Consider the following 144,179-nt stretch of genomic DNA (forward strand, 5'->3'; position numbering starts at 1 on the left):
AAATAAATAAAATTAAGTTGCAACTCACACTTTATTATTGCAAATCTCTATTGAATTGAAAACATAATTTCTAACATAAACATATATTTAGATATGATATTTGAATGAATTATATTCTCATTTAAAAAGAAATTTTATGATGTTGGATTCCTATAAGAGTTTAAAGACAAAATTTGTTATGTTTGTTCTAGTTATTGTTGCTTAGAGGAGAGAGACGCTGAGAGATTTTAGGGGAGAGTGTGAGAGAAACATGTTTTTCTCTGTTCTTTTTACTCTGATTTGTTTCAATTTTTTTTTTAAATTTAAAAAATGAGTCTCTTAGTTGTAAAAATCTAATGTGGCATGTTAATGTTGGATGGTGTCTCCTTTTACACCACATCCTTGTTGAATTTGACAGTTTTTAGACCCCTTAAACAATTGATTAAACCTAGGTAATTAGCCAAGTTGTTACTTAGTCCAATTAAACAAGTCCAGGTTATCACAATAATAAAGATCAAATCATGCAAAGTAGCGGAAAATAAATAACACAAGATATGATCACTCAGGAAACCAAACCGGTAAAAACCTGGGGAGGATTTAGCCTAGCTATCCTCAAGGTAAACTTGAATCCACTATCTTGAAAGAATCGAAGTTCATACAATAAGACTTACAAGCCTCCACGCTCGACTTCTTATTGCTACCAACCAGTAGAACTTACTGACACGACCACGTGCAAGCTCCGAATCCACGGACTCCTTCTTTCTTGGATTCCCACCAGCTACAAGCACACCCGCTTGTGTAGTCTTTAAGCTTTAATGGCAGCAACTGAATTGATCATCAAGGTGTAGAAAATATCTCCTCCTTGAAAACCCTAAGTTTGTGTAAAGGAAAACTCCTCTAGATCTCACAAGAGATTTACACAAACCGCAATATGAGCAACACTAAAACGTGGTTAGGGTTTGCTTTTTATACTTAGGACAAATAAGAAACCCTAAAAACGTTTTAAAACAAATAGGGCTGAGTTGGACGAATCTGCAGAAAAGCAATCTGCCCGAGCTTCGATCGGTCGAGCCTAAACTTCGATCGATCGAGCCAGGCCGAAAGCCACAGTGCTTCCTGCTTTAAACTCGATTCCAACTTTACATTGACATACAACTTTGAGCTAACTTTAAACACTTCTAAACACATTGTTTTGATCATGGTTTGCCAACAATACACATTAGAGTTCTAAATACATAAAATCCTAAACTTTAGAACCTAACAAACTCCCCCTTTGGCAATCCGTGACAAAACACAACTTAGAAGCTCAAAGTTTACAAAATGAAAAGCCCTTTACAAAATAATGCTCATAAACCAAATTCAATCCTAACTACTATCCATCAGTTGCAAGTGTAGACAGTAGCTCAATTGAATCAACTTGTATATTTCCTGAAACACTAAACAAAATGCATAACCGCATGTGTGGAAATAATACAAGTAAACAAAATAACTTCTTGATTTCAAACAACACACAAATAAAGACATATATCAATGAATAACTCATAGATATAAATCAATAAGCAGTTTGAAACAAGAAACAAATAAAGTACCAACAAAAACATAAAACTCCCCCTAACATGAATATCCCATCAAAAACAAGGTAAGAGCTAAAAATGTTAAGTACACAGTGAAGCACCTAGACACAATCTAAAACTCCACAAGCTCCAACCAAAAACAAATAATCTCCCCCTGAAAACAAAAATCCTACAAGTACTTCCCCTTTTTGTGACGGAATGCCAAAGGGCAAATAAGATATCCATCATCAAAAGGGAGGTGGTCTAAACTGCGCCAACTCCGCACACAAGGCACGGATCTCATCAAGTACGTCCACCAAAATCTGTCCTTGAGCCGCCTGAACGGTCAAGACATGATCCAACGTGCGACGAATGTCTGAATCATCCGAAGTAGTCGGTGGAGGAACAGCAGCACCGGCATCAGCATTAGCAGCAGCACTTGAAGTCTTAGCAACAGCTGTACCTGTAGAAGAGGAAGGTGGGGGAACACTACTAGATGACGCACCTCTAGTACGAGGAGGAGCAACTCTCAACTGAGCAGCCCTCTGAAGAAGAAAGGTGGCACCTATGGGAGCTATCACATGAACAGGCTCACCCGACGGAAAACCATCTAGACCTAAGTAGAGCAGAATCCTATGAATGAATATAGGATGAATCAGCGCATGCTCTACGGTAGGACTCCTATGAACCTCGTTCAAAGAACGAAGGAACAAGTGAGGAAAACTGATGGACGCTCCAGAAGCAAAGGCGTACAAAAACACATATCGCTCTAAAGGGATGGTGTGGAAGTGAGAGATAGGCCACAAGGAATGACATGCAATCCTAAAGAAGAGATAGGTCGTCTCGGTAAGTTCAGCGGACGTGATCCGAGGATCAGTACCCCACTGGATAAATGACCCAGTGATGTAAGACATGACAACGTCTAAAGAGGGTGACTCATCATAGGGATAGTCAGCATCCCGAACAATCGGCACCCTAAGAGCCTCAGCCACTACCCGAGGGGTAATGGTGAACTCTACATCTTGTATCCAACTCCTAACTAGGGTGTTGGAATCGTAGACGTGACAAGAGAGGTTCGAGTAGAACTCTCTAATCAGGGCGGTCGGGGGTGGATGATCTATCTCTAAGAGAGGCAACCAATTTCTAGACTCAAAATTGGCCCTAATGGCCGGATCAAGCTGATCTAAAACAACTGCTCGCTTAGACCAGATCTTACGCTTACAGTTCAAAGAGTCAAAGGCTTCTCTACACTTATCATTCTTAAACAGCTCAACCCTAGGTGGAGACTCAGAGGAAGTGGAAGTGGTCCTATGAGCTCTAGTTTTCCTAGGCATGGTGCTAAGATAAGGATCAAAACACAGAGCGAAAGAACAAAAAACCACAAACCAAAACCAAGAGCAGACTGCAAGTTAGCACAAAAACAAAATATAGAATCAAAATCTATATGATGCATGAACAAGTTTAAATGTCATGATGCATGTTCTAATGCAGTGAATTAAGTCAAAAAGGTTCAAATTACAAAATTGGCTTGCACATTAAGGTTTTTAACACAAAAACCCCAAAATTATAGAAACCACTGATCAATTTGAAAAATATTGACGAATTGATCATTACACATGATATAATAACAAAAATAATGACCAAATACATCAATTGGATAAGCCAATTTCATCAATTTAAGCCAATTTGACAAAATCCCCAATTCGGATCAAATTTAAAACCCTAGAATTTCCAATTTTTCAAAAACCACAAAATTGATCAAATTAAACTATAGGGAACATCAATATAACATCATGGCACAAAAACCCATTGATCAATTACACAAGAATAGGCTTGAATCATCAAAAACCCCTATAAGTTTGAAGATGCCGAAAATACCCATGATAATGCATGAAAAATGCATGAAAACAAGAAATAAACTTGAAAAAGAAGGGCAAAAGGGACTTACCGGCTTCCAAGGACAAAAACCTTGCAAAAAACTTGAAGGAAAACGACAAAAAAATGGATGGTGGAGCCTAGAGCCAACGCGGAGAGAGAGAAAAGCAAGAAACTATTTGAAAAGTGACTTTGAAAAAGTCCAATTCTGCCTTTTAAAAAACCTGATACACAAGTTTCGATCGGTCAAAAATAATCCTCGACCGGTCGAAACAGACAGAGACACCCTCTCTCAAATTTTTAAAAAAATTTAAAAATTTCGATCGGTCGAAAAACAGAATGGACCGATCGAATCAGGCAGAGACTCACCATTTTCGAGGAAAAACACAATTTTTGAAAAAACAAGATGATTTGACTCAAAGCATTGAATTTTAAGAACAAAAATGCATGAGTATGAGATGGTATGTTTTTTCAAATCAAGAATTTTAAGCCCAAAATTCCCAAAAACAAAATTTTGCATTCTCCACAAATTTTCAAGCAACAAATTTAGTTTGCACATAATTCAAAGTGATTGCAAAAACGTGGTTGGTCAGACCATAAACATACACAATGACATGTACGATGTTTAGCAAAAAATAACCCGTGTAGTGTGTGCGACTAGCAAAGACTTGAGATACATGTGAGGTGATATGTGAATAACAATCAATCACAAAGTCTACAAAATTCATCACAAAGAATTTAAAAGAGACTATCACCTAAAGAGTTACATCATATAACTCCCACATCTCCTAGATCATAAGCTTGCAATCATGTAAGTTTCTTGTATTTATGCCTCATAATATACATTCCAATTTTAAGTTATGTGAGTTTGGCATCAAGCCTAATAGTACACACCAATTTTGATTTTAAGTATTAAGCAATTTAAACCGAGGCTTCACCTTATGTTCTTTTTGTGCATGTGCTACACTTTCTCGAGCACAAAATCTTATGATATGCACTAAGGTGTTCATGATTGGCTAGTGAATAGTGGTGAGATGGTTATTTATGCCTTTCTCTAAAAGTTCAAGTCCAACATTTAAAAACATGTGACTTCAAGATTAAGACATGGTAATCAAAAACCATACACATCTTTCCCACACAACATGCACTACAAATCTTCAACTAGTCAAGTGCAATAAATAAGCTCATCAAAGCTAAATAAGGTACAAAAGACATGTTATGTGAAAATAAATTGACCAACCTTGTTCTCAAAAACCAAGAAGAATAGTGCAAAACAAAATGTGCTTCCTTTTTCTTCCTTTTTTTAATTTATTTTTAATAAAAATAAAAAACACCTAAAATGAAATGCATGAATGTTATGCTATGCAAATCCTAGAGACACAAAAAAAAAAAAAAAAAAAAAAAACCAAAAAACAATGGTCACAAAGGGTAGAGCAATGAAGCACAAAGACCAAGAGGCCAAAGACAAATCAGGGACACAGAATTACACCAATCACTTGACGAAGAGTCTCAAACTTACTTCTATCAAGAGGTTTGGTAAAAATGTCGACATTCTGACGCTCAGTAGGAATATACTTAAGACACACAATTTTTCTTTCAACAAGATCCCTAATGAAGTGATACCTAATCTCTATGTGATTAGTCTTAGAATGCTGAACAGGGTTCTTAGATATGTCAATAGCACTAGAGTTATCACAGTAAACCACCATGGTATCTTGGGATATCCCATAATCTGTTAAAACCTTTTTCATCCAAAGAAGTTGTGAGCAACAACTTCCAGCAGCAATATATTCTGCCTCGGTAGTAGACAAGGACACAGAATTTTGCTTTTTGCTCATCCAGGCAACAAGGTTAGCACCAATATAAAAACATCCACCAGTGGTGCTTTTTCTATCATCAGCATTACCAGCCCAATCAGAATCAGAAAAACCAGCAAGAGACAGATTAGACTCTTTGCTATAAAATAATCCATAGTCACAAGTTCCAGCAACATATTTAATTATTCTTTTGACAGCATTTAAGTGTGAAACCTTAGGATTAGACTGAAATGTAGAACAAACACCAACACTAAAAGCAATATCAGGCCGACTAGCAGTCAAATATAACAAACATCCAATCATACTTCTGTATAGTGTAACATCAACAGACTCACCTGATGGATCATTTGTTAGTTTTGCATTGGCGGCCATTGGTGTTCTAGCATGGGCAGCATGGTCCAGTCCAAATCTCTTGACTAGATTCTTTGCGTATTTGGCTTGGTTGATGTAGATCCCTGAATCCGTTTGCTTCACCTGTAATCCCAAGAAATATGTTAGTTCACCAACCATACTCATTTCAAACATTACCTTCATTTAATCTGCAAAAGAATGAGCAAGAGAGTCATTAGTAGCACCAAAAACAATATTATCTACATAAATTTGAGCTACAACAAAACTGTTCTTATCCTTTCTTATGAAGAGAGTAGTGTCTGCAAATCCCCTTTTGAAGCCGTGCTCAGTAAGATATGCAGTCAATCTATCATACTAAGCCCGTGGAGCTTGTTTCAACCATACAGTGTTCTCTTCAATTTATACACATCATTCGGTCTGTGAGGGTTAACAAATCCTTTAGGTTTTTCAACATAAACTTCTTCTTGCAGCATTCCATTCAAGAAAGCACTTTTGACATCCATTTGATATAACTTGAAGTTTAGATGACTAGCTATAGCCAGCAATATCCTAATGGATTTCAATCTTGCTACTGGAGCAAAGGTCTCATCAAAGTCAATCCCTTCCACTTGTGTGTAGCCTTGAGCAACAAGTCTTGATTTATTTCTGATGACAGTGCCATGTTCATCTGACTTGTTCTTGAAGATCCACTTAGTTCCAATTACATTCACACCCTTTGGTCTAGGAACTAATTCCCACACATCATTCCGAACAAATTGATGAAGTTCTTCATGCATAGAGTTCACCCAATCAGCATCTTGAAGTGCTTCATCTACCTTCTTCGGTTCAAATTGGGACAGATAGCATGAGTGTGTAATTACACTTAAGGCTTTTGACCTTAATCTCATATTGTCATTCAGACTTCCCAATATATTTGAGGAGGGATGATTCAGCCTTACTCTAGAGGAAGGACCTTTAACCAGAGATCTGGATGTATCTCTCTGTTCTGATGAAGGACTAAACTCATGTTGAACCTGTTGAGTCTCATGAACTGGAGTGGATGGTTCAGGACTTGATGGCACAGATATTGCATCATTCAACACCATTAGTTCCTCATCACTATGTTTCACAACATAATCATCAAGGAGAGAGTCATTAACCTCCATTGGCTTATCTTGAACCTGAGTAGTACTTTCTGGATGTGCTTCTGGACATACTTCATCATTGATCACAACATTTGAAGATTCCATGACAGTTTTGGTTCTCAGATTGTACACCCTATATGCCCTACTAGTAAAGGAGTACCCTAGAAAATATCCTTTGTCACTCTTAGCATCAAATTTCTCTAGGTGCTCTCTATCACGTAGAATGTAACAATCACTACCAAAAATCCTGAAATACTTGACAACTGGCTTCTTTCCTCTCTAGAGTTCATAGGGAGTCTTTTTGGAGTCAGGTCTGAAATACACCCGGTTTAGTGTATGGCAAGCAGTGTTAATTGCTTCTCCCCAGAAAGATTTTGGCAATTTTTTATTGTGCAACATCACACGTGCCATCTCTTGAACGACCCTATTTTTTCGTTCAACTATTCCATTTTGTTGCGGTGTCTTGGGTGATGAAAATTCTTAATGTGTGCCCTGTTCATTGCAGAAAGTAGCTAGCTTGGTATTCTCAAATTCTCTTCCATGGTCACTTCTGATTCTGGCTACCACTGTATCTTTTTCAACCTGCAATTTCTTACACAGATGTATCATCTTCTCAGGAGCCTCAGCTTTATCTTTCAAGAGCACAACCCAAGTATATCTGGTAAAGTCATCCGCAACCACTAGAATATATTTCTTTCCTCCCAAACTCTGAACTCGAGCAGGACCCATAAGATCAATGTGCAGTAACTCCAGAGGTCTTAAAGTTTGAACACTAGCCACAGACGGGTGTTTAGATTTTATCTGTTTACCTATCTGACATGGTCCACATATGCACTTATCTATCTTCTCAAACTTAGGTAAACCAACAATAGCATCACATTTTGAAATCTTTTCTAACTGCTTATGACTTGCATGCCCCAGCCGTTGATGCCACAAATCAACTTGATCAATCTTTGCACTAAAACACTTGTTGCTTATGCTTGGTGTCAATCCATAACAGTTGTCCGCTGTTTGTACACCAACACACATACAGTCACCTCCACCATCAAGTATCTCACATTCATGCTTAGTGAAGAGAACATTTAGTCCATTGTCACAAATCTGACTGATACTGAGTAAATTTGCTTTTAGTCCATCAACATACCAAACATCTTCAAAGACCGGTAACCCTGGGATGTCCACAGTTCCAATGCCTCTGATGACAGATTTGCTTCCATCTCCAAAAGTGACTGTCCCAATCTTTCCTTCAAAAAGAGTCTTGAATAATCCTTTGTTTCCTGTCATATGCCTGGAACAACCACTATCCAAATACCAAAGACAAGAATCACGTGCCTTTAAGGCGGTTAAGGCAGTATAACACAAATAATTATTACCACATATGATAAGACCAAGATGTTCAAGGAAAGATTTAACAAACTCAACAAGAGACAAATATACAAAGTAAGCAAGTTGATGAATAAGCAGAAAGAATTTCCAAAAATCCATACCAAAGGGGTCAAGGATCAGCTCAGTGATCAAAAGATCAACAACAAAAGAGCTACCCGCTCTGATACCACTTGACAGTTTTTAGACCCCTTAAACAATTGATTAAACCTAGGTAATTAGCCAAGTTGTTACTTAGTCCAATTAAACAAGTCTAGGTTATCACAATAATAAAGATCAAATCATGCAAAGCAGCGGAAAATAAATAACACAAGATATGATCACTTAGGAAACCAAACCGGTAAAAACCTGGGGAGGATTTAACTTAGCTATCCTTAAGGTAAACTTGAATCCACTATCTTGAAAGAATCGAAGTTCATACAATAAGACTTACAAGCCCCCACGTTCGACTTCTTATTACTACCAACCAGTAGAACTTACTGACACGACCACGTGCAAGCTCCGAATCCATGGACTCCTTCTTTCTTGGATTCCCACCAGCTACAAGCACACCCGCTTGTATAGTCTTTAAGCTTTAATGACAACAACTGAATTGATCATCAAGGTGTAGAAAATATCTCCTCCTTGAAAACCCTAGGTTTGTGTAAAGGAAAGCTCCTCTAGATCTCACAAGAGATTTACACAAACCGCAATATGAGCAACACTAAAACGTGGCTAGGGTTTGCCTTTTATACTTAGGACAAATAAGAAACCCTAAAAATGTTTTTAAAAAAAGAGGGCTGAGTTGGACGAATCTGCAGAAAAGCAATCTGCCCGAGCTTCGATCGGTCGAGCCTAAGCTTCGATCGATCGAGCCAGGCCGAAAGCCACAGTGCTTCCTGCGTTAAACTCGATTCCAACTTTACATTGACATACAACTTTGAGCTAGCTTTAAACACTTCTAAGCACATTGTTTTGATCATGGTTTGCCAACAATACACATTAGAGTTTTAAATACATAAAATTCTAAACTTTAGAACCTAACAGAATTTATTAACCTATTGTATTGACTAATCTATTATTCTCAAGAGTAAATCGTTTTAGCCAAAAAAAAAAAAAAGTAAATTATTTCATGACTATAATTGTACATCATCCTTATAAGATTGTTCATAGCACCTATTGTTAGCCATATTATTTTATGACTGTAACCTTACATCATCTATGTAAAATTGTTCTTATTCTGTTGTCCGCCTTAGTGACTTGACTATTGCCGTTAACATCATATGTTATTGATTGATTATAGGAGAGTAAAAAACATATTCAAAACTTGCTGAAACCACTAATTTTAATAATGAAAACAATGACAAAGATTTAATGTGTTGATTTTTCCACCCCCATTTGAAATTTGATAATGGACTTAACAAAGCCTCTATTATCATAGATAAAGTTGATATCAACATCTGGCTTAAGTGACCTAGTTGTTTGGTCATTGAAATGGTCATGAATCTTAAATTAAAAAAAAAACTAAAGTAAATAAAAGATGCTATTTAATTTGTATTCACTAGCATATGATCATTTGAATATAATATCCAAATGCACTAAGTTTATGGGGGATAATTAATGAAACAAAAGAGTGGATGATGAATATAACACATGAATTTTTTATGTATAAACATGTATATACATTATATTTTAATATAAAAAAAAAAAAAGATAAGCCATAGGAAATAAGACTTTTTTTTTTTGTCAAATATTCAATTTTTACAAAAAAAATAGTACAGATAAACTACTACTGAAGTTATTTAGTTATGTCTTTTGAAACTTGGGTTTCAAGTGAAAATCAAGTCTAACAAACTCAAGTTCCAAGTAGATAGCTTCTCACGTAGATAGTCTAATGTGGTATATATTTTCAGTTAGACAATCCCCCGTGAACGGCTATCTACTTGAAACTTGAGTTTGCTCAACTCAAGTTTCAAAATGGACTACAATAATGCGATAGAGGAATGAGTGCTGAATATAATAGATGAAGTTTTTATACACAAAGAAATGGACAAAAAAACTTCTATTTCATATGAAGTTTAATGGATTTTTTTTTATATATATATATATATATATATATTTTTATGTATAAACATATGTGTATACACAATATGAATAAACATATGTATATCCACTTTATGGGTTCTTTATTGAACGTTAAGTTTGCTTATTTTATTCCATTTATCTAGTGAAACTACTTGATGCAACTATAACTTCTAAAATTATATAGTAATTTTATAATTTTTCAATTTATCTAGTGTGCTGGCAAGGAGTGACATTTACACTCTTGAAACATCACTTGCCTCTGCTTCCAATACTCGTATCATTTTGATTTACATGCAATGCAAATTACAAAGTCTTAAACAAAGTGATCTTTATGTCACTCAATTTCTACCCAAAGCAAAATCTCTCTATAATGAACTCACAATTGTAGACCGTCCACTCTCACCTCAAGGCTTCAACAAATGTATCTTCCAAGGCCTCAAATCTTAAGCATTGACGAGCTAAAAGACGAAAATATGCTCAACATTTTTACAAACTTAGTCACGACTCAGTACTATTCTATCTATAATGTATATAAAATCGAAGAAACATATGTTGTGAGTTTGAAAAAGTAATGAGCGAATTTTCATCTTTTAGTGCGTCAAACAATCTGTCATTAAGAGATAATAGCATATGATTTGGATGAAGCCTTGATAAATATTCATGTCTCCACTTCAAGGTCATTGATAAATATGTAGACGGGCAATTCCTTGAATAAACTCGCTTTTTATGATTGCTATATTAACATTAACGTTGAGTATCATATAGAAAGAAGAGGTCTTAGTTTAATAGATGAATAGTGACCAAGGAATTAAAGTGGGTATTAGCAACAGATTATGATATATTTAGGCCAATGCCTCATGGCCCTCATCATTTTGTAGCATTAACAGATATGGCCTTGACTATAGTACTAAGGGCAGTGGCGGAGCCAGAATCTCAATTTAGGGGGGGCAAGATTTATTATTATACTATGTATTCTCCATAATTTCAATTAACTACAAATATATATTTTATATCAAAACAAAAACAACTAATTTATACAGTAGTTAGTAACAATTAAAGCAAGATATATTAATCTAAATACATAAATTTAGACATCTAATTTAGTTCCTTGTAATAAATTGAAAAAATAATCAATGTAAAAGTGTTAATACCTTTAAAGTTGTATACAATATAGGTATATTGTCTTTATTGCTTTAAAAAAAATATAGAATTCTGTCTTTTCGCTTTATATTAACTCTTCAAAGTATTTAAATTGGGTTTATACTTTATAGTAGAATCCTAGACCCAGAGTTTGAATTTGAGTACGGTACAAGGACATTAATTAGTTAGGCTCCAAAACATATATATATATATATATATATATTGCATAAAATATAAAACCCCCACCACCAATTGAAATTCAATGAAATAAAAAAAAATAAAAAATAAAAAAGGATAAACAATCAAAATTCCGTGAATAGTGACACGCTAAAATCTGGGAAATGATAAAAGTTTTTATTTTATTTTATTTATATATTTTATGAAATTGATAAAAGTTTATGTTTTAAACAAAAGTGATGTAGTTGGTTAAATAGTACCGTACATCTCTCAATGCTGTGAAACTGTTCTCCTTTCTATTCGGCATCAAAGCTATTTTAGAGACTGTTTTCTGCTTTTTTTCTTAAACCAGAACGGGCAAACTAGCAAAGCATTTAAGATGTAGTTCTACTGACTTTTACATGCCAGTACTTATAAACTTTTTAAAGAGGAGTCAGGGGGGGCACTTGACCCCCTTGCCCCCTCTCGGCTCCGCCCCTGTCTACATCTGGTGATTTGGGCCAATGCCTATTCTTTTGTAGCATTGATATATGTCTTGAAACACTAAATCATTTAACCTGCTTGAATAGAAAGGAGGTCCAACTGTTCAAGCCCAAACCCAACTCACAATATAAGAGATAAATAAGAAGAAGATGAAGAAGGTTGTATTTGTTTAGTCACGTGGAACACCAACAATGGACACCAAATTGATTTCTTTAATAAAATAATAAAGACATTGTCTACATGACGAAAATCCAGTGAGTGGAAGAGCGTACGTAAGACACATCTAAATTTAAAATGGAGGTCAAAAGTTCACCTTTTCATGCTAAGAGCAATTACATTAGTTGATACAAATTTACCTTCTATTTTGCACAAAAAAAGCTACTTTTTTAAAAAAAAAAAAAAAAAAAAAATTTACACACTCATTTTTACAAAACTCCTGCATCAGTTTATCTATTCTACACATTTATTCAATAAAATATTCATTCTTTTACTATTTTTTATTATTCTCTCCCTCACCACTTTTCTCTCACAGACCCAATCTGAAAGCACTGAAACCCAAACTCATCTCTCTTAGAACAACTCTCTCTCTCTCACAGACCCAAACCACCACCACACAAACCTTAAGATTTTAGCTCTGACGAAGCACTCGTTCATCACGTCATTCATTGCCTCGTCGCTTCAGTGGGTTCCGAAGGTTGATCCTCCTCTGCTGCGGCTGCAAAGGTTGATCGGCGAAGCACTCGTTCATCGCATTGTCATGTCGCTTCAATGGGTTCCGACCAGAATCTCAGAATCCTGACGCCGACAAAGAAAATCAGCGAAAAGGTGATGAAGCTCAGAATCGGCGGCAGTGAAGGCATGGTTTGACTGGCGGCAATGGAGGCATGGTTTGACCGGCGGCAGTGGTGAGAGTGAGAGCAAATGAGGAAAAGGGGGAAGGAGGTGAGGTGAGAGCAGAGACAAGGAGAGAGTCCGGTGAGAGTGAGAGTGAGAGTAGAGACAAGAGAGAGAGAAAAAACTAATAAAATATTAAATGCATAAGCTACAGTAAGAGCAATTACATCAGCTTGTGCATAAGATTCTGTTTATTTTACACTTAAAACCTATTTTTTCTATTTTACAATATCATTTTTACTAAACATTCACATCAATTTATCTATTTTACACGATATTTCAATAAAATATCCTTCTTTCTCAACTGCCTATATACAATACGCGCTCTCTCTCTCTCTCTCTGTGCCCATTTTTTTCTGATTTGTTTCTGACAGTTTTTAGACCCCTTAAACAATTGATTAAATCTAAGTAATTAGTCAAGTTGTTACTTAGTCCAATTAAACAAGTCTAGGTTATCACAATAATAAAGATCAAATCATGCAAAGCAGCGGAAAATAAATAACACACGATATGATCACCCAGGAAAACCAAACCGGTAAAAGACCTGGGGAGGATTTAACCTAACTATCCTCAAGGTAAAAAGCAAATCCACTAGAAAGAATCGAAGTTCATACAAAAGGACTTACAAGCACCCCAGATTGACTTCCTAATGCTACCAACCAGTAGAACTTACTGACACGACCACGTGCAAACTCCGAATCCACGGACTCCTTCTTTCTTTGGCCTTTGCAAAACACAAACACCCCCGTTTGTGACTTTGAGATCCCACTCAAAGGTTTAGCAACACAAACTCTCCTGTTTGTGACTCCAAGACCACCCTTGAAGGTTTAGATCATCAACACCTTTGATGACAAGAGAAGGTAGCAACTTCTACAATACCGGATCTTGAGATTCTTCAATGAATAGCACCGGTAGAAGACATAAGAGAGATTTTTAGGAACAAAACCCTAAATACAAAAGAGGCACACTCTTTTCTCTCTGAAAAGCCACACAAAAACGTGCTTAGGGTTTCCTTTATATACTGAGAGAAGTAGATTAGAAACCCTAATCCTAAATGGGCTTGGATTGCTATTTGGGTTTAATTAAAATTCTGCAGATACGACTTTCGATCGGTCGAGCCTGTCTTTCGATTGGTCGAGCCAGACAGATTATGAAATCTTCTTCCTGCAGCTTGTATGTTCTTGAATCTTGACTTGAATCACATTGAGCATTGTCTAATAAAACCTATAGACTCTAAGATCTATATCTAGACAAGTTTGTGTTCATGATTTGCCAATTGTTTTAAACATTTAGAACCTAACAAACTCCCCCTTTGGCAATTCGTGACAAAACTTTCATACAAAATGAAATGCTCAAATACAAGAACAACCCAATACAATAAAATGCCCAATTACATCACAAATCCCAATCTAAGACTCCTAACCTAGAAGTTGCAAGAAGAGGTAGAAGGTCTTGATTAGAATGCACCTGTCTTTCCTGAAACACTCAACAAACACATCACCGCATGTGTGGAAAGAAAGACATATAAACAATAATATGAAACAGAATATAAAAAACAAAAGTAAACTAACTCTCCCCCTAAGTTAGATACATCAAAAAGTTTTTATATTCTCCCCCTAAACAAAACAAACAGGTCATCTATATCTCCCCCTTTTTGTCACGTATTGACAAAGACTACCGGATCAGAAGATAGACAGAAAATATACGCAACAGAGTAAGACAAAATAGAGACAACTCCCCCTATGAAGAGCAACAACTCCTCCTAAGAACCACGAAGGTTAAAAAAAATTTCTCCCCCTATAAAAATAGGAAAAACAAAACAAGTTTTGGGAAAAACAATTTTGGGGAAAAATAAAGGGGTTGGGGATAAATAAAAAGACACAAACCAAGTTTTTAAAAAAAAACTAAGTTGAGGATACACATGAAGAAAAAAATATTCTCTCTTTCAATAAAATGCAAACATGGCACTATGTGACCCATAAATAGTTGCATGAGTAGAGAAAATATTTGCACATTGATTATCCATCATATCTCTTAAGAAAAATATTTTCTACAGTTCACACATAAAAATAGCATATACTAGAAAGTACATAGCTCAAAAATTAATCAATCAATTTTTTGATCAAGTTGAGTACCCAATGTAGCAAAGTGTATGCATGTTATGTGTGAAAACAATGAGAGATATGACTGCAAAACTGCAAGATGGATACAAAAACAATGCAATGCATGTGAATCCTAAACATAAATGATGCATGGAAAAATCAAATTTTTGAAAAAACAGAGCAATTTAATGCAGAAACTCCTCAAAGCACAATATTTCGCGAATGAAATGCATGAGTATGAGATTAAAAGTTTTTCAAAAAAAACTTGAATTCAACCTAGATCTTCCAAAAACAAGTTTTTCAAACAATTTGACCTCAAGTCTCAATCATTAAAGACATTTTGCATCAAAATCTAGGAACATGCAATCTTGGATGGCCACAACAAGATCACACACAATATAATGTACCAAGTTTAACAAAGAGTAACTTGTGTAGTGTGTGCAACTAGCAAAAACTTGAGATAGATGTGAGGTGATATGTGAATAGCAATCAATCACAAAGTCTACAAAATTCATCACATAGAATTTAAAAGAGACTATCACCTAAAGAGTTACATCATATAACTCCCACATCTCCTAGATCATAAGCTTACAATCATGTAAGTTTCTTGATTTGCCTCATATTGTACACACCAATTCTAATTATGTGATTTGGCATCAAGCCTAATAGTACACACCAATTTTAAGCATTAAGTAATTAAACCGAGGCTACACCCTATGTTCTTTTTGTGCATGTGCTACACTTTTTCGAGTACAAAATCTTATGATATGCACTAAGGTGTTCATGATTGGCTAGTGAACAGTGGTGAGATGGTTATTTATGCCTTTCTCAAAAAGATCAAGTCCGACAGTCAAATAACATGTGACTACAAGATTAAGACAAAGTGATAAACACCATAAACATCTTTCCCACACAACATGCACTACAAAGCTTCAACTAGTAAAGTGTAATAAGTAAGCTCATCAAGGCTAAACAAGGTACATAAACTTGTTATGTAAAGATAATATGGCCAATCCTTGATTATAAATCCAAGATGTGAAATACAAAATACAAAACTCTTTTTGGTTTTAAAAAGTTTATGACCAAAAAAAAAAAAAAAACACATATTATGCTAAATGAACAATGCAAATGCAGTGCATGATAGTACTTAACTAAGCTATAGAGGGTACACAAACAAGAAATATCAATTTCTTAATTAATTCATGAGTACATGTACAAACTAGTACATACTCACACAAAATTAGAAATAGCTTAGCACTTATAGAACACACACTATTCAAGTTTCTCCACAATGTCAAGCATGTTCTAAATCAAGAGAGAGATATCATAATTCATGTAATCCTCAAGAAAAATAAAACAAGACTCAAAATAAAATATTTTTGTCTTTTTGAAATTTTTTTCAATGTTTTTGGATTTTTTTTTTATAAGCAAAACTAAAAAACAAAAAAACAAAAACAAAACATGTCCACAAACAATTGAAAGAATTAAATCAGGGATAAGTCAGCAACACTCACCTTAAAGAATTTTTTCTCACCCATATAGCACGAGTCTTCGGCTTTGTAGGTGAAAATCCATGTCAAGCAGAGTGTATATGAGGGATTACACTAATCTTCTGAGAAAGACTAAAATCCTGCAAATTCCTTTCACAAGCCAACAAGCTTAAATTTTTCAAAATAATATGAAACAATTTATATGGACTTATGGCAGGAGAAATATCATCACATATCCTAGATTGAAACACAGAATGCTTAAATTTCAATTTATGACAATTAGGATGAATGTGACCGAAGACACCACAAAAGTGACAAACAGGAACAAATTTTGGAACATCAGTATTCCTAACAACAAGTCTAGTCTCAGATTTTGGTTTTTGCCTCAACAAAAAACAATTTGGTCTAATATGACCAACAACACCACAAAGGTGACAGGTAGGCACAAAAACAGATTTATTATGCTCTCTTACAGTAGGTTTAGACTTAGGTTTAGAAACTTCAGCGTCTACATCAGAACTTTTACCTTTGTCTAACCTAGCAAAACAAGCCTTTTCTTTATTATTCCTCTTAAAAGGAGGGATATAAACTTTTTCAGTTTTAGGCTTAAGAGAAACAGAAACACTTCTGTTATCAACAGCAGACTTGGTACAAGTCAAATTTTGAATTTTAGCTTTAGATTCAACTAACTCTTGTTCCAAGCTTTTCATCTTCTCATCTTGAGAGGAAATTTGATTTCTCAAAAATTCATTCTTTTTATTAGATTCATCTAATCTAACAATCAATTCCTCTTTTTCAAGATTAGCCAATTTTAACTCTTCCTTTAATTTCTTAGCAATTTTCATAGATTTCAATAATTCCTTACGAAGAGTTTCACAGGCATCAATAAAATCAACAGAAGCATGAGCAGAAACATGATCAGAAAGACACTTCAAATTATCCATGACAATAGGGGTCAAGGATCAGCTCTTAGATCAAAAGATCTAAAACAAAAGAGCAACCCGCTCTGATACCACTTGACAGTTTTTAGACCCCTTAAACAATTGATTAAACCTAGGTAATTAGTCAAGTTGTTACTTAGTCCAATTAAACAAGTCTAGGTTATCACAATAATAAAGATCAAATCATGCAAAGCAGCGGAAAATAAATAACACACGATATGATCACCCAGGAAAACCAAACCGGTAAAAAACCTGGGGAGGATTTAACCTAGCTATCCTCAAGGTAAAAAGCAAATCCACTAGAAAGAATCGAAGTTCATACAAAAGGACTTACAAGCACCCCCGCTTGACTTCCTAATGCTACCAACCAGTAGAACTTACTAACACGACCACGTGCAAGCTCCGAATCCACGGACTCCTTCTTTCTTTGGCCTTTGCAAAAAACAAACACCCCCGTTTGTGACTTTGAGATCCCACTCAAAGGTTTAGCAACACAAACTCTCCTGTTTGTGACTCCAAGACCACCCTTGAAGGTTTAGATCATCAACACATTTGATGACAAGAGAAGGTAGCAACTTCTACAATACCGGATCTTGAGATTCTTCAATGAATAGCACCGGTAGAAGACATAAGAGAGATTTTTAGGAACAAAACCCTAAATACAAAAGAGGCACACTCTTTTCTCTCTGAAAAGCCACACAAAAACGTGCTTAGGGTTTCCTTTATATACTGAGAGAAGTAGATTAGAAACCCTAATCCTAAATGGGCTTGGATTGCTATTTGGGTTTAATTAAAATTCTGCAGATACGACTTTCGATCGGTCGAGCCAGACAGATTATGAAATCTTCTTCCTGCAGCTTGTATGTTCTTGAATCTTGACTTGAATCACATTTAGGCCTCGTCAATGGGCCGGGCCGGGCCGACCCGGCCCGTTTTTACTTGGCCCATGGGTCTAATAGGCTGGGCTTAATGGGCTGTTGACTTGTCAATGGGCTGGGTCGGGCTGGACTGGATGGAAAAACCTAGCCCATGGCCCTACCCATGGGCAATGCCCACTTGGGCTTTAGCGGGCTGGGCTAGTGAGATGGGTTTAATGGGCTACCCATGGGCATTTTTAACAAGTCTTCAATGGGGTTATAAAAATTTAACCAAAATAATTATAATTATATATTATTACAAACTATCAAATTGAACAATTAAATCTACTAAAAAGATTCTATTAAAAAAAATACTAAGACATACCTCTTAAAAAGGTACTAAAATAAGATTAATTAACTTGTATTGATAAGAATAAATAAGTACATTGAAATTTTCATGAATATATTAGATTGAAAATAGTTGCATCACTACAAAATGTGTACATCCCAACTAGGTTGGCACCCACACACTTGTCTATCATTTGCAATTCCCAATCTATTTGTGTTGAAACATCAAAAATTTTATCTAAGAAAAAAATTGAAAAACTTGTTACATAAATTTTATAACTATTTGCCAAGCATTATCTTGAAGTGGTGGATTGTTGGTCATGTGGTGGACTTCTTGGCATCCACTCGGGCCTTTCTAACATCAATCGCTCAAATGCCTCTACTAATTCTGCTTCTTGTTCTGCTTCTTGTCGTCTTGTGTCTGCTAAGTTCCAATCCTTTAAGCACACAAGTGCCTCAACAGTCTCGGGACTAAGACCACATCTCTTGTCAGATACAACTCTACCACCTGCAGAAAAAGATGCTTCCGATGCTACCGTGGAAACAGGAACTGATAATATTTCACGAGCCATAATGGAAAGTATGGGATACTTACTTTGATTTGTTTTCCACCAACCCAATAAATCAAATGATCCTTCTTCATCAATTTCAAGTAAAGGTTGATTTAAATAACGTTGAAATTCCGATAACCCACCTGATGTTACTGAAGATGCTTGTTCTCTTCTTCTTTTAACCATGTGATAAGCATTTTGTTCTTCTTGGTCACCTAGAAAACTAGTTGAGGACAAAGAGCTTCTTGTGTTTTGTGTTTGGGCACCAATTTCAGAATTTTTATAAGCATTTCCATAATAATCAAATAATTGTGTCATTGAATTTTGAAATGATTGTATGGTCTTTTGAATTTTTTCAACTTCATCATTATAAATTATTTCTAAAAAAACATTCAACTCTTCAATCTTAAATCTAGGATCAAGAATAATAGCCATTCCAAAAATCAAAGGAATATCTCCCCAATATTTGTCAAATTTTTGTCTCATTAAATCTAACGTTTCATCAAATATTCCAAAAGTTTGCCCATAAAATTTTGAAAATTTTGCACAAATGTTAGTCAATTGAATTATAACTCTACAAGATGTTGGATAATATACACCACAAAAATTTTTTGTTGAATCATCAAAAACCTTTAAAAAGTCTCTTACAAGTTCTGCTAACATCCAATCATGTTCTTCAATTTTTTCTAGAGGACAACGTGAATTTTGAGAAAGATGAGAATAATATAAATTTAAAACATCTTCTTTATATTTTATTGCTGAATCTAAAAGAAGATAAGTAGCATTCCACCTATGAGGCACATCGATATTTATATTTTTTTTGTTTCTTTTCAATTCCATACAACATTTTATATACAATTCATATCTTGCTTGAGAACTATTAATATTACGAACAATATCTTTTATTTTTTCAACAGATGAGGATAAATTTGATAAACCATCTTGAACAATTATATTTAAAATATGTGCACAACAACGTATTCGAAATAATGTACCATGTAAAGGTAAGCTTAATTTTTCTTTTAAAAACATCTCCGCCGTATCATTATTTGTTGCATTATCAAGTGTTATTGAAAATATTTTATCAGTAATCCCCCAATATTGAAGTTCCTCACTAATAAGATTTGCAATGTTATATCCCGTGTGTGGAGATTCCAACATTTTAAATGATATTATTCTTTTATTTAAATTCCAATTAGAATCAATATAGTGAATAGTTAAAGAGAGAAAACCTAATTTATTTCTTGATGTCCACAGGTCAGAAGTTAAACAAAATCTACCACTATGTGCATGCAAAATACTTTTTAATTTTTCTTTATAAAATTTAAAACTCTTCATAATATCTCTTTTTGCAGTGGATGCAGAAAATCCTTTATATTGTGGAGTAAAACCACGTTGCACCATTCCTGTAAAATCATGTTTTTCAACAAATGTAAATGGGTGTTCAGCTCTAACAAGAGATTCTACCACTTCATTCCATGCATTTGCATCAGTGTAAATAAATGTAGTTAAATTTCCCTCCTTATCTTTTCCTAATTGTTGAAAATCTTTAATATCCATTTGATTTTTTCTCCTACAACTATTTAACATATGACGTTTTAAATGGTTAGTCCCCGCACTTGGGCCACCAGCCAACTCATCACCACATTTGCTACATATAGCTTTAATTTCTTTTGTTCCATCTTGTTTTATCCTCTCTACCTTGTCAAAAATTTTCCAAACTTCACTTTTTAATTTTTTATTAGTAAAACTTGGATTTGAGCCGAGTGTAGTATTATTATTAGTTGGTACATTAGATGTAGGGGAAACTGGGGATGTGGGGGAACCAATTGACTCAAAATGTTGCCCTTGCTCATCTAAATCATCTAATATGATGTGATCATTTCTATGATTCATTTTAAAATTTTGAAAACTAACAAAAATAATGTATACAAATAATAAGACAGCAAGTATATAATAAAAGTTATGAAAAGATGTTACCCAATCAATCGAATTTTGAGACAAATAGCTTCCACAGTTTCACTCCAATTTGGAGAAGTTGATTTTCAAATGCAATTGGATGCTCAAGCCTTCAAGTTCCAAGCCTCCAACTTGAAGAATTTGACTATTTGATACTTGTAATTGTATAAATATAACTATTAAAAATATAATACTATTATTCTATAGAGTATATAACTATAAGAGGGCAAAAATAATAAGAGATGAAAAATTGAGAATAGTCTAGGGAGAGTTTGAATTTGAGAGATTTTTTGTGAGTAAAATGAGAGAAATGGCATAGGTATTTATAGATTGGATTACTTGAACAAAAAAAAAAAAAAAAAAAGGAACGGACTTTTGTATCGTTCAAACGGTAAGCATTTTTAAAGGAAATTTCCTTTAACAATGCTTACTGTTTGAACAATATCAAATATTTAAATATTTGATTCTTCAAATATTTAAATAGTTGAAGAATACCGTTTGAACAATATATGATTCTTCAAATATTTAAATATTTGAAGAATCAAATATCAATTCTTAAAGGAAATATTTGAGGAATAAAATATCAATTCTTTAAGGAAATATATGAAGAATCAAATATGAACTCATTAAGGAAAGAATTTCTTCCAACCAACGGTAAGCCTTTTTTTTTTTTTAAAAGAAATTTCTGCGATGATTGTATCATTGTAACTTGTAAGGAAAGAATTGGAATTTATCAAAGGAAAAAATGATTTTCTTTCCGGAGGCACAGAGGTAGGGCAATAGTCATCTTAGTAACTTTGTTTTAAAAATCAAAGCTACTAGACTAATACCAAAATATATATATTTATTATGCATATTGTATCACAATCATTCCAAGTATTTAGTGGTTAGGTGTGTGGTCTTAAAGTTTTTATAATGTCTAAAGTTCAATCCCTCACCCACCCAACCCCCAAATTATTTTGTTATAAATTTTGGGCAACGGGTCGGGCTAAGGGGCTGGGCTAACGGGCTAGGCTAACGGGCCGGCCCACCAGGCGCCCATGGGTAAAGAAACCAACCCATAGCCTGTCCCATTGGGCTACTGGGCTACCCACGGGCTTCAATATTACCGGGCCGAGCCGCCCATTAGCCTGGTGGGCTAGCGGGCTACTGGGCCAGCCCATGGGTCATGGGCTATTTGATGACCCTTAATCACATTGAGCATTGTCTAATAAAACCTATAGACTCTAAGATCTATATCTAGACAAGTTTGTGTTCACGATTTGCCAATTGTTCTAAACATTTAGAACCTAACAGTTTCTCTCTCTATACCCATCTTTCTACCCCTCTCAATACCCATTTCTGAACAGATCACCTCTCTCTCTCTCTCTCTCTTTCTCAAAAACAACCAACCCAACCGACCGATCTATGAACCATGCCGGCCGGACTTCTTCACCATTAAAAAACTACCAACCCAATCGGCCGATCCACGAACCTTTCGTTCTTTCTCAAAAACTACCAACCCAACCGGCCGATCCACGAACCACGCCGACCGGACTTCTTCATCGGCCGATCCACGAACCAAGCTCCACAACCCTCTTACCGATCCAACCTCCCGGGTCTTTTTCTCGACCCATCGACCCAGATCGCTCGCCATCAATGGCTTTTTCTACCACTCTGTTAAGCCTCACACTTTTCAACAAACTTCTCCAATATCACCGCTCTCACCCATAAGTACCGATCGTTCCAGTCAAGCACCGATCTATCCCTCCTTTTTTTTTGGTAAACCGATCTATCTCTTTGTTGGTTTGTCTGTGTGGGTTTGTTTGTGTGTGGGTGTGTTTGTGTGTTGATTTGTTTGTGTGGATGTTTTTGTGTGTGGGTGTGGGTGTGTTTGTGTGCATCTGAGGAAGAAGAAGATGAGGAGAGGAAAGTAACTGAGTTCGTTGTGCACGGAAAAGAGAGAGAAAAAAAGGTGCGAACGGAAATTAATAAAATAATAAATACACATGCTATAGTAACCGTGCATATATGCACAGTTACTGTAGCAATTGTGCATAAATGCACAATTATGTACAAGCTGGTGTAGATGTATTTTTGCTCAAATTGTGTAAAATTAGCCACTTTTTCCATTTTGCACAATTATGCCCAAGCTGATGTAATTGCTCTAACCGTGCATATATGCACGGTTACTGTAGCAATTGTGCATAAATGCACAATTTTGCACCCACTGATGTGGGTGTTTTTTACTCAAATTGTGTAAAATTAGCCCCTTTTTCCATTTTGCACAATTATACATCAACTGATGAAATTGCTCTAATACCCATGCTACTAGCACATAAGAGACAAGACTCATTTTCAATCTCGACTCATTTTTTATTTTATTTTTATTATTTTTATAGATAAAATAAAATTTAAAATTTATCACATTCACTTTATGATAATTGCTAATTACCATAAATTTTTTTTTTCTTTTTCGGTTTTAGCATAACTGAGTCCTTTAAAAGAAGGTGGTGTAGGCTCTCTTACTGCAATGTTGAAATTCATATTCTCCTTATAACAAGTTTACGTACAACCATATAATAATAAAATTTTATTTATTAGGAAAAGTCTGGCTCAATCTTAATAAAGAGTTGTCTTTCAAAACAAAAAAAAAAAAAAAGAGTTGGTGGGTCAAGTCCAAACTAACCCTTTTGACAAGCCAGAGGAGCCACTAAGCAAAACACATTTTCCGTAATAATAAAGCTAAATGACCTTTTTTTTTTTTTTTTTTTTTAGAGTTTCAACCTATGGCGTCCGCTCCTGATGATAGCTCTTTATCATCAAACCAAGACACCAATCAGTTTTTGGTGTAGGCGGGGATTGAACCCCAGATCTCTTATTCAACCATCAGAGACTTTACCAGTTGAGCTAACTGGAACCCACAAGCTAAATGACTTTGATACAACTTTTTTCATGTCTAACTTGTTTACGTTATAAGTTATGAGTGGTGCACAAATAATAATTACTTTCATATAAATTCACAATTATTTTTTCTGTTAATATCCATTACATATTTGTGTGCATCCACACAAGTGTGTAACAAGTTTTCTCCTTATTTTATTCTCTCACTCAAAACCTACAATTTTATAATAAACTAGTAAGTTACTCGTGCGATGCACGAATAATATTGTAGTGTTTTATATAAGATGGTGTAAGGACCTGATTTGAAATCCTAGTCCAAAGGTATGAATGGACTTAAGCCCAAAAAGCCAAAAACAATGAATTTGTAGAGAATGGGTTAAAAAATTAGGTTTTAGTTAATCAAATAACAAGTTAGGTAGGTTGGATGAGAAAAGAATGAAAATATACAATTGTAAACTGAAGAAAAAACGTTCTCGGCGAAGTCCGAAGATACTGGTTCTTATTTAATATTCTTAGGCAATGTTACAAATTTGATTCTAAATTGCTACAATGTTTCTTTCTTGATTTTTCCGGTCCCCTTTTCTCACTCACCCCTTCTTCTTTTATACTGTCCTTCATTTTCATCTCCACCTTCCATGTGCATGCCAGATGGTCGGTGTGGATACTTGTCCCATCAGCACTCCCCATAAGTCCTTATGTAGTAGCTGTAAGGCTGAAATCCACTGTTCAAACATCACCTCTACATTAATACGGTCAGAGAGTTAGCTGCAGTGCATTTAATGCGGAGGTAGCAGCTTTCTCTGAAGATATTTTAGGACTCCTCCCTATCTGATGCCTATGTATTGCTTATCCGCTCCAATCGAATTTTCGGGATCGTCACTCTTGTTGGTAGGCCATCTCTTAAGACCTCGGCTTTGTATAGCTGAGGACGTATTCATTCTTGGCCCACTCTATTGAGTCATTATGACCAAAACCAACATTTTTATTCATCAACACATTCTCTTATGACAAAGACTTCTCCTCCTCAGACAGATCCTTGTCCTTAGCTTGGGCCACAGGCCCAATATACAGGTAGATAATGAACTCCTGGGCCCAAGAGCCCTATAGATGGTTTTAGAGAATGTTGTATATGTATTATAGCATAATTGTTATAAAACTTTATTAGTATTGAGTTCATCATAAAAAACAAAAATTAAAAAACCCATGAATTCACAACGTTTGACCTTAATATCAAAATTGTAATTGTCATTGTCACTCAATATAAAATGTAAGCCCCTCTTTCTTGGTTGTAGTCAACTTATACGGGTTAGACTTAGATGAAACAACAATATTAGTGCTAGGTATCAAAAGATTAAAGGTAAATGACATTGTTTTTGATCTGTAAATATTTGACATGGTGGGATGACATGAAAGACTATGGGTAGGTATATATAAAGGGGTAGAAGTGCAAGAGGTGAAAATAGTGAATTGAAATGTAAAGAGTTTTGTATGTATGTGTGAGAGGTGAAAAGTCTTGAAATATTGAACAAAATGATGCAAAGAATATTTATTCTTTAATTAGAAAAATCTTGAAATATTAAACCAAATAAAATAAAAAATCAATATTTAATTTGTTCTTATCTTTGACATGACACTTGAGAATATTTCAATTCTCTTTACATAGAATGCACCACTTAGAGCATTCACATCAGTTCGGTCAAATTTTTCCGTCTATTTTACACTAAAAACCTACTTTTTTTATTTTACACTACCACATTTCCAAAATACCTACATCAGTTTATGTATTTTACAAATCTATTCTACTTAAATAATATTATTTATTCTTTTTTTATTATAATTTATTAATACCTATCTATTTCATTTATACATTTTTCTCTCTCATCTAAAGTCTTAACCGTCTCTCTCTCAAATATCAATTCCAAGTCTCTCAATCCTACCTCAACTCTCTTCCTCTCTCATATCCCAAACCTATACACTCACATACGACGATAAAACTGGGAAGATTCGGCGGTAGCAACAGTGGAAGACCTGATGGTAGTAGATTAGGTGGCAGTAGATCGGGCGGCAGCATTGGCAACAGATCGGGTTGCAGATCCGGCTTCGTTGGACTTTTCACGTGAGTTTTCCCTTGAGTATGGTTTGGGATGGGTTTTCCGGTGGGTTTGGACTGTTTTTGAATTGGGTTTCTTAGTGAGTTTTGATTGATTTTGAGTTGGGTTTTCCAGTGGATTTGTCTTGATTTAAAAGTTGGGTTTTCTAATTGCTTTTCCGTTGATTTTGGGTTAATTTTATGTTGATTTTGGGAAAATTTGTGGTGGATTATCAACTGTTCACATAATTTGTGTTGGTGCTGGTTGGGTGGTGCTAGGTTGCGGTGTTTGGTGGTGGTACTGGGTTTGGTGGTTGGGTGGTTATTTTTTTCTTCATTCTCCTTATTTTGCCGTGCTGGGTTGTTGTAGATGTTGGGGAAGCTGTTGGGTTGTTGTAGACGTAGAGGAAGAGAAGTAGTTTGATAGAGGAGAGAGAAAAAAAAATAAAGTATTATTATACAAAGCTATAGTAACCGTGTATATTTACACGGTTACTATAGCAAATGTGGATATTTGCAAAGGTTTGCAAGCACCGAAGTAGGTGTTTTTTTGGGTAAAATGTGTAAAAGTAGCCTCTTTTTCTATTTTCCAAGGATTGATGCGGTTGCTCTTAGTAGAACCTCATGCTTTCCCACACAAAGTTTCCTCTTATATATATATATATATATATTGATGATTGCCAAAAAAAAAAAAAAAAAATGTGGAACAAGCGTTTTCTTATACTTATTCAAAGTCTAATATTGAAGAACAATATTAGAACATAGTAAACATAGATCATACATCTATCTGATAAGGACTTCATCCTAAGACAAGGACTGGGCATATCATCATATGGCCACTTCCTTGCACACTTATTGTTTCACGTTTGAATGAAAAGCACGTATTGTAGTGTTGCACTAAAGAAAACTTAGGACGTATAGGTTTTTTCATATCATATATATATATATATATATATATATATATATACATGGTTAGTATTTGCTGAGTAAAGTATCTGCATATTCCTGAACAATCTTCCAAGCCATGATCACATGTCTTTCCTCTGTCAGTGTCGCACCTATGGCATACCGAATAATGTACATTTGGGTCTTCCAAAAGGCGAAAATGTTAATGTACATTCAATTCTTGGAGGACCAGAAGTGACAGATTTTTTGGGCTGCATTTTCAATTCCTGGAGGACAGAAAACGTCTGCATTTTCAATTATTTGAGTAAAATAGCATAAGGTCAAAAATTGGAACAATCATTCTAATAAATAAATTAAAAAAATACCCACATTAGTTTATGTATTTGTTGTGTAAAATGAGATTTTGCTATGGTGTTTGAGCAAATATACAAGTCCGTGTAACTTATGCAAAATATATAGATATATATATATATATATATATATATATTTTTTTTTTTTCTTGAGTCTAAAGAAAGAGTGTAGATAGCAGTTATTATGTACGAAAAAGAGACAATAAAAAAAAAATTGATATATTAATGAAATAGAGTATATAATAGATGATCATATGAGTGTTTTAAAAAATGGTTAACTAAAATAGAAAAAAAAAAGGTATATTTTTTTAATTTAAAATAAATGGTGATTTTTGCATAAACTAGGTATATTGAGCATTGTGTAGAAACAGACACAGATATATAAGTAGTAATTAAGATAAGAATTTCTTGCTTCATGCATTAATGTGACCATGTTTCCTCTTAGAGACATTTATAAAATCTCAAATATCTAAGGTTTAAAAAATCTATGGGAGTTGTGTTGTCATATTGAAGCTCTTGAATAAAGGAATCTCTTTTGATTTCACATTTGTGTCAAAAATGTCAAATAACGTATTTGGAACTTTGAAAATAACTACTATTAGTTACGAATACCAATTGGACCCATTGTAGTGCTAAATTTTCTATTTTCAAAATGGTCAGTTTTATTGCAAGAGTCTTATAGCACAATTGAAGGAGATGGGAAAGGGTGGAGAAATTCTTGTATGAGTTGGACGTATAAGATATTTGTGAGACTGACGTGTGGGGTCCTACAACTAGAATTGAGATTGACGTAGGGAGGGGGTGGAAAGAAATTCTTGTATAATCCAGACATATAAGACATTTGTGAGATTGACATATGGGCCCACAACATGTTTAAGATACTTAATTTCCTAAGGAAAGTTTGTCCTTTGAGAAGCTAACTCTTAAACATATGAATTGGGATCTACTATATTTATATATATTTTTAAAGAATCAACTTGTTACTTGCTATTAGAGAGATTTTATAAATATATTTTTTCCCCTGTATGCTGTATGCATTAACACCGAAATTACTATCCTACAATTACATGATTCATGATGGAAGTAACATGTTATATGTTTCCGGAACACCTAGAATAATTTTAGGTGAGACCCATAATGCATTTGTGACTTTTGAGTTCACAATCAATGCATTTCCATATATCCCAACTCCTAGCTAATAAAACAAAGTGGGTCTTATCTTAGATTAAAAAAAAAAAAAAAAAAAGTGGGTCTTAATTGCCCAAAATAAATAGGAGAGATATTATGTGCATTCTGGCATGAAGCAGCAAATGAAATATTCCTTCAGTGACATCAATAGTGTTGAGAAAGCCTCTTAATTCATATTAGGCTAAGATCAAAATCTGAACCAATTCAACTAGTATACATTCACATCAAACAAAACAAAGACAAGTTTGGTATTTTTCGGAGTTTGACATATATATTATATTATTATCATGAGTAACTTTATTGCATTGGTGTAAACTAATTGAATGGTTTAAATATCTTATCTCGTAATTCTACAAAAGATCGGATGCAGTTTATATTGAGTATTGAGCAAGGCCTTAAGAGTTAAAGCCAATTAATTCTTAGAGTTATCCATTTGCACTTTTTTCCTTTTGAATTTGTCAAGGTCCCAAGGATATATGTAGAAATGTGTGCTGGCTGGTAATTTCCGCAAACTTTCTTCCTCATTTGACTCATTGTGTTGAAAGTTGAAACAAACTTTATATATAATTATGAATTTCCTGCTTCATGCATTGATGTTACCCGCTTTCTCGCTAGTTTTAGATGGTATTGGTAGCTAGTGCTGAGCATTTGAAAAGAGCATTAAGTTGCTAGATGCATTAAGTAATTCAATCTATAACATTAATTTTTGCCACTTTCATTTTTTTAACTTTACCTTTTCAATTTTAAACTTCTTTTTAACTTTTTTTTTTTTATTTAATGGTTGAGATTGAAAGTTTCTTTTTTAAACTTTCAATCTCAACCGTATATTACTATTGCATCAGGTGCAATACCTAGAGTATTGCACCTGATCTGAATCCTTTGGAAAGGTGATATTAAATCATTACTTAAAGTTTAAAATACTAATTTAATTAAGGGAAATGCTAACACGAAGTTCAAATAAAGATAAGAGTCATTTACAATATTTTATTAAAAAAGAAAGAAAGAAAAGTAAAATCATAAATATAGTAGTGATCAATCAAACCTCTAAGCAAGTAAATCAAATACCTTTTCTATTTCTTTTGAGAACCTGTCATTGAAGCGGTTGAATGGCTGAGTCCATTTGAAGAAGAATTAGTGTCCGTTTAGTAAATATTATTTTTGCCAACTTATTTTACTATTCGGTTTATTTTTGTTACTATTTATGGGTTCTACTACTCTTTTTGGTACTATCTATGAGTCTTATTGTACTATTTCAACTAATTTTTACCTTTATCTACAGTGCTTTCAGCAAATTTTTTTTAGTTTTAGCAAAATAAACGGATTTCAAATGGACCCTTAATTTTAGTGAGAGAGATACTATAGGTATTCATTTGACTTGTTATAGTAGCCATGTAGAATTTTGTTGTGTAAGTATTTTTAGTCTTTTACTTGTTTGCTACGCAATCACTTAGCTAGAGTAATACTAATCCTTTTCAATCTTACTTTTTACATCATAATCAATTTATCTAAATTCATTAATAAGACACTCACTCACACATTGAATCATTCATTTCATCTCTCACATATGGATACAAATATTTTGTACGAACACATCTGAATCCTTACCCTTGTGATTGAAATATAATACTTAAACATGTGACCAACATGGAAACTTCGTAAAATATTGATACTCAAGCATATTGTAATGAGTACTTTGTAGAGTTTTCCATACATTTCAACCTCACCCTACATTATTCTATCAAGACAACAAAAGCCTCCTCTCTCTCTCTCTCTCTCTCTCTCTCTCTCTCTCTCTCTCTCTATATATATATATATATATACACACCCAGTTTTCTCTCTCGCTCTCTCTAACAAAAGTGAAAAGCCTTCTAGCTATAAGCCCCAGCTCTCTCTTTCTCAGTCTCAATCTCTCTGTGACACATAAACTCCTATACTAGAGCAACATGATGTGGAAAACGGCTGGTCCTTCAGAGTACTTAGCCATCACAGGGTGGGGCATCCCTGACATAAAGCTAGCCAAGAAGGAATGGATATTTCCAGGGCAGAAGTGCACCAAGTTCGACGTGTCTCCTGTCAACTACACCTTCGAAGTTCAAGCCATGTCTGCTGAGAAACTCCCTTTCATTCTCCCAGCAGTCTTCACAATTGGCCCTCGTGTCACTGACATGGACAGCCTCCTCCTCTACGCAAAGCTCATTTCTCCACATGACAAGCTCTCCAACCACGTCAAAGAACTTTGATGATACTAAAAACAATACCACCAATGAGTCGCACGCTCCTCACTCGATCGTAAATGGCACCTGCACAATGAAAAGGAATAACCTAGCAGAGAGCACCGGTGTGGTACCGGCCGAATACCCTCCGAAGGTCAAGTTAGAACTATTCTCACTGCTCTAGAGTGCTAGAGAGGGTAAAATTACGCGTACCTTGGATCACGAGGGTGTTAAGGTTTTTATAGTAGCAAGGGTCATCCCCTTTTTCCCTTGGAGTAGAAGTCTTTTCCTTATAGGAGTCCTTTTTGGGCGTATTTTTCGGGATCCTTTCCTTATAGGGGTTTCTCGAATATTCTATGGCGTGGGAAACAAGTCAATCCCTTACTTGTATCGTGGGGAGCAAGTCATATTACTTTGTCCGTCAGCCTCAATTTATTTCCATCAGCTTTTAGACCGTCAGCTCTTAAGACCGTCACACTTAGAGACCGTCTGCTATGGCTCCGTCTGCTTACGTATGGAAGGTCGCACAGAACCGTCGGTCAGAGACCAGACTCCTTTTTATCCTTATCAGTTGCCCCCTACTCTACATGTTCGACGCTTTCAACCGTCAGCATGTTGAGTTGTTTTTGAAACAGAAAAAGAACTATGAATGCCTCCTCGAGCTGTGAGCTATTTAATGCAAGGTTACGTGGCGAGTGGTCATTGGCCTCGTTTCTGGGCACGGACGTCGCCTCGCATTCCGTGCGTTTTTCCCTTATATAAATATCACACTTTGCTTCATTTTGTCATTTTAACTTCGCAGATCTTTTTAACAGAGAAACCGTCACTCTTGCTCACGTTTTGTTCCGTCGGTTCTTACCAGTACCGTCACACTTTGTTCCATTTATTCAAGATCTATTTCACCTGTAAGTTCCCTTTCCTTTCTGCTTCCTTTTTATTTTTATTTTTGCCCAAGAATTTTTCTTTTATTGAGAACGTCAGTCTAGGAACTTAGGGTGTATCCGTCACTTGTAGGTAGTCAGATGTCAAGTGACGCGTCGAGTGATCAGTCGTCAGTCCGCGATGGAGCGGGCTACGACGAAGTCTTTGGCTCAGGTCAAGAGTCCGACGGCTTTTTGGAGTCGTCAGGAAGAGAAACGTCCGCCCAATCCCTTAGTATTGACGTAGAGGACCGTGTTGAGGGAGTCAGGGAAGGGGTGTTGAGTGAGGTTGAGGTCGAGAGGATCGTCAAGGAAGTTGTTGATGACGGGAACTGGGAGGAAGGTGACGTAGAGATCGATAGTGACGAAGATAGGGATGACGGTAGCGAGGTTAGTAGTGACGGTAATGAGGATGAGGATGACGAAGAGTCCAGTGAGGGAACTTCAGGGAGTTCCGGAGGTAACCGTCCCTTCATCCTTCCAGAGGAGTGGGCCGTCAATAAATTTCTCCCAAAGATGAGCAACAGAGTTTTTTCTGAGTTGCGTATTCGTTTTCAGATCCCTGATCACATTCCCCTCCGTCTCCCTAAAAAGAATGAGAAGTGTTATACAGGGAGGACGGCTGATGTGGGGATGTATGACGCCATGTTCGCAGCTGGCCTTAGGCTCCCACTGACGGCTTTACACCGTCAGCTAGCGGATTTCTTAGGATTGTCCGTCAGCCAGATCTCTCCGAATGCCTGGAGGATCTTTATTGGAGCTGAGGTTCTTTGGGGTCGCTTGAGTGGGGGGAACCGTCAACTTTCGCTAGACGAGTTCTTTTACTGCTACAGACCCCAGCATAAAGTATCCGCCAAGGGGACATATCACTTTGCACCTCGTGAAAAGAACTTAAGACTGGTGTTTGATATGCCGGATTCAAATAGGAATTGGAAAAATAGATTTTTCTTTGTTAAAGGGACGGACTGGGTGTGTCGCCCGGATGAATGGGATAAGTTGCCCGGGGGTTATTTTGATAATACTTGGGCTTATATTAGGGAGTCAGGTTGCCCCCGTCTCTTTCTTTTTACCGTCGCTTTCCATTTTCACCGTCTCTTTTTAACACCGTCTGTTTCCTTTTGTTTCAGCCATCACTCGTCCGGAGGTGTCTGACGAACAGAGGGATTTCATCCGTCGGATACTCACCATCTCACTTGAGCAACGTAGGTGTAGGGACTTGATAACCCTAGACACTCTACATTTGTATTGTGGTGGTCCTGAGCCGACGGTCGAAGCACGGAAGTTGGAAGAATTTTCAAGAAAACGTAAGTAAATGCGTTATTTAATCCGTCTGCTACTATTCATCCGTCAGATTACTTATCCGTTAGCTTTCTTTGTGCAGAGATGGAGGCTGCGAAGCAAAGGGTGAGGGCCGCTGCCGCCCGTAAGAAGGAAGAAGATAAAGCTAAGGGGAAGGATGGAGCGTCAACTCCTCATTCCTCCTTGAAGGGCTCAATCAAGAGGAAATCCGACGGAAAGGATGATCCTCCTTCTAAGAAGGTGGCCGTCACTCCTACGGACGTGCTCTCCCAGAAGTCACCTCCCAAGCTTAGTCACGGTGCTGGGAAAGGAGTGATGACTTCCTCTGGTCCCGTCATTGAGGGGCCCCGTTGCTTGCTGACTCACAAGGATCACGCTGTCGAGAGTCTGGAGTCTCTTATCAAACAGACGGACCTGGATCCCTGTGCTCAGCTTGGGACGGATGACCTGGGGGCGTCAGCCTTCTTTGATATTGCACGGGTATGTTTCCTTTGATTAATCTGATATTTTTCCTTGCTTAATAGCTGATGGTTGTATTTCCTTCAGGCCTTGGTTCGTGTTAAAGCACTCCAAGACCGTTGCGTGGCCAAAGAAGGCGTCGTCTCTCGGGTGAGGAGGCACAATTCCACCCTGATGGACCAGCAGGCGCAATACAAGGAGGCCGTCCGTCTCTTAAACACGGATCTGAAGGAGGTGAAGGAGAAGCTAGGAGAAGCAGAGGGTGAGCAGAAGAAACTTGAGGAGGAGGTTTCGTCTTTACGTGCGCAGGTGGTGACGGCTGGGACTGACGCAGTTGAAAAGTTTAAGACAACTCAGTCCTTCATCGACTCTTGTGCTGATTACTATGGCGCAGGTTTTGACGATTGTCTGAAGCAAGTGTCGTTAGCTTATCCGTCACTGGATCTGTCTGGAATCACCATGGACACTTCCGTTCCAATGACTCCTGCCGCTGATAGAGATGACGAACCCCTCAGTTTGGATTCCTTGCTTAATGATGCTGGGGTTGTTTTGGCTCAGCCTGCTGTCGCTACCCCTGCTGGGCCTTCAGATCAGATCGTGAAGGATAAAGCTGACGGGGTCTCCAAGGACGCTCCTGCCGCTTAATCCTTTATTAGTTGTAATTTTTGAACAATGTCTTCAAGTGCCCGTATGTTTGTTGGGCTTTTTGTTTGTAATTCAATCTATCTGTTGTCCGTTACTTTGAACATATATACTGACTTTTTATTGTTTGACTAATTTTAATGAGATCGCCTATTATTTTAATATTTAGCCTTTTTGATTAGCTCGTCATCTTTACAGGCTTGTTGGTTGGAGAAACTTATTTGTAAGTAGTCTCATTTTTTGGTAAGACCGTCAATAAGTTGTCCGTCTACCATAAAATTTTTCATCCATTGGACCGTCAGTTTTGAGGGCCCGATGCATGTGATAACTCTATTTATTGGACCGTTAGCTTTTAGCTTCAGCTTTTTCGGTCCGTTATTTTGATGGCCATTAGCCTCGATGCCTTTTGACATCCCTGTTGGTCCGTCGGTTTTGAAGGCTCGATCCATATGATAACTTTATCTGTTGGACCGTCAGCTTTTAACTTTAGCCTTTTCGGACCGTTATCTTTATGGCCATTAGCCTCGATGCCTTTTGACATCCCTGTTGGTCCGTCGGTTTGGAAGGCTCGATCCATATGATAACTTTATCTGTTGGACCGTCAGCTTTAACTTTAGCCTTTTCGGACCGTTATCTTTATGGCCATTAGCCTCGATGCCTTTTGACATCCCTGTTGGTCCGTCGGTTTGGAAGGCTCGATCCATATGATAACTTTATCTGTTGGACCGTCAGCTTTTAACTTTAGCCTTTTCGGACCATTATTTTTATGGCCTTTTTTAGCCTTGATGCCTTAACATCTTTCATTAGCCCGTCAGGTTTTTCCTTAGTCCGTGAGTTATGGACTTAGTCGTTCTTGGGTCGTAAACTCAGTGGACCGTCGGAGGAAAAATATACTTCAGTGATTTCTGAATAAAACTCCTCTTATTGCCATGCATTTAAATAAAAGTAATTAAAACCAAACCCTGCCCCTTGGGCTAAAAAAAAAGTATTGTTGCGAAAAAACTAAAGTAAACGATAAATCTGAGGAGTTAAACTATAATTTGTTGAAAAATAAAAGTTGGTCTTCATGCTGCTGCTTCTATTGGTAGTACTTCCGTAGGTGCTCGGTGTTCCATGGATGTGGTAGCTTCTGTCCCTCCAATGTTTCAAGGTGGTAAGTCCCTTTTCTTTGCCACGACGAGATTCGGTAAGGACCTTCCCAATTGGGGCCGAGTTTCCCTTGGGTAGGGTCCCTAGCGGCGCCCATGACCTTCCTAAGAACAAGGTCTCCGACTTGGAAGTCTCTGTGTCGGACCCGAGAGTTGTAGTATTTGGCCATGCGATCCTGGTACCTAGCGAGCCTTTGTTCTGCTGCTGCCCTGATCTCATCCACTAGGTCGAGTTGTAGTCGCATAGCTTCATCGTTTTTGTCCTCATCATGGTTGTGTACCCTATAGCTTGCGAGTCCGACTTCTGCCGGGATGACTGCTTCGCTTCCGTACGTCAGGCGGAACGGTGTTTCTCCTGTTGGTGTTCTTGCCGTCGTCCTGTATGCCCATAGTACACTTGGCAATTCTTCGGGCCATATACCCTTTGCCCCCTCGAGCCGAGTCTTGATGATCTTGAGCAAGGATCGGTTTGTGACCTCGACTTGTCCATTAGCTTGAGGGTGGGCGGGGGAGGAGTAGTGGTTCTTTATTCCCAACTGTGAGCAAAAATCCCGGAAATGGTCGTTGTCGAACTGTCTCCCGTTATCCGAGACAAAGACTCTAGGAATGCCGAACCTGCATACGATGCATCTCCAGACGAAGCTCCGAACGTTTTTCTCCGTAATCGTGGCTAAAGCTTCAGCTTCCACCCATTTCGTGAAATAGTCGATGCCTACTACCAGGAATTTCAGCTGCCGCATAGCTGTAGGGAATGGTCCCATAATGTCTAATCCCCATTGTGCGAACGGCCATGGGGCTGTCATTGGGGTCAGCTCTTCGGTTGGTTGTCTAATAATATTGCTGAACCGTTGGCATTTGTCGCAGGCCCGGACATAGGCTTCGGCATCCTTCTGCATGGTGGGCCAATAATACCCTGCTCGTACAAGCTTGTGTACCAATGATCTGGACCCTGAGTGGTTTCCGCAGATTCCTTCATGTACTTCTCTCATGACGTAGTCTGCCTCTTCCGCACCCAAGCATCTCAGATATGGTCGGGAGAAACCTCTCTTGTATAGGACGTCTTTTATCAGGACGAACCTTGCCGCCTGGACTTTAAGTTTCCTTGCAGCTTCCTTCTCGTTCGGTAAGACCCCGTTTTTTAGGTACGAAACCAACGGCGCTACCCAGCCGCTGTCGGAGCATATTTCCTGCATATTGCTGAGATCTATTAGCGGGGAGAGCTGTACAAAGGAGAGTACATTACCAGAGACGACCATTCGTTCTGCTGAGGCGGCCTTCGCGAGACGGTCTGCTCGCTCGTTTTCCTCTCGGGGAATCTGGATGATTTTGGCTTCTAGGTCGCCCACTCTTGTCCTTACTTCGTCAAGGTACTTCTTCATCTTTTCGCTCTTGCACTCGTAGTCTCCATTTATCTGGTTGGTGATGACCTGTGAATCGCAGTAGACGACTACCTTTGTGGCTCCTGCTGCTTTGGCGAGGTCGAGTCCTGCTATCAGTGCCTCATATTCTGATTCATTGTTGGTGGCGGGAAAGTTTAGACGGACCATACATTCAATGGTGTCTCCTTCCGGTGATAGTAACACAATACCGGCCCCTGCGGCTTGCCTGTTGGATGATCCGTCCGTATGTATGCTCCATTGAGGGGACTCTGCTGCCCCCTGGTCCTCGTCATGGGTGAACTCAGCTATAAAGTCGGCGACAGCCTGTCCCTTGATGGCGGTCCGCGGACGATACTGAATGTCAAATTCGCTCAGCTCGATCGCCCATAATGCCAGTCGGCCCGCGGCCTCGGGGCTGCTCATTGCTCGCCGTAAAGGCTTGTCAGTCAGGACATTTACCGTGTGAGCTTGGAAGTATGGTTTGAGCTTTCGGGCTGCCGTAACCAATGCGAAGGCAAGTTTCTCCATCGGCGGGTATCTTTCCTCGGCACCGCGAAGCGCTCGGCTTGCGTAGTATACGGGTTTTTGCACTCTTTCTTCTTCTCTCATCAGGGCTGCGCTAACAGCTGCGGGGGAGACGGCCAGATAGAGAAAAAGCTCTTCTCCCGGCTGCGACGGACTCAACAACGGTGGAGAGGAGAGGTAAACCTTCAATTCTTCGAACGCTTGCTGGCATTCGTTGGTCCATTCGAAGGATTTTTTCAATGTCCGGAAGAAGGGCAAACACTTGTCCGTTGCTCTCGACACGAACCTGTTGAGTGCCGCTATTTTTCCATTTAGGCTCTGCACTTCCTTTATACTTCTTGGCGGTGTCATTTCCATAATGGCTCGGATCTTATCCGGGTTCGCCTCGATTCCTCTTTGAGACACCATGAATCCCAAGAATTTTCCTGCCGTTACTCCAAAGGCGCACTTCCCTGGGTTGAGCTTCATATTGTAGGAGCGGAGTGTATCAAATGTTTCTTTGAGATCTCCTAGATGATCTTCCTCCCTCCGGCTCTTAACTAGCATGTCGTCTACGTAGACCTGGACATTCCTCCCAATCTGTTGTGCGAACATTTTGTTCATGAGCCTTTGGTACGTTGCGCCTGCGTTCTTTAGGCCGAAGGGCATGACCTTGTAACAAAATAGGCCTTGGCTGGTTACGAACGACGTTTTCTCCTGGTCGGCTTCGTGCATTCGGATTTGGTTGTATCCCGAGAAAGCGTCCATGAAGCTCAGCAACTGGTGTCGGGCCGTGGAGTCTACTAGGACATCGACCCTGGTGTCCCGCGCAACTCCCCTACTCCGTAGTCAGTTGGGAACTTAATCATCAGGTGGTAGGTGGAGGTTACTGCCTTCCATGAGTTGAGCGTGGGTCGCCCGAGGATGGCGTTGTAGGCTGATGAGCAATCAACAACCAAGAATGTCACGTCCCTGGCTATCTGTTGGGGGTAATCACCCACAATTACGGATAAGGTGACTGCACCCAGTGGGAATACTCGGCTCCCGCCGAAGCCGACTAGCGGGGCATTTGTTGGGATCAGTCGCCCCCTGTCGATCCTCATCTGCTGGAACGCGGTGTAGTATAAGATATCTGCCGAACTGCCATTGTCGACGAGCACCCGGTGCATATTGTAATCTCCTACACGCAAGCTGACGACGAGTGCGTCGTCATGTGGATGGTGAAGGCGTCGTGCGTCTTCTTCTGAGAATCCGATTACGGGACCTTCTCTTCTTGCTATCTTCGGCACGGCTCCCGTCAGTTGGACATTCTGTATCATCCGGAGATAGGTCTTACGGGCCTTCTTGGATGACCCGGCAGCGGTCATCCCTCCTACGATCATCCTTATATCCCCAATTGGGGGCCTTGGTCGCTCATTGTCCCGTCGGGGGTGCTGGTCTTGTGCGGGGGGATCCGCCCTCTCCTTGCTAACGAATCTCTGCAGCTTTCCTTGTCTAATAAGGGCTTCAATCTGCTGCTTGAGGTCATAGCAATCTGCTGTGTCGTGGCCGTGGTCGCGGTGGAATCGGCAGTACTTATCTCGGGAACGTTTGTTGGGGTCACTCTTCAGCTTTCCTGGGAACGTCAGCGATTCCTCGTCCTTGATCTGCATAAGGACTTGATCTATCGGGGCTGTTAGCGGGGTGAAGCTTGTGAACCTTCCCCCCATGGGCTTAGGGCGTCTTTCGTCCCTTCGGTCCGTGGTTCTTGCCTTCTTTCGGCTTTGGTCCTGCCGACCGTCTTCCTGCCGTTCTCTTTTTCTAGGCCTCTCTTCCCGAGCTAAGAGTGCATCTTCAGCGTTCATATACTTTGTGGCACGATAAAGCACTTCTGACATGGTTTTTGGGTCGTTCTTGTATATGGAAAACAAAAACTTGCCCTTCTTCAAACCATTTGTAAATGCCGCGACAAGTATCTTGTCGTCAGCTTCGTCGATCGAGAGCGCCTCTTTATTAAAGCGGGAGATGTAGGCTCTTAGAGTTTCGTCTTCTCGCTGCTTCATACTCATCAAGCAAGCCGTAGACTTCTTGTACCGATGGCCTCCAATAAAGTGTGTGGTAAACTGAGCGCTGAGTTCTTTGAAGGTGCTGATGGAGTTTGGGGCCAGTCGACTGAACCAAATTCTTGCTGCGCCCTTTAGCGTTGTAGGGAAGGCCCTACACATGATGGCGTCCGCTACTCCTTGAAGGTGCATTAGGGTTTTGAAGGTCTCCAGATGGTCCAGTGGGTCCTTGACCCCGTCATAACTGTCTATCTGCGGCATGTGGAACTTACTTGGCAACGGGTAGGAGTTGACGGTAGTGGTGAACGGTGAGTCCGTTCGGTTGACAAGGTCGTCAAGGTCGCTCGATACTCGTCCCTTGAGAGCGTTCATCATAACCTCCATTTGTTCCTTCATGGCTTGCATCTCCGCGAGAACGAGGGGCGGAGTGGTTTCCGCGAGGGAGGGGATGCTCGTGTTCTGTCGTTCAGGTTTGCTCGGGGCGTTGCTGGCCTGGGGTCCTTCCTGGTTTCTCCTGTCAGCGCTGGTTCCTTCCTGCTCTGCTCCTTGGTTGTTGGGAGCTGCATTCTTCTGTCTCAGTTGCTCTTCTAGGTTGTGATTTTGCTTTGTGAGGCGCTCCACGGCGGCGGCGAGCGTCCTCACCTGTCTTTCAAGCGCGGTTGTAGGAGTTTCTTCTTCTTGAATGTCGTTGTTGGTCGCCATTGAGCGAGTGAGTACCATGTAACTCTCTTGTCTTAAAAGCGAGAACGTGCTAAAGCGTTTCCCACAGACGGCGCCAACTGATGATACTGAAAACAATACCACCAATGAGTCGCACGCTCCTCACTCGATCGTAAATGGCACCTGCACAATGAAAAGGAATAACCTAGCAGAGAGCACCGGTGTGGTACCGGCCGAATACCCTCCGAAGGTCAAGTTAGAACTATTCTCACTGCTCTAGAGTGCTAGAGAGGGTAAAATTACGCGTACCTTGGATCACGAGGGTGTTAAGGTTTTTATAGTAGCAAGGGTCATCCCCTTTTTCCCTTGGAGTAGAAGTCTTTTCCTTATAGGAGTCCTTTTTGGGCGTATTTTTCGGGATCCTTTCCTTATAGGGGTTTCTCGAATATTCTATGGCGTGGGAAACAAGTCAATCCCTTACTTGTATCGTGGGGAGCAAGTCATATTACTTTGTCCGTCAGCCTCAATTTATTTCCATCAGCTTTTAGACCGTCAGCTCTTAAGACCGTCACACTTAGAGACCGTCTGCTATGGCTCCGTCTGCTTACGTATGGAAGGTCGCACAGAACCGTCGGTCAGAGACCAGACTCCTTTTTATCCTTATCAAACTTGTTCAAGGTGTCATTGAGGGAGAGACTCGTGTGCTTGCTGCCTCTATGACCATGGAACAGGTATTTAAGGGTACCAAGGAGTTCAAGAAAGAAGTTTTCGAAAAGGTTCAACTTGAACTCGATCAGTTTGGCCTTCTCATCTACAATGCTAATGTCAAACAACTTGTGGATGTGCCTGGCCATGAGTATTTCTCATACCTTGGCCAGAAAACCCAGATGGAAGCTGCCAATCAAGCTAAGGTATACAAATTTTGTTTTGATTTTTCCACATTTTTTTGGCTACAATTCTACACACAAATATACGTTCTTTCATTTTAATTTGGGTAAGTATGTGAAAATGCAATTCTAAATTATTAATTTTATCATCATCATCATTATTATTATTATTATTATTTTGTTCGTTTGGTTCTAAATTTATGTTCATAATCTATAATTCTCAATGGTGATAGACTAAAACTTTTTAATTTTTGTCATTATTATCTTCACTCGCTCACACACACACACAGAGTGAAATTACAGTTCTAAATTATTATTATTATAATTATATTGTAAATTCAGTTATAACTTTAATGGTCATAATCTATAATTCTCGATAGTGATAGAGGAAAATTTTTAATTTTTGCCATTAACTTCACAATAATATGTATATATAAATACTCTTTTTTTTATACAAAAATTAGCATGTTCATCAATTAACTATTCTATTTTTTGTCACTAACAATAAAATTGATAAAATGTTGTTATATGTATGTTATAGATTGATGTTGCTGAGGCTCAGAAGAAGGGTGAGATCGGAGCAAAGGAGAGGAAAGGCCAAACCTCATAAAATGCTGCCAAAATTAATGCAGAGACCAAGATGATAATGACTCAAAGGGAGGGAGAGGCCCAGAAGGAAGAAATTAGGGTTAAGACTGAAGTGGAACTGTTTAAGAACAGGAAAGAAGCTGAGTTGGCCGAGTACAAGGCTGAGCTAGCCACGAAAAATGCTGGGTGGTCTCAGGCTTCTCAGCTTGCAGAGGTGGAATCCACCAAGGCAGTGACCTTAAGGGAGGCTGAGTTGCAAACTGAGGTGGAGAAGAAGAAAGTATTAACTCAGACTGAGAAACTCAGGGCCGAATTACTAAGCAAGGCAGCTGTGGAGTATGAGACTAAGGTATATTTGGTGGTGAAACTAACATGTTTAGTTACACTAGTTAATTTTTCTTCTTGTTCTTTGTGTTGTTTGCTGCTCTACTTAATTCAGAAGGAGTTCTTCTAGTGCCACATAAAGTGGCATAGAAAAAGCCACAACTCGCTCATGTGGCGAGTTATGGCTTTTTCTGTGTCACTTTATGTGGCACAAAGACTTTTCCATTCAGAAAGTTCCTTTAATATACTCTAAGATAAGATTTACTATTAATAGGTGGAATATTATTACAAGTAGGCAAAAGTATATGGACCAAAATTTTACATTGAAAAACAAATGGGATTAATTGCTTGAAGATAAAGACTTATTATTAATAGGAATAAAGACTTTGTAATATTCCTTTAACATATACTCTTTGTCTCGATAGAATAATTAATGGTGTTATTTTCCATATTGTATACTTCTTTGAATTATAATGTGACCGATATTTTCATTTCATTTCTTTGTAAATCACTCTCACTAATGTCAATATTGATATTATTATTATATGATAACAAGGAATACAAAACGTTCCACAAATACAAGGCATGCTTTTAACTTATAATAAAAAGATATATAGTGAAAATACTTGATGGTAATACAAGTTGCTTTGGTTTTAGTACGTTAGTAAGTCGGTTCACTTTATGATTTTATGTTTATATTTGTATCTTACAAGTCTTGTACACAAGCCAAAACCCCACGATAAGCAATTGGTTTTTTATTAATATGAATGTGAAACATTGATGATATAGGTGCAAGAGGCAAATTGGGAGCTGTACAAGAAACAAAAAGCAGCAGAAGCAACCCTCTATGAGAAGCAGAAAGCTGCTGAGGCAGAGAAGGCAAGTGCAGATGCAAAGTTCTATGCATGCCAACAAGCTTCGAATAGTGCGCTGTATGCAAAGAAGAAAGAGGCTGAAGGAATTACTGCACTCGCACAAGCTGAAGGCTTTTACTTGAACACCCTATTGAAACAACTTGGAGGAAATTACACTGCACTAAGGGACTACATGATGATCAACAAGGATATGTACCAAGAAATTGCCAGAAATAATGCACAGGCAGTGAATGGATTGCAGCCCAAGATTACTGTTTGGTCTAATGGAAAAGGTGGTGAAGATGGTTCAAATGGGCCTGTAAGCGACTAAATTTCTCGTTTCGAAATAAAGTCGAACAAGTGAAAATAGTTTCACAAATGCGAATTTGTATTGATGATTGTGTGGTACAATTCTCTGTGATTACAAAAGAGTTATCCTCTGATTCGATCTCCTTAAAAGATTTGTTGATTGGATTTGTGATGATGTGATTTTGTTTTGAACACAAGATATCCTTCAATTTGGTTGAGGAATGGATCGAAGATCTTTGGAACAGAATTACAATGAATCTCTGGCTATGAGCTTGTTAGAAATTCTTTGTTCTTCGTGTTCTTTGTGTTCTTCGTGTTCTTCGTATGTTCTTCGGGCGTTCGTCGTCTTCGAAGGTTTGTTGTGGAAGTTCTCCGGGGCTTTAAAGGCTTGAATCCGTGGAGCTTCACTGATTTGTGGTTGTTTGAGGTTTCTGGAGGCTTTTGAGCTTGATTCCAGTGAACTTTGAGATCTAGGCAGATAGTTTGGATGATTCTGCTTCGAATGTTCTTTGTATTTGAAGATTTGTGGTGGAAGTTCTTTGGGGCTTTAGAGGCTTGAATCCGTAGAACTTCACTGATTTATGATTTGTTGATGTTTTCGGACCTTTGAGCTTGATTCCCGCAAACTTTAGGATCTAGGCAGATGATCTGGATGATTCTGCTTCGAATGTTCTCCGATTTTGGGGTTGAAGTTCTTGAAGTTCCTGGAGGCTTCAGAGCTTGATTCCAGCAAAGCTTTTTCCCTTCTGAATCTGGTCCTCCCCTCTGAATCTTGGTCCTCAGGAAGGCTTCTATTTATAGGAGTTTGGGGGTAGGTGAGCGACACGTGGCGGAACTTGATTGGTGACATATGTCACAGCCTGATTGGTTCGCTTGTGTCATCGCTTACACGTGCTGGACTGCTTGAGTCATCGCTTACACGTGCGAAGCTGCTTGAGTCATCGCTTATGCGTGCGAGGCTGCTTGAGTCATCGCTTACACGTGCGCTGATGCGTGATTGGCTCTTGCATGACACTTGGCAAATTTCTGTTGGCTTCTGAATAGTGATAGCAAAACCTAGCAGCAATACATGGTGTTCTGTAATTGGCTGTATTTTGTGGACTTGGTAATGTGACGTGTCAGCTTGTGATAGGTCGGAAATTTTCCCTCTTTACAGGGCCAATGAAGGATGTTGCTGGGGTATATAGCATGTTGCCACCATTGCTAAAGACTGTGCATGAGCAGACTGGGATGCTACCACCTACTTGGCTTGACACATTGAGTGATGTCACTCCTTAATGTGTTTGGTTTTTTAAGTATAGTACTATTAAAATAATGCCACGATAAAAGTTACGTACTAATGGTTTTTTAGTTTGACTTTCATATAGAGGGCAAGGCACATTGGGTAAATATTTGGTTGTTTGCTCTATAATATCAGTTTGTTTAATACTAATTTCATTTATGCTTATTGGATCAGTGAATTTGTTGTTTTCTTTTCTTTTCAATATTACTTACTTTATTAATTATCAGTATTAACCATATCTCCTTTTTTTGCATTTGACCATTTCATATTTTGAATTCCTGTAATCTTTATTTGTTAGATTCCTTATAATGTGTAATCGTTCTTATAAATACAATACAAAACACTCAATAGACTGTGAGAAGGTTACTACAATTAAATACGCATACGTTTCAATTTGGTACCAGTGCAATTTTTTTTAGAGCACTCATGGCCTTTGACGCCTCTTCTTTACCTTCTTCTGCTATCAACCCCACCACATCTCCATTACCTTCTTCTTCTCTTCCTTGTCAAATGCTCATCATTTTCTCTCCATTAAACTCACCTTCAATAGTTATCTCTACTAGAAAGCCCACCTGATTCCTGATCTTGAATGTCAAGAGATCTTGGATTCATTGATGGTTCCAACTTGTGCCTTTCTTGGACTAGACAAGACCAACTTCTCATGAGCCTTATCATTTCTTCCCTATTATGAAATCATACCCCTAGTTGTTGGCCCCTCTTCTTCTCAAGAAACATGGACCAGTGGGCTGTGGAAGGACAAGAAATAAGACTAGGATAAAAAAAACTAGTGCAAGGCTAACCAGGAAATTTAGTTTGTTTGATACAAGTAGTTGAATAAGTTGTTAGTTGGTTAAAGAACCAATCTTTAGCTTTTCTTTCTCGATCTTAGTTTGATAAAATACTAGGCACGCATGTATTTATTCTTCACTATGAAAGTTGATGCCAATTCCCCAACTCGATCTCCATGCTCTCTTCGTAATCCCCAATCTTTTCTCTTGGAGGTTTACTGCCCCCATAATCTTTCCATTACATCCGTCTACATGTTTTGAGTCCTATCACTTTAGGACCCTTTTGCTATTCCTAAGAACAAATAAATTACCCAAACTAACTCAATTTGTATTCTAGATAATCGGAATTTTTAGTTCTCTAAAATTCCAAATAACAGAAGCTCCTGGGTTCGAGCAAAAACTGCTTAGCCTGTTAAGGGTGAATGCTCTTTGGATTGGCATTTTTTGCTCATTTTGCTATTTTTGCAAACATATTCATTAAATGGCCAAAAACGAATAAAAAAAGAAAGGATATATTTGAGATCTTTATGCTATACTAAAACTTGAGCTATAAAATATTTGTTTTTTGAAATTTAACATGGAAAGAATGCAAATGCAGCATACAAAGTCAAGTGACTATTTAAACCTAAAAAAATGAATGTATGAATTTTAAATTATATTTCTTAAATTGAAACTTATATGGATAAATTAAAATAAATAAAATTAAGTTGCAACTCACACTTTATTATTGCAAATCTCTATTGAATTGAAACATATATTTAGATATGATATTTGAATGAATTATATTCTCATTTGAAAAGAAATTTTATGATGTTGGATTCCTATAAGAGTTTAAAGACAAAATCTGTTATGTTTGTTCTAGTTATTGTTGCTTACACCACATCCTTGTTAAATTTATTAACCTATTGTATTGACTAATCTATTATTCTCAAGAGTAAATCATTTTAGCCAAAAAAAAAAAAAAAGTAAATTATTTCATGACTATAATTGTACACCATCCTTATAAGATTGTTCATAGCACCTATTGTTAACCATATTATTTTATGACTGTAACCTTACATCATCTATGTAATATTGTTCATATTCTGTTGTCCACCTTTAGTGACTTGACTATTGCCGTTAACATCATATGTTACTGATTGATCATAAGAGAGTGAAAAACATATTCAATACTTGCTGAAACCACTAATTATAATAATGAAAACAATGACAAAGATTTAATGCGTTGATTTTTCCACCCCCATTTGAAATTTGATAATTGACTTAACAAAGCCTCTATTATCATAGATAAAGTTGATATTACCATCTGGCTTAAGTGACCTGGTTGTTTGGTCATTGAAATAGTCATGAATCTTAAATTTAAAAAAAAAACTAAAGTAAATAAAAGATGCAATTTAATTTGTATTCACCACCATATGATCATTTGAATATAATATCCAATTGCACTAAGTTTATGGGGGATAATTAATGAAACAAAAGAGTGAATGACGAATATAACATATGAATTTTTTATGTATAAACATGTATATATATTATATTTTAATATAAAAAAAGAAAAGATAAACCATAGGAAATAAGACTTTTTTTTTTTTGCCAAATATTCAATCTTTACAAAACAAATAGTATAGATAAACCACTTCCTGAAGTTATTTAGTTATGTCTTTTGAAACTTGAGTTTCAAGTGAAAATCAAGTCTAACAAGCTCAAGTTCCAGTAGATAGCTTCTCACATGGATAGTCTAATGTGGTATTTCAATTAGACAATCCCTTGTGAACGGCTATCTACTTGAAACTTGAGTTTGCTCAACTTGAGTTTCAAAATGGACTACAATAATGCAACAGAGGAATGAGTATTGAATATAATAGATGAAGTTTTTATACACAAAGAAATGGATAAAAAAACTTCTATTACATATGCAATTTAATGGATTTTTATTTTTAATTTTTTTATGTATAAACATATGTATATACACAATATGAATAAACATATGTATATCCACTTTATGGGTTCTTTATTGAATGTTAAGTTTGCTTATTTTATTCCATTTATCTAGTGAAATTACTTGGCGCATCCATAACTTCTAAGATTATATAGTAAATATATAATTTTTCAATTTATCTAGTGTGCTGGCAAGGGGTGACATTTACACTCTTGAAACATCATTTGCCTCTGCTTCCAATACACGTATCATTTAGATTTACATGCAATGCAAATTACAAAGTCTTAAACAAAGTAATCTCTATGTCACTCAATTTCTACCCAAAGCAAAATCTCTTTATAATGAACTCACAATTGTAGACCGCCCACTCTCACCTCAAGGCTTCAACAAATGTATCTTCCAAGGCCTCAAATCTTAAGCATTGACGAGCTAAAAGACGAAAATATGCTCAACATTTTTACAAACTTAGTCACGACTCAATACTATTCTATCTATAATGTATATAAAATCGAAGAAACATATGTTGAGTTTGAAAAAGTAATGAGCGAATTTTCATCTTTTAGTGCGTCAAACAATCTGTCATTAAGAGATAATAGCGTATGATTTGTATGAAGCCTTGATAAATATTCATGTCTCCACTTCAATGTCATTGATAAATATGCAGAAGGGAAATTCCTTGAATAAACTTGCTTTTTATGATTGCTGTATTAACATTAACGTTGAGTATCATATAGAAAGAAGAGATCTTAGTTTAATAGATGAATAGTGACCAAGGGATTAAAGTGGGTATTAGCAACAAATTATGATATATTTAGGCCAATGCCTCATGGCCCTCATCATTTTGTAGCATTAACAAATATGGCCTTGACTATAGTACTAAGGACATAAATTTGTCTTCATCTGGTGATTTGGTGTAGCATTGAAATATGGCTTGAAACACTGAAGCATTTAACCTGTTTGAATAGAAAGGAGGCCCAACTGTTCAAGCCCAAACCCAACTCACAATATGAGAGATAAATAAGAAGAAGATGAAGAAGGTTGTATTTGTTTAGTCACGTGGGACACCAACAATGGACACCAAATTGATTTCTTTAATAAATTAATAAAGACGTTGTCTACATGACGAAAATCCAATGAGTGGAAGAGCGTACGTAAGACATCTAAATTTAAAATGGAGGTAAAAAAAGTTCACCTTTTCATGCTAATACCCATGCTACTAGCACATAAGAGACAAGACTCATTTTCAATCTCGACTCATTTTTTATTTTATTTTTATTATTTTTATAGATAAAATAAAATTTAAAATTTATCACATTCACTTTATAATAATTGCTAATTACCATAAGATTTTTTTTTTTTTTTTTCGGGTTTTAGCATAACTGAGTCCTTTAAAAGAAGGTGGTGTAGGCTGTTGAAATTCATATTCTCCTTATAACAAGTTTACGTACAACCATATAATAATAAAATTTTATTTATTAGGAAAAGTCTGGCTCAATCTTAATAAAGAGTTGTCTTTCAAAAAAAAAAAAAAAAAAAGAATTGGTGGGTCAAGTCCAAACTAACCCTTTTGGCAAGCTAGAGGAGCCACTAAGCAAAACACATTTTCCATAATAATAAAGCTAAATGACTTTGACGTAACTTTTTTCACGTCTAACTTGTTTACGTTATTCTTTCTCAAAAAAAAAAAAAAAAAAAAAAAAACTTGTTTACGTTATAAGTTATTAGTGGTGCACAAATAACAATTACTTTCATATAAATTTATCATTATTTTTTCTATTAATATATATTACATATTTGTGTGCACCCACACAAGTGTGTAACAAGTTTTCTCCTTATTTTATTTTCTCACTCAAAACCTACAATTTTATAATAAACTAGTAAGTTACTCATGTGATGCACAGATAATATTGTAATGTTTTATATAAGATGGTGTAAGGACTTGATTTGAAATCCTAGCCCAAAGGACCTGATTAGAAAATTGGGTTTTAATTAACCAAACAACAAGTCAGGTAGTTTGGATGATAAAAGAATGAAAATATACAAGTGTAAACTGAAGAAAAAACGTCCTTGGCGAAGTTCGAAAATACTGGTTCTTATTTAATATTCTTAGGCAATGTTACAAATCTGATTCTAAATTGCTACAATATTTTTTTCTTGATTTTTCCGATCCCCTTTTCTCATTCACCCCTTCTTCTTTTATACTGTCTTTTCTTTTCATCTCCACCTTCCACGTGCATGCCAGACGGTCGGTGTGGATACTTGTCCCATCAGCACTCCCCATAAGTCCTTATGTAGTAGCTGTAAGGTTGAGATCCACTGTTCAGACATCCCCTCCACATTAATGCGGCTAGAGAGTTAGTTACAGTGCATTTAATGCGGAGGCAGCAGCTTTATCTGAAGATATTTTAGGACTCCTTCCTATCTGATGTCTTTGCATTGCTTATCCGCTCCAATTGAATTTTCGAGATTGTCACCCTTGTTGGTAAGCCATCTCTTAAGACCTCGGCTTTGTATAGCTGAGGATGTATTCATTCTTGGCCCACTCTATTGAGCCATTATGACCAAAACTAACCTTTTTATTCATCAACACATTCTCTTCTGACAAAGACTTCTCCTCCTTAGATAGATCCTTGTTCTCTCGGCTTGGGCCACAAGCCCAATATACAAGTAGGTAATGAACTCCTGGGCCCAAGAGCCCTATAAATGGTTTTAGAGAATGTTGTATATGTATTATAGCATAATTGTTATAAAATTTTATTAGTATTGAGTTTATCATAAAAAACAAAAATTATAAATTGCACACACATATCTATTACAATTATTCAATTGAAGTAATGAGAAAAAAAAAAAAATTTGAAGGAATATTATATAAAAAAAAGGTTGAGAATTTGTCTTTCTTTTTCTCCTTAATTCTAAAACAAAATACACATTCCAAACACCCATGATCAATCACATCATTTAAAAAACCCATGAATTCACAACGTCTGACCTTAATATCAAAATCATAATTGTCATTGTCACTCAATATAAAATGTAAGCCCCTTTTTCTTGGTTGTAGTCAACTTATATGGGTTGGCTTAAATAACAACAATATTAGTGCTAGGTATTGAAAGATTAAAGGTAAATGACATTGTTTTTGATCTGTAAATATTTGACATGGTGGGATGACATGAAAGACTATGGGTAGGTATATATAAAGGGATAGAAGTGCAAGAGGTGAAATAGTGAATTGAAATATAAAGAGTTTTGTATGTATGTGTGAGGGATGAAAAGTCTTGAAATATTGAACAAAATGATACAAATAATATTTATTCTTTAATTAGAAAAGTCTTGAAATATTGAACCTAATAAAATAAAAAGTAAATATTTAATTTGTTCTTATCTCTGACATGACACTTGAGAATATTTCAATTCTCTTTGCATAGAATGCGCCACTTAGAGCATTCACATCAGTTCGGTCACATTTTTCCATCTATTTTACACTAAAAATCTACTTTTTCTATTTTACACTACCACATTTCCAAAATACCTACATCAGTTTATCTATTTTACAAATCCATTCTACTTAAATAATATTATTTATTCATTTATTATTATTATTTATTAATACCTATCTATTTCATTTATACATTTTTCTCTCTCATCTAAAGTCTTAACCGTCTCTCTTTCAAATATCAATCCCAAGTCTCTTAATCCTCCCTCAACTCTCTTCGTCTCTCATATCCCAAACCCATACACTCACATACGACGGTAGATCTGGGAAGATCCGGTGGTAGCAACAGTGGAAGACTCGATGGTAGTAGAATAGGCGGCAGTAGATCGGGCAGCAGCAGTGGCAACAAATCGGGTTGCAGATTCGGCTTCGTTGGACTTTTCACGTGAGTTTTCCGTTGATTATGGTTTGGGATGAGTTTTCCGATGGGTATGGACTGTTTTTGAATTGGGTTTCTTAGTGAGTTTTAATTGGTTTTGAGTTGGGTTTTCCAGTGGGTTTGTCTTGATTTTGAGTTGTGTTTTCTAATTGCTTTTCTGTTGATTTTGGGTTAATTTTATGTTGATTTTGGGAAAATTTGTGGTGGATTATCAACTGTTCACATAATTTGTGTTGGTGTTGGTTGGGTGGTGCTAGATTGCAGTGTTTGGTAGTGCTGCTGGGTTTGGTGGTTGGGTGGTTATTTTTTTCTTCATTCTTCTTATTTTGCCGCATTGGGTTGTTGTAGATGTTGGGGAAGCTGCTGGGTTGTTGTAGATGTAGAGGAGGAGAAGTAGTTTGATAGAGGAGAGAGAAAAAAATAATAAAGTATTATCATACAAAGTTACAGTAACCGTGTATATTTACATGGTTACTATAGCAAATGTGGATATTTGCAAAGGTTTGCAAGCACCGAAGTGGGTGTTTTTTGGGGTAAAATGTCTAAAAGTAGCCTCTTTTTCTATTTTCCAAGGATTGATGCGGTTGCTCTTAGTAGAATCTCATGCTTTCCCACACAAAGTTTCCTCTTATATATATATATATATATATAATTGATGATTGCAAAAAAAAAAGAAATTGTGGAACAAGCGTTTTCTTATACTTATTCAAAGTCTAATATTGAAGAACAATATTAGAACATAGTAAACATAGATCATACATCTATCTGATCAGGACTTCACCCTAAGACAAGGACTGGGCATATCATCATATGGCCACTTCCTTGCACACTTATTGTTTCACGTTTGAATGAAAAGCACGTATTGTAGTGTTGCACTAAAGAAAACTTAGGACATATAGGTTTTTTCATATCATATATATATATATATATATATATACATGGTTAGTGTTTGCTGAGTAAAGTATCTGCATATTCTTGAACAATCTTCCAAGCCATGATCACATGTCTTTCCTCTGTCAGTGTCGCACCTATGGCATACCGAATAATGTACATTTGGGTCTTCCAAAAGGCGAAAATGTTAATTAATGTACATTCAATTCTTGGAGGACCAGAAGTGACAGATTTTTTGGGCTGCATTTTCAATTCCTGGAGGACAGAAAACGTCTGCATTTTCAATTATTTGAGTAAAATAGCATAAGGTCAAAAATTGGCACAATCATTCTAATAAATAAATTTAAAAAATACCCACATTAGTTTATGTATTTGTTGTGTAAAATGAGATTTTGCTATGGTGTTTGAGCAAATATACAAGTCCGTATAACTTATGCAATATATATATATATATATATATATTTTTTTTTTTCTTGAGGCTAAAGAAAGAGTGTAGATAGCAATTATTATGTACAAAAAAAGAGACAATTAAAAAATTAAAAAAAATTGATATATTAATGAAATAGAGTATATAATAGATGAACATATGAGTGTTTTAAAAAATGGTTAACTAAAATAGAAAAAAAAAAGTTTTTTATTTTAAAATGGTTAACTAAAATAGAAAAAAAAAAGGTATTTTTTTTTTTAAATTTAAAATAAATGGTGATTTTTGCATAAACTAGTAAGAATGTTTCTGTTTTATTTTTTTATTTTTTTTTTTTTTAAGATTAATGTTCTGCTTAAAATGACTGAAGCCTTTTTGCCAATCAGCCATTCCGATGTGGAAAAGTAGGTCACGTATCACACCAATTTCGGTTTTCCATGGATCACAAATGAACCAATCGATAATCAAGTACCAGAAAACTTTTTTTTTTTAAAAACATTTTAACAACATTTACCCAAATGGCCCAAGAAATTACGATTTGTAATTCCCGTTGAAACCTGATCCTTCCATTTTTTTAAGGTCCAATTGTAAACCTGTAAAAGTAAAATACCTAATAGTTCCAGGATTTTCAGTGCAGTGTGGTTTTTAACTTTTTGGATCAAGATAGACCCTTGAATAAAAGCCACTCCATTGTCAACTATCATTTCTAGCTGAGGATGCTATATTTTGTAAAGTTGTTCTTATATGAGCCCATAGACACAATGTTTAACAAATTTTCTTATGGTTATCGACATGATTTGTGTATAATAAAAGCAGCGTTAATGATGTACCCAAATAAAAATTATATTACTCTAATTATAATTCATAATGTACTATTTAAGCAATTGTAAAACAAAATGAAAAGAAAAATATTTTGTACTAGGATCACCATTTGTTTTTATGGGATTAAGATTTGGTGCAATATTTAGAGTGCAATATTTTTGAATGGTTGATATTAAAAGATAAATTTTAATCTCAAACCTTTTATAAAAAAAAAAAAAAGTGAATAAAAAGATGAAAGGATAAATAATTAGATAGTGAAAATTATTTATGGAAGGATGAGATGAGAGGCATTATCACACCCGGTATTGCTATTGCTGGATCTCAATCTTGCTTTTACTTTTCAGGCCTAATAAAAGGCTTCAGTGGCTTTTTAAACATAGTTAAAGGCAGGTGTAAAACTGTGGAACCATGAAAAACTTGTCACACTGAGGGCTAGCCAGTTAAGATTTCTCTTTTGGTAGGCTAGAGTATGTGCAAAAAAATTTGCAGATAATATAAAGATTTAAGAATAAATAAATACATGGGGTTTCAGTTAGCTCAACTGGTAAAACTTTTGATAGTTGTATAAAAAATTTGAAATACTCTAAAGTTAAAAGCTACCCTAAATTCTCTTATATAATATAAATAATAAATAATATTATATTCTCGTGTCTTATTTGTCAGTACGTTGGCACCTAATTCCAAACTCAGAAAATGAAAATTATTTTTTGTTTGGTTCAACCTTTGAATTTGAAGTTCACCATTATGATAATTGATATGAGCCCACTTCTACCAAAATGGCAAATCCAGCTTGTGACAATTTTTATTAGTCATTTAGTTGAAGATTTCATGTGCTTAAATTAAATTGCTCACTTTCTATCTCTTTTATTGCATTTGGCTTAAACTAGTTGAACGGTTAAAATGTCTTATATCTCGTAAGTCCAGTAAAGTCTACAAAAAAATCCTATGCGGTTTATTACGTGTCGAAATTCAAAGTATTGCACAAGGCCTAAAGAGTTTAAGCCAGGAAATTCAATTAATTCCTAGAGTACTTATCGATTTTTTTTTTTTTTTTTTTAATTTGTCAAGGACAAATGTAGAAATGTATACCATGTACCATACACAGGCTGCAAATGAATTTCGGATCACTTTCTTCCTCATTGTAATTGAGCATTGTGTAGAAACAGACACACATATATAAGTAGTAATTAAGATAAGAATTTCTTGCTTCATGCATTAATGTGACCATGTCTCCTCTTAGAGACATTTATAAAATCTCAAATATCTAAGTTTTAAAAAATCTATGGGAGTTGTGTTGTCATATTGAAGCTCATGAATAAAGGAATCTCTTTTGATTTCACATTTGTGTGTCAAAAATGTCAAATAACGTATTTTGAACTTTGAAAATAACTACTATTAGTTGCGCATACCAATTGGACCCATTGTAGTGCTAAATTTTCTATTTTCATAATTGCCAGTTCTATTGCATGAGTCTTGTAGCACAATTGAAGGAGATGGGAAAGGGTGGAGAAATTCTTGTATGAGTTGGGTGTCAAAAATATTTGTGAGACTGACGTGTGGGTCCTACAACTAGAATTGAGATTGGTGTATGAAGGGGGTGGAGAGAAATTCTTGTATGATCCAGACAAATAAGACATTTGTGAGACTGACATATGGGCCCAAAATATGTTTAAGATACTTTCCTAGGGAAAGTTTGTCCTTTGAGGAGCTAACTCTTAAAAATATGAATTGGGATCTACTATATGTATATATTTTTTAAAGAATCAACTAGAATCTACTTGTTACTTGCTATTAGAGAGATTTTATAAATATAGTTTTTCCCCTGTATGCTGTATGAATTAACACCAAAATTACTATCCTACAATTACATGACTCACGATGGAAGTAACATGTTATACTTATATGTTTCCGGAGCACCTAGAATAATTTTAGGTGAGACCCATAATCTATTTGTGACTTTTGAGTTCACAATCAATGCATTTCTCATATATCCCCAACTCCTAGCTAATAAAACTAAGTGGGTCTTATCTTAGATAAAAAAAAAAAAAAAAAAAAAAAAAGTGGGTCTTAATTAATTACCCAAAATAAATAGGAGAGATATTATATATGTGCATTCTGGCATGAAGCAGCAAATGAAATATTCCTTCAGTGACATCAATAGTGTTGAGAACGCTCTCTTAATTCATATTAGGCTAAGATACTAGTTGAACTGGTATCTGTACCAGTTCAACTAGTATGCATACACATCAAACAAAACAAAGACAAGTTTGGTATTTTTCGGAATTTGACATATATATTATATTATATTATTATCATGAGAAACTTTATTGCATTGGTGTAAACTAATTGAATGGTTAAAATATCTTATCTCATAAGTCTACAAAAGATCGGGTTCATTAAAAAAAAAAGTAAGCCTACAAAAGATCGGATGCAATTTATTACGCGTAGAAATTCCAAAGCATATATTGAGTATTGAGCAAGGCCTAAAGAGTTAAAGCCAGGAAATCCAATTAATTCTTAAGAGTTATCCATTTGCATTTTTTTCCTTTTGAATTTGTCAAGGTCCCAAGGACATATGTAGAAATGTGTGCAGGCTGGTAATTTCGGTAAACTTTCTTCCTCATTGGACTCATTGTGTTGAAAGTTGAAACAAACTTTATACATATATACATATATATATATATATATATATATAATTATGAATTTCCCGCTACATGCATTAATGTTACACACTTTCTCGCTAGTTTTAGATGGTATAGGTAGCGAATATAAATCCTCTATACAATTTTTTGTGTTCTACTAATCATAATTTCTCATGTATTTGTTTAAGTTTTTTTATAAAATAGCCAAAGTGTAAAATGAAAAAAAATAAACACATGACAAATTTTGATTAGTGAAATATAAAATGGAATACAAAATATGGTATAAAAGATTTACATTCATTGGCAACTAGTGCTGAGCATTTGAAAAGGTGCATTAAGTTGCTAGATGCATTAAGTAATTAAATCTATAACATCTGAAAAGGTGATATTAAATCATTACTTAAAGCTTAAAATACTAATTTAAAAATGCTAATACGAAGTTCAAATAAAGATAAGACTTAAGAGTCATTTACAATATTTTAGTAAAAAGAGAGAAAGAAAAGTAAAATCATAAATATAGTTGTGATCAAACCTTTAAGCAAGTAAATCAAATAACTTTTCTATATCTTTTGAGAACATGTCATTGAAGTGGTTGAATGGCTGAGTCCATTTGAAGAAGAATTAGTTTCTTTAGCGATAGAGACCAGAGAATTATACTATAGCTGTTCATTTGACTTGCTATAGTAGCAAGTAGAATTTTGTCGTGAGAGTATTTTTAGTCTTTTACTTGTTTGCTACGCAATCACTTAGCCAGATTAATACAAATCCTTTTCAATCTTACTTTTTACATCATAGTTGATTGATCTAAATTCATTAATAATACACTCACTCATGCATTGAATTATTTATTTCATCTCAAACACATAGATACAAATATTTTGTACGAATACACTTAAATCCTTACACTTGTGATTGAAATATAATATTTACACATGTGACTAACAAGGAAACTTCATAAAATATTGATACTCAAGCATATTGTGATAATTACTTTGTCCTTAGTTTTCAACCTCACCCTACATTATTCTATCAAGACAACAAATGCCTCTTCCCTCTCTCTATATATACACCTAATTTTCTCTCTCTCTCTCTCTAACAAAAGTGAAAAGCCTTCTAGCTATAAGCCCCAGCTCTCTCTTTCTCAGTCTCAATCTCTCTGTGACACATAAACTCCTATACTAGAGCAACATGATGTGGAAAACGGCTGGTCCTTCAGAGTACTTAGCCATCACAGGGTGGGGCATCCCTGACATAAAGCTAGCCAAGAAGGAATGGATATTTCCAGGGCAGAAGTGCACCAAGTTCGACGTGTCTCCTGTCAACTACACCTTCGAAGTTCAAGCCATGTCTGCTGAGAAACTCCCTTTCATTCTCCCAGCAGTCTTCACAATTGGCCCTCGTGTCACTGACATGGACAGCCTCCTCCTCTACGCAAAGCTCATTTCTCCACATGACAAGCTCTCCAACCACGTCAAAGAACTTGTTCAAGGTGTCATTGAGGGAGAGACTCGTGTGCTTGCTGCCTCTATGACCATGGAACAGGTATTTAAGGGCACCAAGGAGTTCAAGAAAGAAGTTTTCGAACAAGTTCAACTTGAACTCGATCAGTTTGGCCTTCTCATCTACAATGCTAATGTCAAACAACTTGTGGATGTGCCTGGCCATGAGTATTTCTCATACCTTGGCCAGAAAACCCAGATGGAAGCTGCCAATCAAGCTAAGGTATACAAATTTTGTTTTGATTTCGCCACACACACATATATGTTCTTTCATTTTAATTTGGGTATGTATGTGAAAATGCAATTCTAAATTATTAATTTTATTATTATTATTATTTTGTTGGCTTGGTTCTAAATTTATGTTCATAATCTATAATTCTCAATGGTGATAGACTAAAACTTAATTTTTGTCATTATCTTCTTCACTCACACACACACATATATGGTGAAATTACAGTTCTAAATTGTTATTATTATTAGATTGTAAATTCAGTTATAACTTTAATGGTCATAATCTATAATCCTCGATGGTGATAGAGGAAATTTTTTAATTTTTGCCATTAACTTCACAATGATATGTTTATATAAATACTGTTTTTTTTATACAAAAATTAGCATGTTCATCAATTAGCTATTCTATTTTTTGTCACCAACAATAAAATTGATAAAATGTTGTTATACATATGTTATAGATTGATGTTGCTGAGGCTAAGAAGAAGGGTGAGATCGGAGCAAAGGAGAGGGAAGGCCAAACCTCACAAAATGCTGCCAAAATTAATGCAGAGACCAAGATGATAATGACTCAAAGGCAAGGAGAGGCCCAGAAGGAAGAAATTAGGGTTCAGACTGAAGTGGAACTGTTTAAGAACAGGAAAGAAGCTGAGTTGGCCGAGTACAAGGCTGAGCTGGCCACGAAAAATGCCGGGTGGTCTCAGGCGTCTCAGCTTGCAGAGGTGGAATCCACCAAGGCAGTGACCTTAAGGGAGGCTGAGTTGCAAACTGAGGTGGAGAAGAAGAAAGTATTAACTCAGACTGAGAAACTCAGGGCCGAATTACTAAGCAAGGCAGCTGTGGAGTATGAGACTAAGGTATATTTGGTGGTGAAACTAACATGTTTAGTTACACTAGTTAATTTTTCTTCTTGTTCTTTGTGTTGTTTGCTGCTCTACTAAATTCAAAGAGAGTTCTTCTAGTGCCACATAAAGTGGCACAGAAAAAGTCACAACTCGCCCATGTGGTGAGTTGTGGTTGGTGAAGGGGTGTCCCACCACAACTTGCCACATGGGCGAGTTGTGGCTTTTTTTGTACCATTTTATGTGGCACAAAGATTTTTCCATTCAGAAAAGTTCCTTTAACGTACTCTAAAGATGAGATTTACTATTAATAGGTGGAATACTATTACAAGTAGGTAAAAGTATATGAACCAAAATTTTACATTGAAAAACAAATGGGCATTCCATAAGGCATTAATTGCTTGAAGATAAAGACTTATTATTAATAGGAACAAAGACTTTGTAATATTCCTTTAACATATACTCTTTGCCTCGATAGAATAATTAATGGTGTTATTTTTCATATTGTATAGCTCTTTGAATTATAATGTGACTGATATTTTCATTTCATTTCTTTGTAAATCACTCTCACTAATGTCAATATTGACATTATTATTATATGATAATAAGGTATACAAAACGTTCCACAAATACCAGGCATGCTTTTAACTTATAATAAAAAGATATATAGTGAAAATACTTGATGGTAATACAAGTTGCTTTGGTTTTAGTACGTTAGTAAGTCGGTTCACTTTATGATTTTATGTTTATATTTGTATCTTACAAGTCTTGTACACAAGCCAAAACCCCACGATAAGCAATTGGTTTTTTATTAATATAAATGTGAAACATTGATGATATAGGTGCAAGAGGCAAATTGGGAGCTGTACAAGAAACAAAAAGCAGCAGAAGCAACCCTCTATGAGAAGCAGAAAGCTGCTGAGGCAGAGAAGGCAAGTGCAGATGCAAAGTTCTATGCATGCCAACAAGCTTCGAATAGTGCGCTGTATGCAAAGAAGAAAGAGGCTGAAGGAATTACTGCACTCGCACAAGCTGAAGGCTTTTACTTGAACACCCTATTGAAACAACTTGGAGGAAATTACACTGCACTAAGGGACTACATGATGATCAACAAGGATATGTACCAAGAAATTGCCAGAATTAATGCACAGGCAGTGAATGGATTGCAGCCCAAGATTACTGTTTGGTCTAATGGAAAAGGTGGTGAAGATAGTTCAAATGGGGCAATGAAGGATGTTGCTGGGGTATATAGCATGTTGCCACCATTGCTAAAGACTGTGCATGAGCAGACTGGGATGCTACCACCTACTTGGCTTGGCACATTGAGTGATGTCACTCCTTAATGTGTTTGGTTTTTTAAGTATAGTACTATTAAAATAATGCCACGATAAAAGTTACGTACTAATGGTTTTTTAGTTTGACTTTCATATAGAGGGCAAGGCACATTGGGTAAATATTTGGTTGTTTGCTCTATAATATCAGTTTGTTTAATACTAATTTCATTTATGCTTATTGGATCAGTAAATTTGTTGTTTTCTTTTCTTTTCAATATTACTTACTTTATTAATTATCAGTATTAACCATATCTCCTTTTTTTGCATTTGACCATTTCATATTTTGAATTCCTGTAATCTTTATTTGTTAGATTCCTTATAATGTGTAATCGTTCTTATAAATACAATACAAAACACTCAATAGACTGTGAGAAGGTTACTAAAATTAAATACGCATACGTTTCAATTTGGTACCAGTTTAATTTTTTTTAGAGCACTCATGGCCTTTGACGCCTCTTCTTTACCTTCTTCTGCTATCAACCCCACCACATCTCCATTACCTTCTTCTTCTCTTCCTTGTCAAATGCTCATCATTTTCTCTCCATTAAACTCACCTTCAATAGTTATCTCTACTAGAAAGCCCACCTGCTTCCTGATCTTGAATGTCAAGAGATCTTGGATTCATTGATGGTTCCAACTTGTGTCTAGTCAACAATGTTACAACCCCAAATCTGGCTTGACTTTCTTGGACTAGACAAGACCAACTTCTCATGAGACTTCTCATTTCTTCCCTATTATGAAATCATACCCCTAGTTGTTGGCCCCTATTCTTCTCAAGAAACATGGACCAGTGGGCTGTCGAAGGACGAGACATAAGACTAGGATAAAAAAACTAGTGCAAGGCTAACCAAGAAAGTTAGTTTGTTTGATACAAGTAGTTGAATAAGTTGTTAGTTGGTTAAAGAACCCATCTTTAGCTTTTCTTTCTCGATCTTAGTTTGATAAAATACTAGGCACGCATGTATTTATTCTTCATTATGAAAGTTGATGCCAATTCCCCAACTCGATCGCGATCTCTCTGCTCTCTTCATAATCCCCAATCTTTTCTCTTGGAGGTTGACTACCCCCATAATCTCTCCATTACATCCGTCTACATGTTTTGAGTCCTATCACTTTAGGACTCTTTTGCTATTCCTAAGAACAAATAAATTACCCAAACTAACTCAATTTGTATTCTAGATAATCGGAATTTTTAGTTTTCTAAAATTCCAAATAACAGAAGCTCCTAGGCCCGAACAAAAACTGCTTAGCCTGTTAAGGGTGAATGCTCTTTGGATTGTCAATTTTGCTCATTATGCTATTTTTGCAAACATATTCGTTATATGGCCAAAAACGAATAAAAAAAGAGAGGAAATATTTGAGATCTTTATGCTATACTAAAACTTGAGCTATAAAATATTTGTTTTTTGAAATTTAACATGGAAAGAACGCAAATGTAGCATACAAAGTCAAGTTACTATTTAAACCTAAATACTCAAATGTATGAATTTTAAATTATATTCCATAAATTGAAACTTGAAAGTTCAATAAGTGTATAAAACACCTTGAACGTTTAGATCCCCAATTTACAAATTACCAATTCAAGCTTAATATCAAACAATTAATGTGCGGAATATGAACTTAAGCTTAAAACAGAATTGATAAACAATCTAAACCAAATAAAATCACAACTACAGCAGAAATTAAATGGAAAAGATTAAGGGAAGAGAGATGCAAACACAAGGATAACACATGATGTGTTATCGAAGAGGAAACCGAAACCCTCGGCGTAAAATCTCTCCGTCGCCCTCCAAGCGGTAAACAATCCATTAAAGAATGTAGTTGGGATACATGAACAGCAGAAGACCCTCCAAACCTAATCTACCCAATGTACCTAAGCTCTCCAAGCTCCTACTCTAACGAGGTTACGCCGAACCTATTTCTTCTTTAGCTTCCCGGATTCCGCTACTTGATCATAGCATCAACCAATATAAAATTGGTCATTTCTTAACTGCTTCCTAAACACCAAATGACCTTCTCACAGATATGGGCATGGTGAGAAAAGGTTTTGGTAATGTACCTCTCAAGAATTTGACAATGGAGAGGAAGAGAGTAGAGGAATTTGAAGAGTCTTTATGTGAAGATTGTGGATGAATCAATCTTGTTTTTCTCTAGGGTTTCTCTCTCAAAATTCTCTTTGGAAACTCTCTAAATATCGTGGGTATAAGGGTATATATATATAGTAGGGTGAGAAGGAATGTGAAAAGTCAGTTTTTCCCAGACAGGGTGGTTTGGTAACTTGACCTCGCGATTGGGCTGAGTCACGAGTTCAAGCCGCAAGCTAACGGCCTGGCCAACCTGGGACTTTTTTCCTGTAGTGCAATAGCTGGCATGACTTTTCAGCTCTCCTACATGCTCCACACGTGTGCCAACTTTGGTGGCTTGCCAGTCGCGAGTCACCCGCGAGTCTCTGTATCCTTGCACAATCTTGAGCATTTCTTCACACTCTCTCACTCATACCCTTACATGATTCCCACCTAAATACAGGGTTACTAATTACTAAAATATAAGCAAATTTAGCACGGAATAAAGCCAACAAGATGGTTGATAAAATTCAACCTTACAATGTATACTCCAAAGAGTATACCGGTGTGTTTTTGTCATTTCTATATGACTCTTGTGCATATCTTTAGGGGGAGAAATTCTATTTCTCATGCACATTTGTAGGGGGAGAGATATTCCATATGGATAAATTAAAATAAATAAAATTAAGTTGCAACTCACACTTTATTATTGCAAATCTCTATTGAATTGAAAACATAATTTTTAACATAAACATATATTTAGATATGATATTTGAATGAATTATATTCTCATTTAAAAAGAAATTTTATGATGTTGAATTCCTATAAGAGTTTAAAGACAAAATCTGTTATGTTTGTTCTAGTTATTGTTGCTTAGAGGAGAGAGATGTTGAGAGATTTTAGGGGAGAGTGTGAAAGAAACATGTTTTTTCTCTATTCTTTTTAGTCTGATTGGTTTCAATTTTTTTTTTTTTTTTTTAAATTTAAAAAATGAGTCTCTTAGTTGTAAAAATCTAATGTGGCATGTTAATGTTGGATGGTGTCTCCTTTTACACCACATCCTTGTTGAATTTATTAACCTATTGTATTGACTAATCTATTATTCTCAAGAGTAAATCGTTTTAGCCAAAAAAAAAAAAAAATAGTAAATTATTTCATGACTATAATTGTAAATCATCCTTATAAGATTGTTCATAGCACCTATTGTTAGCCATATTATTTTATGACTGTAACCTTACATCATCTATGTAAAATTGTTCTTATTTTGTTGTCCGCCTTAGTGACTTGACTATTGCCGTTAACATCATATGTTATTGATTGATTATAGGAGAGTAAAAAACATATTCAAAACTTGTTGAAACCACTAATTATAATAATGAAAACAATGACAAAGATTTAATGTGTTGATTTTTCCACCCCCATTTGAAATTTGATAATGGACTTTGATAGAGAAACGGAAAATAATCCATCTCCAGCTCGTCCAAATGGTTCGTCTAGATCCTACAGCTCAGGTTGATCCAAGAGTCAACCCAGAAGAAGGAGAAACGTCCAAGAATAATACCACCACTCCATAAGTTTGTCTCCCATGGACAACAGGATTGTCCATGAGGATCGTCCATGAGGTTCGTCCATGAGAAACCGTTAAATATCCTTGGACGACTAAACCACCCTACACCAGACGGACGAGACCTCAACACTTAGACTTTCAGCAACCTTCAACTATCTCAACAAACCCTTCGAATGAGTTAACTTCCATTAGCAGTTACCATTTTATATCCGTTGAGGTAGTTAACTCCGGAGTTGTTGGTTTCCACAAATCCTGGGGAGGTTATTGGACAAATAACCACCCCAGGCTCCCTATATAAGGGACCGGTCTGAACCCGACAGAGGTAAGATTTTCTCTCAGACACATTTCCAAAACACTTGGAACTTCTTTCTCTACGAGTCTAACTTCTCCATCGGAGGGGGTTCGACCGGTCTTCTCCGGTCTCCTCTTTGATCGCATTTTCTTCCTTGCAGGCCATCAACCGCTTGAACAGCACACCGAAGCCAGGCCATTCCACCTTACTGATTCGGAGCAATATCAGTTGGCGCCGTCTGTGGGGAGCGAAGGTTGTTTTGTGACTTTCTTTTCCGCGACAAAGGGTTAGGATGGTCAGGACCAGGTCGAGGGCTACTAGCCCTGGCCGTCAGGGAAGCAGAGGCGCTTCAAGTGATCCCCAGCGTGATCGCCAATCTGCACCAGTCATGTAGACGTCATCCGTTCAGAATATGCAATCCATGGCGGCTGCAATGGCGGAATTGACTCGCCAAAACCAGGAGTTAAGGATGGAGATCACTCAGAGGAGACAGACACGAGAGGAACACGCAGGGCAGACGCAAGGCCATGGTGACACACAGAATACTGAGATTGGAAGTCAGTTTAGAGGCACCACTTCACGGACAGTGCCACACTTGAAAGAGGAGATGGACCAAATGAAGAAAGTCATGGAGGAGATGAAGGAGAATATGAGGAGAACGAATCCTATAGAGGATTTGGTCCACAGGACTGACTCTCCTTTTACGGCTTCCATCAATGGCCACCCTCTACCATCAAAGTTCAAACTACCTTCCCTGGACTCGTATGATGGGACGCGTGACCCCTTCGATCACATTGCAACATTCAAGACAACAATGCACCTTCAAGGGGTCCCTGATGAGATCATGTGTCGAGCCTTCCCTACTACCCTTAAAGGCCCGGCACAAGTTTGGTTCAGTAAAACCCCCCCAAGTTCCGTAAGTTCTTTCGAAGAGTTAAGCAAATTGTTTGTTAACAATTTCATCGGGGGACAGAGGCACAAGCGCTCTTCGTCCAGCTTACTGACCATAGAACAAGGGGAGAACGAAAGCCTGCGGTCATTCATCACTCGCTTCAACAGAGAAGCCCTTAGTGTGGACGAGGTGGACGACAAGCTTCTACTGGCAGCCTTCCACAATGGGATTAATTCAGATTTGTTTATCCACAAGCTGTATGAGAAGGAGCCCCAAACCATGGCCGAGCTCATCCATTCGGCTCAGAACTTCATGAATGCAGAGGATGCGATCATAGCCAAGAAGAGGAAAAGAGCTGAGAGGATGGAAGCGCACCCAGCTCGACACTCAGAACAAGCCCCTCGTCCAAAGAAGGGACGGACGGAAGATAGGAAGGAACGAGATAGCAGGAAGACAGGTCCCTTGGGAAGAAGCCAGAACTATACGCCCCAAAACACTCCACTTCATCAGGTGCTCATGCAAATCAAAGACGATCCTTCTTTGAAATGGCCAGAGAAGATGAAAGGGGATCCTAACAAGCGCAATAAGAACAAATATTGTCGCTTTCACAGGGACCATGGGCATGACACGGATGAGTGTTATGACCTAAAACAGCAAATTGAGAACCTAATCAGACAAGGAAAGTTGAAGCACTTCGTTGGAAGGGATCGTACAGATGAGAAGCTGAAAGGCAAAATAGAGGAATCATCCCGGCCCCCACTAGGAGAGATAAGGATTATCGTTGGAGGGAACTCGATGAGGCAATCTTCCAAGTCGAAGAAGACGTATCTTAAAGCGGTACAAAACGTCCAGCTCTCTGGACGATCACCAAGGATGAGATCAATGGACGAGCCAACCATTTCCTTCACCGACGAAGATGCTGAGAGGATCCATCACCCGCATGATGATGCGATCGTCATTACACTGCTCATTGCAGATTATACAACCAGGAGAGTGTTAGTTGACAATGGAAGTTCAGCAGACATATTATACTACCCCGCCTTCCAACAAATGAGGCTTGGACGAGATCAACTTCGTCCAGTATGCTCGCCACTGATAGGATTTGGAGGAATGAAGGTGCAGCCCGTGGGTACCATTACATTACCAGTTGTGGTAGGGACATACCCGCAACAGATAACCAAGGAAGTCAATTTCCTTGTGGTAGATTGTACATCTTCATACAACGCCATTATTGGAAGACCCACTCTTAATAGTTGGAAGGCGATAACTTCGACCTACCATCTATCAGTCAAATTCCCTACGGAGTACGGGATAGGACAAGCACAAGGAGATCAGTTGGCAGCTAGAGAATGCTACTTAGCCATGATGGCTTTGGACGAACAGGTGCAGACAATCAGCATCGAGGAAAGAAGAGTTATTGCAGAGCCCACGGAAGTGTTGGAAGATGTTCTTTTGCAAGAAGATGATCCAGAGAAGTTTACCAGAATTGGAACATGTATGAAGGAGAAGGCAAGAGAAGACCTCATCCAGTTCCTGAGAACAAGTATCGACGTTTTTGCATGGAGTCATGACGACATGCCGGGAATCGACCCAAGTGTGATCACTCATCGATTGAATGTATACCCCTTTTTTAAGCCTATCCGTCAGAAGAAGAGAGTATTCGCTCCCGAGAGGGACAAAGCAATCAAGGAAGAGGTTCAAAAACTGACCACGGCAAAGTTCATTAAGGAAGTTTATTACCCGGATTGGTTAGCCAATGTGGTGATGGTGAAGAAAGCTAATGGAAAGTGGAGAATGTGCGTAGACTTCACTGACTTGAACAAAGCATGTCCCAAGGATAGTTATCCTCTGCCACGAATTGATCAATTGGTGGACTCTACTGCTGGCCATCAGTTGCTGAGCTTCATGGATGCCTTCTCAGGATATAATCAGATCAAGATGGATGAAGCTGATCAGGAGAAAACTTCCTTCATTACCAGCCAAGGCTTGTTTTGCTACAAAGTGATGCCCTTCGGCTTGAAGAACACATGGGCAACTTATCAGAGGTTAGTGAATCACATGTTTCGTCCACAGATAGGACGGAATGTGGAGGTTTATGTCGACGACATGCTTGTGAAGAGCATAGACGAGGGAAGCCATCTAGACGACTTACAGGAAACCTTTGAAACACTTCGGCGATATAAGATGAAGTTGAACCCAAGCAAGTGTGCATTCGGAGTGTCGTCGGGAAAGTTTCTGGGGTTCATGGTCTCGCAAAGAGGAATTGAAGCAAATCCGGACAAGATCCAGGCTATATTGAACATGGAGCCACCGAAGAGTATCAAGGAAGTCCAATCCCTCACAGGACGAGTTGCCGCTTTGAACAGGTTTGTTTCGAAAGCCACAGATAAGTGTTTACCTTTCTTTAAAGTCCTTAGGAAGGCATTTGAGTGGACGGACGAATGCCAAAGGGCCTTCCAAGACCTGAAAGACTATCTCACAACTGCCCCATTATTAAGTCCATCCGTGCAAGGAGAAGAACTGTACCTATACTTAGCGGTGTCCCCACATGCCGTAAGTTCAGCTTTAATCAGAGAAGAAGGGAAAATACAAAAGCCGGTGTACTACACTAGCCGGGCACTCAAAGGAGCAGAGGGAAGATATCCGCTCATGGAGAAATTGGCTTTCGCACTAATAACGGCTTCTAGGAAGTTAAGACATTATTTCCAAGTTCATATCATTAATGTCATGACGGACCATCCGCTTAAGAAGGCAATGAACAAGCTGGAAGCCGCAGGACGACTCGTTCAGTGGGCAGTTGAACTTAGTGAATTCGACATTCGGTATCAACCGAGAAATGCAATAAAGGCTCAAGCCCTGGCAGATTTCATTGCGGAGTTCACTCCATGTTACGAAGACCTGGGAGAAGGCGAGTACAACAACAAATGGGTCGTCCATGTTGATGGATCATCTACATTATATGTTGGAGGAATAGGAGTTGTTTTGCAGTCGCCAGAAGGGGACAAATTGAAATACAAGGCCCGTCTGCAATACCAGACTACTAACAATGAAGCGGAGTATGAAGCCCTTTTAAAGGGGTTGGAACTGGCCAAGTCCGTAGAAGCAGACTCGATACTTGTCCTGGGAGATTCTCAATTGGTCATAGGCCAAGTCAATGGGACATGTGAAGCCAAGGAAGACAGAATGAAGAAATATCTAAGGAAGGTAGTACGCCTTGTGAAGAAATTCAAAAAAGCAGATTTTGTTCAAATCCCAAGGGAAGAGAATGTGGAGGCAGATATTCTGGCGAAGGAAGCATCTGCGAATGAGGCCTTGGACGAAATGAATGATGTACACTACATGCCTAACATAGACCTTCCAGAACTGATGCAGATAGAGGGAGAAGGAAATTGGATGACCCCGATAGTGTCATACTTAAAGGACGGAAGGCTTCCAGAAGAGAAGGACGAAGCTAGGAAGCTCAGGGTGAAGTCAGCCAGGTATGTGCTTATGGACGAGGTGTTATATAAGAGAGGTTTTTCCCAGCCTCTCTTAAGATGTTTGGCTCCGGACGAGGCAAATTACATGTTGAGGGAGGTTCACGAAGGAGCATGCGGGAACCATTCGGGAGCCAGATCACTCGTCCATAAAGTCATCCGTAGCGGATTCTATTGGCCAACCATCCAAGCTGATGCTAAAGCATATGTCAAAGTATGTGATCAATGTCAACGCTTTAGCAACATTCCCAGACAGCCAGCAGAATATCTCACGCCAATGATGGCCCCTTGGCCTTTCGCACAATGGGGACTAGATATTTTGGGGCCCTTTCCGACTGGAACTCGGCAAATGAAGTTTCTGGTGGTGGGAATAGATTACTTCACAAAATGGGTGGAAGCCGAACCCTTAGCCAAAATTACGCAGCAGAATGTCAAGAACTTCGTCTGGAAGAACATTGTATGCAGATTCGGAGTACCTAGAGTACTAGTGTCTGACAATGGACGACAGTTTGACAACACACCCTTCAGGGAATTTTGTGAACAACTTGGAATGAAGAACCATTACTCCTCACCCTCCCATCCACAGGCTAATGGCCAGGCAGAAGTAGCGAACCGATCCTTGCTGAAGATCATCAAGACTCGGCTCGAAGGGGCAAAAGGAATATGGCCGGATGAATTACCAGGTGTTTTATGGGCTTATAGAACGACAGCGAGAACTCCAACAGGAGAAACTCCTTTTAAGCTAGCCTATGGAAGCGAGGCAGTTATACCAGCAGAAGTACACATGACGAGCCACAGGGTGAGGAAGTATCAAACTGAAGAAAATGAGGAACAGCTTCGTCTCAACCTTGACCTTATGGACGAGGTCAGGATGAATGCAGAACAAAGGACAGCAAGGTACAAAAATCTCATGGCAAGACAATATGATGCTATGGTAAAGCCTAGGCGTTTCAACATCGGAGATCTCGTCTTGAAGAGGGTTACCTTGGCAACAAGAAACCCGGCCTACGGGAAACTTGGCCCGAATTGGGAAGGACCTTATAAGGTTATCAACTGCAAAAGGCAAGGATCCTACTATTTGGAAGCTTTGGATGGGCAGAGGCTGGAACACCCTTGGAATGTTGAGCACCTCAGGAAGTACCATCAATAAGTGCTGACTCTTCACCAGTGTCCTTGGACGAGATGTATGGACGAGAAGAAGTGTTTACTACTGTCAAGTGTTTTTAAGTATTTTAATAATCCCCTAGAAAGTACATTAGTGTTTTCACTTTTGTGCTATTCATGGATGAGTTGGTTTGTATTTTTAATTCAATAAGGCACTAGCTAATGAGCATGTGCCATGCCTGTGGACGAATGTTTACATAAGTTTGGATTTTCAAATATATATATATTGTTTTCAAATATATTATTGGAATCTTTATATGTTCATTCAGATTGATCCGCAAAAAGAAAGCCGGCATGGACGAATGAAATCCTTGGACGCAAGGATATATCGTCCATAAGCCTTTCTCCAAAAGGAAAGATGAAAAGGTACATCCGTCCAGAACATGGGACGAGGTGAAACCTAACCTGAAAATGAAATTGAGGTTCATCCGTCCAGAACACAGGACGAGATGAAACCCAAGCTAAATACAAAGCAAGTTTCATCCGTCCAGAACATAGGACGAGATGAAACCCAAGCTAAATACAAAGCAAGTTTCATTCGTCCAGAACATGGGACGAGATGAAAAGGGCATACTCGTCTAGACCTCAAGACGAGATGAATTCCCAGAAGTGTTCGTCCGAGACGCGGACGAGCAAAGACTTCAAAACTAGCTTAACAATCCATTACATTGGACGAGAAATCGCTAAAAAGTCTAATCGTCAAGGACGACAAAATGATCGTCCATAATTTTGGAATGACGAAAAATCTAGCCAAAAGGAATCAATTTACTTTATCTTGGTGATGTAATAAAATTCACCCCCATGCCCAAGACGAGGTGAACTGAATTCCTAGATGGACGAACCACATTGCTGATATGAAAATAAAAATTTCATACATAAAGTTGAAAACGTATATATTCAAACACAATGGAAGTAAAAATAGAAGTATTCATTTCTTTCATGAAATTCAAAGGGTGGACGACCAACGTCCAAAAACCCCTTTAGTTTTGAATATGTATATAAAACTCGTCCATAATCCTGGACGAGATGATTGTACTTGCATGAGCTTTAAAATAAAAGAAAAAAAGAAGTAAAAAGCCCAAAACAACGGGCACTTCCATGAAAAGGCAAATAAAAGTAAATTTTCAAAAGAAATAGATTTCACTTGGGCAAGCTCGTCTTAGGGTCGTCCTGATTGACTTCAGTGTTAGCGTCGTCCATGATATTGGCGTCCTCGGAACTCGTCTGCAACATGGAACTCTCTGTAGCAAGAGGAAGCTTGAAGGAGTTGAAGTCCAGATCAGGATATGCGTCTTTGGCATCAGCACGGAAGTCTTCATAGCCAGCTGCATAGTGACTGTCTAGACGATTCTTATACTCGTCAGACTTCTTGAAGGCAGCAATTGCCTCTTCACGTGCCTTCTCCAAAGACGAGGTAAGCTCTGAAACTTGTCCTTCGAGATGGACGATGCGGGTATCCTTCTCTAAGTTGTCAGCTTTGAGCTCCTCAACATCGTTTTTCAGCTTCGTCTCGCTTCCCAGTAGACGATTAAAGTCCTCGGTCAACCTAATGACCTCCCCCTTCTTGGACAAAACCTCATGGCTTAGCTCCTTAACCTTGTCCTTGGCCGTCTTAGCATCTGAAGCAAGCTCCTTGGCTTGACAGGTTGCTGTATAAAACTTTGACATAGCCTGTATTTGGACGAGAAAGAGTTAGACATTTCATTCAAGATAAAATGTTTATACACAAGGACGAGGAATAAACTTACCTTGAAAAGGTCATGGATGCCAGAGCGTTCAAACTCCTTCACTGACATGTTGTAACATTCGTTAACTTCATGATCAGTGACGATTCCTTTGAACGTCCTCCATGAGTAACCCTCGTCCAGAACCAAATTAGGTGGACGATCAGAGGATTCTAAAGGGCTTGGCTTATGAGAAGCTTTGGGAGGAGGGGGAGGGTCAGACTGGACAGGATGAACTATCTGGACGGGCTCCACGTCCACAGGTTCGTCCAAGTTCACTGTTGGTGGTACGAACTTAGGAACCTTGGGAAGGGAAGTCTTACTTGACTTTTGCTTCTTGTGGCCACGACGACTGGGAAGGTCGTCTAGGTCCACATTGCTTGAGATTGGCTTAGACTTCCTCTTCCCAGCCTGGACGGAAGCCACTTTGGGAGTTGGGGCAGCAACATCCTCGTCCCCGCTAGCCACTGTTTTCTCTTTGTTTTCCCTCATCGTGCTTATCTCTATGACGAGAAAAATTACTCGAAAAATTAAAAAAATAAAAAGAAAGGAAAGCTGAAATAATAGAATGTAATGGACGACACTTACTTCGACGAGTGACCTCCTCGTGACTTAGGTTCTCAGCAGTAGGAACTGGACCAAGTCCCCAAGTTGCTAGACGACTAAGAGTAACTAAGTCGTGGAAAGTCCTTCCTGAAAAGGTGCGAACCACTTCTATACGATCCAAGAAGAACTTATCCAATTGTGGACGAACAACAGCTGTATCACCAATAGAAAGGGTTAGACGAGTGACAGATAAAATTTAAAAAAAAAAAAAAAAAAAAGGACAAACAGAATAAAATAGAAAGAAAAACATACCCTCAGGACGAAGGCGACCTAGAGGGCTGGTAAAAGGTGGGAAGAGGGGATTACCCACATCAGCTGGGTCCCCAGCCCAATTTCCAGAAATAATAAAATATTCTTTTTTCCAAAACCGGTCAGACGAACTACGACCCTTTATTAAACTGTAATATGAACCCCTGGACGAGAACTGGTAAAAGCCAGCAGATTTTTTGATCTCTGAGGGCTTATAACAGTAAAGGAACTCGTCCACTGTAATTGGACGGTCCCCTTCCAATGCCTCACGCCATAATATTTGCATGGCTACAATCGTCCTCCAACCATTGGGATTGAGCTGGTTAGGCCCAATACCCAACCTTTGGAAGAGGTCTCTACAGAAAGAGTTTAGGGGAAACCTAAGACCAGCTAAAAGATAAGAAGCATATACTCCTATGCCAGAGGAAGGGGTACAACACCATTCTCCAACCTTGGGTAGACGAGGGTTAAGCTCTTTAGGGATTTGATATCTATCTACAAGAATTTTTAACTTAGCACCGTCTAAGGTGGATGCTACCTCTGGGGCACAACTATAGATTACATCTTCTTCGTCCTCTTCCTCGTCTTGAGGAGGACTAGATGGCTGTCTGGACGAACTAGCCCTAGATCCAGAAGCTGCCCTACGTCGTTGTTCCTGAAATTCCTCTAAGGGAATGCCAGGAACCCCAGACGAGTAATGCTCGTCTGAGGAATCACTACAGGACGAACTATCTACACTACCCTCACTCTCAGAGCCGTCCAGGTAGTCGTCTATCTCTCTCTCTAAACTAGAAGATGAAGACATGTTTGAAATGTAGAAGACTTAAAATGAACCTAAAAAAAGAAGAAAAAAGAAAAGAAAAGAGGAAATACCTGATGAAACTAGGACGAGAGCTAGACGAGAATCTTGGACAAATTGGCAGAAGAGAGAATGAGGAAAAAAGTGAGGGGCATGAAAGAGAATGTACTATTTATAGGCCCCAGCAACAGGGTCAACGAAACGACACTCGCCACTCAGAGATAGATACGTGGCGATTCTTTTGGGAAACGAGATCGACACGACTGGCCAACCAACAGTTTCGCGACACGTGGCGTACGAAAAATTGAAATTTGGTTAAAATCACAACGATGTCCTGGACGAACCTTTGAACAAAGGGGCAACTGATAGAGAAACGGAAAATAATCCATCTCCAGCTCGTCCAAATGGTTCGTCCAGATCCTACAGCTCAGGTTGATCCAAGAGTCAACCCAGAAGAAGGAGAAACGTCCAAGAATAATACCACCACTCCATAAGTTTGTCTCCCATGGACAACAGGATCGTCCATGAGGATCGTCCATGAGGTTCGTCCATGAGAAACCGTTAAATATCCTTGGACGACTAAACCACCCTACACCAGACGGACGAGACCTCAACACTTAGACTTTCAGCAACCTTCAACTATCTCAACAAACCCTTCGAATGAGTTAACTTCCATTAGCAGTTACCATTTTATATCCGTTGAGGTAGTTAACTCCGGAGTTGTTGGTTTCCACAAATCCTGGGGAGGTTATTGGACAAATAACCACCCCAGGCTCCCTATATAAGGGACCGGTCTGAACCCGACAGAGGTAAGATTTTCTCTCAGACACATTTCCAAAACACTTGGAACTTCTTTCTCTACGAGTCTAACTTCTCCATCGGAGGGGGTTCGACCGGTCTTCTCCGGTCTCCTCTTTGATCGCATTTTCTTCCTTGCAGGCCATCAACCGCTTGAACAGCACACCGAAGCCAGGCCATTCCACCTTACTGATTCGGAGCAATATCAGACTTAACAAAGCCTCTATTATCATAGATAAAGTTGATATCACCATCTGGCTTAAGTGACCTAGTTGTTTGGTCATTGAAATGGTCATGAATCTTAAATTACAAAAAAAAAAACTAAAGTAAATAAAAGATGCAATTTAATTTGTATTCACTAGCATATGATCATTTGAATATAATATCCAAATGCACTAAGTTTATGGGGGATAATTAATGAAACAAAAGAGTGCATGACGAATATAACACATGAATTTTTTATGTATAAACATGTATATACATTATATTTTAATATAAAAAAAGAAAAGATAAACCATAGGAAATAAGACTTTTTTTTTGCCAAATATTCAATTTTTACAAAAAAAATAGTACAGATAGACCACTACTGAAGTTATTTAGTTATGTCTTTTGAACCTTGGGTTTCAAGTGAAAATCAAGTCTAACAAACTCAAGTTCCAAGTAGATAGCTTCTCACGTAGATAGTCTAATGTGGTATTTTCAGTTAGACAATCCCCTGTGAACGGCTATCTACTTGAAACTTGAGTTTGCTCAACTCAAGTTTCAAAATGGACTACAATAATGCGATAGAGGAATGAGTGCTGAATATAATAGATGAAGTTTTTATACACAAAGAAATGGACAAAAAAACTTCTATTTCATATGAAGTTTAATGGATTTTTTTTTTATATATATATTTTTTATGTATAAACATATGTGTATACACAATATGAATAAACATATGTATATCCACTTTATGGGTTCTTTATTGAACATTAAGTTTGCTTATTTTATTCCATTTATCTAGTGAAACTACTTGACGCAACCATAACTTCTAAAATTATATAGTAATTTTATAATTTTTCAATTTATCTAGTGTGCTGGCAAGGAGTGACATTTACACTCTTGAAACATCACTTGCCTCTGCTTCCAATACTTGTATCGTTTAGATTTACATGCAATGCAAATTACAAAGTCTTAAACAAAGTGATCTTTATGTCACTCAATTTCTTCCCAAAGCAAAATCTCTCTATAATGAACTCACAATTGTAGACCGTCCACTCTCACCTCAAGGCTTCAACAAATGTATCTTCCAAGGCCTCAAATCTTAAGCATTGACGAGCTAAAAGACGAAAATATGCTCAACATTTTTACAAACTTAGTCACGACTCAGTACTATTCTATCTATAATGTATATAAAATCGAAGAAACATATGTTGTGAGTTTGAAAAAGTAACGAGCGAATTTTCATCTTTTAGTGTGTCAAACAATCTGTCATTAAGAGATAATAGCATATGATTTGTATGAAGCCTTGATAAATATTCATGTCTCCACTTCAAGGTCATTGATAAATATGCAGACGGGCAATTCCTTGAATAAACTTGCTTTTTATGATTGCTGTATTAACATTAACGTTGAGTATCATATAGAAAGAAGAGGTATTAGTTTAATAGATGAATAGTGACCAAGTAATTAAAGTGAGTATTAGCAACAGATTATGATATATTTAGGCCAATGCCTCATGGCCCTCATCATTTTGTAGCATTAACAGATATGGCCTTGACTATAGTACTAAGGGTAGTGGCGGAGCCAGAATTTCAATTTGGGGGGGGCAAGATTTATTATTATACTATGTATTCTCCATAATTTCAATTAACTACAAATATATATTTTATATCAAAACAAAAATAACTAATTTATACAATAGTTAGTAACAATTAAAGCAAGATATATTAATCTAAATACATAAAGTTAGACATCTAATTTAGTTCCTTGTAATAAATTGAAAAAATAATCAATGTAAAAGTGTTAATACCTTTAAAGTTGTATACAATATAGGTATATTGTCTTTATTGCTTTAAAAAAAATATAGAATTCTGTCTTTTCGCTTTATATTAATTCTTCAAAGTATTTAAATTGGGTTTATACTTTATAGTACAAACCTAGACCCAGAGTTTGAATTTGAGTACGGTACAAGGACATTAATTAGTTAGGCTCCAAAACATATATATATATATATATATATATATATATATATATATTGCATAAAATATAAAACCCCCACCACCAATTGAAATTCAATGAAATTAAAAAAAAAAAAAAAAAAAGGATAAACAATCAAAATTCCGTGAATAGTGACACGCTAAAATCTGGGAAATGATAAAAGTTTTTATTTTATTTTATTTATGTATTTTATGAAATTGATAAAAGTTTATGTTTTAAACAAAAGTGATGTAGTTGGTTAAATAGTACCGTACATCTCTCAATGCTGTGAAACTGTTCTCCTTTCTATTCGGCATCAAAGCTATTTTAGAGACTGTTTCCTGCTTTTTTTCTTAAACCAGAACGGGCAAACTAGCAAAGCATTTAAGATGGAGTTCTACTGACTTCTACATGCCAGTACTTATAAACTTTTTAAAGAGGAGTAGGGGGGGCACTTGACCCCCTTGCCCCCCTTGGCTCCGCCCCTGACTAAGGGTATAAATTTGTCTACATCTGGTGATTTGGGCTAATGCCTATTCTTTTGTAGCATTGATATATTTCTTGAAACACTAAATCATTTAACCTGCTTGAATAGAAAGGAGGTCCAACTGTTCAAGCCCAAACCCAACTCACAATATAAGAGATAAATAAGAAGAAGATGAAGAAGGTTGTATTTGTTTAGTCACGTGGGACACCAACTATGGACACCAAATTGATTTCTTTAGTAAAATAATAAAGACATTCTCTACATGACGAAAATCCAGTGAGTGGAAGAGCATACGTAAGACACATCTAAATTTAAAATGGAGGTCAAAAGTTCACCTTTTCATGCTAAGAGAAATTACATTAGTCGATGCAAATTTACCTTCTATTTTGCACAAAAAAAGTTACTTTTTTTATTTTACACACTCATTTTTACAAAACACCTGCATCAGTTTATCTATTCTACACATTTATTCAATAAAATATTCATTCTTTTACCATTTTTTATTGTTCTCTCCCTCACCACTTTTCTCTCACAGACCCAATTTGAAAGCACTGAAACCCAAACTCATCTCTCTTAGAACAACTCTCTCTCTCTCTCACAGACCCAAACCACCACCACACAAACCTTAAGATTTTAGCTCCGACAAAGCACTCGTTCATCACGTCGTTCATTGCCTCGTCGCTTTAGTGGGTTCCAAAGGTTGATCCTCCTCTGCTGCGACTGTGAAGGTTGATCGGCGAAGCACTCATTCATCGCATCGTCATGTCGCTTCAATGGGTTCCGACCAGAATCTCAGAATCCCGACGCCGACAAAGAAAATCAGCGAAAAGGTGATGAAGCTCAAAATCGACGGTAGTGAAGGCATGGTTTGACCGGCGGCATTGGTGAGAGTGAGAGCAAATGAGGAAAAGGGGGAGGGAGGTGAGGTGAGAGCAGAGACAAGGAGAGAGTCCGGTGAGAGTGAGAGTGAGAGTAGAGACAAGAGAGAGAAAAAAAACTAATAAAATATTAAATGCATAAGCTACAGTAAGAGCAATTACATCAGCTTGTACATAAGATTCCGTTTATTTTACACTTAAAACCTATTTTTTCTATTTTACACTATCATTTTTACAAAACATTCACATCAATTTATCTATTTTACACGATATTTCAATAAAATATCCTTCTTTCTCAACTGCCTACATACAATACGCACTCTCTCTCTCTCTCTCTCTTTCTCTCTCTGTGCCCATTTTTTTTCTGATTTGTTTCTCTCTCTATACCCATCTCTCTCTCTCTCTCTCTCTCTCTCTCTCTCTTCTACCTTCTCTCATTCTTTCTCAAAAACAACCAACCCAACCGGCCGATCTACGAACCACGCCGGTCGAACTTCTTCACCACTCAAAAACTACCAACCCAACCGGCCGATCCATGAACCTTTCGTTCTTTCTCAAAAACTACCAACCCAACCGGCCGATCCACGAACCACGCCGACCGGATTTCTTCACCGGCCGATCCATGAACCAAGCTCCACAACCCTCTTACTGATCCAACCTCTCGGATCTTTTTCTTGACCCATCGACCCAGATTGCTCGCCAACAATGGCTTTTTCTACGGCTCCGTTAAGCCTCACACTTTTCAACAAACCTCTCCAATATCGCCGCTCTCACCCACAAGCACCGATCGTTCCAGTCAAGCATCGATCTATCTCTTTTTTTTTTTTTTGGTAAACCGATCTATCTCTCTGTTGGTTTGTCTGTGTGGGTTTGTTTGTGTGTGGGTGTGTTGTGTGTTGATTTGTTTGTGTGGATGTTTTTGTGTGTGGGTGTGGGTGTGTTTGTGTGCATCTGAGGAAGAAGAAGATGAGGAGAGGAAAGTAACTGAGTTCGTTGTGCACGGAGAAGAGAGAGAAAAAAAGGTGCGAACGGAAATTAATAAAATAATAAATACACATGCTATAGTAACTGTGCATAATTGTGCATAAATGCACAATTATGCACAAGTTGGTGTAGATGTATTTTTGCTCAAATTGTATAAAATTAGCCACTTTTTCCATTTTGCACAATTATGCCCAAGCTGATGTAATTGCTCTAACCGTGCATATATGCACGGTTACTGTAGCAATTGTGCATAAATGCACAATTTTGCACCCACTGATGTGGGTGTTTTTTTGCTCAAATTGTGTAAAATTAGCCCCTTTTTTTCATTTTGCACAATTATACATCAACTGATGTAATTGCTCTAATACCCATGCTACTAGCACATAAGAGACAAGACTCATTTTCAATCTTGACTCATTTTTTATTTTTTTTTATTATTTTTATAGATAAAATGAAATTTAAAATTTATCACATTCACTTTATGATAATTGCTAATTACTATATATTTTTTTTTCCGGTTTTAGCATAACTGAGTCCTTTAAAAGAAGGTGGTGTAGGCTCTCTTACTGCAATGTTGAAATTCATATTCTCCTTATAACAAGTTTACGTACAACCATATAATAATAACATTTTATTTATTAGGAAAAGTCTGGCTCAATCTTAATAAAGAGTTGTCTTTCAAAAAAAAAAAAAAAAAAAAGAGTTGGTGGGTCAAGTCCAAACTAACCCTTTTGACAAGCCAGAGGAGCCACTAAGCAAAACACATTTTCCGTAATAATAAAGCTAAATGACTTTTTTTTTTTTTTTTTTTTTTTAGAGTTTCAACCTATGGCGTCCGCTCCTGATGATAGCTCTTTATCATCAGACCAAGACACCAATCAGTTTTTGGTGTAGGCGGGGATTGAACCCTAGATCTCTTATTCAACCATCAGAGACTTTACCAGTTGAGCTAACTGGAACCCACAAGCTAAATGACTTTGATACAACTTTTTTCATGTCTAACTTGTTTACGTTATAAGTTATGAGTGGTGCACAAATAATAATTACTTTCATATAAATTCACAATTATTTTTTCTGTTAATATCCATTACATATTTGTGTGCATCCACACAAGTGTGTAACAAGTTTTCTCCTTATTTTATTCTCTCACTCAAAACCTACAATTTTATAATAGACTAGTAAGTTACTCGTGCGATGCACGAATAATATTGTAGTGTTTTATATAAGATGGTGTAAGGACCTGATTTGAAATCCTAGTCCAAAGGTATGAATGGACTTAAGCCCAAAAAGCCAAAAACAATGAATTTGTAGAGAATGGGTTAAAAAATTAGGTTTTAGTTAATCAAATAACAAGTTAGGTAGGTTGGATGAGAAAAGAATGAAAATATACAATTGTAAACTGAAGAAAAAACGTTCTCGGCGAAGTCCGAAGATGCTGGTTCTTATTTAATATTCTTAGGCAATGTTACAAATTTGATTCTAAACTGCTACAATGTTTCTTTCTTGATTTTTACGTTCCCCTTTTCTCACTCACCCCTTCTTCTTTTATATTGCCCTTCCTTTTCATCTCCACCTTCCATGTGCATGCCAGACGGTTGGTGTGGATACTTATCCCATCAGCACTCCCTATAAGTCCTTATGTAGTAGCTGTAAGGCTAAAATCCACTGTTCAAACATCACGTCTACATTAATGCGGCCAGAAAGTTAGCTGCAGTGCATTTAATGCGGAGGTAGCAGCTTTCTCTGAAGATATTTTAGGACTCCTCCCTATCTGATGTCTATGTATTGCTTATCCGCTCCAATTGAATTTTCGGGATCGTCACCCTTGTTGGTAGGCCATCTCTTAAGACCTCGGCTTTGTATAGCCGAGGACGTATTCATTCTTGGCCCACTCTATTGAGCCATTATGACTAAAACCAACATTTTTATTCATCAACACATTCTCTTCTGACAAAGACTTCTCCTTCTCAGACAGATCTTTGTCCTTGGCTTGGGCCACAGGCCCAATATACAGGTAGATAATGAACTCCTGGGCCCAAGAGCCCTATAGATGGTTTTAGAGAATGTTGCATATGTATTATAGCATAATTGTTATAAAACTTTATTAGTATTGAGTTCATCATCAAAAATTAAAAAACCCATGAATTCACAACGTCTGACCTTAATATCAAAACTGTAATTGTCATTGTCACTCAATATAAAATGTAAGCCCCTCTTTCTTGGTTGTAGTCAACTTATACGGGTTAGACTTAGATGAAAAAACAATATTAGTGCTAGGTATCGAAAGATTAAAGGTAAATGACATTGTTTTTGATCTGTCAATATTTGACATGGTGGGATGACATGAAAGACTATGGGTAGGTATATATAAAGGAGTAGAAGTGCAAGAGGTGAAAATAGTGAATTGAAATGTAAAGAGTTTTGTATGTATGTGTGAGGGATGAAAAGTCTTGAAATATTGAACAAAATGATGCAAAGAATATTTATTCTTTAATTAGAAAAATCTTGAAATATTAAACCAAATAAAATAAAAAGTCAATATTTAATTTGTTCTTATCTTTGACATGACACTTGAGAATATTTCAATTCTCTTTGCATAGAATGCGCCACTTAGAGCATTCACATCAGTTTGGTTAAATTTTTCCATCTATTTTACACTAAAAACCTACTTTTTCTATTTTACACTACCACATTTCCAAAATACCTACATCAGTTTATCTATTTTACAAATTTATTCTACTTAAATAATATTATTCATTCTTTTTTTATTATAATTTATTAATACCTATCTACTCTCATCTAAAGTCTTAACCATCTCTCTCTCAAATATCAATTCCAAGTCTCTCAATCCTACCTCAACTCTCTTCCTCTCTCATATCCCAAACCTATACACTCACATACGGCGGTAAATCTGGGAAGATCCGGCGGTAGAAACAGTGGAAGACCTGATGGTAGTAGATTAGGCGGCAGTAGATCGGGCGGTAGCATTGGCAACAGATCGGGTTGCAAATCCGGCTTCGTTGGACTTTTCACGTGAGTATGGTTTGGGATGGGTTTTCTGGTGGGTTTGGACTGTTTTTGAATTGGGTTTCTTAGTGAGTTTTGATTGATTTTGAGTTGGGTTTTCCAGTGGGTTTGTCTTGATTTTGAGTTGGGTTTTCTAATTGCTTTTCCATTGATTTTGGGTTAATTTTATGTTGATTTTGGGAAAATTTGTGGTGGATTATCAACTGTTCACATAATTTGTGTTGGTGTTGGTTGGGTGGGTGGTGCTAGGTTGCGGTGTTTGGTGGTGGTGTTGGGTTTGGTGGTTGGGTGGTTATTTTTTTCTTCATTCTCCTTATTTTGCCGCACTGGGTTGTTGTAGATGTTGGGGAAGCTGCTGGGTTGTTGTAGACGTAGAGGAAGAGAAGTAGTTTGATAGAGGAGAGAGAGAAAAAAATAATAAAGTATTATTATACAAAGCTATAGTAACCGTGTATATTTACACGGTTACTATAGCAAATGTGGATATTTGCTAAGGTTTGCAAGCACCGAAGTGGGTGTTTTTTTGGGTAAGATGTGTAAAAGTAGCCTCTTTTTCTATTTTCCAAGGATTGATGCGGTTGCTCTTAGTAGAGCCTCATGCTTTCCCACACAAAGTTTCCTCTTTTATATATATATATATATATATATATATATATATATATATATATATTTTGATGATTGCAAAAAAGAAAAAGAAAAAATTGTGGAACAAGCGTTTTCTTATACTTATTCAAAGTCTAATATTGAAGAACAATATTAGAACATAGTAAACATAGATCATACATCTATCTGATAAGGACTTCACCCTAAGACAAGGACTGGGCATATCATCATATGGCCACTTCCTTGCACACTTATTGTTTCACGTTTGAATGAAAAGCACGTATTGTAGTGTTGCACTAAAGAAAACTTAGGACATATAGGTTTTTTCATATCATATATATATATATATATATACACATGGTTAGTATTTGCTGAGTAAAGTATCTGCATATTCTTGAACAATCTTCCAAGCCATGATCACATGTCTTTCCTCTGTCAGTGTCGCACCTATGGCATACCGAATAATGTACATTTGGGTCTTCCAAAAGGCGAAAATGTTAAGGTACATTCAATTCTTGGAGGACCAGAAGTGACAGATTTTTTGGGCTGCATTTTCAATTCCTGGAGGACAGAAAACGTCTGCATTTTCAATTATTTGAGTAAAATAGCATAAGGTCAAAAATTGGCACAATCATTCTAATAAATAAATTAAAAAAATACCCACATTAGTTTATGTATTTGTTGTGTAAAATGAGATTTTGCTATGGTGTTTGAGCAAATATACAAGTCTGTGTAACTTATGCAAAATATATATATATATATATATATTTTTTTTTTCTTGAGACTAAAGAAAGAGGGTAGATAACAGTTATTATGTATGAAAAAAGAGACAATTAAAAAATTAAAAAAATTGATATATTAATGAAATAGAGTATATAATAGATGATCATATGAGTGTTTAAAAAAATGGTTAACTAAAATAGAAAAAAAAAAAAGGTATATTTTTTTAATTTAAAATAAATGGTGATTTTTGCATAAACTAGTAAGAATGTTTCTTTTTTATTTTTTTTAGATTAATGTCCTGCTTAAAATGACTGAAGCCTTTTTGCCAATCAGCCAATATTCCGATGTGGAAAAGTAGGTCACGTATCACACCAATTTCGGTTTTCCATGGATCACAAATGAACCAATCGATAATCAAGTACCAGAATACTTTTTTCTTAAACATTTTAACAATATTTACCCAAATGGCCCAAGAAATTACAATTTGTAATTCCCGTTGAAACATGATCCTTCCATTTTTTTTAAGGTCCAACTGTAAACCTGTAAAAGTAAAATACCTAATAGTTCCAGGATTTTTAGTGCAATGTGGTTTTTAACTTTTTGGATCAAGATAGACCCTTGAATAAAAGCCACTCCATTGTCAACTATCATTTCTAGCTGAGGATGCTATATTTTATAAAGTTGTTCTTATATGAGCCCATAGACACTATGTTTAACAAATTTTCTTATGGTTATTGACATGATTTGTGTATAATAAAAGCAGCATTAATGATGTACCCAAATAAAAATTATATTACTCTAATTATAATTCATAACGTACTATTTAAGCAATTGTAAAACAAAATGAAAAGAAAAATATTTTGTGCTAGGATCACCATTTGTTTTTATGGGATTAAGATCCGGTGCAATACTTAGAGTGCAATATTTTTGAATGGTTGATATTAAAAGATAAATTTTAATCTCAACCCTTTTATATATAAAAAAAAAAAAAAAAAAAAAAAAAAAAAAAAAAAAAAAAAGTGAATAAAAAGATGAAAGGATAAATAATTAGATAGTGAAAATTATTTATGGAAGGATGAGATGAGAGGCATTATCACACCCGGTATTGCTAGCTATTGCTGGATCTCAATCTTGCTTTTACTTTTCAGGCCTAATAAAAGGCTTCAGTGGCTTTTAAAACCTAGTTAAAGGCAGGTGTAAAACTGTGGAACCATGAACTTGTCACACTGAGGGCTAGGAATGGAACCAATTAAGACTTCTCTTTTGGTAGGCTAGAGTATGTGCAAAAAATTTGCAGATAATATAAAGATTCAAGAATAAATAAATACATGTGGGTTCCAGTTAGCTTAACTGGTAAAGTTTTTGATGATTGTATAAGAGATTTGAGATACTCTAAAGTTAAAAGCTACACTAAATTCTCTTATATAATATAAATAATAAATAAGATTATATTCTCGTGTCTTATTTGTCAGTTGGCACCTAATTGCAAACTCAAAAAATGAAAATTATTTTTTGTTTGGTTCAACCTTTGAATTTGAAGTTCACCATTGTGAATTATTTGCAAGCATGGGGCATATGATAATGGATATGAGCCCACTTCTACGAAAATGGCAAATCCAGCTTGTGACAGTTTTTATTAGCCATTTAGGTGAAGATTTCATGTGCTTAAATTAAATTGCTCACTTTCTATCTCTTTTATTGCATTTGGCTTAAACTAGTTGAATGGTTAAAATGTCTTATATCTCATAAGTCCAATAAAGTCTACAAAAAAATCCTATGCAGTTTATTACGTGTCGAAACTCGAAGTATTGCTTAAGACCTAAAGAGTTTAAGCCAGGAAATTCAATTAATTCCTAGAGTTATCGATTAGCCCTTTTTTTTTTCTTCTTTTTTGAATTTGTCAAGGACAAATGTAGAAATGCATACCATGTACCACACACAGGCTGCAAATGAATTTCGGATCACTTTCTTCCTCATTGTAATTGAGCATTGTGTAGAAAGTAGAAACAGACACACATATATAAGTAGTAATTAAGATAAGAATTTCTTGCTTCATGCATTAATGTGACCATGACTCCTCTTAGAGACATTTAAAAAATCTCAAATATCTAAGTTTTAAAAAATCTATGGGAGTTGTGTTGTCATATTGAAGCTCATGAATAAAGGAATCTCTTTTGATTTCACATTTGTGTGTCAAAAATGTCAAATAACGTATTTGGAACTTTGAAAATAACTACTATTAGTTACGAATACCAATTGGACCCATTGTAGTGCTAAATTTTCTGTTTTCAAAATTGTCAGTTTTATTGCATGAGTCTTGTAGCACAATTGAAGGAGGTAGGAAAGGGTGGGGAAATTCTTGTATGAGTTGGGCCTATAAGATATTTGTGAGACTGATGTGTGGGGTCCTACAACTAGAATTGAGATTGACGTAGGGAGGGGGTGGAAAGAAATTCTTGTATGATCCAGACATATAAGACATTTATGAGACTGACATATGGGCCCACAACATGTTTAAGATACTTTCTTAAGGAAAGTTTGTCCTTTGAGGAGCTAAATTTTGAAAATATGAATTGGGATCTACTATATGTATATATTTTTTAAAGAATCAACTAGAATCTACTTGTTACTTGCTATTAGAGAGATTTTATAAATATAGTTTTTCCCCTGTATGCTGTATGCATTAACACCAAAATTACTATCCTACAATTACATGATTCATGATGGAAGTAACATGTTATACTTTTATGTTTCCGGAGCACCTAGAATAATTTTAGGTGAGTCCCATAATGCATTTGTGACTTTTGAGTTCACAATCAATGCATTTCCCATATATCCCCAACTCCTAGCTAATAAAACTAAGTGACCGCCGCATACCCTTTCGTGCAATAATCACTCCACAAGTATAAGTGCTTGTGGGGTGTGGGGGGCAATGACCGGAGTTCAAGTCTCCAAAAGGGGACTTCATATACATATACATTTAGATTATGCTAGAGTAGAATTCTATGTTGTAAAAAAAAAAAAAAAAAAACTAAGTGGGTCTTATCTTAGATTAAAAAAAAAACAAAGTGGGTCTTAATTACCCAAAATAAATAGGAGAGATATTATATATGTGCATTCTGGCATGAAGCAGCAAATGAAATATTCCTTCAGTGACATCAATAGTGTTGAGAAAGCTCTCTTAATTCATATTAGGCTAAGATCAAAATCTGTACCAGTTCAACTAGTATACATACACATCAAACAAAACAAAGACAAGTTTGGTATTTTTCGGAATTTGACATATATATTATATTATATTATTATCATGAGAAACTTTATTGCATTGGTGTAAACTAATTGAATGGTTAAAATATCTTATCTCATAAGTCTACAAAAGATCGGGTTCATTAAAAAAAAGTAAGTCTACAAAAGATCGGATGCAATTTATTACGCGTAGAAATCCCAGAGCATATATTGAGTATTGAGCAAGGCCTAAAGAGTTAAAGCCAGGAAATCCAATTAATTCTTAAGAGTTATCCATTTGCAGTTTTTTCCTTTTGAATTTGTCAAGGTCCCAAGGACATATGTAGAAATGTCTGCAGGCTGGTAATTTCGGCAAACTTTCTTCCTCATTGGACTCATTGTATTGAAAGTTGAAACAAACTTTATATATACATACATACACTAATGTTACACGCTTTCTCGCTAGTTTCAGATGGTATAGGTAGCGAATATAAATCTTCCATACAATTTTTTGTGTTCTAACAATCATAATTTGTCATGTATTTGTTTAAATTTTTTTATAAAATAGCTAAAGTGTAAAATGAAAAAAAATAAACACATGACAAATTTTGATTGGTAGAATATAAAATGGAATATAGAATATGGTATAAAAGATTTGCATTCATTGGTAGCTAGTGCTGAGCATGTGAAAAGGTGCATTAAGTTGCTAGATGCATTAAGTAATTAAATCTATAACATTTGAAAAGGTCATATTAAATCATTACTTAAAGTTTAAAATACTAATTTAAAAATGCTAATACGAAGTTCAAATAAAGATAAGACTTAAGAGTCATTTACAATATTTTAGTAAAAAGAAAGAAAGAAAAGTAAAATCATAAATATAGTTGTGATCAAACCTCTAAGCAAGTAAATCAAATAACTTTTCTATTTCTTTTGAGAACCTATCATTGAAGTGGTTGAATGGCTGAGTCCATTTGAAGAAGAGTTAGTTTCTTTAGCGATAGAGACCAGAGAATTATACTATAGGTGTTCATTTGACTTGCTATAGTAGCAAGAAGAATTTTGTTGAGTGAGTATTTTTAGTCTTTTACTTGTTTGCTAAGCAATCACTTAGCCAGATTAATACTAATCCTTTTCAATCTTACTTTTTACATCATAATCAATTGATCTAAATTCATTAATAAGACACTCACTCTCTCATTGAATCATTCATTTCATCTCTCACACACTGATACAAATATTTTGTACGAACACACCTAAATCCTTACACTTGTGATTGAAATATAATATTTACACATGTGACCAACACGGAAACTTCGTAAAATATTGACACTCAAGCATATTGTAATGAGTACTTTGTCTTTAGAGTTTTCCATACATTTCAACCTCACCCTACATTATTCTATCAAGACAACAAATGCCTCCTCTCTCTCTCTGTATATATACATAGTGGCGGAGCCAGGAATTTATCTTTGGGGAACTATATATAAATATATATATATATATATATTTTTTTTTTGGTGTATGAAATGTAAAATATTAATATACAATACTCCATAACTCAATTTTTTCCCTTTTATTTGTTGAGATAATTGTTAAAATATCTATATATATGTTCATTTTAAAGATAATGAATGTTTAATTATTGTAATTTGTTTACACATGTATTTATAGATTGTATTTTATTTAAACGAAAATTATTTTATTTTTAGACTTTCTTAAATATGTATGTATATTATTAGGTATGGGGTAAAAATAATAAGGTTATTTGAAAATTATCAAATTATTTAAGATATTTTGCAAAAAAAAATTATTTTTTTCAAAAATTGGGGGAGGCCCCCCTTGGTCATCAAGTGGCTCCGCCACTGTATAATATACACCTAGTTTTCTCTCTCTAACAAAAGTGAAAGCCTTCTAGCTATAAGCCCCAGCTCTCTCTTTCTCAGTCTCAATCTCTCTGTGACACATAAACTCCTATACTAGAGCAACATGAAGTGGAAAACGGCTGGTCCTTCAGAGTACTTAGCCATCACAGGGTGGGGCATCCCTGACATAAAGTTAGCCAAGAAGGAGTGGATATTTCCAGGGCAGAAGTGCACCAAGTTCGACGTGTCTCCTGTCAACTACACCTTCGAAGTTCAAGCCATGTCTGCTGAGAAACTCCCTTTCATTCTCCCAGCAGTCTTCACAATCGGCCCTCGTGTCACTGACATGGACAGCCTCCTCCTCTACGCAAAGCTCATTTCTCCACATGAGAAGCTCTCCAATCACGTCAAAGAACTTGTTCAAGGTGTCATTGAGGGAGAGACTCGTGTGCTTGCTGCCTCTATGACCATGGAACAGGTATTTAAGGGTACCAAGGAGTTCAAGAAAGAAGTTTTCGAACAAGTTCAACTTGAACTCGATCAGTTTGGCCTTCTCATCTACAATGCTAATGTCAAACAACTTGTGGATGTGCCTGGCCATGAGTATTTCTCATACCTTGGCCAGAAAACCCAGATGGAAGCTGCCAATCAAGCTAAGGTATACAAATTTTGTTTTGATTTTGCCACACACACACATATATGTTCTTTCATTTTAATTTGGGTATGTATGTGAAAATGCAATTCTAAATTATTAATTTTATTATTATTATTATTATTTTGTTCGTTTGGTTCTAAATTTATGTTCATAATCTATAATTCTCAATGGTGATAGACTAAAACTTCTTAATTTTTGTCATTATTATCTTCACTCACACACACACATATATGGTGAAATTACAGTTCTAAATTATTATTATTATTAGATTGTAAATTCAGTAATAACTTTTATGGTCATAATCTATAATCCTCGATGGTGATAGAGGAAATTTTTTAATTTTTACCATTAACTTCACAATGATATGTTTATATAAATACTGTTTTTTTATACAAAAATTAGCATGTTCATCAATTAGCTATTCTATTTTTTGTCACCAACAATAAAATTGATAAAATGTTGTTATACATATGTTATAGATTGATGTTGCTGAGGCTAAGAAGAAGGGTGAGATCGGAGCAAAGGAGAGGGAAGGCCAAACCTCACAAAATGCTGCCAAAATTAATGCAGAGACCAAGATGATAATGACTCAAAGGCAAGGAGAGGCCCAGAAGGAAGAAATTAGGGTTCAGACTGAAGTGGAACTGTTTAAGAACAGGAAAGAAGCTGAGTTGGCCGAGTACAAGGCTGAGCTGGCCACGAAAAATGCCGGGTGGTCTCAGGCGTCTCAGATTGCAGAGGTGGAATCCACCAAGGCAGTGACCTTAAGGGAGGCTGAGTTGCAAACTGAGGTGGAGAAGAAGAAAGTATTAACTCAGACTGAGAAACTCAGGGCCGAATTACTGAGCAAGGCAGCCGTGGAGTATGAGACTAAGGTATATTTGGTGGTGAAACTAATATATTTAGTTACACTAGTTAATTTTTCTTCTTGTTCTTTGTGTTGTTTGCTGCTCTACTTAATTCAGAAGAGTTCCTTTAACATACTCTGAAGATAAGATTTACTATTAATAGGTGAAATACTATTACAAGTAGGCAAAATGATATGGACCAAAATTTTACATTGAAAAACAAATGGGCATTCCATAAGGCATTAATTGCTTGAAGATAAAGACTTATTATTAATAGGAACAAAGACTTGGAATATTACCCTTTGTCTCGATAGAATAATTAATGGTGTTATTTTCCATATTGTATACCTCTTTGAATTATAATGTGACTGATATTTTCATTTCATTTCTTTGTAAATCACTCTCACTAATGTCAATATTGACATTATTATTTTTTGAGAGAGTTTCAACCTATGGTGTTTACTTCTGATAATACTGATGATAGCTTTTTATTCTCAGATCTCTTATACAACTATCAGAGATTTTACCAGTTGAGCTAACTGAAACCCACAATATTGACATTATTAGTATATGATAATAAGGTATACAAAACGTTCCACAAATACAAGGCATGCTTTTAACTTATAATAAAAAGATACATAGTGAAGTCGGTTCACTTTATGATTTTATGTTTATATTTGTATCTTACAAGTCTTGTACACAAGCCAAAACCCCATGATAAGCTATTGGTTTTTTATTAATATAAATGTGAAACATTGATGATATAGGTGCAAGAGGCAAATTGGGAGCTGTACAAGAAACAAAAAGCAGCAGAAGCAACCCTCTATGAGAAACAGAAAGCTGCTGAGGCAGAGAAGGCAAGTGCAGATATATGCAAAGTTCTATGCATGCCAACAAGCTTCGAATAGTGCGCTGTATGCAAAGAAGAAAGAGGCTGAAGGAATTACTGCACTCGCACAAGCTGAAGGCTTTTACTTGAACACCCTATTGAAACAACTTGGAGGAAATTACACTGCGCTAAGGGACTACATGGTGATCAACAAGGATATGTACCAAGAAATTGCCAGAATTAATGCACAGGCAGTGAATGGATTGCAGCCCAAGATTGCTGTTTGGTCTAATGGAAAAGGTGGCGAAGATGGTTCAAATGGGGCAATATTGCTGGGGTATATAGCATGTTGCCACCATTGCTAAAGACTCTGCATGAGCAGACTGGAATGTTACCACCTACTTGGCTTGGCACATTGAGTGATGTTACTCCTTAATGTGTTTGGTTTTTTAAGTATAGTACTATTAAAATAATGCCATGATAAAAGTTACGTACTAATGGTTGTTTAGTTTGACTTTCATGTAGAGGGCAAGGCACATTGGGTAAATATTTGGTAGTTTGCTCTATAATATCAGTTTGTTTAATACTAATTTAATTTATGCTTATTGGATCAGTAAATTTGTTAATTATTATTATTAACCATATCTCCTTGTTTTGCATTTGACCAATTCATATTTTGAATTCCTGTAATCTTTATTTGTTACATTCCTTATAATGTGCAATTGTTCTTATAAATACAATACAAAACACTCAATGGACTTTGATAAGGTTACTACAATCAAATTCGCATCTGTTTCAATTTGGTATCAGTGCAATTTTTTTTAGAGCACTCATAGCCTTTGACGCCTCTTCTTTACCTTCTTCTGCTATCAACCCCACCACATCTCCATTACCTTCTTCTTCTCTTCCTTGTCAAATGCTCATCATTTTCTCTCCATTAAACTTACCTTCAATAGTTATCTCTACTAGAAAACCCACTTGCTTCCTGATCTTGAATGTCAAGAGATCTTGGATTCATTGATGCTTCCAACTTGTGCCTACCTTCTACAATTTGTGTCTAGTCAACAATGTTTCAACCCCAAATCTGGCTTACCTTTCTTGGACTAGACAAGACCAACTTCTCATGAGCCTTCTCATTTCTTCCCTATTATGAAATCATACCACTAGTTGTTGGCCCCTCTCTTCTTTTCAAGAAACATGGACCAGTGGGCTGTGGAAGGACAAGACATAAGACTAGGATCAAAAGACTAGTGCAAGTATAGCCAAGAAATTTAGTTTGTTTGATACAAGTAGTTGAATAAGTTGTTAGTTGGTTAAAGAACCAATCTTTAGCTTTTCTTTTCCGATCTTAGTTTGATAAAATACTAGGCACGCATGTATTTATTCTTCATTATGAAAGTTGATGCAAATTCCCCAACTCGATCTTCATGCTCTCTTCATAATCCTCAATCTTTTCTCTTGGAGGTTGACTACCCCCATAAACTCTCCATTACATCCGTCTACATGTTTTGAGTCCTATCACTTTAGGACCCTTTTGCTATTCCTAAGAGCAAATAATTACCGAAACTAACTCAATTTGTATTCTAGATAATCGGAATTTTTAGTTCTCTAAAATTCCAAATAACAGAAGCTCCTGGGCCCGAGCAAAAACTGCTTAGCCTGTTAAGGATGGATGCTCTTTGGATTGGCATTTTTTGCTTATTATGTTATTTTTGCAAACATATTCGTTATATGGCCAAAAAAAAAAAAAAAGGGAAATATTTGAGATCTTTATGCTATACTAAAACTTGAGCTATAAAATATTTGTTTTTTGAAATTTAACATGGAAAGAACGCAAATGTAGCATACAAAGTCAAGTGACTATTTAAACCTAAATACTTGAATGTATGAATTTTAAATTATATTCCATAAATTGAAACTTATATAGATAAATTAAAATAAATAAAATTAAGTTGCAACTCACACTTTATTATTGCAAATTTCTATATATTGAATTGAAAACATAATTTCTAACATAAACATATATTTAGATATGATATTTGAATGAATTATATTCTCATTTAAAAAGAAATTTTATGATGTTGGATTCCTATAAGAGTTTAAAGACAAAATCTGTTATGTTTGTTCTAGTTATTGTTGCTTAGAGGAGAGAGATGCTAAGAGATTTAAGGGGAGAGTTTGAGAGAAACACGTTTTTTCCCGATTCTTTTTAGTCTAATTTGTTTCAAAATTTTTTTTTTTTTTTTGGGTTTAAAAAATGAGTCTCTTAGTTGTAAAAATCTAATGTGGCATGTTAATATTGGATGGTGTCTCCTTTTACACCACATCCTTATTGAATTTATTAACCTATTGTATTGACTAATCTATTATTCTCAAGGGTAAATCGTTTTAGCCAAAAAAATTAAAAGTAAATTATTTCATGACTGTAATTGTACATCATCCTTATAAGTCTTGTCCCCCCCCCCCCCCTAAGTCTTGCACCACTCTCGCATTAATTTTTAAATGCTCATAATTATTGGATTTATTTTCTCTCATTAATGTCAATCACTAAATTGGTAAAATAGCCCAAAAAAATATTGCCTAATCATGATCGGGCATTAACTTGATAAAGAAAAAAATGCATTAATATTTATTACCATAAAGAGAGGAGATCCTTCCAAGACATGACATCTACTAAAGAGAAATTTTGAAAACTAAGGCCCAAATATACACAAATTTAAATAAAATAAGATAAAAATGATAAAGAGATGAAATCGAGTTAAAAATTTGGAATTAAACCCAAGATCTCTTATTTGAAATAAAATAAGACAAGATGCCATTTGGTTTTTGGTGTAGGCAGGAATCGAATCCAAGATCTCCTATTCAACCATCAGAGACTTTACCAGTTGAGCTAACTAGAACCCACACATAGAAGTCAAACCCAAATTCATTAATTAATGAGAAAATCAAACAATTTAAATTTATATCCACGAAAAACTCCCTCTCCCCTTTTTCCAAAATTAATTCCCTACATTCATTGGATATGTTGTCATTCGTTTACTTATTTGTTTCCCCCCCAAAGTACTGCACTCCAGCATTAATTTTTAAATATTCATATTTATTGGATTTAATTTCTCTCATTAATATCAATCACTAAATTAGTAAAATAGCCCGAAAAAGAATTGCCTAATTACGGCCAGACATTAACTTGGTGAAGGAAAAATGCATTAATATTTATTACTATAAAGGGTGGAGATCCTTCCAAGATATGGAAGTTTGAAAATAAATAATAACAAAAACATGACATCTATTAAAGGGAAAGCTTGAAAACAAAGACCGAAATATACTTAAAATTAAATGGGGCACAAAATTGTGAATACGTAACCCCTATTTGTCATTAGTGGGGCACGGACTTGTGAATACCTAACCCCTATTTATCATTTAAGGGAAGCAACCCCCTCCCAAGTCTTGCACTCTGGCATTAATTTTTCAATGCTCATAATTATTGGATTTAATTTTTCTCATTAATGTCAATCACTGAATTAGTAAAATAACCCAAAAAAATATTGCCTAATCATGATCAGGCATTAACTTGATAAAGAAAAAATGCATTAATATTTATTACCACAATCTCCTTCGAAGACATGGAAGTTTGAAAATAATAATAAAGACATGATCTACTAAAGAGAAATTTTGAAAACAAAGGCCCAAATATACAAAAATTTAAATAAAATAAGATAAAAATGATAAAGGGATGAAATCGAGTTAAAATTTTGGAATTGAACCCAAGATCTCTTATTTGAAATAAAATAAGACAAAACGCCAATTGGTTTTTGGAGTAGGTAGGAATTGAACCCAATAAATCTTATTCAACCATTAGGGACTTTACCAGTGAAGCTAACTGGAACTCACACATACAAGTCAAACCTAAATTCATTAATTAATGAGAAAATAAAACAATTTAAATTTATATCCACGAAAAACTCCCTCTACCCTTTTTCCAAAATTAATTCCCTACATTCATTAGATATGTTGTTATTCATTTACTTATTTGTTTCCCCCCAAAGTACTGCACTCTAGCATTAATTTTCAAATGTTCATATTTATTGGATTTAATTTTTCTCATTAATGTCAATCACTAAATTAGTAAAATACCCCCAAAAGTAATTGCCTAATCATGGTTAGACATTAACTTGGTAAAGAAAAAATGCATTAATATTTGAATAATGCTACAGACACAAACTATTTTACAACAATTTTGCAAACTGCTGACGTGGCAAATTCTTACTAGTTTTAATATAGGCTCATCACTAACATCACATTTTTACTTACAATAAGTATTTGAAAAATGCTAAAGTCACATCAGCAGTTTGTAAAAATGTTGTAAAATAGTTTGTGTCCATAACATTACTCTTAATATTTATTACCATAAATGGTGGAGATCCTTCCAAGATATGGAAGTTTGAAAATAATAATAAAAACATGACATCTATTAATGGTAAAGTTTGAAAACAAAGACCCAAATATAATTAAATTTAAATGGGGCACAAACTTGTGAATACGTAACCCCTATTTGTCATTAGTGGGGTGTAAACTTGTGAATACCTAGCCCCTATTTATCATTTAAGGGGAGCAACACCCCCCCCCCCCCCCCCACCCCCCAAAAAAAAGTCTTGTACTCTAGCATTAGTTTTTAAAAGCTCATAATTATTGGATTGATTTCTCTCATTAATGTCAATCACTAAATTAGTAAAATAGTCCTAGAAGTAATTGCCTAATCACGGCTAGACATTAACTTGGTAAAGAAAAAATGCATTAATATTTATTACCATAAAGGGTGGAGATCCTTCCAAAATATGGAAGTTTGAAAATAATAATAAAAATATGACATCTATTAAAGTGAAAGTTTGAAAATAAAGAGCCAAATATACTTAAATTTAAAGGGGGCAACAACTTGTGAATATGTAACCCCTATTTTTTATTAGTGGGGCACAAACTTGTGAACACCTAACCCCTCTTTATGATTTAAGGGGAGCAACCACACACCCCCCCCCCCCCCCCCCCCCCAGTCTTGCACCCTAGCGTTGATTTTTAAACGCTCATAATTATTGGATTTAATTTCTCTCATTAATGTCAATCTCTAAATTATTAAAATAGCCCCAAAAATAATTGTCTAATCACGACCAAACATTAACTTGGTAAGAAAATGCATTAATATTTATTACCATAAAGAGAGGAGATCCTTCCAAGAAATGGAAGTTTGAAAATAATAACAAAGACATGACATCTACTAAAGAGAAATTTTGAAAACAATGGCCCAAATATACACAAATTTAAATAAAATAAGATAAAAATGATAAATAGATGAAATAGAGTTGAAAATTTGAAATTGAACCCAAGATCTCTTATTTGAAATAAAATAAGACAAGACGCCAATTGATTTTTGGTGTAGGTGCGGATTGAATCCAAAATATTTTATTCAACCATCAAAGACTTTACCAGTTGAGCTAATTGGAACCCACACGTTCAAGTCAAACCTAAATTCATTAATTAATGAGAAAATCAAACAATTTAAATTTATATCCACGAAAAACTCCCTCTCCCCTTTTACCAAAATTAATTCCCTACATTCATTGGATATGTAGTCATTTATTTACTTATATGTCCCCCCCACCCCCCCCCCCCCCCCCAAAAAGTACTGTACTCTAGCATTAATTTTTAAACATTCATATTTATTGGATTTAATTTCTCTCATTAATGTCAATCACTAAATATGTAAAATAACCCCAAAAGTAATTGCCTAATCACAGCCAGACATTAACTTGGTAAAGAAAAAATGCATTAATATTTATTACCATAAAGGGTGGAGATCCCTCCAAGATATGGAAGTATGAAAATGATAATAAAAACATGACATCTATTAAAGGGAAAGTTTGAAAACGAAGACCCAAATATACTTAAATTTAAATGGGGCACAAACTTGTTAATACATAACCCCTATTTGCCATTAGTGGGGCATAGACTTGTGAATACCTAACCCCTATTTATCATTTAAGCGGAGCACACCCCCCCCCCCCCCCCCGCCCCCCCTTCCCTCCCAAACAAACACACACACACACACAAAAATAGTGTCTAAGATAATGGCCGAAAATACCATTTTGATCCCTACATTTTGAGGTCATAGTCAATTTAATTTATACATTTTGGTAGAAGTCAATTTGATCCTTATTATTTTTAACTTATAGTCCATTTGGTCCTTACCGTCAACTCACTAAGAGAAAATGCTTACATGGCTAATGATGTGCATAGTTGGCACATTTCACGCCTACATGGCTTATAAATATTATTAAATTTTTTAATAAACATTAAAAAATTCCTCGCAAGCATTTAAATTGAAAAAAAAAAAAAAATAACAATTTTTTTAATGTATTTAAAAGATAGAAAAACAAAAATGAAAGATGAATCCCAATTTTTCTTACAATTTATTGCTAACCAAACACAAAAATAAAAAACTCATTTCGACTAGATTTGAATGAACTCAGCAATTAACAGTCACTCTCGTATGTTTTGCTCATACGAATACACAACCAATCAAATTTAACACTAAAACAAATTAAATTTATAAATCTCAGACACGAAAATCAACCAAAGTAGCAGCAAGGGCCTTGCTTTTAGGATTCCATCATCCTCATTGTCCGAATCATCCTCAAGTTCGGTGTCACTCAAGGTAGCAGCAAGGGCCTTGCTTTTCCTAATGGTCTTGAGATAAGTCGGGCACTCTTGTTTCATGTGTCCGAAACCTTGACACCTAAAGCACTTTGGTCTTGAGGGAACCGTGTACTGACCGCCATCTCTAGCATCCTTCTTCCCTTTGTCTTGGCTCTTGAACTGAGACGAACTGGACTGCTTGCGGTCTTTGTCAAATCCTTTAGCATTGACAAACTTCATAAACTTTTTGAATTGCCTTGTAATGTAGGATTTTATTTTAGAATCTTCATCGTTTGAAGACTCATCTGTGTTACTACTTTTGGCCTTCAGTGCCATGCTCTTTCCCTTACTCGATTTCCCAATCCTTGTTAAACCCAACTCATAGGTCTGCAGATTGCTAACCAGTTTTCTCAAAGGAATTTTGTTAATATCCTTTGATTCCTCAATTGCGGTGATCTTGGCATGAAATCTCTCGGGTAGAGATCTGGAAACCTTTCTAACAATCTTGGGTTTGGAAATGATTTCCCCAAGATTAAAGGTTGAGTTCACTATGTCTTTAAGCTTAGCATAGAACTCATCAAACGACTCATCCGTTTCCATCTTAATCTCTTCAAAGCTTGTAGTAAGTCTCTGAAGTTTCGAATCCTTGACAACCTTGATTCCTTCATAGGTTGTCTAGAAGATGGTCCATGCTTCCTTTGGAATTTCAGTAGAGGATATCTTCTTAAACTCCTCGTTCGTGACTGCACTAAATAAAGCATTCAATACCCTACTGTTGAAGTTAGCTGCCTTAATCTTAGCATCATCCCAATCGGCCGACGCTTCCTTTGACTTGGTCCAACTTATCTCCACAGTTTGCCACACTTTTTCATCTAATGACTGCAAGAAAGTTCTCATGTGTACTTTCCAATATGCATAGTTAATGCCATCAAATAAATGAGGTATAATCAACGATTGTCCTCTATCTATATGATAACAGGGGTCAATGGATCACATAGCAAAAATTAACCTTAATCAGAGTGTGTCGGCTCTGATACTAATTGATAGGCCAAGACTGTATTGACCCATTGTGATGAATTAAACAATTAATTAGCCAAGTTAATTACTTAATCCGATTAACATGATATACGCGTTGTAGCACAAACAAATCACCAACTAAGTTAATATACATCGGAAAATAAAGTTGACATGATAATTTGTTTACGAATGGGGAAAACCTCTAAGGGAAAAACCTCACTGGGTGATTTTAAAGTCACCACTCCCGAGAATCCATTATTATCACAACAAACGGTTACAAGTAAAGGAATCCTAGTACCTTATACCAACCTACAGTTGAACCCTTACTCCAATACCCAATTGAACTTGTTTTATAGTGACAATCTCTTCTTTTTAATGCACGGCTCTCAGTACGTGACTAACCAATCGATGCACGAATCCAAGTACGTGACTAACTACCAACTTGAGAATGATGTTGACTGCAAAGTTCTTCAGTTTATCAACACGATAAAGATCACGAAACTCCTTAGTTACAAAACCCTACGACGTACAAACGTAGCAGCTTCTTCAAGAGAAAGATAAACTAGGGCATATGTCTTAGATCGCAATATACTTGAACAAAACCTTTGCATCAAGTTGCACCTACTTGCATCATTTATGACGGCCCTTAAAATAATCTTTATATATGTTTAGGGTTGTGAGAAAAGAAAGCTTAAACAAATATACACAGATATATGTGAAATCAGATCTAAAAAACTAATTTTCGTAAATCTCGATAGATAGGTTATCTATCAAGCAGCTGTCAAGCATTGAGCTGAAGATCTTTTTTAAACTTCGATAGATGCTATCTGTCGAGCTAGCTGTCAAGATTTAAAATACAACACTTCTTCACTTGATTTTTGGACAGATTTGCATGATTTTAACACTTGGACTTGAACTCTTGTTCCTTAAAGTATCAAACACATCCTAGATCTACCCAATTACAAGTAAAATGCGTTTTGTCAAAGGATTAGCCAATTCTAGATGACATATGTTCCTAACATGATTCACATATGTTCTAACAAAATGTATGGGTTTCAGGTGAGAAGGATTTCGAGTCATGTATATCAGATAGAGGTGCAGGTTGGGTCTGAACCCGACCCGACTTGGAAAGTGCTCAGTCCAACTAGTTACGATATACCACTTTAGTAATAAGTAATATTAAAAAAGAACAAGAAAAAAAGAAAAAGAGAAAAAAAAAAAAAGGAGGATCTACCTCAGACAAAATTAATATATAAAATAACCTAAATAATTACAACAAATGAAGTGAGACATAATGAATGAATCTATACAGAAATACATGTCGCAATAACCCAAAGCACGAGACAATTTAAACAATGATCTACTAAAAAAATGTATTTAATCGAATCTCTAATAAACACCTGGAATAAGTGATACTAGTCCAAAAGCACATGGCAAGTAAAAGCTTCCAGAGTCACTTGACCAAACTAAGTGTGCATTTGGCATTGACTTAAAAAAATCAGTTTGTTTTACTATTCAGCTTATTTTTGTTATTATTCATGAGTCCCATTGCACTTTTTGATACAATTTATGAGTTTTACTTTACTATTTTAGTTATCTTTTACATTTATTTACGGTACTTTTAACAAAAAGTTTTCAATTTCAACTAAATAAACTGTTCCCAAACAGACTCTAAGGATGCCAAATTGCAAAAATATGAATAATAAAAATCATCTACAACACCCTTCTAATATATATATATATATATATATATATATATATATATATATCTACGACACTAAGGCTATGTTTGGCTCTATGTAAAACGTTTTTCAAGTGTAAAATATTTTCAGGTGAAAATTTTTTTCGAAAAAGAAAATATTTTTAGGTGTTTAGTGGCACTCTAAAAAAATGCTTTGAAAAACACATTTTCTACTAGTTATTCACATTTTCTCAGCTTCCAAACAAATATATAATATCATTTCTCAATATAAAAACACAAAAAAAAAAAAAAAACAAAACCAAACAAAAACATTCATCAAATCTGGTCAAATTGAGAGAGAGAGAGAGAGAGATCAGTCATGGGCTAGCCGGTGTTTTGATCTAGAGGCAGCAGAAGCAAGATTGAGCGGCGAAGGCGACTGCGATGGGTTGCTCGACTTACAGTGGTTTACTCGACATGGGTAGAGAGAAAGAAGGAAAATCGATGACATGGGTGGCAGCCTCTCTCTCTCTCTGGGTTCAGTTTTTTTTTTTGGAAAATGGTTTGAACATAGAATAGATGTGTAATTTATTTTACACTTTAGGCCTTCATATTTTACAGTCAACGGAAATGATTTTCCGTTTGACTTAGTTTTCCGGCCAACCCAAACACCCCTGGTGGTGTAAAATATTTTTCGTATTCTTTTTACATCCGAAACAAACACAACCTAAGAGTCTGTTTGATTAGAGAAGTAGAAAAGTGAGAAGATAAAAAATAGGAAAGAGATAGAAAAGTATAAGGATAAATTAAAAAAAAAAATAGTTTTCTCCTATTTGTGTTTGGTTAAGAGGATGGAAAAGTGAAGAAATAAAAAATTTATTTGTTTGGTTGAGAAGAAAATGAGAGTATGGAAAAATGAAATTGATATAAATTTACAATTATATCCCCATTAAATAAAACACAAAAAGCAACAAATTTTTTTAGCAAAACAATTGTGTATTTGCAAACAAAAAAGTAACACATTTTTTTAGCAAAAATAATTGTGTATGTGCAATGCAAGTGAAAGAAAAGAAGAAGAAGAAAAAGCCCGAGACGAAACAAAAAGACAAAACAAAACAAAAAGAAAAAGAAAAGAAAAGAAAATTGAGTGATTTTCTTTCTCTCAGTTTTCTTCCCATTTTGGATAGAACTTTCTAGTGGACCCAAGAAGAAAACACCTAGATCTCATCACACATTTTCCCTCCCGCCCAACCAAACACCCTCAAAAAAATTTCCCTTATTCATTTTTTCTCCATTTTTTTTTTTTTTTTTTTTCATCCTCTCTAAAATCTACCCTACCAAACACACCTTGAGATAAGAACATAGTAAATTTCTTGGCCCCACGATTTAATTCTAATAATATTAGTATTTTTTTTCATCAGTTTGATTTTTTTTATTATTATTAATAATATGGCAATTTTATCTTGATCATTTTCAATAATTCCAATAAATAGTGTACCAAGATATTATTGTGAAAATATGACTCTTGATTAATTTCGAAAGGAACATTTATCTACCTCAAAGAATTCTCTCTATAATATCTTGTGCGATTTCTAACACTTTTGAATGGTGAAGTCTTAAGCTTTGCATAATTACTTTATCCAACTCAAAGAATTCTCTCTATAATATCTTGTGTTTTCTAATACTTTTGAATGGTGAAGTCTTGCGCTTGCATAATTACCTTATCCAAGTCAATTTATGCTCCATTTATTGAAGTAAAATATTTTACGTGTACACTATTTTTTTTTTTTTTTTTTTATGTAAATATATATTTCTCAGAAATTGTTTCCCCATTTTTAGGTGTTTATTTGCAAGTAAAATATAATCAAACTTGTAAAATATTTTCTTCCATTAATCGTAAAATCCTTTATAAAAAAATATTGTAAAATGTTTTTAACTTTGAAAATTTGGTAACAAAGATTGCTTCAAGAATTGAAGTGCAACTTTTAGAAACCTTCCCATATCAGGTTTATTAATAACAATATCTCAATTTCAGGTTTTTTTTTTTTTTAGATACAAATTGTTTGGAGCGCATCTTATGAAGAAAAATCATTCTTTGGCATTGAATACAAATCAGCTCCCCAATATTGTCTTCACATCATAGGAGGTAAGTCTTTCTCTAACATACCTTGAACCCTCAAGATGTGATTTTCACCAACAAACCAGTTAGACCCAGGTCCCCAAAGAGCCAGCACTCAGCAACAAGTCGCAACGAATACTGAATCATCTGTAAGAAAATTAAAATGAACTAGAGGGAGGAGAGAGGAGATTTCAATCACCCCAAACAATATTTAAACAAAGGAAAACTAAAGAATAAAAGAATTAAAAGGTGACCCTTCCAGATTGATTAGCTATTCCAAATTACATAAAAATATAGCCAAACAAAGACAGCATGAAGAATATTTAAAATGAATTCAATTTGACTAAAAGAGGTTACATATAACAATTTTCAATCAATGTTTTATAAGAATTAAATCGATCTAAAACAAATTTCTGCGTAAAAAAGAAAAAATATTGACCAAAAAATATTTTTAAGATATGCAAATTTTGCCTCCAAATATTCGCATGTTCAATTATGAATGAATGAATGAATGAAGTACCATTTCTTGATACTTCTTTCTTTCTACTAGAAAAGACAAGATAACCTTCAATTATTTAAAAAAAAGAAAAGAAAAAAAAATGGATATGATAACCTTCGTGCTGCAATCTCATCATCACAACCTAGAGTTATATATTTTATTCCAAATCACATCTCAGATTATTTTTTATTCTCTTCCACATTATAATATGAAAAGCTGAATGGAGATGACAATTCTTCTGATCATATCACTTATTTTTATATAAAAGACCTGGTTGAAATTTTTCCTCACAAGCCTCATTGTGCATCAGAGGACATATGTTGGCATTACCATAAATTCAAGGGTCATCGTAATGAACAATGCATTAGTTCATTATTTGTATTCATTGTCTCAAACGGATAGTCAATAGCATATCGTAAGTGACTTTCTGATTTCTCCACAGCGATTGATTATCCCAAACACAAAATCAATATAAACCATATTATATAAGCAATGATCCTCACAGATAGACAAGATGTAAAGAGAAGTACAAAACTATTGTTTTCCCAAAGATATATGATGAATCCACTTAAATAAATTGGAACTATTATTTTCCCAAAGACATATTATTGTGATAGATTGGTGTTAACTGTGCAAAAGTCCTGAGGAGTCTGTGGATCACCTTTTGCTTCCTTGCCCTATAACTTCAAAATTGTGGAATATGGTTTTCAATTTATTTGGTGTTCAGTGGGTTATGCTGCTAAGAGTTTTGGATATGTTATCTTCTTGGCAAGGTTGGTTTGAGTGTCACCAGTATAAAAGAATTTGGGAAGCAGTTCCTCATTGCTTAATGTGGTGTTTATAGTAGGAACGTAATGCTAGAAGTTTTGAGGACCGTGAAAGGACCATCCCTTATCTGAAGTTGTTTTTTCTGAATTCCTTATTTCACTGGCTGCCATCTTTGGGTTCCCTTTTCTTCACTTCTCTTTTAGATTTTATTGATCATTGTAATTTACATATGACTATGATGGTCTCTAGTATACTCCCTGTATACAGTGTTTTTCCTTTTCAATAGAGTATGTTATTTATCGATTAATAAATAAATTTGGAACTAAAAGAAGGCTTTTGAGAATTAATTGGCTAACTTATGGTCGTAGATGGGTGCACGAGAAACATACATTCATGCATCACAAACAAAGGACTAAAGTTTTTATTTCAGTAAATAAGAAGTCACATCAAAGTAGTTCATCAAAATGAGTTTGTTCCATGTGTATCTTGTATAGGTTAAGTGAGATTCAACTGCTGAACACAGAGAGAGAGAGAGAGAGAGATGACTTACTCATTGTATGTATTTGGGGATTTCGCCTTTTCTTAGAAGGGAAAGAGAGTACTCAGCAGTGTCAATAAGGTCTTCAATGTTATGCAGGGATGTCTCTTCAGAAGCCAACAGGAAGATAGCACGAACCTCTGCTTTCTTAGCCAATCTTGCTGCAAAAGTGAGTGGAAGCTTTGGGGAGTTGATGCTTCGCAATATCTGGCGATAAAGAGAGAGAACTCGTCCTCTATTCCTCGCCAAATCCTCTGCTGTTGCCCATATGAGACCTTTTGCCATTTCTCTGCACTGGAAAAAATTTACTACGTACTTGTTTTCTAATAAATTGGTGGGGTTGAATTCATCCAATACAAAACAAGTAAAATGTTATCAACATTAGATATATATCTTCCTATAATTTAATGCAGATTATTAGTGTCCCTCTTCCGACGGAAAGAACCTTCACATAGCAAAAATAGAAAATTTTAAATTGTGTGGTTTTTAAGAGACATCCAAAATCACAGTAAAGTCCTCATAGATATGGTGATAAAATTAATAAGGCATAACAGCAGAAGTACTGGCTAGAATACAAGCGTAGCATCAACATTCAAGATATGGAAATGTACCCTTACAAAGTTATCATTCAAACAAAAAAAATATGAATCAGCAATGCCTCAGAGCATATTTGACACACACGGTTGAGAGCAAGAGGCACCGACTACCACCCTCCCCCACCCCCCCCCCCCCCCCCCCCCCAAAAAAAAAAGTAGCTGGTATATATGGGCTGAGCCCTACCAGCCCAAACAAAATTAATAAGGTTGAATTCAGCATCATTGACAAGTACACAGGCTGTATACAATAGGGAACAAAAAAACAAAAAGAACATGAACAAGAACAAGAAAATCAGCTACTAATGAAAGCTCAAGGAATCCAGAAAATCTAGAAACTATTTGTATCGTCTGATTATCACTCCCAAATCTTGCAAGAAGCTATAACTAAAAAGGACAAATAAATTATCAGTTTGTTTTTTTAATGACATGGAAGGGCCCTTTGGACCCACTCCTGGGAGTAAACTACTGATAAATAAATTATCAGTGATGAAGAAAGAACAAAAAAATCATACATCTGTCCTCATTAGAAAAGGCACAATTACAAACTATATAATTTAGAGCCAACAATTGCTAGAAGCAAAAAAAAAAAAAAAAAAAAAACTCATTTTTTAACTGTACATGTCAATAAATAAGATAACCCATCACAATTGCTTTTTCATTGACTAAACAAGATTTTCAACTAATGGAAATATAATTTTTTAATTATGATAGTACAGGTGCATGTGGTGATTGCTGAACTATTTGACAACCAACATCCACGTGGTTAACAATACAAACTTGGAGTCAGTAACCCCCATAGTATAATAGGAAACAACTATCAAATGGCGAAGAGGCTAATTTTCTACATGGCCACCTGATGAAAATAGTGCACCACAATGAGATAATATTCTCAATTAAAACATTCAAAAGAACATAAACTTCACCTCAATACACACAGCTAATGCAAATTTGAGTTTTTTTTTTTTTGGGTTAGTTTACACACCAACCAATGGGATACACTCTTATGTGGAAATGAGGTCACATTTCAGCTTGAACTCATTGACTTTTCTCTGTTTTTTTCTCAATTAGATTGAACCAAAAAAATTGCACAGACAAAACATCATGAACAAAGTATCCATAATCACCAACTCTGATAATTTCTCAAGACATCATGAGTAAAATGAGCAATAAATTCCTCATAACAAATCAAATGCAATTTGAACAATAAGATTTTAAAAACATGTACACACTTAAAATGCCTCATTGAAGACGTTCATATACAACAACAACAACAACAACAAGCAGCCTCATCAAAGACATTCATATACACGTTAAAATTTAGCTCATCCCACAAGCATTCTTTGTAAAATGTATAATTATTAAAATCTTCCACAATGTCATAACAAGATACTTACAAGTAGCTCTCTTATTTCCTTACAAAACAATAAGTTTGAAAATAACTATTGCTGCCTTTAGAAAATCCCAATTAAGAAAATTCTACTTACCAGTTACCTCGCAAGGCTAACCAAGTTCAACTCAAGTGCGCCAAGCAATGTCAACTTGAACCTATTGAACAATAGTACAACCCTATCAAAAAGACACAAGACTAAAGCTAGCTCTTCTGATGGGAAATTAAATCCATAGAAAAATAGAAACACATCTATTCATAAGTATATGATATAAATGCTTAACCCTTCAAACCCATTAAGACAACCACGAAAAAGATCCAAAGCAGTACTCAAACTCCACTTTTAGTCCATCAAAAACCTCTAAGTCTTAACTACATGATTACCCAAAACAACACGCAAGCGACCATTAAGCTTCCAAAATAAGCTCCCATCACACCCCTCTAACCCCAGTCCTAAAGACCACCTAAATAAAGTCTTAGAATGTGTCTTTGGAGTTCAAATATGGTTTCTATGGCTTAATTTGATATTACAAAATTGTTTTACCAATATTGCACTAAACACAAAACCTTTCTAAGCCTAAAACCCGATTCTTGGGAACTTCATACAAATATAATTCTAAAATTACCAAACTTCTCACTAAGCATCATTTTATACTCCACAAATAAGTCCCTATATACTGTTTTTGAATTCCCGAGCTTTCATCATGAACACACCAATTTTTCAATATCTTAGAGACCCATTTTGAGAATTGTTGGCCAGCTTCAATAGGAGTATAAAAACCTTGTTTTTATATCATAATGAAAAACATCCGAAAGTTACTCATATCCCAACTAAAAAGCTGCTACGGCTAAAATGTATGTCTAAAACTATGTACTTTTGGTTTCAACAATCTCATGGAAAGCTTAAAATCCTAATTTCCCAGACACATTACAGCAACATAACTCAAAAACAAACAAAGCTTTAGTTTTTTTTTTTTCTAGTTTACTCAACACCAATCCAAGTAATCTAAACAGAAATTTGGTATTTTTATTTTGAACCCACTAAACTTTTTAACTAATCCAAACTCTTCACAATCAACTCATAATAATCATAATCAAACCATTTCGCCTTTTCAATGCTTAATTTGTTAGAAATATGGATCTTACCTTAAAATTTATTGGTTGGCCGAAAGTTGTAGGATCTTTTCTTCCCAAAGTTGTTGTTTTTTCACTACCTGTGATAGGAATGAGTGAAGAGGAAAGGATGCGTGTGTGTGTGTTTTAAGAGGTTATTGGGCTTGGGTTTTACTAGTCGCCCTTATCGAAAGCTTTTTAGCCCAAGTCTTATAACAAAGGACATTGGACTCCTAATAAGATTTATTTCTGAAAATCCTTGCGCCAACACAGACTTCGTTATTCATTGTGATTTTGGTCTGAAATAATTTCCCTTATATATACATTGTCTTTTTTGGTAATTTATTCCTCAAACTGTCACTTTTATAAGTACTAATCAAACACTTAGTTTTTTTTCATTATGCACTTTTTAACAGTTTTTACCAAACACTTAGCTTTTTTAAACTCCACTTTTTCATTATGCACTTTTAACAAAACTCCACTTTTTTATTATGCACTTTTACAAAAAGCTGAACCAAACTCACCCTGAGTCTCTGAGATGTACGAGGAACAAGAGATTTATAGACATGTGAGAAAGAGAGAACAACAGATTTAAATAAGAGAGAGAGAGAGAGAGAGAGAGAGAGAGAGAGAGGGTGGTTTGTTTATGAGAAACTGAGAAAGAGGTGAGGGTATGAATTTTTGGTTTTTTTTTTTTTTTTAATCGTACTTGCTAGTATTAAAGAGTTAAAATATTTTAATGGCATAAACATATTGAATTTTAAAGATATTTTTATATTGATTATTGTACTCAAAAGTATTTTAAATGATAAATATTTATTTAAAATTTATAATAAATGAGAAATGTTATGTTCACAATATTTTCACAATAAATTCACAACAAATTTGAAGTGATGGGTTATTATGAGTAGAAAAAAAAGTAATTCAAATTAGAACCAATAACAATTTATCACCTATGATTTGTTGTAAAAATATTATGGACGTAACATTTCTCATAATAAATTGCTAGAAATTTCATTTTGTTTTAAGCCTCCTTTGTACCTGAATCTCTTTAGATATTTTAAAATTTCAATCAAGATTGTTAATTTGTATATATTTATTTTATTTATTTCACATTAATTAATTATAACATCATCGTGGTTCGACCTCAGTCAAACCTAGGTCTGATCTTAAAATCCTTAAACCTTTTCTTTTACTAGTTCTTTAAACGGTTCAGGTATGAAAAACCATGGTATTTCTATAGGTTTTCTTTCGCTTGAAAAAAAAAAACTAAAGAAAATATTTTATTTTTTGGCGTTTGGTTTAATCTTGAATTTTTTTAAGAATTATTTTCTGTGTTTAGCATGTTGTAAAATATGATAATACAAAAAACCCTAAATGCAAAAACATGTCATGGAATTTGGTTTAGCTGATTAATTGTATGGATTCCAATAAGCTCAACTTGTAAATTCTATTGCTATTGAACAAGAGATTTGAGATTCAAACCTAATCTACACCAAAAACCAATTGGTGTTTTAATCAGATAATAAAAAATAATTATCATAGAGCGAACGCTATAGGTTAATATTCTATCGTACTTATTTAAATTAAAAATATGTTGAAACAAACAAGACTTTATAATTTCTTTTGCTATGATGTGCACAATTTGTGATTGGTTGAAAAAATTTCTCTCTATTATAAATTTGTAACCTCAAAATTTTTAGTTTGCAAAATTGAAAATGATTCACAAATGTAAATTTGTATTGATGACAAAGTGGGTATGATCATTTGCCAAGAAACAATTAGTGTCTTGATCTGATGATAAAAAATAACTATCATGAAGTGGAAGCTATAAGTTGAAATATATTGTGTTTATTTAAAATATAAAAAATGCTGAAACAAACAAGACTTTATAATTTATTTTGTTATGATGTGCACAATTTGTGATTGGTGGAAAATTTCCTCCCTATTAAGAAATTTGTAAACTCAAAATTTTAAGTTTGCAAAATCAAAAACGATTCACAAATGTAAATTTGTATTTATGACAAAGTGGGTATGATCATTTGCCAAAAACCAATTAGTGTCTTGATCTGATAATATAGAATAATTATCTTGGAGCAGACACTATATGTTGAAATTTTATTATTCTTATTTAAAATATATAAAAAAATTGCTGAAACAAACCAGAACTTCTAATTTCTTTTGTTATGATGTCCACAATTTGTGATTGGTTGAAAATTTTCCTCCCTTTTAAGAAATTTGTAAACTCAAAATTTTTTGTTTGCAAAGTCAAAAATCGAAAAGGATTCACAAATGTAAATTATTATTAACAACAAATTGGATATGATCATTTTCCAAACATTAAATCTAAAATCATGAAAAAAAAACATAATTGAACTCATATCAAGAATCCTATCTTAGTCAATTGAAATGAAGAAAAAACCAATTTAAATAATTAAAGAGCAACTACTATAGGAAAAATTAGATCACATAAATAATACTAATAATCTTTAACAATGGTTCGCCTCAACCTTAATTAAAAATGCAGCTCCTCGTAATATTTGAAAGAAAACATAAAAATTAACTACTAAAAATTAAACTAAACAAATAAATTTAAAAAAAAAACAAAAAAAAACTGTCATGGACGAAAACTACAAAAACAGCTGCCATCCGCGGCTCCTCTGCCTCTCTATATGTTCAGCCCTAGCAGTCTCCAACCTGCTTTATTTTCTGATTTGCTCCTCTTTTACGCATACATGCACTCCGACCTAAATAAAAACTCCCAAGCATATGTGTCGGTGAAGAAATAAAGAGCCCACAAGAAACATGCAACCAAGAATTATGACTGTAAAGCCCACAATGTTGCCAAATAGTTGTTTGAATATTTGAGGTTTTGCTTCCTTGGCAAAGTTTCCACGTCAATATGATTCTTTGGGCCTAACTCGTCTTTTCCTTGGTTTAATCTTTGTTTTTCACTTTTTCTTTGCTTCACGCATAGCTCTTGGATCTCTTAAGTGGGCTTGACAATCGACCCACTTTGTAATTCCACATGGTCACATGCACTTAAACTGTGAGGATAGCTCTTTTTTATTTTCTTCTTCTTCTTCTTCTTCTTTTTTCTTCTTCTACTAATCCTCGTTAGCATGTAAAGCTTTTATTACCTATAAAACAAAGATAGTTTATAATCAATCACAAATTAACATAAAATTATGGCTAAATATGCAAATATAAGAGTATTTTATTGTATATATTTCACGGACGTCAAGATGAATGTAAGTAATATATATATATATATATATATATATTTCTTTCATAGGTTTAAATTTTAAAATACAACTCTATGTTTAAGTATATGTTTGCGTAAAAAAATTAAATTCATTAAATATTATCAATAATTAAATGTAAGAAGATGATTTTATAATTGAGAAATGATATATCCATAACATTTTCACAATATTTTTACAACAAATCTTAAGTGGCAAGTTGTTACTGGTTGTTATTGTTGGGACAAAAAAGTAATCTTGATGTTAGGTTCAAATTTGAACCAATAACAACTAACCACTTATGATTTGTTATGAAAATGTTGTAAAAATGTTGTGGATGTAGCACCTCTCTTAATAATTTTATGTTATTTGTAAAAATTAAATTCTTTGGTATATAAGGTTATGTTTTTATCGTTATAAATTTTTTCTTTTTTTTATGTAAAATGTTTTCAGTTGTAAATATATGAGGAAAAAAAATGTTTTCTTTTTTGGTTTCTTTCCTAAAAATGATACCAAAAAAAAAAAAAAAAAACATTTTTATGTGTTTTGATTGCAACGTAAAATGAAAAATTTTGTGATGCCTCACAACCTATCCACCAACAAATCTACACAAACAACTAACTAGCTTAGATGCGACCTCCAACTTATTAGATCTTTTATTTATTTTTATTATTTTGTTCCTAAATTTCTCTTAGTATCATGGCATGTTTCATTTGCAACTGCCCAATCAAGAACCACGGAAACAAGCGTTCTAAAAATCTCTTGACTACAATCAATTTCAAAGCAAGAGTAACATTTGGTGTTAATGAAAAAAAAAAAAAAGTCTATAGCATATTACCAACAAATGTGTATAGTGTTGTACAAAAATGGTGTTCATATGGAATGAATATAAAAAATAGTTTAATTTCTTTGATATAAATATTTAAAGTAGAAGTTTCTTAGAACTTTTTTCTTTACTTGTAAAATTTGAATAAGAAATACATTATGTAAATTACATTTTGGTTTTACCATAAAGGTATCATTTTTTTTTAATCTTTTATGTGTATAGCATAATACAACAAATATGCTCATATGGGATAAACGTAAAAAAAACTATTTAATTTCTTCATAAATTTAAATATATGTTTAAGTAAATGTTTGTTAAATTCATTTAGATTAATAAATAATTAAATTCAATTTACTTTATAGTTTGATTCATATTACAAGTAAAAGTATAAAAACAACATGCACTTAAACATAAACTTGTTTTTCAACACATGGAAGAAATTAAATAATTTTTTGCTTTCATCCCATATGTGCATATTTTTGATACCATGGAAGTAGATATTTATTTAAATTGATGTGCTATATAAAATGTTTAAATTCTTTGGAGTACTTTCATTTGTTTAACATACAAGTTTATGTTTAAGTTATGTTTACGTTAAAGAAATGGTAAATAAATAATTAAATGCAAGTTGATATATAAGGATCCGTTTATTTAGTTGTACATGTTGTTTGATGTAAATATTTTCAACTTAATTTTTTTTGAATGAAAATGTTTTTTCTTCCCGCTGTTTGGTTTCATTCCTTAAAATGATAGAAAAAACATTTGCATACACCTATTGAATTCAAGAATTGTTATAATATTCTTCTTCAGGTGTAAAAGTAAAATCGCAAGGATTGAACTCAATAACTGTGGAATATATGTTAATAGTCTTTCTTCTAATAAGTAATAGTAGCAATTTAGTTATTAATTAGTGGCACACACAGTCTCTCCTCAACAAATCAAAGCAATTGGCAAAAATGCTTGGTCATACTTTGGAGAGAAGTTCGCTCTACCAAGGACTCAAATTTGTATACACCTATTTAAGGGCTTCAGAAAGTGCACCCTCTCATTTAGATTCTCAAAAAACAAAAAATGAAAACAAAAGAAAATTCACATTCTTTAATCCATGGAGAATTGGTTTTTTCTACAAGGGAAAGATTACTTGAAGAGGTTAGCAACAGGTTTAAAACTATTATATTAATTTTATTAACATGTGGCACGATGTATCTTTTTCTGTTTTCTCTATACAGTCTTCTTCCTTGCTTACTTTAGTAATATGTAACAATAAGCTGGGTTTATTATGCAATTCAACAAGCTTTTTTTCTTTAAAGGCTTAGGGGTGGCTTTGGTCTTGTTGGGAGATATGGCATCGGTGATGTTTCCAACATGTTAGATTCTTATAACGTTGGCTATAATTAGATCCATTTCATATTTTGTTACGTGGATGGGGTAAAGAAGGTCACTGAGGTAAATCTACCAATCATGTGCGTTCTAATTTTTGTAGAGGTCAGTTCTAAAATCCTCATTAGGAACACGTCTATAGACAAACAAAGTACTAGCCTGTCTAGTTTTCTCATAACTATTGAATTTCATTCATAAGTTTACAATGCATGTTTAAGTAAATATTTATGTTAAAAATGTTAGTTAAAATTCATTTAGAATAACAAATAATTAAATCCAATTTAATACTTTTATAGTCTTAATTATATTACATGTAAAATTCTAAATTCATAAGTATAAATTGAATATCATTTGTTGTAATATATGCCTCAATATCTAAAATATTTAGCTAATGAAGGGACATTTTTAGTGAGCGTTAGGAATAAAATGCTCTAATGCATGTGTAGAGAATTGTGTACAAATAAAAGTAGATATGAAAATAAATTTTTAAAAAATAGACATGCACTTAAACATAAACTTGTTTTAAACATATGAAAGAAATGAATTTTTATTTTTTTTTATTTTTATTTTTTACTTTCATCCCATATGTTCATATTTTTGATACCATGCAAGTTGTTAGTTATTTAATTTGATGTAATTTGTAAAACGTTGAAATTCTTTAGAGTATTTTCATTTGTTTAAAGTATAAGTTGAGTTATGTTTACATTTTAAAAGAATGGTAAATAAATAAAATAAAAGTTGATATATAAGGATCCGTTTGTTTCATTGATGCTGTTCGTTGTAAAAATATTTTTAGCTTTTTTAAAAAAAAAATGTTTTCTTTTCTGGTATTTGGTTTCATTCCTTAAAATAATACATAATTTTTTTTTCATATGTTTGGATTCACCATCAAATACAACGCACCAAATCCATACACACACATGAGTGACATGACCCACTATAGATCTTTTTTTCTTTCTGTTTGTTTTTAGATTTCTCTTAGCATCTTAGCATGTTTTATTTTCAATTGCCCAATCAAGGACCACAAGAACCATCTTTCTATTTTGTAAACTTCTTTGATTCAAGGATGAAATGTTATAATATTCTTCTTCTACTACAAAACTGAAATTACAAGGATTGAACTCAAGAACTTTAAAATACATGTCAATATTCTTCCGTGAAAGAAAATTTTTGGACTCGATCACCAATCTCGAATGAGCTAGAGCAAATTTGAAAAACCAAATTTGATAACGATAAAAAAATTTGTATAGAACAATTTTGAAAAATGTGCACATATGGAACGAATGTGAAAAATGGTTTAATTTATCCCATGTATTTAAAATACAATTTCATGTATAATTTCTTAAAAAAAATTCTTTACATGTCAAATTTGAAATGTTATTGTACAGTTTAATTAAATTTTGGTTCCATTCAGTGGCAAAGCCAAGAATATTTGCTTGGGGGAAGCTATAAGTAATAATAATAATAAAAAATTTACTTAATAAATTAACTTTAACACAATAAAATTGTGGCCTACTTTTTTCATGTTATTAAATTCATCAATAATTAGCAATCTCAAATATACACAAAAGTTCTAGGTGGGATTTAAACTCAGTGGGAGACGTAACAAAAAAGAATTCCTTTTTCTTATCTCTACTGGGCTAGGAGTTTCTCTCTCTCGTCTACACGAGTATTCTCCCTGCCTTAGGTTTCTAAGGGTCTGTATTTTCCTTTTACACTTTTTTACGACAAATTTCTACTTTTTTGTGGCAAATGGCTGAAGACGTGATCAATAGTTTGGGCAACATTTTTTAATTTTCTACTTTTCCGTTTGATAATCAGGTATTAATGGTGCGTCGATGACTCGATGGCAAGCGGGGATGACTGCGAAAGATGTGAAGTTCAATGTGGTGGGTCTGTGGGTGCAAATTTGTGGGGTCCCTTTTGATATGGTCTGCCCTCAAGTGGCAAGAGAAGTAGGCAGTAGATTAGGAATGGTGGAGGTGGAGGAGGTTGAGCAACGACGGAGGAACGATATGCAGAATTTGTTTATGAGGGTTAAAGTGGCCATTCCAGTTTCAAAGCCTATTCGACGAGGAGGTTTTCTATTGTTGTTGGATAGACAGCGAACTTGGGCGACATTCAAGTACGAGAGGTTGCCGATTTTCTGTCATTATTGTGGTTTGTTGGGTCATGACCTCAAGCACTGCGCCAGCCATTTTGCTACTACAAAAAATGGAGGGGAAGTAATATGCCAATATGGAGATTGGCTGAAAGCAAGTGGAGGTAGGCCTTGGTCACCGTCCAAACGTGAATCGAAAAGACATGGAAAAGCTCAGATTGTGCAAGTAATGGTGGATGACAATAGCCAAACCGAGGAGCAGGGTGGCATGACGACGGGGAATACGGAACACGGTGCAAATTCAAACGAGCATGGCAGAAGGGAGGAAGGTAAGTCCAAGATTCTTATAATCTACATGGGGCTTGAAAAGCGAGATAAAGGTAATCCTGAGATGATTGGGATGAAATCAGATAGTGGAGATAAACGTTCCGGGAGTCATGGGCCTACTGATATGGATATGGAGGTGTTGGATATGGCATGGGAGGATGACACCTATCCTAGTTTGAATTCAAAGGCTCAGGATAATGTGGCTGAATCAAATTTGAAAAGGAAGAGTGAGGTGTCGTGTCCTAGTGCTAAACATGTGGAGATCCAATCTAGGGATGGGCCGAGAGATTCAAAGAATAGGCCCACTTGGAAGAGGCTGGCTAGTATGTTATGTGGGCCGGAAGTTTCAAAACGATATGATGAATCAATCCTGGGAAAGAGAGATGTGCAGGAAAAAGAAAAAGAGATAGGTATGGATTCAGAAAAACAATTGAGGAAGCGTGAGAAGATGGAGGAAAATTCACAAAAAACTACATCAGCGTGGGTGATGGATTACCCTTGTCGAGCAAAATGAGGCTATTAAGTTGGAACTGCCAAGGGCTTGGGAATCTTTGGACAATTCGTAGCCTTTCCAAAATTATGAGAGATCAAGCACCCACAATGTGTTTTTTAATGGAAACACAATTGGATAAAAATGGGTTTAATAATCATTGTAGGGAATTACCATTTCGGAACAAACTTATTGTCAAGAAACCGTATTCAAAGGGTGTTTTAGCTTTGGTGTGGAAACCTGAGGTGCATCTTGAGGTGATTAATTACATTGAGAATCATATTCTCGCTAATGTGGTGGAGGAGGATGGCATGGAATGGTTCTTGACTTGCTTCTATGGTTGGCTTGAGGCCAGTCAAAAAAAAAGCTCTTATCCACCATAGTACAAGTAGATTGAGGAGTTTGGGTAGGTATTGGACTCATGTGGGTTAGCTAACTTGGGATTCCGTGGCTACCCTTTTACATGAAATAACAAAAGGCCAAGTACTACAAATACTAGGTAGCGGTTGGACCGAGCTATGGCTAGTGTGGATTGGAAAGGGAAATTTCAAGATTGTACTATTACTCATCTGGTGTCACATGCCTCAGATCATCTACCACTTCACATGCAAACTAGATCTGACAGCGAAAATTGGGGTTATGGTGCACGTGGATTTAAATTTGAAGAATCATGGCTACTGTGGGATGATTATGAGAGAACAGTTGAAGAAGCATGAAATTCAGGAGGTGAGACAGGGGTTGTGGCACAAACTTGCATGCATGGCACTCTTTGAAAACCCACCCAGATACTGAAGAAATTAAGAAGCTACAGAAACACATGGAGAGATTGAATGCAGATGAACCATTTGAAGAGAGCAAAACTGAATTTTGGAAGTAAGCAAAAAGTTAGATGATCTAATAGCAAAATAGGAGATTTATTGGCACCAATGCTCCAGAGTTTCTTGGTTAAGGCTTGGAGACAAAAACACCATATTTTTTCACTCTAAGGCTTCCCAACGGAGAAGAAGGAATTTTATCCAAGGCGTAAAGGATCAACAGCAAAATTGGGTTGAAGAGATATCGGATATTGTTGGAGTGGCAACATAATATTTTGAGTCTATTTTTTCTTCAGGCAGATGTGATCAAATGGATGAATGTCTTAATACAATACAACACAAGATGATGGAGGATATGCAAGAAGTACTGTCCAATGAATATTGTGCGGAAGAAATCAAAGCAGCGTTGTTCTAGATAGGACCAACAAAAGCTCCAAGACCTGATGGTATGAATGCTCTCTTTTACCAAAAATTTTGGCATATTATAGGTGATGATGTGATTGTTGCTATGTTGGATTTTTTGAACAATGGTACTATGCTGCTTGAAATTAATTATACTTGTATTGTACTTATTCCTAAAATTAAGACGCCTGGAAGGATTTCTAATTATAGACCCATTCCCTGCGAGGCTGTGATTGTGACTTGTATTGTGAGTAATAACTAATAACATGGGATAGCATGTGAGAGCAATTTTTGTTTTTGTTTTTTTTTATGGACATACATTATTCCACACATGATATTGCACATGATGCAATTATAATTAATGATTGGTGATATTAAGCATTAAATAAAAAAAAATGTTAAAGTTAAAAAATTAAGTTGATAAAAATGTTTATGAGAGAAAAGTGGCTAATTGCACGGGGATCCAAATCCATTGCACACTTTGGTATAATTTGTAAATATATCAATTATCAAATCAATGATTATTTTATGTATGGGTTTACCACCAGTACTTTTGTGTCAAAGTGAACAAACAAGCGTGTAATCTTAGGTCCTATAAAAAAAAATGCGATCCTAGGTTTATTTTAATTAACTTAATTGGTAAACTTTTCTTGTCATCCACTTACAACATCAACAACAACAAAAATTAGTGTCTCACTATAATAATAATAATTAAAAAAAAAAAAAAGGTTAAATTGTAAAGGACAAAACTTAGGTACAGTATTTAGGTGTTTTTTAGATTCACCTCTTAAAATTCAGTTATGTGACTTTTTTCTCAAAGGATGAAAGTGTATTTTTAATTAAGTACAACTACATGCCTAAATCTTAACAAGAGGAATCTAATGAACAACACTTAAATATTGTACTTAAATTTTGCTCAAATTACAAATTACACTCCTAAAATTTGGAGGTATTTGAATTTTATACTCTAAAATTTCAAAATTTGAATTTTAACCTTCTAAAATTTATCGGTTTCAGAATTTGGAATTTTTTTATTTTGATATGTGATTCCAAACAATAATTGTAATGTTTAAACACTGAAAATTGCGGTTCTAAAAAAAAAAACAATACGTCTGGTAATAGTGTTTTTTTAGAGTGTTTGAGTTACAATACTCATTTTAGCAGTTTTCAGGCGTTGTTCAATGACAATTTTGTAAATATTTTGAAAAACATGAAGCTCATTTGATTAGACAACATATAAAATTTCATTCTTTAATTCTAACCAGGAGGCCCACTTGTCAGCTTAAAAAAAAAACACACACATACCAAACACACAATTATGTTTTTTCACAAACTGATACATGTTATTTGAAATATGGTACCAAACACATTTTATTTATTTATTTTATAAATAGAGTCCTGCTAACGAGTGTCTTAAGGGCACTCATTAACAATCAATTTTAAGAAAATTTTGACATCACTTTTATGGGAAATGAAAAAAACTATCAAAATATTAATTGTTTTTTTTTTTTCTTTTTCCCATAAAAACTTTCTTTAATTAAATTTTTAACTAATAAATATCTTAAAACCACTCATTAACATCTCCTTATAAATATTATAAACACATATTTTCGTAACAATTTTTACACCACAGTTTTCGGATAATTTTAAACAACGGACATTTCCAACCAAACAGTCTACGGTTTTGGCTGCCCTTGGTTCAGCTCAACTGTATTGAACGGGACATGGCCTACACCCTGTTGTCTAACAAACACGTAACCAGTCTGACAACCGCTTCTCATGCTGTTTCTTTCTCCCAAATATCCGTGTCGTCATCGCGTTACACAGCCAAGGGGACCAGGAAACGGACAAAACAACTGGGCTCTGAGTCTTCGTGAGGCCCAGTCAAGTAAGCAAGTAAAGTAAAGTAAAATAAAGTAAAGTAAAGCCGTTGCGAAATCAGAGCCTGAAAAAAACAAAAACAAACGGTCAAAAACTGTACACGATTGTCGGCAGCGCCAGAGAGAGCGCCACGTGTCCACATCCAAACTTTTCCTTTACTCGATTCTGCTCTGCCACGTAGTGAGAAACTGGATTAGCTTCTTTTTCGTTTTTGTTCCCGGCGTTTCCGCGAAGCTGCTAGCAAGTGACCACCAGTCACTCGAGTAAGTGGAAATTTCATCCACTCGCAAAGTGTGCGTGCCACGACATCGTTTTTATTGCACAACATGTCGGCATGACCTTTTTTGTGTGTAAAAATGTATGGTTGAAAGTAGCTATCTATAAGGTACGGTCAGATTGGTAATACTAATAAGGGAATGGGAAATGGATGTCCATATCCATTGATTCAGCTGCCCACTAATCCAGTACCAAAAAAAATACACAATTCTACTTTAAAAAAAGAAAAAAAGAAAAAAGAAAAAAAAAGAGGTAGTGTGTTTATATAAAAATGACAAATAATCCATAAAAATCTGCCATGTAGGATAATTATAGTAAAAATTGTAAGTTTGTATATGATATTAGAATTATCTCTATCTCTTATATCTTTATATATTAAGGGAATTCAGAAAGTTAGTTATGACTTCAAAAAATGTCAAAAATACCCTTAATTTAATTAGATAATCTTTATTCTTAAAAAATAAAAAATGGGGTTAAAATTGTAATTCAACAAGATTAAAAAAAAAAAAAAAAAAGCAAAATTTTTCCTAAAAATTAGCCCACTCTTTATTTAAAGAGAGATGCTACGTCTACAACATTTTTACAACAAATCACATATGGTTAGTTGTTATTGGTTCAAATTTTAAACTAACGCTAAGATTACTTTTTTTTCCTAACAATAACAACTAGTAGCAACTTGCCACTTAGGATTTGTTGTAAAAATATTGTAGATATATCATTTCTCTTATTTAAATATATCTCACGCAAATTTGATACATTTTTTTTTTCTAAAAACTAGCACATACTAAATCCAGCAGTTTATTCCATTTCAAATCCTAAATTTTAGTTTTTTAAAAATTCATTCCCATGTAACTTCACTAACAATAGATAAATTCAAATTGAAAAATTATATTAAACTCAAAATAAATAAAAAAGCCTCATCACACGTGCACGTGTGATGAGACTAGTTATTATTATTGATAAGATAGAATTATTCTTTTCACATGGAGGGGGAACCCTTATTTTTCCTTCCAAATTGTCAAAACTAACATTTTTCGGTTTTATTTGTAGGTTTTAGTCGTAGACCACTTATGAGTTATGACTTCTAGATATGTATCCACACTTTCAATCTCGACATTGAAGTTGAATTATGAATGATATACATGCACTGCATTATGATTCTTTGCATTTAAATGAATGAAAGTTAAGGTCGTTTTCAAAAAAAAGAAAAAAAAAAAGATTTATGAAAGATAATGTTGGAGGAAATACCACCAAAAATCATTGTTCAATATACTAAAGCTGTTGTGGATTGCTTTCTCAACCCAAACTATCACAATAATGTTATCTCACCCATTTTGGATGACTGCAGACAGCTGATGCGTCGATTTCTTCAAATTCAAGCAGGGGCGGCCCAACATAATTTGGGGCCTAAGGCGAAAAATTTATGCGGGGCTTTTAATATGTAAATATTAATTAAACAAAATTATTTAATACTAATCAAATTAAGATTAATTTGATACATTAAATACATAAATAATACTAACTAGACTAATGTTAATTTCATGTAGAAAATTGAATATCATAGTTGAATTTTTGAAAAAGATGCTTTATTTTGGATATAAAACGATGCATAGTTAAATAAAGTTGTAATCTAATTTTTAATTTTATATTTTGATTTAAAGAGAGAAAGAGGTAGATATTATTTGGTGTATGGTTTTGTAGGATATTAGTTTACAAAAATCAAAGTCTCAAACTATTAGGGGAAATTAATCTATAATTGGTGATTTAACACATTTGCAACATCTTTTTGAAATATTTTAGGGTTTCAATTGAGTTAAGGTTATGTTGGTCTCATACTTTGAGAGTCTTAATAGAAATGAAAAAGAAAAATGCGCTAATTAAAAGCACTATAAAATGTTCAAAACATAATATGATATTGTCTCTTATTGATAAACTTTTTTTTTTTTTTTTTGAGATAGGCTCATTGATGAACTTCATCCATTTAACTAATAAATGGTTATATCACATTTTTTGTGATTAATAACATGGCAATTTGTAAGCTAATAGTAAAATTTGTACATCACTAATAAAAAAAAATGTACAACCTTTAAAAAATATATATAATTTTATAAAAATTTGGGCATTTTAACTATAAAAAGTGGGGCCTTTTTTTTCAAGGGAAAATTTATTTTTTGGTGGGGCCTTAGGCCTAGGCCTAACTTGCCTAGGCCTTGAGCCGGCCCTGAATTCAAGTTAGGCATTGCTATCGCCAAGCCAACCGGTGTGCGGATATGCTAGCAAGAATGAGCAATGACCAGGAGCATGATTTTATTTCCTTTGATTGTCCACATGTGGACATTAGAAACATTGTAGATGAGGACTCTGCTAGGTTATATGTAAACAGAGCATGCTCTGTAACTGATGGTTTTGTTTAGTTTTTAATGAAGCTCGTTTCTAACCAAAAAAAAAAAAAAAAAAAAGGTGTGTTTGGATTTGAACGAAAATTATAAATTATTTTACTATTTAGCTTATTTTTGCTATTATTCATAGGTCTTACTATACTTTTTGGTATTATTTATGGGTTTCACTGTACTATTTTAACTAATTTTTACTTTTATTTACCGTAATTTTAACAATAAATTTTCAATTTCAACAAAATAAATGGTATTCAAACAAACTTTAAATAGACGTTGAATTCTAAAGTGTTACAAGACCGTTGACACCCCAATTATGAAAGATAATGAGTGTCAACAATAAATGAGTTTTTTTTTTTTTGGCAATCAATATTTATTTTTAACTTTTTTTTTTTTTTTTTGCATTATCCTTTACTACAACTACAACCACCTAAAAAACAGTACATTCAATTCACCATGAATTTTATTGATATAAATAACGGTTACATCAATAAAATTTTTTTGATGGGGGTTACATCAATAAAATTGATATGATTTGATTACATGGCTCAATAATGGTATTTGATTATTTTTTACTCTAGCCTGTCCCTTTTTTGGCCTATTAGTGAGGCTATTTCAAGTTTATAACTTCAATTGATAACGAGCTACTACGGTTACTTCAACCTCAATTGATAACAGCTGACATGACAATTAACCAAATCACCCTATTGGCAAGGGAAAATTCTAGTGCTACAATTTCGTGCACAACTCGCTCACGAATTTTGTGCACAACTCCCCACGTGAGCGAGTTGTGCACAAAATAGTGGCATCAGAACCACTCATTGGCAAGTGAATTATTATTATTATTATTATTATTTTCAATATAGAAATTCTATTTTAATTAATTTCATTTAAGTGTACATGTGTGTAAAACTTCTTTTTAGAGATTTAAATCTCAGTCATTGTCATTTATATCCCACAAATACTTATACTTGTGAAGTGACTATTACACTAAAAATATATAATGATTGTCAAATAATTTCCTGATATTTATAAGTTATAATCCTCATTGATTTATTGTTATGACTTATAATGTCACTAGCAGGTGGCACTAATATCATTGAAAAACAAAAAACTTCGATGTTTTCGGTTTTCACATCACCTGTTATAAATAATTGAGAATTCTCATTTAAAGTCATTAAATTTAATCAATTTCATGAAATACTAATATAAAATATCTTATTGGATTGATTACTACCAATTGAAAATATTGAATTGATTTTTGAAATGAGAAGCTTTAGGGTCTGTTTGGTACGTGTGTTTAAACAACAGTTTTCAGTTTTTTTGGAAATACATGTAGGTGAAAAATTGTGTGAAAATACGTATAATGTTGTTTGAAAACTGAAAACATGTGTTTGAAATTATGTAGCAAACAACCTCTTAGAGCATCCATAGTAGATGTTCTATAAAAAATGTCATTTTGACATACCAAAAGCCTACTGTACGGCACCGAGCTCCCAAAGCCCATACAGGCCTTGGGCCCAGACCCATCTAGGCCCCGGGCCCAAGCCCATACCAGCCTTGGACGCAGGCCCGGCAGATAGTTCCCGTTACCTTATGCCCTTCTTAAAACTGCCTTAGGGCCAAAAACAAGTTTTGGTTATCAGGCTCTCGGGGTTGACCGGTTAACATTTCCCGGTATAGCGCGTGAGTCAATACCCGGGAAGGTCATGATATGCACGGGAACGTGAGTCGCCGAACACAATCGGTGAAAAGGGAGCCAAGTTCCAAGATCATAAATGCTGCACCGCCCTCTCACCTAAAACAGCCACTTTAACCAGATAATACTGGACCTTCAATAGCACTAACGATGAACATAATCATGGTCTCCCCACTAACATTGGCTATAAATAGAGGAAAGTTGGGAGAAGAAGGGGTTGAGAAAGAGGGAGAGAAAATAGTCAAGGAGAGAGCTTTTCAACTGAATGTTGCTTCGAGTCTCTCTGCCGAGAACGACCCATTGTAGGAAATCCTTAAACCCACTACAAATAAATTGTGAGCCCAAGGGATCTAAGGCCCAGAGTTCTTGTACTTGGTTCTTACAATTGGCGCCCACCGTGGGGCCATCCTACGAAGCTGTGGTTCGAGTGAGACTCAAGCAAAGAAGATGTCTGAGGAGCGTTCAAGAGGGCACGTTCCGAGCAATTCCGCAGGATCTTCCCGGGGATCGACGTGGAGGGAGAGAAGGCAGAAGCGGCTGGAGGATAGGGAGCATTCAAGAGGAGAGGAAGGGTCCGGACTGGGAGAAGGATCGGACCAAACGCACCGGACGATTTCAAACGTCTCAGCACATCGGCAACCTGATGATAGAGACCGGGAGCTGGAGCGGTTGCGCAGATTGGTAATGGACTTGGAGCTGGAGGCAAGGGGTCGGCGCCACGAAAGGGACCACAACCCCCAACCCAGGAGGAACCGTGGCGAGGAAGGTTCCAGCCGACCTGTCACGCAACAACGCCGAGACCGATCCCATTCTCAAGAGTCACGTCGTCACCCCCGGGATATTCGTCGTAGACGGGACCGTTCCCGGTCACATGGGTATGATAACCAAGGGTCAGAGTCGCCAGAGGAGCAGCAGCACCACAACGCCGCAATGGATGCCATGAGCAGGGCCTTGCGGATGGCGGCCCGGTCTCCATTCTCGGATGAGATTGAACGGGCACCCATGCCGAGCAGATTCGCGCGCCCACCATTCAATTCCTATGAGGGGAGGACAGACCCCGTGGAGCATGTCAGTCATTACATCCACATGATGTCGTTGCATGCGCACAACGACGCATTGATGTGTAAAGTATTCCCCTCTAGTCTCGGCTCTACCGCACTGAGGTGGTTCAATGGGTTGCGGAAAGGTTCTATACACAGCTTCGCCGAACTGATTCAGGAGTTCGGCAGCAGGTTCGTAACATGCAGCCGAGTGCAACAACCGGTCGACGCGTTGCTTTCCATGAAAATGAGGGTCGGGGAAACCCTTCGGAGTTATGCCAGCCGATACTGGGAACTCTACAATGAGATTGGTGGGGGAAACGAGAAGATTGCGGCTAGCACCTTCAGGATGGGGCTCCCCGAGGATTCTGAACTACGGGAGTCGTTGACAAGAAGACCCCCGGAGAACATGAGGCAACTGATGAGACGCATAGAGGAGTACAAACGCTTGGAGGATGACCGGCTGCAAAGCAGGGGGAAAGCCCCTTTTTCGGGGAGATCTCGGCAAAACATCTTGCCGCCAAAGCCGAAAAGGGACTTCAGAATGCAGGAACCAGAGGTGCAGTTCGAAGGGGTTAATGTGTTGTTTAAAGAGCCCGTGCACAAGATACTGGAACGGATAAGGAACGAGCCATTCTTCAGATGGCCGAACAAGATGGGGGGCGACCCATCTCGGAGGAACCAAAACCTATACTGCACTTATCACAGAGACAAGGGGCACACCACCGAGCAGTGTAGGGTATTGAAAGATCATCTCGGGCAGTTAGTGAAGGCAGGGCACCTGAAAGAGTTTGTAGCAGATTCCACTGACCGGGAGACCGAGCAAAGCACCCCACAGAGAAGGAATCCCCTTCCACCACCCCGGGGAGTAATCAACGTCATTCATGCCGCACCGAGAGGGGCAGCGGCGGCTAGGATGGTGATGACAGTGGCTTGCACGGAGGGAGAATCATCCAAGAAGCAGAAGAGGGCTGGACGGCTAGACATCTCGTTCGGAGAAGATGATTTCGAAGGAACCATCCAACCACACGACGACGCTTTGGTGGTGACAGCCCGGATAGGCGGATTCCTGGTGAAGAGGGTGATGATTGATCAGGGCAGTGGGGCTGACGTCATGTACCCGGACCTCTTCGAAGGGCTCGGGTTAAGAACCCAGGATTTGGCGAAGTATAACACGCCATTGGTCTCGTTTGACGGGAGAATTGTGATTCCCGAGGGGCAAATCTCACTCCCAGTGGACATGGAGGGCAAGGAGGTTGCAGTTACGTTCATAGTAGTCCGATCGTTCGCACCTTACACTGCAATCCTGGGGAGGCCATGGATTCACACCATAGGGGCTGTTCCGTCCACCCTTCACGTGAAAGTAAAGTTTCCTACTGAGTACGGAGTTGTAGAGGTAAGGGGGAATCAGCAGGTGGCGAAGCAATGCCTCGTAGCCGCGGTCCAGTGGGAAAAGGAACAGCTCGGCCAAGCTGAGCACGCCGAGAAAGAGACTGCATAGCAATTACAGATACCCCAGGAAAAGGGGGCGGACGTTGCCGAGGAGGTACTGAAGGTAAGAATTCTCCCAGATAGTGACAAATACTTCCAGATAGGTACAAGCATGAATGACCGGGAAAGGGCAGAGATGTTGCTGTTCCTATTGCAGAACATAGATGTCTTCGCGTGGAACCCGTATGAAGTGCCCGGCGTAGACCCCGAGTTCATTGTTCACAAACTCAATGTGGACCCATCATTTCCTCCGGAAAAGCAGAAGCCGAGAAGAGCGTCAAAGGAGCACGTCGATGCAGTAAACCTGGAGGTCCAGCGGCTAAAGGAAGCCGGGGCCATAAAAGAAATATTCTTCCCGAGATGGCTAGCAAACACTGTCGTAGTAAAGAAGAAAAGCGGTAAATGGAGAGTTTGCGTGGACTTCACCGATTTAAACAGAGCGTGTCCCAAGGATCCGTTCCCCATGCCCAAGATTGATCAATTGGTGGATGCCACGTACGGGCACCCGAGAATGAGTTTCCTAGACGCCTTCCAAGGCTACCACCAGATTGCCTTAGCACCCGAGGACCGAGAGAAAACAGCGTTTATATCCCCGAACGCAAACTACCACTATGAAGTCATGCCGTTTGGACTGAAGAATGCCGGGGCTACCTACCAGCGTATGATGACAAGGATGTTCCGGGAGAAAATTGGTTGCACGGTTGAGGTTTATATCGACGACATGGTAGTAAAGAGCAGAAAAGAGTCGCTGCATACTGAAGACCTTCGGGGAGTATTCGAGATACTACGGCGACACAGGTTGCGCCTCAATGCCGAAAAGTGCGCTTTCGGAGTGGGGGCTGGCAAGTTCCTGGGTTATCTGATCTCCACTCGGGGAATAGAGGCTAATCCCGACCAAATAGAGGCAATCAATCGCCTAAAACCACCAAGCAACCCTAAGGAGGTGCAGGTGCTCACCGGAATGCTGGCCGCCCTGAACCGGTTCATCTCCAAGTTTGCCGATCGCTGCCGGCCATTCTATCAGCTTCTAAAGAAGTGGAAGGGGTTTCAGTGGGACGAGAGCTGCGATGAAGCTTTTCGAGAACTAAAGGAGTATTTGGCAAAGGCGCCGAGGTTGACGGCCCCGGAACCCGGGGAGGATCTGTTTATGTACCTAGCAGTGACCAAGCATGCCGTAAGTGCTGTATTACTAAGGGACCGGGGAGTGCAAATACCAGTGTATTACGTAAGCAAGACCTTGGTCGATGCCGAGACAAGGTACCTGCCTCTTGAAAAGTTGGTTCTGGCCTTGGTACACGCCACGAGGAAGTTACCACACTACTTCCAGGCACACACAGTGTTCGTCCTCACCGAGTATCCATTACAATCACTGTTGAAGAGATCCGACTTCACAGGACGGATTGCTAAATGGGGGACTCGGTTGGGATCGTTTGACATAAGATACCGACCTAGAAGCTCGGTGAAAGGGCAGATTCTCGCTGATTTCATCGCAGAATTCACACCTAAGAATGAAGGCCAGATAATCTGTAGTGCGGAGATTCGCCCGTGGAGGTTATTTTGTGGACGGCGCATCGAACGCTATGGGGGCCGGGGCTGGTATTGTCATAATTACCCCTGATGGTATGCGACTAGAACATTCCTTCAGATTGGGGTTCAAAGCCTCAAACAATGAAGCCGAATATGAGGCCCTGTTGGCCGGACTAAGGGCAGTATTGCATCTGGGCGCCAGGGACGTAGAAATCTACTCAGACTCACGGCTGGTCGTTTATCAGATCACTGGGGACTTCGAAGCTCGGGATCCTCGAATGAAAGCTTATCTGAGTACGTCAAAGCAGATTATCGGTCAGTTTGAAAAGGTAAAGATATCACAGGTGTCCCGGTCGCAGAACAAGCATGCAGACTCTCTTGCTACGTTAGCCTCATCGGCTACCGAGGACACCCCGAGGCTTATCACGATTGAACTTGTTAGGGAACCAAGCATCTCTGTACAGACTGCCCTCAACCGGGCCGGAGTAGAAGTGGCGCAGGTGGCGGTGGCCGGACCAAGCTGGATGAACCCGATCATAGACTTTCTTTTTGAAGATAAAGTTCCAGAGGATGAGGCCGAGGCTAATAAGATTCGACGAATGGCTCCCAGGTACTGGTTGTCTTCGGACCGAAAGTTGTACAGGAGGTCCTTCGCGGGCCCTTACCTCTTGTGCCTGCATCCTGAAAAAGTTAAGGAGCTTCTAACCGAGCTTCATGGAGGAGTATGCGGCGGGCATGCCGGGGGACGATCTCTAGCACACAGAGCGATGACGCAGGGGTTTTGGTGGCCACAGATGCAGAAGGACGCCGCCGAGTACGTTCGGAATTGCGAACAATGTCAAAGGCACGCCCCGATGATCCATCAGCCTGCCGGACATCTAAATCCTGTCAGCAGCCCGTGGCCATTTGCACAATGGGGGCTTGACATCCTCGGTCCATTCCCCCGAGCAACGGGGAACCGCCGTTTTGTATTGGTGGCCGTGGATTACTTCACAAAGTGGGCTGAAGCTGAAGCCTTGGCCAATATCCGGGATACCGACGTGAAAAAGTTTGTGTGGAAAAACATAGTTACAAGGTTTGGGGTGCCGAATTCACTAGTGACAGACAACGGGCTACAGTTCGACAGCAACGCTTTTCGGACCTTTTGCGGCGAGCTCGGCATCAAGAACAAGTATTCAACCCCGGCGTACCCCCAGAGTAACGGCCAAGCCGAAGCAGTAAACAAGACTATATTGAATGGGCTCAAGAGAAGGTTGGATGGAGCTAAAGGAAGGTGGGCAGAAGAACTACCCAGCGTCTTGTGGGCCTACCGCACGACCCCCAGGAGATCCACGGGGGAAACCCCATTTTCTCTGGCATACGGAGCAGAAGCAGTGATACCGACCGAGGTAAGCCTATGCAGTGCGCGGGTTGTTGGGTTTGACCCTGTACAAAACGCCGACCTTATGATGGAGCAGTTGGATTGGCTAGAAGAATGCAGGGAGGCGGCGACCGTGCGTCTTGCCGAGTATCAACAGAAGCTAGCGCAAAAATACAACCGAAACGTAAGGACCAGGGAATTCAGTGCCGGGGAATTGGTGTTAAGAAGGGTAGTAGGGAACATGCGGGACGTAACTGCAGGGAAGCTTGCTCAAAGTTGGGAGGGACCATACAGAGTCACAGCCGTCGCAGGGGCAGGGGCTTACTACTTGGAGGACCTGGACGAAAGGCCGCTCCCCCGACCATGGAACGCCAACAACCTGAAGAAGTTCTACGCGTAACCATCGATGTAAGCCTAAACTTGTATTCTATGAAGATTAAGAGTATGATGAACTTTTTTGTCTTTGCTGCTTTATCTTTTTACCCTGTAGCCGCACACCAAGAGAATCTCCGAGCAGGTGCAAACCTTACAAACAAAAGCCTAAGGACAGAAACCTGACCCTCGGCTCGATCAATATCGCCGAGCAGGTGAAAACCTTACAAACAAAAGCCTAAGGACAGAAACCTGACCCTCGGCTCGATCAATATCGCCGAGCAGGTGAAAACCTTACGAATAAATCCTAAGGACAGAAACCTGACCCTCGGCTAGATAATATCGCCGAGCAGGTGAAAACCTTACAAACAAAATCCTAAGGACAGAAACCTGACCCTCGGCTCGATCAATATCGCCGAGCAGGTGAAAACCTTACGAATAAAGCCTAAGGACAGAAACCTGACCCTCGGCTCGATCAATATCGCCGAGCAGGTGAAAACCTTACAAACAAAAGCCTAAGGACAGAAACCTGACCCTCGGCTCGATCAATATCACCGAGCAGGTGAAAACCTTACAAACAAAATCATAAGGAGGGAAACCTGACTTTCGGTTCGGACAAAATCACCGAGCATGTGTGAACCCTGCAATTAAATCAATGAGGGCGAAAAAATTGATTCTCGGTTAAAATCAAACGTCCGGACAAACGGAAACTTTGCAAACAAATGCTCGAAGGACGGAAACTCAATTCTCGGTTAAACCAAAACCTGATAAAAACCTGACCTTTTTTTACAAAAACAAAGTCCAAATAGCGCTCTCAAAACTACTCACAGCTCCGCACAACAGGTTCTCGGGGGTACATTCTATTGAGCGGCCATAGCATTGGTGTGATTCAAACAGGGCACAAACGGATATAATTTCATTCAACCAAATTGAAACAGGAAAAGAAAGCGGACTTCCAATTAAAAGAGTAAAAGCAAATTGTTCAGTCACCACAGCCCGGTGACATAGGCAAATAAAACCAATAAATTAAAACAGAGGTTCAATCACCACATCCCGGTGACATAGGCAAATAAAAACGAAATAAAAATAAGCTAAAAATAAAATCAACTAGGGGGTTGAGTCGGTGGTGGCACTTCCTGTTGGACGATCAGGGAGAAAGGCTGGGCCTCGTCAAGAAGTTCCTGCACGGTCGGTGTGCTCGTAGCCTCCAGTTCCTCGGGCTCGGCATGAGAGTCTATTTGCTCGACCAACTCCCTCATACTGGCCGTCTCCTCCTCATCTGGAGCAGCCGGGACGTTCTGGATGGCTGGTACAGGACTCGGAAATGGAATCTGGCCGGGGTCTCTCAGCGGCGAATCTTCAGGAACTCCCATTGCTTGAAGAGCAGCATACCACCCGGCCTCGAAACCCATATGCCGAGCCCGAGCCACCACCGGCTCTGCGGAGTTCTCGGCGTCGGCGAAGCCCACGTCGTACCACTTCTGCTCCGCGGCCGCCAAGCCCGCCCTGAGATCAGCTATCTCCTCGGCATGAGAAGTGTTGAGACTGAGGGCTTGGGCCAGTTTAAGTTCAGTCTCATTTTGCCTGGCCAGGAGGTCAGCACACCTCTGTTCGGCAGATGCTCGGAACTTCTCCGCGGCAGCAGCCTTATTCTCGGCAGACTCAGCAATCTTGGCCTTTTCCTTTGCCGTTTTTACTGCTGCCTCCCGCGCCGCCTTCTCGCGCTCATTTTCCTCGTCAAGCTCCCGTGCCCGGGCAGCCACAATGTGAGCTAGTTGAGCGGCCTAGCAAGCGTGAAGGTTAGCAAAGTGGCAAAAGGAAATTCACATGGAGTAAATAGACAAAAGAATTACCGCAATGGCGTGCCACTCTAACCGGCGCCCCACGGACTCCTCGGACCCGTCCTCAAAGGCGTGCACGTCCTCGGGAAGTTGGAGAACTCCGGCCAAGGTTTGGGCAATGCGGCCGCCCTCGCCCTTATCCCATATCCGAACAGAGGCCGTTGATGGCAATGGTTTGCCATCCAGAAGGAACTTTGGCTCCCACGCCGGAGCCACTTGGGAGGAGGATGCGCCCCCCGTGCCGGCTTCGGTCTGCGGCTCGCGGATGACAATCCCCCCTGTTGGTCGGGGAGGAGTCCGGGCAGAGGCGTCCCCCGGGGCCGTGGAATGTGGCTCGGCCACTTTCTGTTTTTTCCGGGCACGTCCGGACTGCGAGGTTGGTTGAGGTTGAGAAACTGGACCCCGACCCTGGGTAGGCGGGGGCTGGTTGGTCGGCCGGGCACCAGGCACGAACCTGTCTAGGGTCATTGTTCGCCTTGCCACCATGCTTGCACCGGGCTGGATCGCTTCAGCTAGCAGGTTAGCCGCGTCTGTCACTTGCTGTTGATGCTCGGCGGGTGGATCCTCGTGATGGGTCTGCTCTTGGGCTTGGTCCCCTTGTTGTATAGCTTCGTGGGCTCTCTCTCTAAGGCGCCGGGATACTTGCTCCGCGGAATCGTCTCGAAGGGGAACTCGTTCGTCCGCGGCAGTGAACCGCCTACCAAATTCCCTCGCTTCCCCGGTTGTAAGTTTCGGCGGCAAGAAGTTCACGTACCGGACGTCTATGTACGAGAGCAGGGGGCTGTCAACTATCAACGCCTGCTTGAATGATTGCCAAGTGGAGTAAACTGGTTCCACGCCGAGGATCAGGTGTGAGGCCCGGAGTTGCCCGTCCCAGTGCACGTAGATCTCGGAACGAAGGACGAAGTTTAAGTCGTTGACGTGGACGGCTCTGAGGTCCTGAGTAAACACTTTACCGTCTGCAGAAGAACAAGTAACACGTTAGCTTTTAACAATAAAAGATTTTCTTTTACTTAAACAACTATAAGAAGGGGAAGGTACGAACCCACTTCACGCCGTGTGAGGGGGCAAGGGATCTCCCCGGCAAACCAATCGCCGCGCACCCTGACAAACTCCCCGGCGGAGTTCCTGTTCGAATCGGGTAGGCACGATATCAGCCGTACCCGAGCATCCCTTGTCTTTAAGTAGTAATTTGTGGATTTGCTCCCACAAAGGCTGTACATTTGGTTAATATCATGGTGGTCTAGTTGTAAGTTAAAGGTATGGTTCAACTGGCCGACACAACTAACTACCCGGTAAAAATTGGGGGGAAGCTGGTCGGGGCACAGCCCATAGTAGGTAAGTGTGCTTATCAGGAGGGGATCTACCGGGAACTTAACCCCACCTTCTAAGATGGACATCAAAGGGAAGAAGGCCGTACCATGCCCTCGGTGGAGTTCCATATCACTCTCATGGCAGTAAGCCACGTCCACGTCACTGGGGATACTAAACTTATTCCTAAAGTTGGCCAAAGCAACCGGGGTATCTAGAAGGTAAGAATAACCCATTTATAAAGCCTAAAACTACGAGAATAAAATCAAAGAAACAAAGCTGAAGGAACAGGAAGGGAAAAAGAGACTTACGTTGGGTTCTAAGGAGGAAAAGAGCGTTGAGCAAGCAAGCACACAGAAATGTGGTCGGCAGAGAGTAGGCGCTAAAAATCAGAGGCAAAGGAAAAGTGGAGTGACGTTTGGAGAAGAACTATTTATAGAGCCAGAAGAAATGAGGAAAGAAGAAACGCTTGATCAAACAATAAATGGGCACAGCAAGCGAGCGACCCAGCAAATGCCAGGCGTAACTGATTTGCGCACCGCTTCGGTTCACGAACCGTCAGGCAATAATGACGTCTGCGCCTGGCGCCGCGGAACGGCGCGTCTTTTGAGATGGCTATTAATGAGAAATGACAGCCAGAAGTCCCAGACTAAAAGATTCCCGAGGTCAAGAAGCCCAGGCAGCTCCTTGATTCTCCTCGGCAACCGAGTATGAATCAAGGGGGGGCTATTGTACGGCACCGAGCTCCCAAAGCCCATACAGGCCTTGGGCCCAGACCCATCTAGGCCCCGGGCCCAAGCCCATACCAGCCTTGGACGCAGGCCCGGCAGATAGTTCCCGTTACCTTATGCCCTTCTTAAAACTGCCTTAGGGCCAAAAACAAGTTTTGGTTATCAGGCTCTCGGGGTTGACCGGTTAACATTTCCCGGTATAGCGCGTGAGTCAATACCCGGGAAGGTCATGATATGCACGGGAACGTGAGTCGCCGAACACAATCGGTGAAAAGGGAGCCAAGTTCCAAGATCATAAATGCTGCACCGCCCTCTCACCTAAAACAGCCACTTTAACCAGATAATACTGGACCTTCAATAGCACTAACGATGAACATAATCATGGTCTCCCCACTAACATTGGCTATAAATAGAGGAAAGTTGGGAGAAGAAGGGGTTGAGAAAGAGGGAGAGAAAATAGTCAAGGAGAGAGCTTTTCAACTGAATGTTGCTTCGAGTCTCTCTGCCGAGAACGACCCATTGTAGGAAATCCTTAAACCCACTACAAATAAATTGTGAGCCCAAGGGATCTAAGGCCCAGAGTTCTTGTACTTGGTTCTTACACCTACTTTATTATTTTATCACATCATTTTACAACATCTCATTTATCAGATGTTTTATCATTCAATTCTATACATTAAAATAACATATTAATTCCTCCCATCAAACACCAATATAGAGAGAGGAGAGAAAGTCAAAAAAGATGAAAGAGAAATGAATAAAAAACTTTTTTTTTTTAGCATTCTTGTCCGTACCGTTCTAAAATGGAACGGTACTGTTCACATGTGGTAAAAATTATGAGATTTAGAACATCTCATAAAGGGGGTTTTTTGGTTTTTGGTGTGTCAAATGTGCCAAATATTTGGCATTTGGCACATCTGCTATGGATGCTCTTAGAGCTAGAATCAGCTTTCTTTCTTTCATTTATGAGTAGTTCAAGTAAGAATAAAAAATATTCCATCACTTAATAGTTGGAGAGATGAAATTTAAATCATAAACATTACCATTGAAAACACTAAAAAAATACTAGTTAAGATACATGCACTTAAACTTGTGATGTGGTCATCTCACAAAAAGTGTGCAGCGGTTGGCAAATGATTTCTTGATACTTATAAGTTATAATCCTTATTGATTCATTGTTATGACTTATAATGTTACTAACAGGTGGCACTAATATCATTGAAAAAAAAAACTTTGATGTTTTCAGTTTTCACATCACCTGTTATAAATAATTGAGAATTCTCATTTAAAGTCATTAAATTTAATCAGTTTCATGAAATACAAATGTAAAATATCTGATTGTATTGATTACTACCAATTGAAAATATTAAATTGATTTTGAGATGAGAAGTTTTAGAGACTAGGATCAGATTTCTTTCTTTCATTTATGAGTAGTTTAAGTAAGAATAAAAAAATTCCATCACTTAATAGTTGGGGAGATGAAATTTAAATCATAAACATCACCGTTGAAAACACTAAAAAATGTTAGTTAAGTTACAAGACTTTAGGTGATGATTCGATAGTTGGTGAATGGAAAGATGTAAACTTTAGATATCTTTATTAAAAATAACAAAAAATTTCAATTGAGTTACAAGGCTCTTGGTTTAATATCCTTGCATGGTATATCAAATCATGTAAAAAATTCTTCTTAAAAAAAAAAAAAAAGTCATGAACAAAATTCATATTATTACTTCTTAAAAAAAAAAAAAAAAAAACTTATCTGGTCATGTAATAATTTGTTGCCAATTAATCATAAAAAAAAAAAAAAAATGTTGCTAATTTCTTTTTTAACACGTTTCACTTCGTCCTTTTTTCATCATCATTTATACCGCATTTGTATAAGGACTTTTTTTTTATTTTTTATTTTTCATTTTCATTATAAATGAAATTGTAATGAGTTGTTTCATTTTTTTTCTTTCATCATAGTTTGTTCGTTTGGTTTCTTTTCTTTTTCTTTTTTTTTGGTGTGAGAAAAATAATTATATAATCTATATAGAGGATTGGATTTTCTATCAATTGATTCATTCCATATTTACTTTAGCAAGCAAGCAAAATGGCAGACACTAGACAGCAGTTATGTGTGTTTGAATGAACTTATATATATTTTTATTGACTCAATTTACTTAAAAAATAAGTAGGGTAAAAATAAATTGTATTTAAAAAAAATTGAGACTTGAATTAAAAAAAAAAAAAAAAAAAAAAAACCCTACGATAAATCAATTAAGTAGGAAAATAAAGTTATCCAAACCAGTTGTTTTTTATTGGCATTTAAAAGTTATTTAGGTTGATGAAAGTTGAATTTTACGAGGAAAATCACATTATCCTGCTCCCCTTGAATGAAATGTATGTCATTATTCTCAATCCCTCCGGGCGGTATTGAATGGTTTAAAGCTCCATATGATTGAAACGGTAGGAATCAAGATCTTGGTGGCTATACTTCACCAATAATGACATTTGTATTTGGGTGGATCGAAACTATACATGTAAATTTTTTTTTTGAGGTTGAAACTCTATATGTAAAATTGTAAATAGAAGAAGTGCTTGATTTTCTTATCATTATTATTTCTTTATATATAATGCAAACCAATTAATAAAATCCCTATCATTTCTCTCTTTTTTTCTTAAAAAAAAAAAAAATTGTGGTGGAAAAATTGTAAGAATAAAAAAAAAAACCCCTAAAAAAAAAAAAAAAAAAAAAACCCCCTAAATCCTGTGTGCTAATCAGTTGTCGTGGTCATGAATATTCCATTAGTATTAACTATTCAAAAACAGATATGGTAGTATCTTTTGATTAAGGTATATTTTAATGGGAGTACATGGTTCACCATTCATGAAGATCTAAACAAGTAGCCTATTCCTATATACAATGTAACTCATTTTTAATTCATCCTATAAAAATATTGAGGGCTTGTTTGTTAATATTGTTTGAACAACATTTTTCATTGTTTAAACAATACAACACGTATTTTCATAATGCTTTTTTACCCATACATATTTCCACAATACTTAAGCAACATTACTAAAACAATATCACCAAAGCCTGAATGTTTGTTTTGTGCCAAACACTTTTGTAGGTGGATTAGAGGCTGTTTGGCCAACCAAATTTGATAACTCAATTCTCAGTTTCCATAACTCATAACTCAAAAATGGTGGGACCCATAACAAAAAGGTTGTTTGGCCAAACGATAACTCTGTTTCCATAACTCTGTTTCCATCACTCAATTCTCTGATTTTTGAGTTATGAGTTATGGAAACTGAAAACAGTCTTTCCATAACTCATAACTCAATGGCATTTTCGTAAATAAACACACATGGAGGGACCCACAGCCGCAACTTTTGACCACCTTTTGACTTTTTTTTTTTTTTTTTCATTTGTTCGGTCTTCAGTTCTGGTTTTTTTTTTTTTTTTTTTTTTTTTTCACTTGTTCGGTCTTCAGTTCTCTTTTTTTTTTTTTTTTTTTTTTTTCTTTTTTTTAGCTTCAGTGAGTTTGGGTACTATAAAAAAAAATAAAAAAAGCTACACCGGCTGACAAGTATGGGCTCACAAATAATGTGAAAAATATTGAGTGATAGAAATTGGGTGATGATACCAAACGGGTATGAAAAATTGAGTGATGAGTGATGAAAAATAGTTGGCCAAACATGCTCTTAAATTTGGGAAAAGAGATGGAACTGTAACAATGATTTTGATGGTGATTGAATGGTAGTGGATCCTATCTTTATTGAAAAAGAGAAGCCTCAGTTCAACCCTGTTGGTCAGAGAAGCTTTCATTGTCAAGTCAGTAAGCTAGGGAAGAGAGTGAGATATAATAATATAACAAACTAATAGTTCTACAGCTCTTGCTTATCTTAATAAATGAAATGAGATGTTTTCAAAGGGAAATCACCCTAAACTAGGTTGTACGCCCGCCTGTTAGGGGATGTGTCTAAAAGTAGCAACCCCATTTTGTATGCGATGAGACAAATCCAAATAGCACTGGAAACTTCTTTAGAGGATAACCACGCTAATTGTTTGAGATTTGCTTATTTTATGAAAGCTTTTTACTGAATAAATAAAGGTAAATGTTAGTTAAAATAGTATGATAGGACCTAGCTATGAATAGTATAAAAAAGTATAGTAAGACCTATGAATAGTAACAAAAATAAATTAAATAGTAAAATAAGTTAGCAAAAAATAAGTTAGCTAACTGAGAGGAAGATATCTCATGAGATTGTGTTATAAGTTAATTTTTTTCTATACTAGGCTATTCGGCCATTATGCTCAATTATGGTCCTTGGTAAAAAAATTTGATCACTATGCTTTGCCATGGTCCTTAGACTGTTTGTATTTTTTTTGGATTATAAGCCTAACCTCCCACATTGTTAGAGTATTGATATAAGTAGATGTAAAATAGCATAAGCCCCAAATTTTGCCAACTAACCCCAATCACTCGTATTAGCTTATGCATCTATTTTACTACAATACTTCTGCAAAAATATATTCCAGCACTATTGTTGTGCATTTCTTCTCAAAAAAAGAACAAAGATCCTAGAAAGTTGGTTGGCAACCAATTATCACACAGATCAATCTTTGTTATTATAATATGTGACATAATTAGAAAGCGCATAATAAAGAATGATTACACTCATACCAAGCCAGATCAACCATAGGCTGTATCCCATGACCAGCTTGCATGACCTAGCTGATTCTTTTTCCTTCTTCATTTTATTGGGGTCAAGCAAAATGAATCAATTTTTTTGGCTAAGAGATAAATAATGCAGCCACCTACAACAACTTAACTCAATTCATTTTATTTTTATTTCTTTTTGCTTGAAAGGAAAGATTTAAGCACAAGACTAGAACTACACAAGCAAAGATTAAGAACCCCATTTGACCTTATCAACATATAAACCAACAACCTTTGTTTTTCTCACTACCTCACCTGAATTGAACCATCACCAACAGTTGCTTCATGTATCAGAACGTCACTTTTTATTTTATTTTATTTTATTTTATAATAATTGTTATTTTTTATGTGTATGAGAATCAGAATTACCCCACCGTATCTCAGAGCTCACATGCATGTTTGGCCCATAAAAAGAGACTTATCGTCAATTGTTAGAAATTTTGTCCTTTTAAAGTCCCCCTCTTTTTTTTTCGGATTTTATTATATACGGAAAACTTGTCACCCTCTTTAAGTCTCTGTCCCCCCCCCTACATTATCAATCTCCATCCAAATCCATTTCCACAGTACTCTCTCTCTCTCTCTCTTTGTGTGTCCAATGCGTGTGTGAGTGAGCATTAAAAGAATGAAACCGGAAACACAAAAACTTTGAAATGAAACATTGAAAGAGCAAAATAAAGTCTTACCCCACAACCAGCTAATCACTCCTCCAGATATTTATTACACACCTTTTCTCTTTCAAACAACCAAAAAATAATTGCATAATTTGCTTTCTTTTTTGTCAAAAACGTTACTACCAACCAATCTTCATTCATGATCACATCTTTTCCTTCTTCATCTCCTAACGGTTACTTTTTGCTTTCTCTCTTTCAATGATCCCATTAACCCGCTCTTTCCATTTCCATTCCTATATGCTTATTCTCCTCCACTCCAAAATATACCTTCTTTTCACAGTTTCACTCACTCACTCAGTCACGCTTTTGAGAGAGAGAGTTCTAGCATAAACTCTGAGAAAAAAGAGCTTGTTAGAGAGAGACCCAGATGGATTTTAGTTCGTTGGTTGGAAAAGATACAATGAGAATTTCACATACAATACAAACTAGCTGCAGGTAAATATCTCTCTAAACAATCAAAACCCAACAAAGATTAAGTAAAAGCAAACCAACCCAAAAAGACCCTCATATTTGCTACATACAGAGGATTTCTCATTAAAGATGGCTAATTTATCTAAAAACACACAAATACAAAGATAAACAATGAGAAACCAACAAAAATAAAAAACAAATTGTAAACAAAGGTCTTTTCTTTCTCTATCTTCTTGTTTACTAGTTAGTAGAGTTTGGGGCATAATATTAGAAAATTCAACTTAAGAAATTAGCATCAGTTTAAATAAGTGGAATCGAATTTTCAGTTTAAATTCAATTTAAGAATTTTTAAATAAAATTCAACTATCTAGGTGGATTAGAGAGAAGGCATGGATATGTGTTTTGCTTATTAAATTTGCAACTATGATTGATACTATTATTGTTTGAATAACATACTTGAGCATGATTGTATTGATTAGCTATTAAATGATTAACATGAACCTAACTATAGAACTTGAGAGTTTCAACATGCATACAGGCATAACAAATAAAATTGTCACATTTAAAAAAATATAAAAATAGACAACAACCTTCATGAGACATATAGGGCAAGGGCTGAGACATAGAGGCTGCTCCTTTATTTATTTATTTTTAATAGAATTTTTAAGCAAACTAATAGCAAATTTGATATCAAGTTGTAAGCCAATACCTTGCATAGAAGCTTCTACTACCACTTGGTTCGTTTCTTCATCCACATGTTTTGTAGAAGCCCCTTCCACAATTATGCTCTTGGCGTGCACAAATTTGATTTTTGCCTTGCCATTTCAACTGTCAAAGTGTAAAATAAAAACAAGTATATAAGCACAACGACAAGTAAAAAACAAGTTGATATGAATGAAATATAATGTTGAACACATTACATAACATAACAAAAAAGAAACAAAAACAAAAACAAAAGCAGAAAAATGTAATATGAATGAATAATAACTGTTCTGCATGTAACTAATTATTATTAACAACAACAATACTTGAATCCAAAATGCATTTCCTCCCTTTTCTAGTAAGCCATCGATGTTAAATAGAGTATAAACCCTTATATCACACAATCCAGCAGATCAAATAGAAACACAACTGTCTTATTCTCTTATTTCATTATTTTTTTTTCCCTCTTCTGACAGAATCCATGAGACAATTTTAGACCAAAGGTACATTGTATCTAAATACAAATAACTACATTCTAAAAACTTTCTATTTAATTAGTAAGCATATCAACCACACTAAATTAAAACATAGTTCAGATTTAAAGAAACCCAGATACAATCTTACATTTGGCAACCAAAAAAAAAAAAAATCAAAACACACAGACAAACAGCAACAGAATAGTTATTGTTAAACTACGAACTCCCAAATCAGCCCAACCAAACCTTAATTCAACAACATTATCTTACACTAAAACCCATCATTAAAATTAATTAAAAAAATACAATAAAGCCCGATTTGTGAAAATTAACCAAGAAGGAACTGACTTTTACAGAGCAATCTAGAACCTTAAAAACTCCAAAACTGAGACACAAAGAAAAAAATCAACCCCACAAGATGAGAGTGTAGACAAATTATCTTAAACAGTGCATGCATGCAAAGAAATTTGAACCACTAATTTCCCTCTAATTTTCCTTTCCTTTCTACCATTTTCTCAACAACCAAACACAAACCAAGACCAAAAAAAATAAATCAATTTCAAGCTCTCCATTTTCCTTTATTTTCCACTACATTGTCAGTAATGAAACACAAACCGAGACAATAATAATGCATTTGGACACATCTAACAACTCATACCAAAAATAAAAAATACCCTAATCACAGGGATACCCATAATCTAATATAAAATTTTCATTAACAAACCAATGCAGAGATTAAAAAAAAAAAAAAACACACACACACACAAAGAGAGTGTTCGAGACAACTTATAGAGAGAGAGTTTGGTTTTTGGGAATGAAATGAGGTGGCACCGACAAGGTGGATTGGGGTTGCCACTGAGTTGATGTGGTTTGGTGGTGGTGGGATTTTGGGTCTGAGAGAGAGAGAGAGAGAGAGAGAGAGAGAGAGAGAGAGAGAGAGAGAGGGTTTAAAAGATAAATAGTGTTTGGGTGGGATTTTGGGTCTGCGAGGGAGAGTTAGAGCTAGAAAGAGAGAGAGTTGGGATTTTGGGTCTCAGAAGTGAATGAGAGAGAGAGAGAGAGAGATACAATGTTTTTGGCAAAAATGAAAAGGCACTAAAATGATTAAAAATAATAATAAAAAAAAAAACAGAGGGAAGATTTGGGTAGGGCATGGATTTAGAAGGTCTATAGCGGTGGTCTAATCCATTGCTATAACTAAGGTAAAACGTTGCAAAAAGGAGACTCTATTGCGGCGGTCATACAAAATGCCGCTATAGCTCGAGTATTGCATTGTTTTTCTCTACTATTGCTAAAACATATATATGGCGGCGGTTTTATGTCCTATGGCTGTAGGACACCACAAAAGTCTATACCTGTAGCACCGGTCCCAAAAAATGCCACAATAGGCGACATATAGCGGCGGTTTTTTGCACTCACTGCAAAAAACCGCCACGATAGTCCAATTTTCTTTGTAGTGATTACTTTTGGGGTTTTTTTTTTTTTTTTTTGAATAGTTAAAATTTAAGGAAACCCCAAATCAATTTTAACAGGATTAATCTCAAAATCTTATGAGGGGCCAATAAATAAAATTTTAAGAGTATTTATGATTTTACTTACTACCTCTTTTAAAAGAAATTGTTTAGAATTTTGAAAAGTCAGGAGGTCATCCCCCACCCCCCCCTAACTCCGCCATTTCTTTTACGTGTATTGCATAGTAAAACAAATATGCACGTATTGGATGGACGGAAAGTACTATTTAAATTCTTTCATACGTTTACGATATATATATTTAAGTAAATGTTTATGTTAAAACTATTTGTTAAATCGGTTTAGATTAAAAAATAATTAAATGCAATTTAATACTTTTATAGTTTGATTATTATTCATGTAAAAATTTAAATTCTTTAGAGTATAAGTTGAAAATCATCTGTTATAATATTTGCATCAATTTCTAATAAACCTAGCCAATGATTTTTGTTTTGATTTAATATATATTTTTCCTAATAAAGGGACATATTTAGTGAGTGTTAGGGATGAAGTACTCTATCGCATGTGTAGAGCATTGTGTATAAAGAAAAAGAGATTTGAAAATCAATTCAAGAAAATAAACATGTACGTATCTGTTTTCAACATATGTAAGAAATTATTATTATTATTGTTTTTTCATCCCATATGTGCATATTTTTGATAATTGGTATTTATATAATTAATTTGATGTAATCTGTAAAAAGTTTAAATTATTTAAAGGTTGAATATCATTTATTATAATATTTATGCCAGTTTCTAAAATTGATAGCTAATGATTTTTCTTTTAATTGATTATCTTTCTAATAAATGGACATTTTTATGAGTATTAGTGAAATATGTTAGATCTCGTTCTAGTTTAACAAAACCCTTAAATCCATATAAGAGATTCTTTGAATCCACAAATTGATTATTCGTTGTACATATTGTAGGCCTATTTAAAGGCTCCAGAAAACTTATTTCTGAAGTAAAAATATTCCTAAACGGATCTTAATTGATACCCTACCATAATAAGACTCAATATGACTTTTTTTTAAAGAAGAAACTCTAATTTGACTAAGAAAGCCTCAAAAACACCTAAAATCAAGGAAATGCGCTCCTAAATGCTGAAATAAGTAAAATTACATAAAAATTCAAACACTAATATATAAACAATAAAATTAAACCCCACATCTTGTCTTACATCAAGCCCCTCCACTTGAATGAAATTCGTCCTCTAGTTTTCATATGAAAATTGAAATCTTTTACTCCAAATAAAAAGATGCATCAAATACTTCAATAGCTTGATTCGATTCTAAAACTTACACTCTTGAGATAGTGTAACATAATATTTATTCTCATTTGCTTTCAGTTGTTCATAACATCAATCTCAAAGGATTGAAAAAAAAAATCAAAATTTTTATATTTCAAGAAAATCAACAGATTGTGTAATCATCTTCAACAAATCAACCAAGTCCTAAGAATTGTGGTTATGGACTCATTATCATATCTGACTTTAGTTGGCTCTTCCACAATATTCCTAGTAATTTCCATCTCATGATTTTTGCCATTCTCCTTAGTTAACTTGATCTTCTTTTTTTTTTTTTTTGATATTTTATTTTATTGTTATCTCTTCATCAACTTCTTGAAGAGTGTTATCTTCAATTTTCAAATTGTTATCTTGTTGTAAGTCTTGATCTTTTTCAACCACTTCAATAATATTTTCAAAATTCAGTTTAATATTGTTCATCCCTAATATTATATCTTCTCTTGATGGTTGAAGGTAGAGCTCATCAATATAATTTATTAAGTCTAAACTTTTTGACCAATAATCTTGCTTTATATATGACAAAATTACACCATAAGTCAAGAAAAAATTCATGAAATTATGTTTGCAAGCTTCTTTTTTATTCTCAATCGTGAATGAATTTTATCTTTACCTTATCAAATTTTATGATTATTATGTTTATTCCCACCAAACCGAGGCATACTGAAAAAGGGCATGTTTAATACGTTGTAATAGGTCTTGTAATAGAATGACGTACAATTCATGTGGAATAACTATTCGATTATTTGGTTGCATATGTATTAGTACAAGTAGTTGTTATTATTCCTTAAATTGAGGAATAATTGTTCCCATCTAAAAATGTTGTAATAGTTATTCCTTAATAGGTGTAATAATTTTCTAAATTATTATATTTCTAAATATACAAAGTTTCCATATGCACATAACTATTATAAAAATAAGAATAAAAAAAAATAAAAACAAAATCCTCTATCTCAATTTTTTTTTTACATATATTTTTTAGGAAATATAATTGTATAAGTTAAATATTTCCTTTTTTTTTTTTTTTTTTTTGAGAGATAATTACAACATGCTGTTAACCCCGCAGCTCAAACCCTTTCCCCCTAGACCCCCAAGCACTTTAAGCATGAGGAGGTGCCAATTTAGCTACAAGGCTTTTGGCAAGTTAAATATTTCCTAAATATAGATATTGAGTTTTATTATAATGTTACATCTTACAACCAAACGTATGAATAAGTTTAGTTATTCTATTACAACATCTTTTATTCCTAGTATTAAACTATTAATGATTGTCATTCCTATTGTAATCTCCATTTTGAGTACCAAACATGGCCTAAGTTTATACATAGCAAATTTAACCTTTCTTTCCTTATGAATATTCATATAGTAAAAGAAATCCTCTAGATTAAGTAACTAGTCAAGGAAATCTTCCTTACATAAATTCTAGCAAGCTCTAATATCAATGAATGTATAACGAAAATGTGAATTGGGTTAGATCTTGTTATAGTTTAACGAAACCTTTAAATCTAGGGATGACAATGGGACAGGACGGGTCCGAAAGATGGGATCTTTACCCCTGCCCTGCATGGTTTTATTTTACCCCATCCCCGCCCTGTCCCACATGACATAGAAAATTTTCTTACCTCATCCCTGTCCCACCACGTAAAACTCTACTTCTTCTTAATTTTCCTACAACTATTACAACTGTTTTTAATAAAACCTATTTCGTTCATAAAAATATACTTGAAATTACAAATAAATTTATCCCATCAAATCAAACTAATTTTTAGCAAAAATTGAATAATATTATTAAAGTGTTTAACAAGACAATATCACAAAAACAAAAAACAAAAATCTCATAATACAAAATCAATGATTCAATAGTATATAAATTTGCTTATAATAAAGACAAAAGAAAATGTTAAAATTGGTACCTTATTTTCAACTTTGCTAGAGAAAAAAGAGAGGTAGAAAGCCTTATTGGGTAGAATAAAATAAGTTGATGATATGTTTGTTTAAATAGTAGAGTTTTAGGGTATAAATAATTTATATGCAATTTAACCCTTATCAATGTGGGGCAGGGCAAGGCGGGTTGGGTTTAAAAAGTCTAAATCCATCCCTGCCTTGCCCCGTGGTGCGAAACTAAAATCTTTTCCAATCCTCGCCCCGCCCTACCACCTTCGCAAGGCAAGAAAAACTTGCGTGGGGCGAAGTAGGGGAGGAGCTGGTCAAGCGACGCGAGGCAAAATTGCCATCCCTATTTAAATCCATAAAATGTTTCTTAAATCAACAAGCAAAACCTAAAATCCACTAAAAATAGAGAAAACCCTCTCTTAAATTTTATTAATGAAATCTTGAATTTTTGAAATATTGCGGGCCTATTAAAGGTTCTAGAAAACTTAATTTCAAGTAGAAATATTCTAAAACCAATCCTAATTGATACCCTACCACATAAAAGTTAAACAATATATAAATCTTTAAGTTTACACAATTTATAGTTCACTAATAATATCATCATCATAAAAAAAACTAAAAAGAATACTAAGAGAGCGTTTGGATTGTGCTGAAAACCAGCGCGTTTACGTTTTTCAGCTTTTTTTTTTTTTTTTTTTCACGCGTTTTTTAGCTTTTTGAGTGCTGCGGTTACTGTTCATGTACTGTTCAATGAACAGTAACCGCAAATTTTGACTTTTTCAATTTGTTTCAGCCAATCACAGCACATTGTGTACTGTTCACGGACCCACAAATTTCACTTTTCAGCAACTCTTTCATTAAAAATGGGTCCCACGATACTATTCACACATTTAAAAATTATTTTGCTACAGTTTTTTTCAATTTTCAGTTTCAATTTTCAGTTTTCAGCTGTATCCAAACGGACCCTAAATGTCATAGACCATGAAATGTTTTTCAAGTATGGTATATTATCACCATAATCAGTAAATATGATATGTTTGTGAAACTAGAAAGAATGAATATCTGTATATATTAAGAGGATTTAGAAAATTAGTTATTGCTTTTTTCCTTGTCAAAAATACCCCTAAATTAATTAACCAACAACTTAAAAATGGGGTTAAAATAGTAAATTGGTAAAAGAAATTTAGTTATTGGTTTTTTTACAGTCAAAAATACCCCCACGTAAAACTTAAAAAATGGGTTAAAATAGTAAATTAACAAAAATAATAAATTTCTACTTCTACATTGAAATGCCTTCCTGCTTCTAATAAACTCCTACTTTTATATTAATTTAAGTTCCTACTTCTACTCTCTAACTCCCTACAA

At 36.2% G+C, this 144,179-nt stretch overlaps 2 protein-coding genes, 2 long non-coding RNA genes and 1 pseudogene across 6 annotated transcripts; 3 read left to right on the top strand and 2 right to left on the bottom strand.

The window, feature by feature from the left end:
* Window positions 1-41,303: 41,303 nt before the first annotated feature.
* On the top strand, window positions 41,304-44,010 carry LOC126728500 (flotillin-like protein 2). The gene is made up of 3 exons (XM_050434309.1): window positions 41,304-41,594; window positions 42,359-42,742; window positions 43,855-44,010. Exons 1-3 carry the CDS (start codon window positions 41,304-41,306, stop codon window positions 44,008-44,010), a joined length of 831 nt encoding a protein of 276 aa, XP_050290266.1.
* A 12,480-nt stretch (window positions 44,011-56,490) lies between these two features.
* Window positions 56,491-59,475, top strand: LOC126726594 (flotillin-like protein 3). Its single transcript, XM_050431879.1, has 3 exons — window positions 56,491-57,114; window positions 57,584-57,979; window positions 58,807-59,475. The coding sequence occupies exons 1-3, from the start codon at window positions 56,581-56,583 to the stop codon at window positions 59,305-59,307; spliced, it is 1,431 nt and encodes a 476-aa protein (XP_050287836.1). The 5' UTR covers window positions 56,491-56,580; the 3' UTR covers window positions 59,308-59,475.
* A 27,506-nt stretch (window positions 59,476-86,981) lies between these two features.
* LOC126726595 (flotillin-like protein 3) lies at window positions 86,982-89,684 on the top strand (annotated as a pseudogene).
* A 10,897-nt stretch (window positions 89,685-100,581) lies between these two features.
* On the bottom strand, window positions 100,582-105,830 carry LOC126726596 (uncharacterized). 2 transcript variants are annotated; one of them, XR_007655999.1, is made up of 4 exons: window positions 105,672-105,830; window positions 104,623-104,683; window positions 102,555-102,831; window positions 100,582-100,884 (listed from the first exon to the last, which is right to left on the bottom strand). It is a non-coding gene; the product is annotated as an uncharacterized LOC126726596 (long non-coding RNA). The 2 variants fall into 2 exon arrangements; XR_007656000.1 differs by having other exon boundaries at window positions 102,555-102,836.
* A 30,650-nt stretch (window positions 105,831-136,480) lies between these two features.
* LOC126726597 (uncharacterized) lies at window positions 136,481-139,170 on the bottom strand. 2 transcript variants are annotated; one of them, XR_007656002.1, is made up of 3 exons: window positions 138,896-139,170; window positions 137,641-137,759; window positions 136,481-136,853 (listed from the first exon to the last, which is right to left on the bottom strand). It is a non-coding gene; the product is annotated as an uncharacterized LOC126726597 (long non-coding RNA). The 2 variants fall into 2 exon arrangements; XR_007656001.1 differs by having other exon boundaries at window positions 137,641-139,170.
* Window positions 139,171-144,179: the final 5,009 nt, after the last annotated feature.

This window comes from Quercus robur, chromosome 5, assembly GCF_932294415.1.
Source record: "Quercus robur chromosome 5, dhQueRobu3.1, whole genome shotgun sequence".
Lineage (NCBI taxonomy): Eukaryota > Viridiplantae > Streptophyta > Magnoliopsida > Fagales > Fagaceae > Quercus > Quercus robur.

What these genes read in the sequence shown, in the direction of transcription:
- LOC126728500 (XM_050434309.1), top strand. Translation starts at nt 41,304, where the DNA reads ATGACTCAAAGGGAGGGAGAGGCCCAGAAGGAAGAAATTAGGGTTAAG. An exon ending in CTGTGGAGTATGAGACTAAG is followed by an intron (nt 41,595 to 42,358) that starts GTATATTTGGTG and finishes TTGATGATATAG; the next exon opens with GTGCAAGAGGCAAATTGGGA. An exon ending in AAGATGGTTCAAATGGGCCT is followed by an intron (nt 42,743 to 43,854) that starts GTAAGCGACTAA and finishes GTGACGTGTCAG; the next exon opens with CTTGTGATAGGTCGGAAATT.
- LOC126726594 (XM_050431879.1), top strand. Translation starts at nt 56,581, where the DNA reads ATGATGTGGAAAACGGCTGGTCCTTCAGAGTACTTAGCCATCACAGGG. An exon ending in AAGCTGCCAATCAAGCTAAG is followed by an intron (nt 57,115 to 57,583) that starts GTATACAAATTT and finishes CATATGTTATAG; the next exon opens with ATTGATGTTGCTGAGGCTAA. An exon ending in CTGTGGAGTATGAGACTAAG is followed by an intron (nt 57,980 to 58,806) that starts GTATATTTGGTG and finishes TTGATGATATAG; the next exon opens with GTGCAAGAGGCAAATTGGGA.